The 142,589-nt window shown below is 42.0% G+C and overlaps 6 protein-coding genes across 8 annotated transcripts; 3 read left to right on the top strand and 3 right to left on the bottom strand.

Moving 5' to 3' along the window:
* Nucleotides 1-25,796: 25,796 nt before the first annotated feature.
* palm1a (paralemmin 1a) lies at nt 25,797-42,321 on the top strand (the record flags this gene model as incomplete). Its single annotated transcript, XM_083671268.1, has 7 exons — nt 25,797-25,841; nt 28,103-28,183; nt 33,306-33,433; nt 36,407-36,518; nt 37,692-37,713; nt 40,188-40,319; nt 41,684-42,321. The coding sequence occupies 7 exons, from the start codon at nt 25,797-25,799 to the stop codon at nt 42,319-42,321; spliced, it is 1,158 nt and encodes a 385-aa protein (XP_083527394.1).
* Nucleotides 42,322-50,321: 8,000 nt separating this feature from the next.
* On the top strand, nt 50,322-60,199 carry misp (mitotic spindle positioning). Of its 2 annotated transcripts, XM_083671017.1 has the most exons (5): nt 50,322-50,383; nt 55,583-58,040; nt 58,774-59,027; nt 59,246-59,284; nt 59,401-60,199. In XM_083671017.1, the coding sequence occupies exons 2-5, from the start codon at nt 55,712-55,714 to the stop codon at nt 59,488-59,490; spliced, it is 2,712 nt and encodes a 903-aa protein (XP_083527143.1). In that variant the 5' UTR covers nt 50,322-50,383; nt 55,583-55,711; the 3' UTR covers nt 59,491-60,199. The 2 variants fall into 2 exon arrangements, with proteins under 2 accessions (XP_083527143.1, XP_083527144.1); XM_083671018.1 differs by lacking the exon at nt 59,246-59,284.
* A 5,070-nt stretch (nt 60,200-65,269) lies between these two features.
* On the bottom strand, nt 65,270-87,727 carry map1sa (microtubule-associated protein 1Sa; the record flags this gene model as incomplete). The annotated part of the gene is made up of 7 exons (XM_083671608.1): nt 65,270-67,310; nt 67,905-68,128; nt 68,252-71,618; nt 71,755-71,895; nt 72,646-72,728; nt 81,482-81,583; nt 87,571-87,727. The coding sequence occupies 7 exons, from the start codon at nt 87,725-87,727 to the stop codon at nt 67,155-67,157; spliced, it is 4,230 nt and encodes a 1,409-aa protein (XP_083527734.1). The 3' UTR covers nt 65,270-67,154.
* A 712-nt stretch (nt 87,728-88,439) lies between these two features.
* LOC310806453 (niq CART3-like) lies at nt 88,440-89,284 on the bottom strand (the record flags this gene model as incomplete). Its single annotated transcript, XM_083672554.1, has 3 exons — nt 88,979-89,284; nt 88,696-88,779; nt 88,440-88,547 (listed from the first exon to the last, which is right to left on the bottom strand). Exons 1-3 carry the CDS (start codon nt 89,249-89,251, stop codon nt 88,440-88,442), a joined length of 465 nt encoding a protein of 154 aa, XP_083528680.1. The 5' UTR covers nt 89,252-89,284.
* An 899-nt stretch (nt 89,285-90,183) lies between these two features.
* LOC310806452 (uncharacterized protein) lies at nt 90,184-97,529 on the bottom strand. Of its 2 annotated transcripts, none has more exons than XM_083672552.1 (10): nt 97,385-97,529; nt 96,934-97,011; nt 96,549-96,647; nt 96,258-96,440; nt 95,770-95,964; nt 92,764-92,865; nt 92,389-92,535; nt 91,654-91,815; nt 91,262-91,337; nt 90,184-90,998 (listed from the first exon to the last, which is right to left on the bottom strand). In XM_083672552.1, exons 1-9 carry the CDS (start codon nt 97,430-97,432, stop codon nt 91,263-91,265), a joined length of 1,089 nt encoding a protein of 362 aa, XP_083528678.1. In that variant the 5' UTR covers nt 97,433-97,529; the 3' UTR covers nt 90,184-90,998; nt 91,262. The 2 variants fall into 2 exon arrangements, with proteins under 2 accessions (XP_083528678.1, XP_083528679.1); XM_083672553.1 differs by having other exon boundaries at nt 96,258-96,443; nt 96,572-96,647; nt 97,385-97,428.
* Nucleotides 97,530-100,542: 3,013 nt separating this feature from the next.
* LOC310805584 (growth arrest and DNA damage-inducible protein GADD45 beta-like) lies at nt 100,543-102,386 on the top strand. Its single transcript, XM_083671330.1, has 4 exons — nt 100,543-100,786; nt 100,945-101,046; nt 101,161-101,386; nt 101,571-102,386. The coding sequence occupies exons 1-4, from the start codon at nt 100,743-100,745 to the stop codon at nt 101,682-101,684; spliced, it is 486 nt and encodes a 161-aa protein (XP_083527456.1). The 5' UTR covers nt 100,543-100,742; the 3' UTR covers nt 101,685-102,386.
* The last annotated feature ends 40,203 nt before the right edge of the window (nt 102,387-142,589 follow it).

The following is a 142,589-nucleotide window of genomic DNA, read 5'->3' on the forward strand; positions in this document are numbered from 1 at the left end:
TGTGTGTGTGTGTGTGTGTGTGTGCGTGTGCGTGTGCGTGTGTGTGTGCGTGCACGTGTGCATGTGCGTGTGCGTGTATCAGAAGCACAGTACGTTTTCAGAAAACGCAGTATTCATCAGTATTTTTGGCCTCATGAAGATGCCCACTGAACAGAGTTCAGACCTTGATCTATAAAACTGAAGAACATCAACACCTTTACCAGAACCTCTTTCATCTGATGGAGAATGCAGACATTCATTGTTGGATCGCTGTAAGCCAAGCAAAGGAGTCCTTTCAATTTCAGTATGGATTTATCTTATCTTGACAAAATAACTGGAGTACCTCTTGAACGTAAAGCATACAGTAAACCTTCTGCATTTTTTTTTTAAGTTATGAAATCAACAAAAATACAAAAATAGATGTGGCAACAGGGGGTATAGTCCTGCTATTCAAAATCGAATAATCAAAGCAATAGTAGTAAGAGTGTAAAAAAGGGTGGGTTAATTCTCTGGCTTCTTTAAGGTGATATTTGAAACCTCGGGTTGCCATGAATACAAACCAGTGCACTCCCATGGATGGACTACTGCATGTTATGTACGTGGTTGTCAGGTTGGAAGTTATACTTTGTCAGTAAAAAAATAATAATTAAAGTGTCATTAGTAACTTAAAACTTTGTCTAGGTCTGGTTATCTGCACATTGGTGCTCAACAGACATGGTGTGAGAGGTGTTATCAGTAACCATTTATTTTACAGCCCTGTTTCAGCTGAGTTTTTTTTTCAGTATTTACTAAGAACCTGTGTGATAACTATGTGGTAACACAGCGTACTTTCTGGGACATACCTCAATGAATTCAACACAGTTGGTAACTACATGGTACTAAATGTCACATAGAGGTGTGTGAGTCAGTGACTCACCTTCTTAGTGCAGCAAGTACCTAACCCTAACCCAAACCCTAACCTTAACCCTGAAGCAATAGTAGCAGTAAGAGTAAGTCAGTTACTTAGTACTTTGTTAGTACAGCAAGTACCTGCTCAATACCGGGCTGTAAAGTAAAAGGTGGGTGTCTATTTTATCTTTATTGTCTGTAAAATACACACTAAAAAAGCTCTCGCTCCCAGCTTTCAAACCGTGCTGATATCTTCACAATAGCATGGACCTACCCATAGTTACAGACCTCAACACATAGTGTAAAAGCAATAGGGCTAGTGATTTCTCAAGTGAACACAGGAGGAACACAGTGGCACAATATCATTGGTCCAAATGTATGGTACAAAAGTTTGCAGTGTAAAATATCAGTTTATTCAGCGCTGTATGTTTATTTTTATTGTTTATAAGTTTGTCTAATTTGGTCAGACATCTTGGTTTTCCCTCTAGGAAAGTCTGATTCCTGGAGTTGGTCTACCGTAAGACTGAACTCATGAATCATGCAGTTCTTTCAATTGAGTATTTACTGTGTGCAAGATCTCTTCAAAGAAGCTATTTGTTCATAATGAAAACTATTCTAAAATTCTCAGCAATAATGGTGTTTATCAACTGCTGTTAATAGTCATCCTCCAGGTAGTAACTATTTTCCCATAGACGAAACACACCACAATTTTGTCTTGGAAGTACAGGCATTGTTTGACTGGGAAGAATACAAAGGGTATTCCCCCCTTTGCTTATTACACTTGTTTATCCTAAACACATACACAATGCACAACGAAACAACATCTGTGCATCAACTGCACCTTGGAGAGAGGATCATTTGTTTGCTCCTCATGCAAGTTAGGGTGCGCTAGCACGGTAGACTGGTGTAGGGGGGAGCCCCAGGCAGTGAACAGATTGTGGGAGATTGTGTCTTTGGCCACTGGGGGTCCAAATGAACATAAAACACCTGAGGGCATACATTGACTATGATTTATTACTGAAGAAACTGCTAATCGACACACTAACATGAAAACATGCAGACACACAAACATACACTCATGTGATTGTTTCCACTCACCATGGTGCACGTACACACACACACACACACAAACAGGCAAACATACTGTGTAGTTGCTATTCAATACATTAACCATATCACAACAAAATACTCTCTTCTAATTTCAATAAATGGAAAAAACCCACAGTTTTTAACAGTTATTTAAAGTCTGTTTTCAGGGCAAACACATGGCCTCAGGCTCATTTTTAAAATGATTTTTTACTAATCCCTATCTTCTAGTCTCTAGTTAAAATTTTCTCTCATACACAGTTCAAAAGATACTCATTTGGGGTGGAATAGAGAACGGCATGCCCCTTGAGGTGACTGGCTAAACTTGCCAATTAGAGTGAGATTAAAGGCATTTGAGATATGAATAGAAGTACCAAACATGAACGGCAATAGAGATTTATTCACAATCTAGAGTAGTGTTAAAACCCCCAAGCTCTTCTATCCACATCTGAATTTGTGTCAAGCCAATTTAAGTTTGAAAAGCCATGTCCATCAACACTTCGAAACCTCAAAACACAGAGATGCTTAAATTGACTTTATTAATAATACATGCTCAGCGATTTCAGACAGCAATGAACCTTTACTTGCTTATTGTGAGCTGTCTTTGTAGTCAAGAAAATATGAATGTAGATCTGGACAGGATATTGCATGCTTGTATATCATTGGTGCCTGATGGTATCCTTGAAAATGTACACAGAACCTTCTGTCCCACACCTGGGGCCTCATTATGCAGTTGCTAAGGCAACAATCTTGATGCTTGATGTTGGAGATGGGTGCCCAGTCAGGGAAACACACACTCTCCCTCCTCTCTTTCGCCTTCCGTCACTCCCTCTAACACACTCAAATGCCCCTTCCTACCCCCCTAGCCATTCCTGTAGATCTAAAAGGATTGGATTGTATGAGCAATATGTCAGAAACTCCACTTAGCCTATGCAAGGAAAAGGTAGTGCAATTATCACATGCTCAAGAAACATTTTGAGGAGTGGCTAGAGGGTACGGGCTGAGGGCAGATTTCAAATTCCGACAGGAAACTGTCCCAATGCCAAGTCAATTACAGAGCAGCATAATTTTGCATTAATGTACATTAGGGTCTACATCAACCATACAACCAAGCATTTGATTTGCGTCTGCTGACAGATATGTTGGACATGTATCATCAGCATTGTCCGTTCTTAGATACAGTGCATTCGGAAAGTATTCAGACCCCTTCACTTTTTCCACATTTTGTTATGTTACAGCCTCATTCTAAAATGGATTTTCTTCATCAATCTACATACAATACCCCATAATGACAAAGTAAAAACAGGTTTTTAGAAATGTTAATTTATTAAAAATAAAAAACTGAAATATCACATTTACATAAGTATTCAGATCCTTTGCTATGACACTCGAAATTGAGCTCAGGTGCATTCTGTTTCCATTGATCATCCTTGAAATGTTTCAGCACTCCACCAATCAGGCCTTTATGGTAGAGTGGCCAGATGGAAGCCACTCCTCAGTAAAAAGCACACGACAGCCCGCTTGGAGTTTTCCCAAAGGCACCTAACGGACTCTCAGACCATGAGAAACAAGATTCTCTGGTCTGATGAAACCAAAATTGAACTCTTTGGCCTGAATGCCAAGCATCACGTCTGGAGGAAACCAGGCACCACTCATCACCTGGTCAATACCATCCCTACAGTGAAGTATGGTGGTGGCAGCATCATGCTGTGGGGATGGAGACTGAGACTGGGAGTTTTTTTTATTTTTAATTAATTAGAAAACATTTCTATGTTTTATGCTTTGTAATTATGGGTTATTGTGTGTAGATTGATGAGGGGGAAAAATGAGGCTATCACATAACAAAATGTGGAAAAAATGAAGGGGTCTGAATACTTTCCGAATTCACTATAGGCTGTATGTCTTCCACTTCCATAATAAGACTTTTAGCCAGCTGAAGCAAGCCCACACAGTTTTTTCAAAAACCTCCTTTTGTAGTTCTGACTTCTGACTGTGGTTTTATGTATTTTTCTTTAAGGTAGATAATAGGCTGTAACATAATAGGCATCCACAGTGTTGTAAAATGGACTTCATGTCCAAAGTGATTATTTGATATTGTATGTTCTTCCCCGGTCTCATGCTTTTGAGATCATTTGATACAAAATACACTTAATGATTCATAATTTCATCCACTATTTCATCAAGCAATATCTGCTCTGATCAAAACATCCCATGCCATCTGAAGCCAAAGAAGATAGACACAGTATATTAAAAATGTGATTAGGACTACATGGTTGTTGAATAGACCTTGTACAACGTAATGGATTCCAAGTTGTTAAACAAGGATAAAACAAAGCATCAGGTAATTATGATTTATTCAAACTGGGACTGCAGCCAACAACCAAAACCTTAGGACGATAAAAAGCATGAGTAACTTCAACCATGTGTTAATATCTCAATTATTGGTTATTTACACAGACAGACACACACAGACAGACACTTGAGTTCAGCCCCTGCTAACCCTAACCTAGTTGTCCCTTTCTTTCATCTGCTTTGCACAGGTACAGTCTCCACACACAGCCACCCACCCATCCACCCACACACATACACTCACACCTACACACAAACGCTACACACAGACTTACATACAAACATGCACACACACACACACACACACACACACACACACACACACACACACACACACACACACACACACCCTGCTGAACAGATAACCACAAAAGGTGTTTGGAAGCTGGGGCAGAGGCGACTGTCAGCACCCCGTTATATACGTTCATTTCTTTCTTTCTTTATTACCTCTAGGCGAGCGCAGCCCAGGCTGTTGCTATGGTGACTGGGGCTCGGCAATGTGCGCCTGGAGTGTGAAGCAATTTATCATTTTAATGAGTAGTGAGTATGTACGTGAGGTGTGTGTGGTCTGTATGTGTGTGTGTGTGTGTGTGTGTATGTGTGTGTGTGTGTGTGTGTGTGTGTGTGTGGTTGTGTTTGTGTTTGTGTTTGTGTGTGAGTGTTTGAGAGAGAGAGACAGAGAGACAGAGAAAGGGTAGGGAGAAGAGGGGTCAAAAGGTACACAATGAGACAGGCATTCAATCCATTCGCTTTTTGAGCCATTTGAGTGGAAATCTCCTATTATTTCCTTGTCCATGCTTCTATTTGAATTTATTAAAGCCCTGCATTATGATGTATTAGAATCCCAGTAAAACATCACAAGCTTTGAGTGTTTTTTGTTTTTTTTGTAACATTTTCAACATACATGTAGGCATACTGTCAATCAATCATTTAATTATTTAATGGGCATTTGTCAAAAATGTTATCCGTTTAATATAAATCGAGGACTGTAAACTCCTAAAAGAGCAACAGTGGCAAAGGAAAAATTCCATTTAGATAGGAAGAGATCTTGACATCTTCTGGCTGGCTGAGTTTTATTTGCTTGTTTACTTAAGCCTTTATTTTACCAAGTTAAGTAAAGCAGAATTTTACTCAAAAATCTCAAATCCATTCTTTGTATATTTCTCATCAGCCCACCATTGACATGGTCCTGAAATTTCATATCCTAAAAGCAAGCTTAGATTTACTTCCTGGAATAACAAAACACATCACTATTCCAGGAAGTAAATCTGCTGATGAGAAATATATATATATAAAAAATAGCTTTAAAGGCCCACACAATAGGCCTATCAGTAACATACTGTAAGCATTCTTAATCAAAGACCAAATCATTCCCCCACAAAGTGTCCATCATGCCTGTTTGATTATTTGTCCTGTCTATCAGATGGGGAAACCTGTCACAATCATCATTCTCTCTCGCACACACACACACACACACACACACACACACACACCCCGATGATGAATGATTCAACAATTATTGCTATCTCACTGTGAACCTCCTACCAATCTATCTACCAATTGGAACACAAATCATCTGTTCATTTGGCTTAAAATGGCTTAGAATGTTGAGAGTTTTGCCTTCATCTGTTTCTCTGTTTCAAACAACCATTTTCCCTCTCTACTGTACCACCTACTCAGGTGATATCATCACCTGGGTTGACTTGTTTTTTCTCTGGTAGCGCCATCTCAAATGTGTTGACGTGGTGTTGACGCATACGTTGCAAACCTGTAATACTCCCAATATTATAACTGGCATATACTTGTCTTTTAATGATATCTATGGAAAGATAGTCATCAGGCATGCATATTTTAAGGACAGTGTGACAAGCTATTGCTAGTTAAAATACCGGGCCTGTAGAGTTGAGGGGTGGGGGGGGGGGGTCACTGTGCGGAAGGAATACTTTGGAACTGTCTGGACTGTAGGTACCTTGAGCATTGAGTTTTATATTACATGTTAATGATGAGGCAGGTCAGGTGTTCAAGAATTTCTCCGGGCCCTACTCATCATGTGAGTCTCAGGAGAGCAACGTCTGTGCGCTTCCATTACATTCGCATCCACTACATTCACTGAATGACCATAATTTCATTGCTGATGCCCTTGTCCCACCAGAAGGAAGGTCCCTCAAGAGTCTGAACCTACCATTTGGCAAACACAGATCTAGGACAATCAGTGTATTGGGTTTCCTCTGTCACGTTGTCCCAAAGCAATATCTGTGTGGTAGGTGGGCTGTATGAGCTGTATAGAGAGAGCAATGACAAGTTCACCCTGAGATTAGTACCCTGTGGAATCTTGTTAGACTGTTGACATGTAGTGATATGTTTGTAGGACAAGGCTAATGCCCTTATATGAGTGGAATTTCCCCTGGGAAATTCAGAATCCCCTGGGTATGGCTGTCAAAAAACAACAGAACAGCAACCATTTCTTCAGACTCGACCATGACTGATGGTCGGATAATATATCGGCTGCAATTAAGAAAAAGAGAATTTTCTCATTGTTTGTTTTTTTCAGTTGTTTGTTAAGCTTAAACAATGTGATTGTGCTGCTAAGCACCAAGAAGCGTACCAGCATTTTATGCTATTTCTCTCCTCTTTTTTACTCGTTGGTGGTAGTTCATTCACCCTGATTAATATTTCAAGTGCTTTAATTGGTTCCGTTTGATCTGAAATGTATACATCGCATAGATGTTGCATGGGGATCTTATTAGGATATTTTTCTCAGAGGGTCTCTGTCGGTAATACATCAGGAAAAGTGCATCTTGAAACTATCTCCATCCGCTCCTTTGCCGAGCATCGGTTATACATTGGCACTATCTCTTAAGGTGTTTACATGGGCCATGTCCTAACCAGAATACTTGAGTATTGTGGTTAGGACATGGCCCATGTAAACACCTTACTCTGATTGGACCTTGGCCCATATAAACACCTTACTCTGATTTTGGTAATGAGAAACCTGGTGAAGAAAGCCTCTAATAATACTGAGGCATGTAAACACCTTACCCAGGTTTCTCCTCATATTGGAAAATGTGCTTCTATTTGTACATGCTCAGTTTTACAAGGAATTGTGAACTATGTGGTACACTGCGGGGCAGAGAAGTGTGCGCAATCATGGCAAGTCAGAGGAGCTCCCAGACTAAATAGACTTTTCTTTGTTTGGAGGGGCTTATTAGTCCGGTTAGCAAATTAGATCATGTACAGCAATATTGGCGGACGTGGTATTTGGGTATGTTATGGCTCCAGTATTCCGGTTACGATATGCATGTAAATGTAATGTTTTGGTGGATGCAGCAATCACTAATCTGTTTTCGATTGTCAAACATTCTCAGCTCTATTTGACAAGGGTGTTAGGCCTACATACATGATTAAAGCAATTTGTATCAATAGGATTCAATATACCCATTTCAACTTGGTTTTCTATCCTCATTATCCTCTAATGATCCAGGTCAACCTTTCCTTTTCTACAGCCCACACATCTCAGTGCTCAGTGTACTGGTCATTTGTGCTGCAATCGGCTTTTCTCCCTCTGGTCCTTTCCCCCACCAATCCCATATTCCTGTCTCTGCACCAGACAAGATAACAGCACTCACTGTGTGTGTGTGTGTGTGTGTGTGAGAGAGAGAGAGACAGAGAGAGCATTGGGAGTGTTCTTGCATGCATATACACTCACCGAACACTTTATTAGGGACACTATACTAATACTGGGTAGGGCCTCCCTTTGCTCTTAAAACAGCCTCAATTCTTCGTTGCATTGATTACACAAGATGTTGGAAACATTCCTTTGAGATTCTGGTCCATGATGACATGATTGCATCACGCAATTCCTGCATTTTCAAGTGCACTTTCAAGCTGTGAATCTCCCGTTCTACCACATCCCAAAGGTGTTCTATTGCATTCAGATCCGGTGACTGGGAAAGCCACTGAAGAACACTGAACTCATTGTTATGTTCATGAAACCAGTTTGAAACTACTTTTGCTTTGTGACATGGTGCATTATCGTGCTGGAAGTAGCCATTAGAAGATGGGTAAATTGTGGCCATGAAGGGATGCACATGGTCAGCAACAATACTCAAATAGACTGTGGCATTCAAGCGATGATTGATTAGTATTAACGGGCCCAAAGTGTGCCAAGAAAACATTCCCCACACCATTACACCACCTCCACCATGAGAAGGTGTACAGGTGTTCCTAATAAAGTGTTTAGTGAGTGTATATATATACATATATCAGTCAGGACACTTACATCGTTAATATGATAAAAGTTTAATGAAAATGGTAATACATTAGGTTTGGTGCAAATGGATGGTTTCGCTCTGATATAGTTCCCCGCTTGAAATTAAATAAACATTAAATACAAATAATATATATAGCAGGGGGAGCCAATAACTTCAAACCCCCATAGGTAGGTAACACAGAGCAAAACCTGCAGGTGGAAGCTGGGGTGGTGGGTGGGAAGCCCAAAATGTACTCACATAGCCAGAACAACTGCTATACTATGTTGGAGTTCTGCAAACTCGGCTCTTAAAGCCTGTCCCATGAACATGTGACATGTTTTGCATAATGTCATCCCTAGCCATCCCTGACAGCCAGCTGCCATCCTCCTTAAAGTGCCTGACTGAACCTTTGTGAACTTCAAATGTGTGTGTGTGTGTGAGTCTGTGTGTGTGTGTGTGTGTGTGTGTGTGGGTGTGTGTGTGTGTGTGTGTGTGTGTGTGTGTGTGTGTGTGCGTGTGCACACATGTGCATGCATGCATATTTTTATGTGCAAAGTTCCTATGTTACTGTTTTTTTGTATTAATCTCGTCGCCCCCTTGGGAACCTGCTTTGCCACTACCCCTATCCTTATCATATTTCATATTATACTATAAGGCATCCTTTCACACATACAGAAGTCATAGTCCTCACTTTGGCCATATTTTTCTTCACTTCTTAGTTGTGGCCACATTGTGATCAAATCATGTGCACAGAACCCCCCCCCCCCCCCTCAATTCCTCTCTCTGCCATGCTCTCTCTCTCTGGACCTGCTTTGAGTTGTCTTTCAATTACTTCCCACGCTTTGCCTCTCGGGTTTCCAATGTCTATTTGACGATTCATCCCCGATGAATTCCCACCCTCTTAAACCATTCCCTCCCACCTACTTTCTACATACTCCCTCAGTCAGACGATAAACTCAATCTGAGAACCTCATGGGGGAAGCCAGTTTGACACTGCTGTAGTCTCTTCTTTTCCTGTGTCAATTTCAAATAATGTTATGTAATGTTCAATTTAATTGATACTCTTTGATTGCTGGCCTGTCTGCCGTAACCGGATCAGAATTCTTTAATTTTGTATCCAATTTTGCAATGTGACGGTCAATATGAACCCATTAAATAACAGTTACAGATACGTATTGATTGCACTGGGCAGCAATGAAATCCCTTATTGATTCCTATGCGCAACAATGAAATCCTTCCTCTCCAAAAGCATTGAAGTGTCAAAATCAAGCCAGAGAGAGGAGCAAACCCTGCAAGTGTCCCCTGGGCTGTCAAGCACCCCTCAACAAAGATGCACACACACACACACACACACACACACACACACACACACACACACACACACACACACACACACACACACACACACACACACACACACAAGCACCCCTCAACAAAGATGCACACACACACACACACACACACACACACACACACACACACACACACACACACACACACACACACACCCCTCCCTTGGAGCTCTGGCAGCGTTCCAGGGGCTCGTGCGAAACCTTCCCATTGATCAGAGCAAATGGAGACGTGTCGAGTTACCACGGCAACTGCCATGCCGTCTCAGGGGCTGCGAGCAAGCTGTTGGAGAATCTGTGCATCGGGAAATACGGGTGGGGACTAGAGAGAGGCGAGAGAAGGGTGGGTGGAAGAGACATTAGGCACCGCATAGACATGCTTCTGCTCAAGAATGCAACCTTTGTTTGGGGGAAATGAGGCTTAGGCTATCCTATATAAGTCTATGTTCTTATGATCTGAGCTTCTCTTATAAGGTTATATGGAATAATTACATGATATGTTGCTGGGTGAGATATTGAGACAACATAGTGCTTTAGTACAATGAATGACACAAACCCAGTACACTTGTTATCATATATCACTAGGCTGATATTATTATACTGCTACAGTATGTTCTCATTCAACTGGGCTTTAACATCTGATTAATTTTCCCACTAGGTACATACAACATAGAATTAAACAATCCTACTAGTCTCTCCAAGGAATCCCCAGCATTTTGTTTGGTTTTGGTGGCTGATCCTCTGAATGGGTTTGGCCCCAGCGCCTAGCCACGTTCCAGCCACAACAGCATTTCAAGCAGCTTTCTATCCCTGTACCTGCTGTGAGCCATGCCTTTGATGGGATCATTGATGTAGTGGTGGGGGCTGGATGGATGCAGGGGGCAGTGGCCACTGCAGTCTAGAAAAGGCCATTATTACTGCATGTGCTGTGTTAGCCTATAGCAAAAATATTATTCTACAGGGAAAGGCTACTGGGATAGGAGTAACAGTTATGCTTGGTGTTTGGATGCATGCGCCAAAGGAACTCTGTGAATAGTAGAGAATAAATGTGAATAGCAATGGTTAGCACTCTATCAGTGCTGGGGATGTGTCTTTAGGGCAGTAAATGATACTGAGTCGATACATTTAATGTATATACAAATGTCTTAGCATAGATTATTTGCGATCCAATGTTATCTACACTAATCTCTTCGTTGACTCTCTCCCATTATCATTGAAATTGACAGAATAAGATTGTTCCTATTCTCATTTGGGTAGTGTATTCTTGTGAGATTTAGCTTAAGTAAAAATCTGTACAATGAGGCAATCAGGCTCAGTCAGGCTCTTACGCCATCTACAGGCAGAATAAGGCTTTGATAAATCCAGTCAGTCAATCCAGTCAACAAAGAAACTGGAATAAATCTTGACCACAATAAAGTGTTTTGAAGTTAGAGCCCGCAATTACGGTATATATAATTCTATTGTCTTGAATTATTCTTTACATGACATGCAGTTTAGTGGTTCGATTTCTTTTTTTATTTTATTTGTATGGTGATGCTTTACACAGAAACAATAAAATGCAGTACAATACAAATATACAGTACTGTATACCTGCAGCTGAACCTACTGACTTTCTCAATCTAACACTGAGATACAGTCGACTTCTGATGAATGCAACGGCTTAGGTCTTGACACCATGCACTAAACTGGATAATGAAGTTATCCAACCCATTAAATAGTAGGGTAGTTTAATTGCGACAGGAGAAGAACTGTATTGCACCTAAACAGAGTTTGCACCTATCCCAAACGCACTTATCAGGATTCACCAGCAATTTTACAGTATCTACACCATGCAGACTATGATTCAGGACATACTGTACAATGTACTGTAAAATACGCACTATAGTGTGCATGGAGATAATACCCCTTGTCTCCAATAGGTGGCAAACTCTGCCAATAAGTGCGGACGTCTTGAAAATGTCATGACTCGATGATTGATGGTTACTGCAGTACAGTATTGTATTAGTGTGTCTGGTAAACAGGGGAGGGAAATACAGACAGCCTCACCCTGCACAAGCCATTGTAACCTACTCTGACTCGCTATGATGTAAATGATGTCTGAAAAATATAATACTGATTCAGTTGAGTGTAAGCATAGTTTGTGTTGATTTTCTTTATTGAGAGGAACGTTTCTTAATAGTGGTTGTGGGGATTCAATTTGAAATAATGATCTAGAGTAACAATGACCTCCATTGTGGCCACAAACTCATTTTCCACAAGATTGATTTAACCTATTATTATTAGATGTGTGACCAGTGATACGTGACCCACTTCTGATGCAACTAGACACATACAGAAAAGAGTTCAATAATCAATTCAACTATTCTTAACAAGTGTCATGCCCCTACCCAATGTCACTGGTGTAGTAGGCCAGAGCAATGGCCTGGTTATAAGGAAAGTCAGGGCTATTTGATAACTGTCCTCAAGGGCCATAACACTGCTAATTCTCCTTTCTCCCTGGTGATTTATGGATGAATTAATGTAATTTGTCAGCCAGAGTGTTCACTTACCTGATGTCTTGGGTCTTAATCAGTCCCTAATCACATCGAATTAAAACTTTATTTATAAAGCACATTTTGTACTCACTTTGTTAAAAAGTTTGTTATTAGGAAAGACAAGCAGTGCTCATACTATTTTACAAACAGCAACATACAGTCTCTTTAAAGGCACAATCTGGGATTTGTTCTGCTCACAATGGTCTTTTGATATGCATATAAATGGCTAATAAGCATAACATAATTCTAAATATAAGGTTGTTTTACTTCTTTGTTTGTAAACAACATCCTTGTAAACAAATGTATAGTTTTGAAATATGTTGTAAACTATAATTTCAATATCATGGGATATAGTCCTTACATCCAGAGCTCTGTCTATGAATGTGATAGTTGTGAAATGTCCTCTGCAGCATCTCTCCACTTTATACCAAAACAAGTAGTGGGCCAGCCATTTTCCTGAATTAATTAAGGATATTATAATATAGATTATGATTAATATAACATTGATGATATTAATCTGTCATAATGATCATATGATGTATATTAATTAGATCAAGCAAATATGATCTGATGTGAGCATGAAAACCCTGGGGCTGAGACCCCCACACATTGCTGTACATCATTAACTCCTATGTGTCCAGAGTAACAACACAGGAGTCTTTCTTTAATCATTATTTTATTATCTGAATGTTGTTTTGTCATTGAGTTGTGATGTGTCATAGTTTGTTATGGTATTTTTGATGATGATTGTTGAAGCTCGCTTGTGTAAAGCAATACAGGTTTCATAGCACTGTCTAATCTATTCCTCTTATCCATGTGGGGGCGTATCATCTCTTCTCACCTCACTCGCGCGTTTAGAACAGATGATGGGGAACCACATTGCGCCGTAGAGATCTATAGCTGAACAAAAGACATCATCTGTAAAGAGAGAACGGTGGAAACTGGGATGTGGACAGCATAAAAGTTATTTTGAACCCACTGGAAAAGGCGAATATTTCTTGCGTATGCTGATTAAGGCTTGTGGGTTGCCAAATTTGTAGGACTGCTCCCAATGAAAACAAGCTACAGGGGAGGGACACCACCGATTTGTTCGATTTCGCCGCTCAGACTCACTGAAGAGGAGGGGGTCCATAGACCGAAATTAATGGTTGTGGGCTACTAAAAGACTGCTATAATAAAGATCGACTTCAAATTCCAGTTGCAGACAACAAAGAACGGGCGGTGGTGAAACATGGAGTAAGCATAGCCTTTTGACTCTCAACTATCTGAAATGTATTGTATGGCCGATTTTCATGCACCAATATATTTTGCGGGCTCAATTTCAACGAGTTTCTCCTGGTTGCCACACCTGCAAATGGGAAAATGTAGTTGATTAGCTGTGAAACAACTGCATTGTAAGCATTTTTTCTGGCGAATCTATATGGGACTTGTTTTTGGTAAAACGATGAAGAGAAATACGAGGCTACACAATCTAATATTTCTTATAGGCCTGCAATTGATTGAATGTCTAGGCATTACAATGCTGTTGCTTACAGTCTCTTTTATGCCCAGTGTAGGGCCAAGTATCAGTATCAGATTTTTAAATACCCAAGATAGAATATAGTATGTGTGCGCGTATGCCCTGAAAAATAGTTTGCAGAGCCGCATGGTCTTTGCAGCAGCCTATATATAATTTACTATCAGCCGGGTATTCATGTGAAATTTCAAATTTGGTAAATCTGGTAAAATACACTGTTTATGACACCCCCTGCTTGATATTTATTCGTTAATACAGGGGATTGGAATGGTCAACCAGTAACACAATATACGTAATTACTTATTGATTTATGTTCTCCACCATGTTTGTTTCGGGATCAATATTGGGACGTTTTGATGCATGCAGCGCATGTTTCCTGGATGATAGAAAGCCGCATATGGGGATCCTGAATGCTGCGGTGCAAGATCGTGCACTATGGCAATAGGAGGGACCTGGAGATAACGGTTCTAGCGGGCTATGGCTGCGCTAATAATTGTGCGAACGGTGGAAATGCTTGTGTCCGAGCCGGGGCAGGCGTTCATTTTCTCCTGTGTTGACAGAAATGGGCTGTTCCAATATGGCTGTGTGAGCTGATCTGATGGCATGGTGTGCACACTGAGGATGTTTTAGGAAATAGTGTTATTAGGCCTTCACTTATTTTGTAATACATTACAGCCATGACTGACTAACAGCTTAAGTGACAGGCCTACTATACCTATAGTGCAATGGAGGCGCATTATAATTGTTCGCCCACATTCTTACAAGGTGTTAGCAATATTATTACGGTATTTATTCGCCACCTACGCAAGGCCCCTTCCGCATTCGGACACAGGTAATCATCGTTCTCTAGACACATTAACTTATGCCTAATGATTTTGAACACACTATGTAGATCAAAGTAAAGTGTATCCTTGTGTTGGTGGTAATTACAAAGAATGACTTTCAGGATTCACTGGACTTTTGGGTCCAGTGCAGAATCTTTTAATATAGGGATGGTGGTCGCTGTGGCAATGATATTAGTTAAAACACAGTATCAAATCATCAGCAGTAAGTTTCATTAGTAGTAAGAGAGGAGGAGAGCAAAGTGAAAGAGCATTTCTATAGAATTATGTGCAGTACACATACATGTACACTATGCATGTTATGGGGAGACACAAGGAACAGCTGTGAAAAACACTTAATGCTCCACATATCTCAATTTAATCTAATTCTGTTAGGCTAAATGCCTCTTAAATGTGTTTCCAATTCATTACACATCTGGTAAACATTTTGTTTACCAGTCCAGAACATTGATACAACTTAAATCTCTGAGCAACACAATCCCTCATTTTCCTCCCAAGTCAACTGATAGCTAAGGCAGAGAGACAGAGACTTGTGTTATTATCACAGTAGTTCTCAGACAGAGCTTGAAGTATTCCAACCCCTTAATGGAGAACCATGTGCCATTCGATATGGGTTGGACCCTCCATGGAGATTCCTGGAGCAACTGTTGGGAGAGTGAAGAGGCTGAGATAGCTAGCGCTCTTATTTCAATGAGCACAGCCTCTCCCTCTCACATTCCAATCATTAAAGACTGCAATGCTATATATCCACTCGTTCTTTATTCTCCCCTCCCTCACTCCTCTGAGTCCTCTTTCACTTTGCTCCAGAGGGCAGGTTTCCATCATCCATCTGCTTGATTCCAATCGAAAAGAAAATATTTAGCCTCACGAGGACGGAGTAGAATTGACTTCAGTGTTTTTCCTAATTGTTAAAACCTTAAAAACATAATGCCTTGTTGGACTAACAAAGGGTATAATGCCGAAAAGGCACGTATTGGTGTTCATTAATAGTCAAAAGAATTCCCTCAAAGAGTGGTGGAAAATGTTTGTGTCCCCAGTTTGATCCTTTTTTCATGCACCTTGGTAGGGTATGACATTCGCTTTCTTTCATTTCAACTTCATCACAGTCAGCTCACCAGAGTGTTCAAGCAAGTCATACCAGTGGAGTCACCCCCAGACTATTATTCATCAGTAGAAGTGATACACCTACAGTATGACACTGCCTCAGGGGGCAGCTACCATACAGCAGGGGAGTGTGGCAGTGTGTTTGGGTCATGTTGACAAGGGACAGACACTTTGGAGGGTAATGAGCAGACTAGCTTACACACACACAGGCCGGAACAGACAGGGGTATAATAGTCCAGTGGAGGGCCTAGAGGCCTGGAGGAAGAGTCATCTGGTATGGTTCCTCCCATGTCATGTGTTGATGCCTGCCACATGTGCTAGTGGCCTGCTACTTTAGCCATGACACTGTATGGCCATTGGAGCTCACTTCAAAGAGTGATATTTACCGCTAGCAGCTACTAGGGTTAGGGTTACACACTTATATCATTGAATAGGTCATACATGTGTAGCAAGCTGACTTTTTCAGCCATTGAAGCGAAATAGCTCCTATAGAAGCCAATATATATTTTCAGAAGCATTTATGTAATTGTAATGTAAATACACATATAAACCCTGTTTCAATGTACAACTGGCACTCTATGGGCTACTGTTGGACTTTATTCGGTATTAACTCCAAGGTCCAGTTTCCTGGACCCAGATTAAGCCTACTTCTGGACTAGAGAGCACTTTTAATGGGAGATTCTCCTTTGAACATGGTTTTTAGTTCAGGACTAGGCATAATATCTGTCTGGGAAACTAGTCCCAAGGGTTCAGGCGGAGTATAGATTTGTTTGCTGGTGCTGTTTTCCCAGCACAGCAACTGTCCTCTGGATTCTTTTTGCACAGGGGAGGTCTCCATAGAAACTGGCGGCATTCTTTCAGTTGACCAAACTGTTTTGTTTAGAATCCTTTGAATAACAGCTTTACAGAAATGCAAAACAAAAAGATGTTGATCTCAGCATAGTGCTTTATACGCCCGATACCTCCGGAGGAAGGTTTGGCCTCCAAAACAGAGACGCACTAATGTGCATCCAATTGAGCTTTGATATATTCAAACATATCAGGCCTCTGGCAATGTACGAGACTTTGGATAACAAACTGATTTTATTACCCAAGCAGTGCGTTCAGAAAAGTTCAAGTCTGCACTTAGTTGCAACGTCCGAGTCGCAGCATGGCAGGGTATAATTTAAGACACCTGTTTATTGTTTAATCCCACCACTTGCATACCATGTAAGACTCCTGGCGGAAGGATATCTTCCCAGACCTACTTTACGAGTTTGCTGACAGAGGTTTTGTGAGTTTAGTCTAAAATAGTTGAAAAAATTGCCTGGAAATAATGTACACATGCTTTATTACTAGAATACGTTGATATAAACATTTTCTGTATCCTTGGTAATATATTTTTTGATTTAGCTATTTATGGTAGGGTTAGGGTTAGGCCTAATGATAGTTTACTATATATATTGACTATTTCAGGGCATTATTTTAACACGCAATATGCTTTATTGTGCTGATTCTTGCACACATACACCTGTGAGAAATATGGCGGTTATTCATTCTATGAGGATTCTGATAGGCATAGCTTCGGCTCGAAATTGTCATCAGCAAGAAAACCAAAACAGCTATTATGAATCAGCGATTACTCTGATTGCCGTTAATTCAGTTCAGTTATGAGGATAGCATCATATGAATCCAGTTCTATCCATCACTCTTAGAACTAACAGTTCTATATGGAACCAAAAAAGGTTCCATGTTCGATACACACTGCTAAAAGTGCTATAGAAATATATAGATATAGCTATATCTTTAAATAATTCTAAATAGAATGGTTCCATTCATGAATCATGGTATAGAACCTTTTGTATTTCTAAACAACCTTAAATGGTTCTATTTTGGTTCTAGGTAGTAAGCCTACCTCAAGCTAGACCAATGTGGCATGAGCCAGGTATAGAGTAATAAGAGTTATGCTTTAGCTAAGCTAAGAAGTTATAGCCTAGCTTCAGGAAGAGTCCAGGCAATTTGACATTGGCAGACCACAACATATCTCAAAGTTGAAAAGCTTCAAGATACCTTAAAGGTAAGTGTCACTGAACAACAATCTTTATTGTAAGTACTGGAGGGTCGCACCAATAGACTTGCACACACTTCATGCCAATGGGTGCTGGGCCAACCACCCCAACAAAACACGTGCATGAACATGACCACAGAAGTAAGACAGTATGAATCAAACAAGAACCATCATCACAAATACATTCGTTAGTAAGATAATGCAACACAAAGAATGGAAATTCTCAATTACTTACGTAATTGAGAATTTCAGTCGTTTATGTTGTAATATCTAACTAACGATGTACCTGTGATGTTGGTTCTTGTTTGATTCTAACTGTATTACATCTGTGCTGACAGTATGTTCATGTGACATCACAACATGGGCTTTGCTCCTTGATGAGAAGGTTCCAAATATCACCTTTTTGGTGAAATGGGTTCCAAAAAGCACCACCTTGATGAAATGGTTCTATAATGACTTTGCAATATGACTTTGTTGCACATCAATGGTGCCATAAAGAACCCCTAAAAACTTTTCTCCCTCTTTTCTAAGAGTGTTTTATTGGAAGCGAGACAGGCAACTTTCAGTGCACCAATGTGTCCTATAACATCATTGGATAAGGCAAGGCAAGGTAACTTTGCTTCATACAGAATTAACTTATAAATCATTACTAGGGAGATAGAGGGCCATGTTCCCTGTGCGCCGATAGTGCTAGATCTTAATACCTAAGCCTCTAAAATCAGTGGTAGATATACTGTTTCTCTTTGTTTGATCGCCAGTCAACTGAGCAGGTTGAATGTGGCCATGTAATGTCTTCGTCAGCTCATTTTAAGCAGCATTTAATTCAATTTCTTACAAATTGTTGGACGGTCTCCTCAGTGCATTTAGTGTAAGATAAAGACAATGATACAGACATATTTGGTGTAAGATCAGGGATTTTCTATTCTAGGTTTTGTTGCTTTATGAAAGATGGTATCCCGTCAGTTTTCATTGGTGCTAAACCAGACATTCCCTGAGGGACATACAGCAAAAACTGTCATATGACCATCATGATCCCCCTGGGCACTAGGAAAGAGTATTGTTAATGAAAAGAGGTATTTGTCTCAAGATATATGACTTGACACCCTCCATCGTTTAGCACTCGAGGCCTATTAAGGCGAAGACCCCAATTCAATCAATTGTAGATAGCAGGTTTCCAGCATAATTTTGAAGATGCATAGTATCCTGGGTTGATAAGGGAATTAGGAGGAAATACATAATTGACAAACATAATCTGACATAAATATATGGTACATTGTTTCTTGTACAGTTTTCATATATGATATGATGATTGTTATAAAGTATGTGTTTGCAAGGACTACCTATAGTAGGCCTAGTGCATATATTCAGTTGTTTTGGCTCACATGGACCGATTCTTATCCTGCGTTATATTACCCTATCTGACTGTTTTATGTATCATACATATGTATGTATCATAAATATAAAATATATATACTTTTGATTATTTATTGTAGCCTGCATTGTCCCTTGTAGGATTTTGAAACAATAGTGACTGTTTCCTGTGTGTGTTTTCTGTGATGCATGTGGCTGCAAATTGAGTTTTATTGCAGACTGTAATGGTTCAGTGTCTCACCCCATCCTGTTGTCCAAACAGGATGAGTCAGAGGAAAAGCACACAAACTGTAAGCAGAGTTTAATCGATCGCCAAACTTTTTGATTAAACAACAAACTTAAAGAACATGTTCCTATACAATGAACAACTGCAAATTTGAGAGAACAAGACAATGTGTGAAATGATGACACTATTTTAAAATAAATATAAAATATTATGACCACAGGAAATGGCTTGGGCCTGTTTTGCTTCCAGTGCTTCCCCCTTGGCTAACAAAATGAACCCTGTATAATTTGCTCAAAGATAGGCAGCATATGCATCCATCAGGTAGAGTGTTGACTCTTAAAACAAAAAGGTTAACTAATCATCTCTGAGCTCTGAGCTGGTAAGCAATGACATTTCCTCTGGTTTTATTGGCCTGTGATTATTTACCTGTGTGGTCACTATGAAGGCACACCCCATTAGGCTGATGTAGGGCCTTGAGTTGGCACACCACTGTCCAGGGGGAGATGGCCAGGACTTGGGTACAAAGACAGTACCAGCCTGAGATAGAGAGGGCACAGACAGGGGCAGTGGTGGACACAAGACTGGGGCACACCTTCACCACCACACCTGGGGGTATGAATCTGTCTGCTTCATTGTTGTTATTGTTCATTTTTTACATACAAAGGCCACAGTACATCTCTATCTTACCATATTTCCAAAACACTTAACTGTGTTTGTGTAGGCTAAAACTTGAGAGACTGGTATTAGTAAATAGGACAGTTAAATGAGCTGAATTAGATAATTCAGTCCAGATAAATACTGAATTGTCTAACTCTAACCCTAACCCACAGCATAACCCACAGCATTCACAGACAGGAAATGTCTTTAGACTAGTGTTGGTGTGTCTGCTCCCCTCTCCCCTTTGTTGCTGCTTATGGGGGCATTGGTTGGAGGAAGCACTGGTGTTTGCTGAAAGAAATCAGTCTCTTCTCGTTTTACTGGCTCATTGTTGGTCTGCATTATCCGACCCCGCCCAGTCTGTTACTGTGTCCCACACGCCTTCTCCAGATGAGGAGAGACAGGATGCTGCACTGGCCTCGATCACATTACTCTGTAGAGCTCCGGACAAATCGTTACTATCCTCTGTCATTGTGAGGGAGAGTGGTGTCGGTCATGAAGCCTCAGAGCTTCTCTTTGTTGCTGGCAGCTTTGTTGTTTCGTTTTTTTCACAGGTATATCAGCTACACTTACTCAGCCCTGCTTTGACAAAATGTCAGAGCAGTAAAATGTATGTCCCGAGAAGTAAATACCATGAAATTACCTAAGAAGCGGGGAAAAAGGCAAAGAAACACTGTAGGCTGACCAGCTACAAGCTCTCTCCTCTTGAATATAAAAACATCTGTTTTACTGAAATTGTGTTTTATTTTGGGGATACAGAATAGATTTCTTATTTTCTGCTTTCTTGATCAGGGAGGATGCAGTGTCAAAGTACTTGTGATCAGCAGGTACTCAATTCAAAAGCAACAAAAGGAAAACTCACCACAAAAATATATATTCTAGGCCACATTGACAGATCCCTGTGACTACTGTATGTTGGCATTGGTAGTGAGCATAGGCATCTCTGAATTAAGTGAGCATTTTGTTTGACATTTTTGCTGAATCGATATTTCATCATTCTGTCAATATTTTTTTCTTCTTTGATTATCTTCATTGAGACAGGTGGAAACTTTAGGGGAGATAGACAGAGGGGGACTGCATAGAAGATGGTGGCGGGATTTGAAACCCTGCCACAAAGGGGTACAGTAATGACGTTCAGAGACCCACCAATCTACGGCACATATTTTGTCATATGAGGAACCTGTTGGTTTATGTTATGATTTCTGAGTTGTTTTTGTGAAGAGTAAGCAGATCCACAGAAGATGATAGAAAGCGGACGTGACTATGCACCTGTGATCACTTCTTCCCCAGTTCCCTTGACATTCTTAACTGCCTAATCAAATCAAATTGACTTGACATATTTCACATTCTTTTTTTTCTCTTTTTTCTAGTTTTCCTTTTTTTTTCTTGCCCTTACAGTAGCAACACTAGACTCATGAGTATATCCTACTTTGTGAGACTTGACTCACATTTTTGAGTGAAAATTAAAATCCTTTAAAAGCATGCAGTGTTCTCTAGGAGTACTGCAGAATCTATCTTGGAATGTCAAAACTCCTAGGGTCAGAGAATACATGACATTAATGAGGATAATACTGGTTAAAGTGTAAACAATAATGATCAAGCATTGTGTGTAGCCCATTCTGCATCTCCAAATGGAGACTGACTCAGAGTGAACCCAATACCACATGTCATTTTACTTGTGGTTTACTTTGCATGGAGCTGTCTCAAAATAGCCATGGAGTATAATATCTGCATCTGAACAATAAACTGTGCTACTAAGTTATGGCATTGGTGATACTATTTATGAGAGGTAGGGTTGACCCCTCATTGTTTCCTGTCATCTGCTGCATCCCTGTCTTATTTTAGGTACGATCTCTTAAGCTTTTTTCCCCCTCCCTCTGTACGCCTGTGGACCTTAGTTCATTGCCACAGTGAATTTGCCCCTGGTGCATTGACATCCCCCCTATCTCTCATCATCCCAGAGCAATGGAATTGCTGTGCAAACCCAGGGTCCTCACCTACTCTCTCTGGGCACATCATTAAATGTAACAGTGTAATGTAAAGGGCTGGACATGATTGCACTAGTTTATAGTCAGTAATCATCAGTGAAATGTGTATCCCCATAAGGCATTAGAGAAAGTGTGTAGGTGTTTTTGAACTACAAGGATTTGCTATGGTCATTTTGGCCTGTTATATTAATATAGGCCCCATCGACCATACCGTTCCGGATTACAAAACAGTTAAAGGCAGTTATTTGCAACAAAACTTTTCATTAATATGTGAAACATTTCATGAGGGAACATTTGAAGACTGTGGTTTGGAGGAGAAACAAGCTGCTCTTTGAGGGAAACAAACTGCTCCATTGACCATCCCTGAACCCCTGCCGTTGTCTGCACTTCATGAAATGTGCATGTGACAGAGAGAGAATTAGTGTGCAAATGCTTCAAGACATATGATCTTCATTTTTGAGAATTCTGAGCTTTTAAAGTAACTGTATTTACTACTTTTAAAGTAACTTACTACTCAGTAAGTACTGAGTAACTGCAGCTGCAACAAAAAAAAGATTCCTGCCTAGATACTTTTGTGTGAATAATACAAGGTTATGTAATATTCACCACCACACTTTGACCCACTGACCCCTCCCCTGTGTTTCTGCACAGGTTGATTGCGTTCATTGCCTAATGCAGCCACTCCAACCAGCCTCTATGGAACACCTCTGTGCGTACAAAGTGGTGGATACAGCCTAGCTGTAGGTTGAGGCTTAAAGCAGCCCTACTCACTCTTTGTGTGCCCACAGTCAGACCCTACCATTTGTGTTTGTAAACAGGGGGGTGGGTCTTGGTTGATGAAACTGCCACTTCTGAACTCTTTGGTAACTTACACCAAAAATCAAAGATGAGGAGGAACCGTAATAAGGGACTAACTGTGGGAGAAAAAAGAGCTTTACAGTCACACTCTGTTAGATAACATCATAACAGCATAACATCATAGAGTGGGGCACCAAAAGAAATGTATACAATGGAGTAAATTAATCCCATTACATTTTTAACATGCAAGTACTACTTGATTCCCTGACATGCCATGAGAGCAACATTTAAAAGAATTTAACAAAATCCTATATAACAACAAAATAGAGGATGGAGTAATATGTTCTCAGTATTTGGGTTAAACAGTTCATCTCATTAAGGTATCTATAAGTCTTCAAATTCTAGGTGAACATTTCATTATTTGGAATGATTGAAAATCACAGAGATTGTGTCTCTAAGCATGTGCCACTGTATATGCCAGCAGTGGGTGTGCAGTGCACTCCCCTTTAGAGAGCTATATGTCTGTGCATCTGTGTGCATATTTAGCAAGGCAGCGGTGTTGGGCAGCGAGTTGCTTTGTCCTGTCCTGTCCCTCCCTACCCCTCTCTCTCTCTCTCTCTCTCTCTCTCTCTCTCTCTCTCTCTCTCTCTCTCTCCCTGGCCTGTCAGCCTCAAAGCTGCTGACAAGGCACACATCAAGCAGGCGTGTCCCACCCCTCCCAGACAATACATCCCTACATGATGCGGCTCTGCTGAACTCTGCATACTCAGGCCCAGCAACTAGAGCCACATGGGCTATTAGCTTAGCATCTGAGATATGTGATATTCCAGTATCTCTTTTTGTCCTCAAGCTTATATTACGGAACAGAGCTTCCATGAAAATGTCTAGTTGTTTCACAGAGAGTGTAGTATCCGCAATAAAACACATTGTCCTCTCTCTGGTATAGTATTCTGGCGTGCCTTGTTCAAATAAAAATACTTTAATTATAACCCCAGCTAACTATCCCTACTACTGCTCCTTAGTTCATTGCACTCTGTACTGTAAGTGAAGCATATTTAACTTAGGAGCCCTGAAACGCATGATATTTTTACAGGTGGTGTGTGTTATATGGGGTGGTGGGGTTCTGGGGGATGGGAAACACATGTCGGGGCTGTGGGGTGTCGGGCTGGCGGGGTAGAGTCCAAGCATTCCTGCGTTCCTTCATGGCGTCTCATCTTTCAAACTGGGTCTATCAGTTCCTGGGGGCTGTTCCTTACCAAACCCACACTATCTTGGATGGAATGGTAGTAGTTGAGTGGGATGGGATGCATACCCCCCCCCCCCCCCCCCTCTCTACAGACAAACACACACACCTTCCAACAGGCTCTGATATGGAGAGCAGAGGCTTCCCGGAAGCAGCCCGTCTTGTGACCTTCCGTGAGACATGCGGTCAGTCATTAAGGCGTGTCATTGGAGCATGTGTAAGACATGCCAAGAGCACACAGAGAGTTGCTTCTCTTGTTATGGCTCCCCCCTTTAATATTGTAGCCAAGTATTGCCCTCCCCCATGTCATTGCATTGCATGTAAAGGTACCTAAAATATTATTTAAGTTGTTTTGATATTATGTGTTGGCCATTTGCCTCCCTGCATATTCCTCTAAGTGCTTTAAAACCTGCCTACGAGGAAAGTGGGGTAGCACTGGCAGCCTTTCGGTCCTGAGTTCTTGCTGGATGCTTTCATGACACTACACATTGTTCCCCCTGCAACCTCTTCCAGGAAAGAATTCCTCAATTCTCTACAAAAAAAGCTTCTGGAATAAAAATAAAGCTTTTATTGAGCCAGATTGAGCCTCATCTCATCTCTTGCCTTGTTTCACGCTTGACTTGTAATACTGTTACTAATTAAGTCATTTCGGTGCAACATCTTGGCTTGCAGACTCACCCAGAGTAACAACATTTCACCGCGGTTGTCAATCGTTATTTTGGATAAGGGTTCTCAAATTGTACACTGGAGTTACTGTCTTCTACTCAGCAACTGGCCATTACTGCTTGGTTGCCTGCTGCTCAGGCTGGCTTTTCCTTTGTTGTGTTTTGACTGGGGCAAAAGGTCAAGGAAAGGTCGTCCTTCTGGCATTCAAACACTGACCTTCAAGTGATGAGAACTGGAGCTAAGAGATAAGGGCTGTACAATAGGCATGTTCATGATCAGTCCATTTAAACATCAAAGGAGCCCAAATTAAATACTTTGTCTAAACCTTAACTGGCCAGAGAGACAAACCCTGGCTATCCCAGATAGAATGACCCTTGTGCAACATCCATGTGAATGGTGACTAAACCCTAACCCAGTGTGACTATATGCTATTTGTCAATGTTTGTTTATTGTGTGAAAATGTTACAGTACAGTACATTCTTGGGGGTTAGACTCCCAAATGTGTGTCTGTGTGTGAGAGAGAGAGAGAGAGAGAGAGAGAGAGAGAGAAGGACAAAGCAACTCGCTGCCCAACACCACTGCCTTGCTAAATATGCACACAGATGCACAGACATATAGCTCTCTAAAGGGGAGTGTGATTGTAAATGCCGATAGTAGTAAAATGCGCTTAATAGCTAATTAAGGTAGAAGGTATCCAAGGGTGGAAGGAATGCAGCTTGGCTCTTTCCATATTCTCAACCTATTTAACATGCAGAAAAACCCAGAGTATCCAAGACCACCAAAAACATAGTAGACAGGCTCAGAGAATTATGTCCTCCCTGGCCTCTTTGGCCAATTGTCTTGTCTGTCTCTTGTTAACCATTTCCTCTCTCCCCGCCCCCCCATCTCTCTCTCTCTGGCAGGATGTCTGAGGGGTTGTCACAGCAGGGGAGACTCCAGGCTATAGCGGTAAGTGATGAGATCCTCATGCCACATACCATGTTACACTATGTTCGCAAGTGAGTACTACGGTATACACAAAATACTTATCATTTCATGTTCATTCAATATCATTTCATGAGTTCAGTATGACGTGCTGGTCTTTCAAGCATACTACGTGACACTCATACTTAGCCTACTGTACTACTGTAGATAGTTAGGAAGTATGCTATTTTAAACCACTCTCTCGCCTCAATACACTTACCCTCTCCAAACATTACTAAAGGGAAATGATGACCACTAGCACATGCATATAGATAGACTGGTTTGAGTTTGGTTGATAGTTAATTTCCTTATTGAGCATTTCTCTTCAGCAGCTTTAATCATTAATGCGACTTGAAGGAAAACCTTTTGATTTCTAAGCCCATGTCTTTCAGCATCTTTGCAGATGCCTGAAATCTCTCTCTCTCTCTCTCTCTCTCTCTCTCTCTCTCTCTCTCTCTCTCTCTCTCTCTCTCTCTCTCTCTCTCTCTCTCTCTCTCTCTCTCTCTCCCACATACGTACAGTATGCACTCACCTCTCTCTCTGTCCTCTCTGTCCTTCTCCGTCTCTCCCGCATACTACATACACAGCTCTCTCACTCAATATCTGTCTCTCTAATCTCCCGCCCATCCCTCTCTCTTCCACACATGCACACACACACAGACAGAACTACACCGGCATATTTACTTCCGTGCTTGATTACTGTTGATTTTACAGTTAAGAATCCCACTTCCCACCTCCTGTTATTCTTCCATTCTTTCAAACAAATACTGTAAACACGTCCATACACACGCACACACAAACCTCACTTCTGTTGATCCTTTTGACATTGGCCTCATAGTAATCTGAGTGTGGCAGAGTGTGGTAATACATTCTCTAATGCACCTACCTGTCTAATGTTTATCTCTGCCTCTCTTCTTGTCTCCCCATCTCTATGTGTCTTACTCCGTCTCAATTTAATTCTGTCCTTCAATAATGCTGCATGAGCAAATCTTCCAGACAGACCTAGCCAAGGCCAGTGCTGCAGATTTAAAATGGACACAAGATAACACAGTGCTATGAAGCACTGGCCACTTCCAATACATCTTTCCCCAAACCATATACTGTATGTTAACTCATTTGGTAACTAACCCATTTCTCTCAAAGTCTTTTCTCTGGCATTCTCCCTCACTGCTCCTTCAAACTCCTTGTAATTACCGTATCTCTTCTGTAATGATATGGTCATTTAGTAGGCACTTTCACCTAAAGAGACATTAGGGGAGGCTGGTGAAGGCAGAAATCTGAGGCAGACTGGTTCATTGTAATGCATGGAATGGAATCAGGACCTGCTGGAATGAGGACCTGAGAAAACTGATGTCTACCTCCACCAGCCTCCCCTGTGTGATAATGTAGTTAAACAGGTATTGGAGTAAAGTAGTGGAACAGAATGAGGAGAACAGAACAGCACCAAAATGGTTTGAGGGAAGAGACGAAATTGTCACATAATGCCCTTCGTTTCCCCTTCTATTGTTAGGACAGGTGACATTGGCCTCAGCTCTGTCTCTGCTTTGCCACAGTCCACTGCACTCAGGCTAAGTATGTGCTGATGTGGCAGATAGACCCTCTCTCTTACATGTTCCATGTTCTGAGCCAGTGGGATGCTGTAGTAATTCAAACTATTGGAGATGCCACAGATGCAGTCTGTGTGAGAGATTGTGTGTGTGTGTGTGTGTGTGTGTGTGTGTGTGTGTGTGTGTGTGTGTGTGTGTGTGTGCGCGCATGCGTGCATGCATGTTTTAGAGAGGGAGAAAGTGTGTCTGTATAACACCTATGTAAGGCTACCCCCCCACACATATTGTTAGACATTATAAACAATTGCAAATAGGGCCTTAATTTTCAATAATTTCTCAATAAAATGAAAATAAGAAGCCTTACATCAACTGAAATCACTTACTGAATTTACTGAATTGATATGTTGACCCCAACCGTAGTGGCTACTTAAACAAACCCAAAGAGTGGATGGAACTCTGCACTGTTATATACAGTGTGATGTATTTATTTTATTCTACTGTCTGACCATCTCATGTGTTACTGGTATTAAGGCATTTCCAGTGGTTACAAAGGCTTCATGAAGACATAACATTATGATATGTTTAAATTATGATATGATAGTCAAGGTGACTTATTCATGTTAAACTCCTACTGTACCCTTCAAACGCCTCTAGCTTTGCTGTCCCTGGCTGACAGTCTTCTCTCCCATGCTCCTACAGGAGAAGAGGAAGAGGCAGACAGAGATAGAGAACAAGAAGAGACAGCTGGAGGACGACAGGAGACAGCTCCAGCACCTCAAGGTAAGAGGCACTATGATATGTCCTTAGGGGTATGATAATCTGATCTCGATCTGATCTCGATCACAGCCGACACAGCTGAAGTATTTTTTTGAGTATTTAATTTGGTGATGGGTAACCTCTACCTTCACTGGGTGTGACACTGCATGGTCAAAGGGGACAGTGATAACTCCTTTATGCATACCTCCATTACTTCAATAGCTGTTTCACCTCTGGTATGTCTTTGAATCTCTGAGTAAAATGCTTTGGTAAGGATTCTTAATGTAGTGGCTGTTTTTTAATGGTGTAAGAGCTAATATCTCAAATTGCATCCCAGAGAGAACTGAGCTTGAGTATGATGGGTGCTGTTTCTTCGCCACTTTCTTTTTAATGTATTGTTTATTTATGAGTGCATCATTTTTGAGTAGGGTGGTTGCCAGTAAAGCTTGGCAGCAGGCGTGCCAGGGCCTGGCGGGAAGTGGGCACCCTCATAGAAGTTTGAAGGGGTAGAGTGGGGCCTCTCTATGGAATGGGCACAGCAGGAGAGCACTCTTGGATCTTTGAGGACTTGGCTGGGACTGGTAGAACCCCTGCACTAGGGGTTGTGTGTGTGTGTGTGTGTGTGTGTGTGTGTGTGTGTGTGTGTGTGTGTGTGTGTGTGTGTGTGTGTGTGTGTGTGTGTGTGTGTGTGTGCATGCTTGCTTGCTTGCGTGTATGTTTTGAGTGTGCGCATGTATGTTGAAGGGTCCTGGAGGCTCATGGCTGGACAGAAGAAGCCTCTATGCTCAGACAGCGGAAGAAGAAGAATCCTCCAGAAAAAAAACTTTGGCTTTAAAGGACATCCTGTTTTGTGGCAGGAAAAAGACACACTTCCCCTGCTAAATATGCAGCACATTGTCTTGCCCTGCTTAAGTTTCAGCAAGCTGGTGCATTCTTGAAGTGTTGTGATGGAGCTTGAAGTTGATTTCTCAGAAAGCTTTGTAACTCTCTTTAGGCGCACACGTCCACCACTACACACTTCACTCCAGTTAAAGCCTGGAGTTTTAAAGCCTAATGTTTCTAAACAAGTAGAATAAAACATTTCACTGGTTTATGCCATTTATCTACAGTACAGATCAAGTGCAATCTCTGTATTCTATCATTTCACTATTCCCCATGTTTTGTTAGAGAGAGAGGTGGGGGGGGGGGACCACAGTGAGATAAGATCCAACAAACTGGACTCATTAGCAGTTTCCATGGAGCTCAACCGCACAGTCAGCACACAGTGGACAGAGAGAGGGAGAGAGAGAAAGAGAGAGAAAGAGAGAGAGAGAGAGAGAGAGAGATGGGGGGGGGGGGGGGGTCAGAAGTAGAGAGAAAGAAACAGCTGGGAAGAGCTGGGAAGAGGGGGGGGGGGAACTATACCAGTGAATGGTAAGTGAATACAGGCCATTTGGACTGACAAGCATTGGAGAGTCCCTGCTCAGCTACTGTAGGCTAACGTCCTGTACCACGCCACCTCCCAAAGCTTTAAATACTCGCAGCGCAATCTCTTTGCAAATCTTTTATAATCAAATCCATACTATAAAGGGTGTTATAACAGGTCCTGTAGGTGCTTTGCCAAGTGGAGCATTAACCTTTTGTCACCCTTATATTATATATGGTATAAGGTATATGATGTAAGAATTACATATACAGCAATAATCAGTGTTTAATAACATATTACGCAACCTGCATTCAAATAGTATATTACATTGAGGTATTGATATACAAATGCGGAGGCGATCCCTTTCGTGATTACTATAGTGATAGTAACCTCTCATGAGAGCATATCTGTGTGTGTGGGTGTGTTTGCGTGTGTGTGTGTGTTAGAATGTTGCCGTAGTCAGGCTTGCTTAGTTGGCTGATTAAAGGAAGGGTTTGGTCCCCACGGAAACCATGCAAGGACACTATTGGTGGGGTGCCGAACAGCCATGACCCGACAGGAAGAGGGGGGCGGGGGGGATACAAGATACAAGATCCTTTCCAGCATGGTGGAGAGCTCTACATACAGTACACGACATATGAGACAATATGTGTGCGTGCGTGCGTGCGTGCGTGCGTGCGTGCGTGCGTGCGGATTCTTATATGTATTAATATGTTTGTTCATGTGCTCCATCAGAACAATGAATCAAACACTGGTCATGTGTTCTGTCTCAGCTGTGGGGTGTGTGTGTGTGTGTGTGTGTGTGTGTGTGTGTGTCTGTTGAGGGGGGAGGTGTTACGACCCTAGGTCTACAGTAGGTACATATGGTGCATTCATGACCAACTCGGAAACTTTGAATTCTCACCTGTGATCTCGGACCTGCGAGTTTATTTCCAACTTGTCATGAATTAAGAAAGAGGCAGGGAGAGGGGAGAAGAAAGAGAGTAGAAAGTAGAGGAGAAAGCAGGAACAGGGTGAGAGAAGAGGAAGGGTAATGACAGGAGATGGGATAGAGGAAGTAGATTAGAGAGGTAGAGGTAGAGAGAGAGAGAGATAGAGAGAGAGAGCAATAGAGAGAGAGCACAAAAGAGGACAAACCAGCTAATTGATACGATAGTTATTAGATGGTCAGGTCATGAGATCATTTGGTTGGATGGATTTTCCCCCTGGTTGAATGAATGAATGATATTATTCTATCCTGAATACACTGGAGGACTATGAGTCACTGTCATGACAGCAAAAAATAACATTTTGCCCAAAGATGCATTTCCTTTGCTACTGAGAGAGATTTCCTGTGCACCAGTCCCCTAACCCAATTACCAAGGAAAAATTATGCAAATCCAACATGCTGCATTTAGATCCTCCTTCTAAATGAATGGTATTCCTGGAGATGAATTTCCATTTATGCTATATCTTCCATATATGCTAGTGCTTAAAGCACTTGATATAGTAAATACATAAAGTGAATACTTGATATGTATATCAGACAGGGAAAAATACAGAGTAAGACAGAGAGAAAGACAGGCAGAGGAAGCAAATTAGAGAGACAGATAAATGAATGAGAAAGCTACAGAGAGATGTTGCTGGAAAAGAAAAACGTGAAAAGAAACAGGATGCATGAAAAGACCAATGTGATATTATCTCAAAGTGGAGATGTATGGAGACTGTATTTCTAGTTGCTAGCACACGATTCAATACTGTTTCAATCACATGTAAATGATGTGACAAGTCAGGGGGTCAAGGATTTCTCTGGGCCTTTACTATAGTACTGTATTATTGATCTGATCTGATGTTGTCATATGATGCTGTATTAGTATTAGCACAATGGCTTTGACATGCACAAGGGGATGCCACAGACATACTGGGATAATACCTCCTCAGGCAGCAATGCTTAGTACAGTCATGAGTTGCTCCTTAACACTCTATGGTCAGTCTAGCATTTTCTCCACCCTAATAGTCAAGGTGAGGAAATTGAAAGCTGATCCTAGAACCATGCCTACTGGCAACAACGTCTACCCAGAGAGCAGGAAGTGGAGAAGGGGAGAGAGACATCATGTCTAAACGTCCTTAGTGCAAGCTTTTGAGAGTGCAATTTAGTGCCAATTCGGAGAATTACTTAGTCATGGAGAGAACAGTGCCATGTTTAGTTAGTCAAGAAAACAAACTGAGAGCTAGCAAGGCTGTTCGTGTCTGCATTCATTTACCTGATTAGCACATCAGCTTCCAGAAATAGGTATAGAACCAATGGGAGAAAACAGATTTTTGAATCTGATTTGAGAAGTAATTGGACAGTAATTGGAACAGTGTACTGCGTTTGTCCTATATGGCCATATCTATAATCACAAACTATTGTTGAGAATACAGAGTTGACCCTCAAACAACTGCAATGTTTTAGAGCTCTAGTTCTGTCCCTATGAACTCATTTAGGATGAGGAACTCATAATTAACTGAACAGTCTAAGGACATAATTTACAATGGGTTTGAAACTCTGATCCTGGATGGCCCGAAGTGTGTTCAGGCTCTTGTCCTAGGCGAACATACATGATTAAATTAATTGTACTCACAATTAAAGACCAGTATTAGTTTATTATTTGGATCAAGTGTGTTACTGCACACATGCTGTGCCTGCACATACAGTAGCTCTCCAGGATTTGGCCGTGTTGAGTGTTGGCCAAGGCCAATTGCTTTTCCAGAGTCACTCTCAGGCTTCAACAAGGCTTGCTCCAGTCTGTTCAGTGCTTAAAACTCTGGCTTTTGAGCTCCTCTATCCCCCTGGTCCTTATGAGGCCAAATGGGGCAAGGGCCGAAGGCGGGATATTCTTATCATCCAAGTGCTTTAGTTGTCTCGCGAACTTGGTGGGTGGCAAGCATAATCCAAGTTAGCTCGCTGTAACTATAAAATCAAATGGATTTGAATACTGTTTTTTACAAATACAATTGTCATAAAGTGCTTAAGTTACCAGAACCTGTTGGGAAACTGGGGGATTTTATGTAGTGTCTCCATAATTCGGCACCTTACGAACTGCAGAATGTAAGCAAACTGGAGATCATACAGGGCAGCTTCGAGCACTAGCTGGCTGCTAGTAAGCCTTGGCACTCACTGGCACCACTGTTGAAAATCGGCAATGACAGACAGACATAGAAGCGTAAACAGAGATTTCTATTGGAGAAGCATTTTCTGAGCCTCTTCGTATTTTCAGTCTCTTTGGTATATCCAAAGAGGGATATGCAAAGCAAGAGACATAACTCCACTCTATTTTCTGTCCTTGGTGAAATTGGACACAAAGCAGACAAAGTGCTGTTTTTTTGACTGGAAGGTAATGGGACAGTGTCGCATTTGGTCAACAAAATGATGTATTGTATGTTAATAACGTTCGGCTTAGCTAAGCCACCTGCACTTTAACAATGCATGTTGTTAAGAAGGTACTGGTATGAGTACAACTTTATATCAGAGTTGTGCCTGTTTGCACATGCGCATTGTGTCACCTGTTAATGAATATTCATATTGATCTCGTCTTGGAGCTCACTGACTGGCTCCCACTCATGAATACAATCAATATTCATAAGCCTACTCTTCCGTGTTGATGAACAGCGATTCCAATTTAAAATGAGCCCACACGTGTATCTTGTCAATTATAAACGTTCTTTGGTATAGCTCAGTGATTGATATGTGTTCTTACTATGTTCTTCTTCCCTCTGCAGTCAAAGGCACTGCGGGAACGATGGCTGCTGGATGGAGCGCCCTCTGCTGGCTCGGAGCAGGATGAGGCCAGGAAACAGCTGCAGGAGGATGAGGCCAAGATCAAGGAGCTGGATGAGACCATCATTAGGTAAGGCACAGGAACACTGGCTCAACCAGTGTTGTTTGGTATGTAACAATATAAGGGGCATTTAAAAAGAATGGTTCATCATTTAATTTTAGATAATTTACTCTGGCATGGTCCATATCTTATCATATCATATCAGTTATTTATTTAACTCACCGGCCACTTGATTAGGTACACCTGTTCAACTGCTCATTAACGCAAATATCTAATCAGCCAATCACATGGCAGCAACTCAATGGAGCAATAGGCATGTAGACATGTTCAAGACAACCTGCTGAAGTTCAAACCGAGCATCAGAATGTGGAAGAAAGGTGATTTAAGTGACTTTGAACGTGGCATGGTTGTTGGTGCCAGACGGGCTGGTCTGAGTATTTCAGAAACTGCTCATCTACTGGGATTTTCACGCACAACCATCTCTAGGGTTTACAGAGAATGGTCCGAAAAAGAGAAAATATCCATTGAGCGGCAGTTCTCTGGGCGAAAATGCCTTGTTGATGCCAGAGGTCAGAGGAGAATGGCCAGACTGGTTCGAGATGACAGAAAGGCAACAGTAACTCAAATAACCACTCGTTACAACCAAGGTATGCAGAAGACCATCTCTGAATGCACAACACGTCGAACCTTGAAACAGATGGGCTACAGCAGCAGAAGACCACACTGGGTGACACTTCTGTCAGCTAAGAATAGGTAACTGAGGCTACAATTCGCACGGGCTCACCAAAATTGGACAATAGAAGATTGGAAAAATGTTGCCTGGTCTCAATTTCTGCTGCGGCATTCAGATGGTAGGGTCAGAATTTGGCGTAAACAACATGAAAGCATGGATTCATCCTGCCTTGTATCAACGGTTCAAGCTGGTGGTGGTGGTATAATGGTGTGGGGGATATTTTCTTAGCACACTTTGGGCCCCTTAGTACCAATTGAGCATTGTTTAAATGCTACAGCCTACCTGAGTATTGTTGCTGACCATGTCCATCCCTTTATAACCACAGCGTACACATCTTCTGATGGCTACTTCCAGCAGGATAACGCGCCATGTCACAAAGCTCAAATCATCTCAAACTGGTTTCTTGAACATGACAATGAGTTCACTGTACTCCAATGGTCTCCACAGTCACCAGATCTCAATCCAATAGAGCACCTTTGGGATGTGGTGGAACGGGAGATTCACATCATGGATGTGTAGCCGACAAATCTGCAGCAACTGCGTGATGCAATCATATCAATATGGACCAAAATCTCTGAGGAATGTTTCCAGCACCTTGTTGAATCTATGCCACAAAGAATTAAGACAGTTCTGAAGGCAAAAGGGGGTCCAACCCGGTACTAGCAAGGTGTACCTAAAAAAGTGGCCGGTGAATGTATATTGAAACGTGAGGCACGACATTCTCTCCATAAAAAGTCTAGAATTTATTCAATAATGCTACTTAAAAATACGAAGTTTCCTGGGAAAGTCGTTTGAGAACTTGAGAAATCTTGATGAAATCTTAATACTCTTGTTATCTATGTCATTTTGCCATCCCAGTTTACAGGCAGTATGGATGAGACAGTTCTGTGAATGTCTGTAGCAGGACCCTAAATTCTTAGCTGGAGTAGTGGGTTAGTGCAAACGACGTCTGGAAGAGGACTCATCCATCTTTCTAGTACAGAAAGGAGACCCAGTAGCCAAGACACCCCTCCCTTCCCTACATCCTCCACCCATTTTCTTTTTCACTCATAGAAAAACAGTGGCATCAATCTTCCTCCCCTGGCAGTCCAATCACCCTGATTAAATTCCTCCTGGCTGCCACAGGCCTGGCAGACACTGGTGCTGACTGGCTGTCGGGGCTCAGACTGGGGGCATGTGGCACTAAGCTGGCCTGGCACACTGGTGAATGAGCTACGCTAGCAAACAATGGCTGCCGTCAGGGCAGGAAGACAAAGGGCGGAATGAGAAGGAGAACGTTTTGTCCCTATCCTAAATAAGTGCGTAATTCTGTTAGATAGGCCTTTGCAAAGACTGAGTAGGAATGATATGTTGTTTTTTGTATTTAACAATATAATAGCATTCAAGACACAATCTGAGATTTGTTCTTCTGTTCAATGGTTATTTCAATTTGTGATATGCCCATTGATTCTCAAAGAATATGACTTACGAATGCCTAATTAGCTTATACACCTGTCTTACCTTATTGTAATCCAAAATGTAACACTGTTTTACTTAATTGTTTGTAAACAAACTATAATTTCAATATACAGAGTTCTGTCAACACATTTGAGTCATCATATTTCACCTACCCAAGTGGCGGGCCAGCGATTTGGCTGAAAACCTAATTAGGGATTGCACCTTTAAAGAGATGGGTTTTATATATTTAAAGGCACCATATGCAAGATTGCGCCCTCTTTTCACTACAATGGGAATTGCAATGACAATTCAGAATAGTATCGCCTCCTTTCTCCCTCCCCTTGCTCAATGTAAACTACTTTTAACTTTTAACAATGAATCTGTCAATCATTTTCATGTTTTTATCCAGCTCTCTTAGTTACATGACCTTGAAACTAGCAAAGGACCTGTGTGGTTGAAATGCAGTCATTATTTAGTTTTGAAAAACTGAAAATGAACCAGCCAGCGAAAACACTCACATTTCACATGAAATGAGTTTTGTTTGCTTGCAGCTCAGGAAGTAGGTATCCTATGATGCAGGTTACACGCCCACAGCAAGTGGTGCTGTAGACGCCCAGAAACATCCCAAACATTTTGGAAAAACTATTTCAGGTAGAAGGGCAGGGTCTTGGCAGGTGCACGCACTGTCACAGACTACCAATGCATCGTAAGTAATGATTCAGCATGGTTATTTATTGACATTTCCGAGGGGGAAAAGCTACATATTGCACCTTTTAGTTCCTGCTTTTCACGTGAATGAGCTCTGTTCTGACTGAGTATGTGTGTCACCTCAGAATGTGTCTGTGAACACGTTGCTCTATTATTTGCCTTAGGATGGAGCAGGAACTGGAGGAGCTGGAGACGGGCGTGACGGTGTCGGCCACCTCCACCAAAGAGAGCTTGTCAGAAGTAGCCCAGGAGGAAGCCCAGACAGCAGACAACAAAGTGAGCCTAACTAACCCCCCCTGAGGGCAGCTGGCCACAACGGGTCCACCGGACACACACACGCCGCTTGCATGCACGCAGGCACAGACACAGACACAGACACACACACAGACACACACAGACACACACACACACACACACACACACACACACACACAAACACATTCAATTAGAGATAGGGGTTGGGAGTGGTGAGAGTGTGTGTGGGGAGTAGAGGGGTGGGAAAGATCAGGCTTAGGGGAATACTCAAAAGCAAAAAGCCCAGTTGAGCTGCCCTTGTGCCAGACTGACAATGACATCTCCACTTGAGCAAATGTCATCTCAATACTATGCCAGCACTAATATCATTAGCGACAGTCACTCTGGAGAGTCAGACATAGGAACTGACAAGCAGTGTGAGTTGGAACTGTTGTTGACAGGAGGCCTTTTTCCCCCAAAGGGAAGGGAAGTCTATATTGACAGCACACTAGGCAGCTTTTTAAAAATGGTTTCATAGCAACAGCCATAAAAGATAGCCGCATCTTCTCTTTCCATTTTTTTTTCTTTTGCCTTATTGATCTTTCTTCCACAAGTCAATATCTACTTCCTCTACCCATCCATCTAGACAATGTTTTTTTCAAAGGGAAACCACCTCTTTTATTTTGCAGCTATTTCCACCTCTATTGCTTGTCAGCCATGTTTTTTTTTTAAGCCATGCTGCAATGATAAGTGCTTTCCTCTCAAACTAGGAATGTAATAAAGTGTTTTCAATGTCTGCTCATGCATTTAGTAAATGTGCTTTTAGGTCTTTCTTACTGGAACAAATCTACGCTAATGACCTGTAGTGTTGTTTTCAGTAGTATGTTTTTTTCCCCCAATCTGTGTATAGTATTTAGAGAAACAGATGCTGTTTGACTTTGTGGCAGCATTAACAGTAATCCTGATGATTCATATGAATGAAATAAAGTAGATCCACCTTTTATACTTCTCACATGGTGAGGGTTGCTCCTTTAATACAAGGCACCACTCAGAAACACAATCAAATTAGCTATGATTTGATACATGACCAAACATGTTTGTGTAGTAGCTGGAGCTTGATGATATTCAGGCAATACACATGCCACAATCTGTGACTGCATGATAATGTAATGTGTTCTCTCTCTCTCTCTCTCTCTCTCTCTTTCTCTGTTTTAGGCACCAGTAGGCTCTGTGGAAGGTAATACATCCTCAATTCTCCTCATCCCTCTCTTTTTTTCTTTTCTTTTATGAGTCATCTCATCATTCAAGTTTAAAGATCCACTCTGGGATCGGTGGTATGCACAATTGCATAGATGCAAAGATAAAGCTATGTGAACCTGTTCAGCTTCCTGAAATTGTACTGAATTACACACGGAATTCAATGTTCATGCTTCAAAACGGTTTTAAGTTGTCAAGATATGCAATACCCATCCTGTTTCATCCAGGAATGTAGTAATGACCTAATAGTTATATCAATCACATCTATGCAATTGGATATCGGCTTTTGAAGATGACATTTTAGTCTATTCCAGTCCCCTCTCTCCCCGTCTACTGTATCTGTCTTTTCCCCATATTATGGGCACCATCTCTTTTGTGTGTGTCTCTCTCCCCCTCTCTCTTTCCCACTCCCAATTCCTATTTCCTTACCCCATGATGAACGCTTGTAGTGATCAAAGTTCACAACAGACCTCGTCTGGACAAGTCCGGAGGTGCCTCAGATATGATGAAAGCAGGTGAGTCTCGACAACCCTGTAGCTCACGTAAAGAAAAATAGACTTGGAAATCGTCGCAAATAAATTCTTCCCCTTGCTTTTCTTTTTTGACGTATGATCTGTAGATCTGATCATTGTGATCTACATGTAGTATTTGTGTTTTCATGATTTACTTTAATGGTCTTTCATGTAACATGCCTTTCATCAGCCTCATAGTAGCTCTGATAAACATGTTGAAGGACCGAGAAAGAGTCATTAGTTATTTTATCTCCATACATATGAAGGGCTCTTGCTAAGCTTGGTAGTTTCACTGAGAGTTTCTGGAGTCAAATTCTCATTGCTGTGCTTTCATGTGTCTCATCTTGTCATATTTTGGGTGCAAATATGAACTTATTAACATGCTTATAATTGGTGATACCTTTATAACGACTATGCTAAAAGTAATAAACGGAAATGTCAGCGTAGGTTGATGTTACGTATGCACAGACCATAATAATTAAGCACAGTTTATAAAGATGTTAAGCATCGCTTATGAATGTGATACAGTATGTAGTCCTTATTTACTGCTGTGCCCCTCATAAAACAGTATGAGTAGACATAGACAACAGATAATACAACTTATAGAAAGTAGGTTTTTTTTTACCAGTTGCATGTTACTGTATGGAACAGGATGTACAGTTTACCATACCTGCTATACAGTAGTATGCTTGCATTGGTGTACATGTCTTCATGAGCATGTGGGTAGAAAGATTAAACTGTGATCCCTGTGTGTGGAGTCATGTGGGAGGAACTATTTTCACGATGGCCCGCCTGAGTATGCTTTTCAACACAGATACATTCATGACATATTTAGGGCAATACACAACCAATGTATGCCTTTGTACTGTATGTTGCTCTCTCTAGTTGGTTGAGTGCTTTTATCTTACGTGTCATCCTTAGTCACTAACATTGTGTTTTCTGTCATATTTTAGCACTGTATCTTTCACCATAACATTTGATTTGTCCTCTGTCCTAATTCTCACAGTTGCCAACTGTCTTTTTCTGTCTGTCCGTCTGTCCGTCTGTCCATCTGTCCGTCTGTCTGTCTGTCTGTCTCTCTGTCTGGCTGTATATGTGAGTGTATGTGGGGGTGTGAGTGTATGTGTGAGTCTGTCTTTCTGCAGACAGTATGTGGGTTAATGTGAATAGAATAGTGAACTTGTAAAAAATAGTTATTGCATTTATGTTGTGTGGGGTTCCCTATATATAGTCCTTGTCAGAAAAAATGTGATGTTGCCATGGCACCACCGCTCCGCTAAAAAAGTTTCAGTTCTCCTATCTGTTGTCATGGCAGCGTTAGACTCACAGCGCAAATGCCGCCAAATGTTAGAGTATAACCTTTAAAAAGCAAAGTAGTGTGAACCACTTTCAGCAGTAGCAGTATATATTGCCAGTTCTCCAAATAACAAAAAATAACTAGCAAAAATAACGTTAGGGCCCACCTAATACAAACCCCAAATATGCAGTCACATTTAGGAAGGAATATTGTGAGTAATAGTCTAGTCAACTTGATAATATAGACTGTAATAATACAGTCGTGTGTGTTTATTACAGATCATGGGCAATGTCCTGTTAGGATTAAAGCTACTGTAAAAAGGCCACTTTGATGCTTCACAGATTAAAGTGGCCAAGTCTGGCTTAGTTAGAGATACATTTGATTTGAAGCAATACTGTAGATGTATGGTCAGCACTACTCAAGAAGTAACCTTTAAGACGTATAGTACTACATTTTTCGATTGTTCAATTTATTTTCAATGCATCAGCAATGTGTAGTCTCGCAGAGTGATTGGATGATAGAATGATGTGTCGTATGACTGAGAGGGGAGTGGGGGGGTGGGTTGAGAGAGAGAGACAGAGAGAGAGGGTGGAGAGAGGACACCTCTGCAAGGTTCCTAACCATCTCCTCCTGTTGACAACCCAGCGATGTACTCAGTGGAGATCACGGTTGAGAGGGACAGAGTCACAGGCGAGACTAAGGTGTTGTCCACCAACACACTACTACCCGTTGACTTCTCTCAACAAGGGGTCAAAGTATATGAGGATGAGCGGAAAGGTGATTTCAATGTAAAGAAGTCACTGAGCATCAATAATTCATGAGAAGTGAACCAGCGTTGACATTTATGAATTGATAGGTATAAGCCTGGCCTATCAGAGGGCAAATGTGTTTCTCAAGATACATCTTTTGTATAGTTAATGATGAGACATTATAGTTGATCATGAGCTGTTGTTAATGAACCATTACTGTACAGTCACAAATACAGGCAAAATATTATCCTGCCATGGTTATGACATTTAGTACATAACATTAGCACAGGCTGTCTAATTGCCTGTGTAATTGTTGCAATTGTTAAGACAAACATTTTGGTTTGGTATGTGGTTCAATAAATGTCTTGCACGTTCACTTCAATATCATTTAATAATTGGCTTGAATCCCTTACAGTAATTTATGGTAGATGATACTGTACCATGAACCACCCTACTGCACACACTCCTTGATGATCCTCAGGGCACATAAGAACCTTACATTTTGCATTTCCTCAGAACCCAACACAAATCTACAAAGTTGTTACATCTACGCAATGTTTGCAATGGATGAATATTACTGTATTAATATTGTGAGAATATTTAATATTTTAGGTTGGCAATAGTGCCCTGGAGATCCAACTGAACTCCAGCTGTATAGCCAAAAACTAGCTTTAGCTTCGTTAATAGATCCACCCCCTCACAATTCTGACTGCAGCTCTCTTCAACAACAGTCATATCTACCCCATTATTGATTTTGTTCACAGACACAAACCAGTCCCAAGCTTGTGATGCATCTGAGGCTTGCGCTTCATTTCCTCTGCACCTCCCGTCTTTCCTCTCCTGGCTCTGTCCGCTGTCCACCTTTCCTTGCTCTGTCTGCTATCTTCTCCTTGTTCATTCTGCTCCCCATGGCCAAGTTCAGAAACAACACCAAGCCCCTGCTCTCTAGACTCTTCAGATCTGAAAGGATTGGATAGGTATAAGCCTGGCCTATGAGAGGGTGAAGAAGCTTCTACCATATATACCATATACATATACATGTAACTTTTATTGCTCCGTCCGCTCTCCTCCTCTCCTTTCCCTCTTTCCTGTTTGCTCTCCTTCTTCTCTGTGTCTGTGAGCTTCAGTACCCTTCACTGTGTTTTGAGAGGACGCCTGTGTAAAATATCTAGTCTTAAACAACACACTTTCCCTGCATCTTGATGAGCACTGATATGAAACATGATTGGTAAGAGCAATATAATCAGGTAATAATCAGGTGAAAGCCAATACTTTTTACGTACAATATCAGTGGTCAAAAAGCAAAAGAGATGAGGAAAAGAAGATAGAGTAGTCTCTATGTCTCTGACCCCTCTCTCTTTCTCTCTCTGTCTCTCTCTGTCTCTGTCTCAGTGGTGCACGAGGTGCGCGAGGGCACCATAGAGAACGGGTTCCACCAGCTCAGCTCCTCCGAGGTGGACGAGCTCATTCACAAAGCCGACGAGGCCTCCATGATAAGCGAAGCTGCCACTGGGGATGCCTCCACCACCCTGGTCCCAAAGATGGAGGCTCAAGAGGGGGCCTCCCCTGAGCAGCAGACAACGCCCAATAAGGAGATCACAGGCATGGAGGCCAAGCCTGGTGGCGCCAGCCCCCAGCCAGGTGGCCCCACGGGCATACCGGGTGCGGCGGAGGCCAGTGCCGACAACCCTGTCACCATGGTGTTCATGGGTTATCAGAATGTTGAGGACGAGGCGGAGACTAAGAAGGTGCTGGGCCTGGAGGGCACAGTCAAGGCCGAGCTAGTTGTCATCGAGGATAGTGGCGAGGGCAAAACCTCTCCCACTCCTGCGGCTGCCACTGTGACCATCACTGAGGGCAGTGCCAAGGAGGAGCAGTCGTCCCCCCTGCCGCCCAACGGTAGTGCTGCCAACCCAGCCAAGGCCCAGGCCCAGGAGACAGCAGGCGAGGAGAAGGTCGAGCCAGAGGGGGGCGCCAGTGAGCCTAACAACAAGGAGAAGCAGCCCTGCAAGTGCTGCACCATCATGTGAGACATGCGTTACCCCCCACCAGAACTTGACTTTTCAAGGAAAACTGACAAACCAACAACTACCACCCACCACAACATCAAAAAACATGACTAAAACTCAACACTACCCGCCCCCCAACCCTCCTGACAAAAAAGGCATACATTTTCTGCATCTTTTGATAGCCAGCTTTCCCCAACTTCATTTTCATCTCTTTTATATATTTTTTTTTTTTTTTCTATCTCCTTTCATTCTTTTTACTTTTGTATTATTTCTCCTTTTTTCCGGTTTTGTTGTGACTCAAATAGATGCTGTCAATGGTGGGCAAGCTCTCTGTCCTCACACTTTGAGATTTTGAGGCAGAGGAAGATGGAGGAGAGAGAGAAAGAGAAAGATGCAGGGAGAGAAAGAGAGAGTGAGGGGTGCACGCTCACTTACCTAGCATTGTCCAACAAGCATTTTTTTAATAACATCCGTCTATGCACAGTCATCAGAGTTTTGTCATCTTAATTTCTGTATGAAGGACATAGATATCTCTCTCTTTCTCTCTCTCTTTCTAAATATATATATAATTTGTTTATTTTAATATATTTATTTGATTTTTCTTTAACAAGCCCCAATTGTGCTTTCTGTACCCTTCTAGTGCATTTTACACATAAGAAGTATTACTGAGAAAAAATATCATCTCAATACTCGTATTGGAATATTTATGATTGATAAAGCTGAGAGAATTCAGTTTTTGTTTTCCAGAAAGAAAAATAAAATTGATTTTCATAGACAGACACTGCTATTGGAAAATGACATGCTATTAGAAATCAATGATGTTGATAACAAACAATGCTCAGTGTGTGTGTGTGTGCGTGTGTGCGTGTGTGTGTGTGTGTGTGTATTGGACCTCTCAGAACAGGTGCTGATTTGCCTCAAAGAGTGTCCTTCTAGCTCTTAAAACCTGTACTGTCATTTTTTCTGATTCTGACATCCTCATTGGTCCTGTCATATGATATCTGGTTTTCTTTCTGGAAGAAAAAAATGTTGCTATTTTAGTCATGCTACGACAACCAAATCAAAGATATTGATAAACCTCACTCATTATGAATTTATTTACATAGGCCTAAGCGAAGGCCATTCGTACCGAAGCTTGAGACTGAAATGAATGCCCCTGTGTAAGCTGTGATGTTTGTGTGGTACATAACTACATTTCCCAGAATACCACTACTTCCTTCTAAATAAATGGGTGATGCTTACTGCCTTTGTGATAACAGTATTCACTTGCATTTTTAACTCACACGTATCCCAGATTGGATAACCAACCATCCTATGTTTTGACATGATAGTCAGCATGGGTAGCCCCAAAGATTTTCTGCTTGATATCAAATATACTGTGGGATTCCATTGATGCATTGCATACAGTACATTCATAGAGCATAATCTCTTCTGTTGTTTTAAACTGTTTTGCAAATACAGCAAGCATTTCTGCTGTAAGACTTTATTGGTAATGTGTCTTGTCCAGGGTACCTGAATTGGCTTGAGAGGAGCTATAAGGAGCATTTTATCAAGGTTGCCTGTTCTCTTGTTTGAACTATATTATCAAGCCACGGTTACATTTGTTCGGGGAAATGAAACCAACCAAACTTGCAACCCAATAATCTTCCTGTGCATAAGAATGCAACTATTTTTCATTCAGTGTATTTATTGATGTGTTGAACCTGAGGCATAAGCGGGGAATTTCAACATCTTTACATTCCAAGAAGTTGTCAAAATATTTTCCTCCAATCACAGTGGTCAATTTCGCTCCAAATTTAATGTTATTGCAATTATTTTTCTCTCTTTTTTATTCTAAGAGAACAATACTGTAGATGTTTTTGCAGTGTGGATAACTTTGAACAGCTGTGTTTTACTTACCCCGGCTTTTGTGTGTGTTTGTTTTCTGCATTACGAGTGCTTGTAGCTAGCATATCTGTTACTTTTTTCTGCCATTTTGGAGCCGAATTCCCAGCTTAGTTGAGGGTCATGTTTTCATTGTCCTGTGTACTTTTTCAGTGAGCTTGTAACTCAGTCATTGGAGTTAGTTTGGCCAGGCAAGGGGTCAGATTTCTCCACCAACACACTTGACGAGCTCCTATGTAACCATGGGTCCATGTATCATTCAGAAATAAAACACACATTTTGTTTTGAAAGATGGCTGAATAGTGGATCCGTGCAGCTCTTGCTGATGGCTGGTTTTATTGTTAGTATCATCCTGTCAATACACTTCAATGTGTATGTGTTTGTATCCATTGATATTCATAAAGCTCTCTTACATTGTTTTAATAATGTTTTAATGAGGAATTGAAATCATGAACATGGTTGATAATCCATTGATTAATACAAGCTGTGTCAGTAGGATGCTGACAAATACAATATAGTCTACTGTACAAGGAAGCCAAGAATATATTTCTTTGCATTCACCAAATGTTTTATCAATTTCAATCTGATGATTTAGTAGATTCATTGAATAACATCCTAATGAATTGATTGAATAACATACCAGTTCTACCCCACCCACTCCCACATCTGCTTCTCCATATTCAATGGGCAGGTCAATCATGGATACACATTTTCTGAAGTGCTTAGCCTTCAGGACGGAGAAAGGGGGTTAGAACACTGATTCAGTATAGCTGACACCAGACATGGCATTGCCTGACATTGCCTGTCTCTACTGGTTTCAGTCTACTGGCTGCTAGTCTCGATAGGAGTACAGAAACATACTCTTCTTTGTGGGGCATTCATCCTATCATTAGTCTGTGGTGTTGGACAAAAAATGTGTGCAGACAAACACTGCCTTCAAACTCCACTCAGGCAGCACATTTACGACTGCTCAGTCAGTCTTCATTGAGTCAAGTGATTATCCCACACTGCTGGATCCAAACCTATGCAAGAAACCCCATGCACGCGCTAACATCAGCATTAGAAGAACACTCACATAGGCCTTACTACTACAGCAGCAATTTGATAAGAGCATGTATGTCAAACCGTATTACACAAAAATGTTAAGGGCCAAGCATTGAACCATGCCTCTCACGTTCCATAGTTTGTGTTTATAAGATTTACATTTTTTTTTATTTCAGACATAGAGTAACCGCTAACTGCTAGCCACAGACACTTGTGACTTTCCGCATATCTAATTAACTGTTGGTTGGCTTTTTAAATTTAGATATATATAGTAGGATCGGGAGAAGTTTTTATGTTGGAACTGCCATCTTGGCAGGACATGTCATTTGTATCAGACATGTTGGGAGGAAATGTGGATTGTGTGTTTTTGTGGTGCTTAAATGATGGATAACTACTGGGTTTTAAGAATTTAGATATCATTTTCTGCAGCTTGTGTGACCAACTGGGTTTGAACCTTGTTCTTCTATGTGTCACAAGACTGTGTTAGCCCGCTGAGTTAAAGCCTAGGCATTAGCTTGGGAAGCCAACACAAGTCTAAAGGTCTCAGGCAAGGTTACTCATTGTGAGAGCTTGGTTCTCCAAACCATCCTCTGTTACTCTTGTCTCAACCCTTCTGTGCAATCTTACTTAGATGTGTACTTGGCATAGAGGTAGCGCAGGCGAGAGTCAACTACCGTTAACTAGGCTCAGCAAGCAAGCCAAAACTAAATAATTGGTGTTAAAGGGGAAGCTTGTTTGCAGCAGAAGCTAAACAGTTACATAGACCTAATAAAGTGACTTGGTTTTTCTGTCCTCAACTTTTTTTCTTTTCTTACAACTTGCACAAAAACTGAGTAATGTGAGTAGACATTCATCTCTTTGTGAAAAGGCTGGTCAAACTGAAAACCATGGTGGTTGTGTTACCGTCCTGCTATAAGAAATTGCTAATTATCTTGGAATCAGAAAGGAAATTGGTAAAAGGGACAACTGCCATAGTCAATTGAATCAAATGCATTTATTCACTTCATAAAACTTCAATAAAATATGATGACATTTAAGTTAAAGCGCACATGCATAATGCCTTCATAATGCTTCAGCCACATTCAAGCACTTTGGAAGTGACTTTGGAAAACAACCATGGCATGACACTCCTAGTGCTGAAGTATTTTTTCTCATTTACACATAGTCAATTTGGTCACATTTGCTGCGTAAATGATATAAGGGTCATGAATGTCAATGTTGCTTTTATAAAGAGTATGGACGCCTTCACTGGAGTGCTACCTGAGTAATTCTGTTGAGGAGTGGGTGGAAGTTGCCTATAACCACTTACACAGGGTCTGATATTTCTCAATCTCCTATTGGTTAGGTTTGTTTAGGATTGAGGTTATATGGTCATCATCTGATCCTAGATCTGTGGTTGACACGCATGTTGTATTCACTGCAGTCGTGCCCCCTCTTGCCCCTCCCTGTTGCTGAGCTCAGTGCTGCAGCAGTGGAAGCTGGTCGTCCCTGGCAACCCCCACCTCTCCGACTCTCGCACTGCCCGGTGCCATGGTTACCTCCGGACTCTTGCTCAGCAGCGCACCCTGTTGGTTATGATCAATACTTACATTCCAAGTTCTGACGCGTCACACACAAACCCCAATGCCTTGTAGTCTGGTCCAGGCCAGGCCTCTTTTTTTGTAAATGTATGTATAAAATATCTACATATAAATGTCCTTGTGAAATTCAAAATGTCTCTCCCCTTCCCTTATCCTCTTGTGTAGACTACCAAGTTCCCAGCCCCTCTACCCAGTGTCTCTTTGCGCTTATCATCATGACAGTCAGTTTGGGGGACCCAGGTGATAAAATGGGTAGCCCCCTGATGCTCTTCTTATTGCTTTGTTATTTGTGAAGGTTTGCTTTCTTACAAACTGGAAAGTGCTGTAGAGGAAAGTGTTTGAAATGACGAAAATAAAAATGTGATGTGATTCAAAGGCTCTCTCTGTCTTCGTCTCATTCCGTCTTCCTTTTTAATTTTTTGCAGATTCACAGTTGAGTATGTGCGTGTGTGTGTGTCAAGGTTGGAGTCAGTTGAATTTCAATTCAGTCAATTCAGAAGGTAAATTAAATTACCATTTCAATGATTGCAAGTAGGTCATTTATTTCCAATCCTTTTTCAAATGTTTTTGCATTTTTGAATTGAATGGTAAATTCAAATCACTGTGTGTGTTTGTGTGTATGTGTGAGTGTGTGTGTGTGTGCTTGCCTGCCTGCATGTGTGTGTGTGTGTGTGTGCGTGTGTGTGTGTGCTGGGGGGAATGCTTAGGCTTTTGTCCGGAGCTTTCTGATGGTCAGCAGCATTCCAGTGCGATTCTCCTGCCCTCAGCAACACATGGTGGCTGCCGGAAAAAACAACGGGAGCAGGTCACGCCACCCAAGGCTTTGTGTCCCGCGCACTCACACACACACACACACACACACACACCCATGCCCCCATCTCCCTCCCCACTCATCTCCCCCCACACCATCACAACCTTTTTATGCCTCTGGACTAGTTTTGATGGACGGACAGACGGATGGACGGACGGACGGATGGATGGACGGACGGAGGGGTGGGGGGGGGGGGGCGGGGGGGGGGCAGGGGGTGAATGACAGATCCTGAGGGAGGTGTGTGTGTGTGTGGGGGGGGGGAGGGGGTAACAGGGAGGGGTCTGGGCAAAACCTAGGTCCGAAACACCAGTTCTAGGCCTGGCGCAGTGAGGGATCGCAGCCTGGGGGGTCGAGAACCGGGTGTGCTAGATCTTCAGTGTCAGTGAAGGTGGAATGCAGAACACCTGGCGGAGAACAACAGACTCCCAGAGGTCTAGAACCGGGAGGTGAGTACCGGAATGTTGGAGTTCTAATATAAACAAACTGAGGTAGGGAACATCTGCATAACAGTAGAGATCAGTATGACTATTTTAAAAGATGTAAATGATGGTCTTGAAGCAGTATTTCTTATTCAAGATACATACTGTACATCTGACGAAGAGACTTGGTGTTGACATATGTAAATGTAATGTTTTGCAATTACCATGATGGGAAAGTATCAAAGACTGAAAAACTATAATTCATGCCATACCACAACAGGCTAGATAGTTCAAGCAAAGAAAGAAAATATCTGTACACTGTAGAATGCTTTTATGTAGTTTATTGCACCATTTACCTTTGTTTTCATTGACAACATGTGTGCCCTGCACCTGCAAATAAGTTGCATGTATGTGCATAACTTTTTAACTAAATATCAAACACACAATGTATTGTAATACGGAGACTTTCCATACAAAGGCATCTAAAATAAATAACAATATAGGCAACCAAAACAGTGGCTATATTTGTCATTATTGAATGAATAGAAACATGCCCTACTGCAGTAATATGTTGTTTTGTATTACATAAAACACCAGCATACAGGTTTTGACCATTTTTTTCTGACATTAACAATTCTCTCTCTCTCTCTCTCTATCTCTCCCTCTCCCTCCCTTTCAGAATGAGCACACCTGGATTGAGTTGATCTTGATTGCCCCCTGCACCTAGCCTTGGATTCTGTCACAGATTTACCTGACACATTCAACAACACTGTGTAACACACACACACACACACACATATTCACATTCACATTCACATTCACAGGATGTTCAAGTATACTCCTCCATGGCAGGTGCTGTGTAACAGCATGGAGCATGATACCAAGGTAAGACACAAACAAGAAGCAAAATGTCTCGTGTGCCAAAACGATTGCGAATGAATATCACAGTTTTTCCTTTGAAACTATTCTAGAGTGTTCCTCGTTTAGCAAACCGAAAGAATCCTCTACACATCTACACAGCTTTTTCTTTTGTTCTTCCACAGCCACTGTAGCCTGGAACTCTCTCAAGCTTTCCATGCTGATGTGCAAAACATATGGACATGATAAATTCATAACATCATACTAGGACTGTAATGCACTGTTCTGTTATGTAATATCTTGATGAAAAACCACTAGTGTACAATAGATGTACAGTAACAGAAATACTGCAATTCATTTTAAAATGGCTTTGGTTACCCTTTCTCCATACCTAAGGAATGATAAACTCTAGGATATTTTCAGTACAGTGGATCTGAATGGTCATTAGTGTGCATGAACAGTGTAGCCACTAGAGGGTGGTAAAATCATTCTCAACCACCCCATGCTTCAAAATGGAATACTCTGTTAAAAGGAATAAGATGTATTAATTTGGTTGTGTCCCAATAGTGAAAGTTGTGTCAAGAGGTGGTCAGATAATAATGCATCATTAGTTTGAAACTTGGCTTTGTTGTGGTGAAGCAGGTATTTGAGGTAGGGTTTTCATGCACTTTGTCTCATACAATGTAAATGTCCCAGATGGGTGAGAGGCGATCAAGCGTTTCCCAGGTAATGATTTTCAGAGAGATTTTCAGCTGAGTAATGAATAGTTATCCATGACGACCCAAGCAATTCTAATGGACTAACTGTGGTTCAAACATCCTCTCAGGTGAACTTTGACCCCAGAGAAAAAGCCCTGTACGTAACATTTCCAATGGGCAGACTAATGTTGTGTCTCAATACTTGTAAACCACTTCCTTTTCTCTTCTCTATGACCACTGAAGGATAGCCTCTCACCTATCATGGATTTGTAGGGGTCAGGACGATAAGGAGACAAGGGAGAGGAAGCTTCCCTAAGAGTGCTTGACAACATTATAACGATTATCAACAGGAAAAGAAGGCAAACCTATTCCCTTCGGTTTTAAGGAAGGCTATGTTGATTGTTCCTAATAAGCTAGTTAGAGGTACAGATGGAAACCTCTCTCTCCTCAGAGACCTAAGCACGTTCTGTTTTCTCCCACAACAAAATGGACGTGTAGGCATCTTAGTTCAGTGCACATTGAGTCAAATCCGTTGTATGGCCTGTGAGTTGATTGTAGAATGGTTCTCTTGTTTAGTAGTTTGGCTGGAGTAGCTGTCTGTCAGTCCCATGTACTTCCCCCTTCTTTGGTGAGAGGGTGTGGCTCTAGTAGCTGACATGATATTGGCTGAACATGGTCTATAGAGTAGGGTGCTCAAAAGAAGGGCAAAGATAGAGGGTGAGAGAGCGGGAGAGACAAGACAACAAACCAGGGAGAGACATTTTAGTCCTACGGTATATACCAATTAAGGTAGGATTTATTATTCAATTCCCACTAATGATTTTGGCTAATCTATTTCATTATTCTATTTCATTATTTTTGCACCTCCAAGTATACACTCACTGAACACTTTATTAGGAACACTATAGAAAATACTGGGTAGGGCCTCCCTTCGCTCTCAAAACAGCCTCAATTCTTCATGGCATTGATTCCACAAGATGTTAGAAACATTCCTTTGAGATTCTGGTCCATGATGACATGATTGCATCAGGCAATTCCTGCTGATTTTTCAGGTGCACTTTCAAGCTGTGAATCTCCCGTTCTACCACATCCCAAAGGTGTTCTATTAGATTCAGATCTGGCAACTGGGAAGGCCACTAAAGAACGCTGAACTTTGTGAGATCAGTGTCTGACATTTAAGGTTGGAAATCTAGATGGCCATAAAGTAAGTTACTATCTACAGTATGTACAGTTTCATTTCAGACAGTAATTAAATCCATTAGCTTTGAGGTCCAAAGGTTCAAATCTTGTGTCCTATTTCCTTGTCCTTTATTTATCTTAAGTGTTTCAGTATAATCACTTTGGTCTTAGTTGATCCATGCAACAACGGGGTCTTGTTTAAAAGTATTTACATCCACATACACACACTCATGCACACACACACTAGTGTGAGGTAATACATTGGTGGAGGGCGAGTATGCGTGTATATCTCCTGTCCCTCACAGGTCTTTACTCTCGCCTCTCAACCAATGAGCAAAGGGCAGAGGAGCCAATTCCAGGAAATAGTGCTGACTACCCCTTATCAGGGGTACACAGTCCACTGTCATACATACGCACGCGAACACTCTGCCTTAGCACTGTTAAGACAGTACATAAAGCACTGACTCGTTATCTTTACACACTTTACAGTAGCATCTCCCACATCTATTCTCTGTACCTTTCAGCAGCTGTCTGACGTACCGATAACGTTATTTTTAAACAGTTCTATGTTTGCTGAAGTCTAGAGTTGAGTATCACTGCTCTTTATACTGGGGGGTCAAACGACTTGATACAAGCAGTAATAATAGTCTCAATACAATTTTGAGCAGGTTGCATATCAGGTTATATTGATCATGTTTGTCATATTTATACAAAAGGAAAGATTTGCAATATTGATTTTATAATGATAGACTTGTCTTGTGCGCCTACCTATTTCAGTGCTGACACATTACAGTTCTAGTAAATGCTGAAGCGTGAACATGTCAACAAAGATGCAGAAAAGGCTGGGATTCAACCAATTGCACATAGCATCTGTCTACAAACTGCACTGCACTCAAAGTGTTTCATTTGCACAGCAGCATGTCTCAGCTGGAGGGACATTTTGTTTATAAATCAACAGTCTGGTTACGTGTGCTGTATGACCTTGTTGGCCTTCAGTACTGCACAGGTCACACCACGCCACAAGCCTGATAGTTACGAAGTTAAAGCAAATGGCAGACTTGCATAAAGATCTTGTTCCTATAGTTTAGTGTCATTACGGACACCGCCATCATTCACAAAAGTGCATCATTTGCTGATTTGAGCAGTAGCGTATGTGCAGCATACTGTAGTTTGCACTCTGTTTCTCCGTTTTCGCTCTATTGCAAGTAGGCTACAGTATGTTACCATTTCTTGCAACTACATGTTGAAATTTGTCAAAATTATAAGAAAATGATGTATGGACAAAATGTTCATGTTGCACTGTAGTACTTGTGAGGTGGACTAATTGCAGCGATGGTAAGGCTGAATGTCACCATCTTTATGCATGTTCTCCATTTTCCTCAAAAACAATGTTTTTATATATTTATCGTCAGTCCACTATTGACATGCACAAAGTAATTATATTTTGGGACCATATCAATGATGGGCTGACGAAATATTCAAAAATATTATTGAGTAACTTTAAAGTTACCGTCCGCAAAGGGAAGTTGTCTGGCCCACCTCTTTGTTTACAACGCATAAAGAATAGTGTTGTGGCTTGTAAAAGTAACCAAGACAATTTTGCTAAGCAACTGCTCTTAAGTATGATTTTACCTCTGAAATAATTGTTTATCATAATTATCAAAGTTTGAGGTTTCTGCAGCACATAAACAATCTGCAACGATTCAGGCTACTGTCTCCCCGGTTACTTTTACTACATGCCATGCCATGTTTTCTGTCATTTACCCGGAATGGTTGACCAGCAAATTCTGTCTTTCGGATGGTACATGTATGGCTGTGTAGCCTGAATCTGGTGGTACACTCTCTCCATGTCTTCCAAAGAAGGTGACGGGGGAGACAAGTCTATATCAATGCTGTAGTCGAACCAGAAGCTCTCATTGCCACTGTTTCCCTCGGACACAAAGCTGCAATCACTGTCACAGATCACCATTGTTCAGCTGACCAGGGACTAGCATCATAACTCTCTGGGGTGCCGTTGCAGTTTTATAAACAAAAAAACACGCATGGTAGATCTAATGTTACGCCCACTGTTGCATATTCATTAGAGAGTGTTGTGTGGGAGTAACCCGAAGCTAAAAAATGTTCAGGTGGCCAGGTACCCCTCTGGAGGGGTTCTTTAAGTGTCAACTATAATTAGTTGGGACACGCTGCTGTGCAAATCCACCACACTATTGAAAGCACAGTGCAGATAGCTGTCATCTGAAACCTGGTCATGTAAGGCTCGCACTGTCTGAATCATTGTTGACACACTCAGGCAAACTGTTTGTTTGCACTTCAGCAGTGCGATAGGCGGATGCACAATATGTGCTCATAAGCACATACATACAATGATTAGAATAATGAAAAGCAGGATTGTTCTGCTGATGTCCATGCAAACAAAGGCATATTGAGTGAACTAGAGGTTTCCAGAGGGTGATTGTAGACAGAAATAGTTTTTATTCATAACATTCTGGCACTACCATTCAAGAATGTAATGTTATGGAAATTTGAGAAAATTGTAATAGAGATGTTTTGCTTATAGTAATCAGCTGATTCAATAAATGTATACATATCTTATTCTGTATTTAAATCCTGGATGGCATGTTCAAGCTGATGCAACATCAAGTGTAAATTTCAGTGTTGAATGAAGAGGAGGGTATCTGTTGTCATTGACTGAGGGGAACCTGAGGTAGTTCCGGGGGGGGAACCTGAGGTAGTTCCAGAGGGGGGGGGGGGTGAGGTGGTGTCAGTTGAGCAGTCTTATGGTCTATGGGTAGCTGTTGGTCCGGGTCTGGATACACCGGTACCGTTTGCCAGACGGTAACTGAGCGGCCTTCCTCTTGCACCTCCTGGAGTAGATGTCCTGCACGGCTGGGAGCTCATGGCTGTGGTGAACTGGGCCGTTTTCACCACTCTCTGCAGAGCTTTACGGTTGAGGGCGGTGATGCAACCGGACAGGATACTCTCTGGTGAACATATAGAAGTTTGTGAGGATCTGAGGGGCCATGGTGAGTTTCCTGAGCTGCCTGAGGAAAAACAGGCGCTGATGTGCCATCCTGATCACTGTATGGGTGTGGTGTAACCATGTTAACTTGAAGCTGCTGACTGTTGGGGCGGAATGCAAATTGAAGTGGGTCCAGTGTGGCAGTGTGAATTGATGACAGTATTTGCAACACAGGACTACAGTACCTATAAATAACTCTGTAGACTGTTTTCCACTATAACTTCTCTATTAGAGAGAAAGGTAATACCTAGAAGTGTGACTGTGATAACTAGGGAGACAACAGATACGTCCTTACATTGTGCATCAGAATGTTTTGACAAGGTTTTAGGCAATGAGGCATAGGTCTGAGGTATCCAAAGTAACTTACAACAAATACATTTGACTTAGTGAGTGAATCATCTATCCATCAGTCATCATAACAAAAATGTATCTATGCTAGGACCAGGGGCTATTGTCAGGTAGATTGCCAGGTATTTATGGTCTTCATATCGTGGCAATAGATCTACTAATCTTTCATACTGAAACTCCAAAGTTCGCAATAGAAGTCTGAGTGGGTCAGCTGAACCTCATGCCCATGCATTCTTTGAATAAGAAAGAGAAGCAGTAACAGGTCATGTCACATGTTTCACAAACATTGGATCCAATGGAGTTTTGGTATGCTGTGAAAGACAAAAGCTAGTGGGAGGTTTTTGACATTGGGTGGGAAGGCAAATTAATATTCTTATTCTAACTGACTTAACTTTTGGTCACTGTTTAGTCACAACTAGCTTGTTTCACTCAACACCTAGGTTTAACACCACCACTCTTTAACTGAGCTGTCCAATAACTGCTAGGCTAATCAAGTTCATCTGCAATCTATTCTTCTATTTGGTGTTTGAACACCTTTTCAATTGTCTTTTAGATACATATATTGGATTGCTCTACATTCTCCTCCTGTCCTGTCTGACAAGGAGTTTCCCCTCATAAGATCTCCTCGTTTTACAAGAGAGGTTTATTGCAAAGATCATAAAGTAGTCTCTCTCATGAAGTGAGTAGGCACTGATTTTAAGCTATAAATGTTATTGACAATTAAGTTGGCATTCCAAAACATTTCTCACGCTACCCTCTTACTACAGATTTCCTGTAAACGATAAAATCATGAAATTTATTCTGGAACACATTTCAGTTTATCAACATTCTGTGGATGTCTGGGAATAATTCTGTAACAGTGTCTTCAAGACCTTTTTAATGTTGAACAACTGTGATTTTTTTGGCTTTAGATATTTTGGGATGGTTTGGAGTAATTATTAGAATCAGAGCCTTCCTGAATAGTAGGTGATTAGTGGTTGGTGACAGATGTGGGGTGCTATGGTCTTAATCTCGATGCATTAAGTCTTGGTCTGGATCTTGGCTTATGGTCTCAGTTAAGGCACAGTCTTTGTAGGCTCTTAACTCATGTGGTCAAGATATACCTTGATAGTCACTACTTTGACTACAGATGGTATAAGTAGGGATTAAACAACAAGAAAATGTATTCACAAAGACTGCTAGCACTGAGAATAGGTCATAAGTGGCAAAATTGGATTAGAGACACATCATCGCTGAATACTATTATAGTATTCTAAGATACATTGTGAATTTTACCCCTCTTCTGCTTCCTATAGTGTACTGTACTCAAGAGGGAAGATAGCATGCACATGTTGGATGTTGATAATGACAAGATCCAGTTGCCTTTTAACCATTCAACCATCTTCATTATTTTGCTGCTGAAATGTTGATCATTCTCCCTCTTTTGGATTTGGTTACAGAGACTCTCAGTTGCTGCATCTGATGATTCCCAAGATGTGTTGACCCTGGTGGGGGACCAGATAGTGGACCACTCTCTCCAGCTTCCTGCCTCACAGCCTACACAGGTAGCCACCACAACACAAGGACCCATGGAGAGCATACCCAGGAATTGGGTGATCCAGCCCTTGTCTCCAAAACTGCAGCCCACAGACCTCCGCACCATGCTCAGCCCCACCACCAACGAGCCACTCGGCCTGGACCAGAGCTGGAGCTACAGCAAGAGCGGCAACTCTGCCACATTCAGCTTCGACAGCATCTCTGTCACCCGCACCCAGTCCTCTGTTGTCGTGTCCTCCCAGCAGAAGGAGGCATCCTGTGATGTGGTGGTTCAGGCCAGGCAGGTGGCGGTTTCAGAGGAAGACGGCAGCATCAGCGATGACTGGCAACCAGGCAGCCCCAGCAGTCCTAGCAGTCCCAGCAGCACGGGCTCCCACTGTGGATTCTACTCTTTCGTGGAAGACCCTGCCAGCCCAGAAGCAGAGCTGAATGAAGCCTGGATGGTCTCTGCAGAGAGGCAGGCCAATTTGGCCACTCTGAAAAAGGAGAGCAGCTTCAAACTGCAGACCTATTCCAGTGGGAGGAAGCCAGAGAGTCTGTTCCAGAACAATGGGGACTCCCGCTACCAGCTGGACACTGAAAATGGTACCAAAATAGGAGCGGAGCAGGAGGAGAAGCAGCTTAGGCATGAGATCATCCACAGCCAAGCCCCGAAGAAAAACTCAACATTCAGGGAGCAGTGGAATACACTGGAGAACCTGGATCTCAGCAACTCACCCAACAAGTTACTGGAAGGGTTTAGCCTGTGCTATGGGCCCAACAGTGCCAAGCCTGAGCAAACACTATTGGCTGAGCTGGGCACCATCGACAATGAGCAGATCAACTTCAACGCAGCACGGGAGCAGTTCCTGAAGATGGAACAGTTGAGGCTCAATGCCCCCCTGCATAGTCCCAGCTCTCCAAAACCACAGGGAAGACTATTGCAGTCAGAAGACAGCATGCTTTTATCAAGGAGAGTTCCGAAAGATGACCACTCCATCGAACGGTTGAGTCAAAGTCCAACTCCAGTGAAACAGCAGGTTGACAGGGAAGCCTTTTCAAGCAAAAAGGTGACAGTGTACCGCACTGAGGAGAGCGTAACCAAGAGGCAGAGCAGCCTCTTTGATGATCTTGACTCTGGATTGGGGGATTTGTTGGTGGATCCAAGTGGGGGCTACACCAGTGATGGTAACATTGCCAATGACAACCTTCAGCCAGAGAGCAGGGACAGCAGCCAATCAGCAAGTGATTACACAGAGACACCAATTGAAAGAGAGATCCGTATTGCTCTGAAGAGAGAGGAGAGTCTACGGCGATCACGGGGCATCAAGCACACAGACGTCCAGGAGATGGTGGAAATCAAGACCAAGCCTCTGCTCTCACACCCTACCCCACCCCTGACACCGATCAAGGCCAAGGAGAAAAACAGGGTGAGTTTCCTCATCCAGCGTGAGATCCAAAAGGAGAATAGGAGGGAAGAGGACCTGCTGCACCAAGGGAAAGTCCTAGGCCTCTACAACAGGGGTACTTCTCAGGAACTAGAGGAGAGGAAGAAAATCTTTGAGCTGCCAGACAAATCTGGAGCTGAGGAGAAGAGGATGATGGAGAGGTCTTGGTCATGGTCAGGGGTTGGGCTGAAGAGTAGCAGCTCAGACACAGAAGACTTCCCTTCACCCTGCTGCCCTCATCGGCACCCCGCAGAGACAGAGTTATACCTCAGTCGCATGAGTTCTACCCCGAGCATCATCACCGCTTGGAGCTCAGAGTTCCAAGACCTCACCAAAGTCCAGCCAAGTCGCTTCTCTGAGAGACTTGAATTGAAAGGCAATGACACCACTAAGTCATCTCAAGTCACAGTGGTGGACAGGGGAACAAGTACTAGTGAAATAGTTAACGATCCACCATGGTTGGAAGGAAGAAATGAGCCAGCTCCAATGAGAAGCTCCTCAGCCAAAGAAACCTCTTCACCATTATCTTCCTCATCTTCATCCCCTCCCTCTTCCCCTACACACAGTAATTCTGCAGCTCTGGGATCTCACCTGGGTGGCAAGCCTATTCCGCCCTGGAGGATGCACCTGGATTCCAGTGGACTGCAACCTGCAAGACTGCACACGGATATCATTCAAAGGGAGATCGAGCATGATCTAAAACGGGAGAAGGAGCACCGGGAACTGCGGGAATCCTGTGGCCTGTCGGCCTCTCTAGATGGAAACCTGGACAGCGTAGAACGTGTTCACACGTCTCAACTGCTAAGCCCACAGAGTGTAATCGTAGAACAGGGGGAGTCAGTCTTTCCTGAGAGTCCTGCACTACCTGAAGAGCAGACCGGCAAGATGGCAGCCAATCAATTTTACTCCACCATCACTCCAGTATCAAAGCTAGGTAGTAACGCTTAGCAATATTATATAGAATCAAGGATAAAATGCATTAAGTTGCTTGATGGTGATTAATGAAGTTAAGAAGAAGAATGATTAACGAAACCTACTGTACACACATTGTTTACTTGATTTAAATACACTTCATGTACTAAATTGATCCTAAATTTTCTTACATGGGACCTCAGATAATTAGCTTTGCTTCACTTTGTGGTATAGTTTCAGCAAAGCAAAGGTGCCAGGCTGACTTTTTTACATGCATCTTTACGTTGCTATTGCATAACAATGGCTTTTGCTTTGTATATTTACTGCTGGCTTTCTTAGACTTGAGGAAATGACTGACTTAATTTATAGTTGCACTTTGGTCGTGTATGGACCAAGGAAACAAATGTTGTGTTATAAGCAATGATTAATCATTGACAGAGATTTTCACATGAAAAAACAGTTTTGCTTGAAAATGGTGGTGTTTTCAAGGAGAGACTGATACCTTGGAATGAAATTGATATACTGACATTTAATTATTAAGATCACAGTACTGTACTGCCATACTGTAACTGTGATGTCCACCTGTAATTTCAGTCATGAGTGTTTTATACCATAGGGTGGTTACAAAATGATAGTTGTTATTTCATAAATTACTGCATGTGAACACAATTCAAACCCCACTGTCATTAACAGCAACATTAGTGTCGTGTATAAATATTTGTCAAACTAATTTATCTTTCTTTTATCTTTTTCAGATAAAACTGTCTATATATCTCCCTTTTCCCCCTCATTTCGTCCCACTGCCCGACTTCCCTCCTTTTCCATTGTGACAGCTCAGCCGTGGGGCTCCCCACGGCCCACCTCCCCTGTGGTGAGCAGGGTTGCCCCCCTATTGCCTGCCAGCCTGCATGCAGAGATGGGCAGCACCACCATACAAAAGGGCCTGACCGAGACTTTGCTGGAGGACTTTGAAGAGAGGAGAGTCAAACTGAAGTTAGAAGAAAGTGCAGTAAGTTATAAAGATTAGTGTTAGACTTTATACACTGTTACACACATTCAAATTACATTAGTTTGAGACAAGACAATTGCAGCAGCCCAAAAGGCCTACACAACATGGTGCAAATATAATTGATCAAAGTAGCCTACAGCTTGTGAGATCCCTAACATTTTTTTTTTTACATATAATGGGGAGTTCAGAATCTGACCTTTTTTCTATGTTTACTCTAGTATGCAGGAATTCAGCCTATTGATGATGTGAACAATGAGGTTAGTGATTGCTCTTCTCTATGCTGAGTTGCTTTGACACTCTTGTCATTGGGGAAGGCCTACTGTATTGCATGTCCAAGTCCAATCTAATCTTGCTGGTCTTTCTACCATCGCAGGTCTTGGAGGCCACCCGTGTTACCCGACACAAAAACAAGCGTGCCCTGCAGTGGGAGGCCGGCATGTACACCAACGAGGATGGCCAGTGAGTCTGCTCTCTGCCCTGGTGCCAGTCAATGGCAGAGAAAGGATGGAAAAAGAGGAGGGAACCGAAACATGGTCATTTTTGGGGCATGGTACAATTTGTCTCGTGCGCACATTTGTGTATTCCCCACAGACTCTTGGGGTTTCCAACTCTGGTCCTGGAGAGCGACTTGGTGTGTAGGCATTCGTAAAAGCCCAGCACAACTGAATTAATTAATTGTGGCCTTGACCGAAGACCCCATCACGAGTCATGTAAAAAAAATTAAATAAAAATAATAAGAAATTATAATTGAGTGGACTGCAGAGAAGAGACATGAGAGAACAGGTTTTAATTGAAATGTCACCCAAAATGAATTGAAAGCTGAGTGCTGTAAGCTGATGAGTTCTGTGCCTGCTAAGAATGCATTGCATTTTTTTCTTTTGGGGGGGGGGGGGGACATTTGCATGAGTTCCATTTAAGTCCGGCAATCACTGCTACATAGCTTTGATCAGCCCTCTCTCTGGCCTCAAAAGACTGCATAAGAATTACATGAGAGCTATTTTTGTATTGTCATTTGTGCTTTGCAAAGCGAAAAAAAAGTAATTAGACCATAATCAATCCAATGTGTATTTGGTAAAAGCAGTTTGAATTTCCAGTCCAATGATATGAGGAAGCATTTGCAGTTTTGTCTTAGAGATGTTGACTTTCGTCTGCTAATCATTATAAAATATCTAATAAATAGCTAAAGCTGTGTGTTGTGTTGAATGTGCGTTGAAACCTGAAATATTGCAAACATTTTTAAATGGGGAACATGCATAAAGATGGCGTCATCCACACACTTTAGCAGTGAAAAGTGCTTTGTCAGTGCATCATTTTCTTACTTAAAAAAAATCGGACATGCAGGAGCAACATTTCACGTCTCACGCCCTGTCTCTTGACTTGCATCTTCTTTGATATCAATATTGAAGTCAATATCAATGAGAGAATCTGAAAACACATCAAATGGGGTGAAACCTTGCCACCTTGTGGACAGAAAAATATAGTGCATCATGAAGAAATATTATATAAAACAAAAATCTGAATAAGGTTTTATTTCTATATGTCTATAGCAAATATATGCCATACATTACAGAGTAAAAATGTGGTGATCTGCAGCAAAATATCCTCACACTGAAAAATAAGGGGGCAACTTTGACAGCAGGGTGATCACTTGTTATGGGTGCATTCCTATTCTCTAACCATCACCCATAAGTGTCCACTAGTGCACCTCCCCTCATGCACTTAAAAGCATTGGATTGGTGCAAACATTGTACAAGTGCACGCTTCAGGAGAAGGGATAAAGTGATCACCCCCCTATCAAGTTAGCAGAAATTGGCCCAAGGTTTTTTGAATTCAGAAGTTGAGTCATCTGGATTTATTTTTCCAGTAAACATTGCCCCAACTACCTCTCATCAATACCAGTCACACACTGTTCAATCATACCAAATCTGCAATCATCAGTGTCACATTTGCCAAGCCAGAGAAAGTTGAAACTCAACAAGAAAGGACACAGATTTATATAAGGGGTATATTTATTGAAAAAGAGAGGGGAAAAAACAAGTAGTGTTTCAACACAGAATTATCTGCCCACAATGAATTCCACTAAACACCCATTCTATTCTTGACAGACATTCATAGCATTTGCTGGAATAAGTCTAGACACTCATAAGTGGTGTGTAGATAGGCAAACATTTATAATAATACGTGAGGTGGGGGGACGCAGGGGAAAAGTGGATTTGAAAAGAAATATGTACTAACTCCTAATCTGATCACTCTCTTTAATAGTACCTCAATATGTTTGAGCCTCTGAGCCTAATGCAACGACATTGTGTCTGGAGGCAGTGGTGGATCCACAGAGAGGCAATCAAAAGTAATATGGCAATACTAACAGTGCATACTACTATGGGATTTTCAACAAGCCAAATAGACCATTAAACATAAATATAGAAAATACTCAGGGACTTGGCGCGAGCGTTGAGGTGAAAAACAGGTCTCTCCCATCCTAATCAGTTTGGGTGTCCTAATCAGCCGCGTCTGTCAGAAGGCTCTGCATGCGTCTAGGCTGTCAAGCACGTTAACAGATGCTCTGTCTCTATTTCAGACGCTCGCGCCTAGTACAGTAGTCCCAATCATTGTAGTTGATGTTGTCTTGCTGTACCATCTGACGGGTAAGCAGCCTCCATAGCGCGCGGCACGTTTACACATGCGACGGAGTATATTAAGATGAGGTGTGACAGGGAGGTAGGTAGACTTCCTCTGATATTACCTCAATAACAGAGAGCAAAGACACATCATGGACATGAGGGGGCGTACTATCCACACACAATCCAAAGCCATGGATTCAGAGTTCAAAATCTGTTACAATTTACATGGCAGAGTACGTAATAGATTGATTTGTTGGTTCAGTACTGCTAATTACATAGTAGAGATTAGTAAGAGAGACATTAGAGAAGGCATCATTTCTTACTAGGGTAAAATGTTAATCCATAAATGTGTTCCATTAACAATGTGACCAACAAAACGCAATCAATTTCCAAAAATTGATTTTGCTCAGTACCAACAGACATGCGTTCAGATTATTCAGGAAGACTAAACTAACTAAACTAGTTCTGATTGTTCTGTCCTGCCATTGGCGAATGCTATCACATGAACAGCCTGTTGCTAACCAAATGAGCATTAGTGATAATGACCACACCACATTAATGAAGATAAAACATACAGAGAGCTCTATAATAATTTAGGAAAAACCAACAAATAAATAGGACTGTTAATGCATTGGACACTTTTTGAAGATAAATAACAAAACTCATCTCTTGGAATTATATGATCTGCCAAGATGTGGCTGTGTACACATTTTTCAGATGATGTTTTAAAATATCCACTGTGCTCTCAATGAGCCCTGGCATTTTAATTTATGCCAGACATATGATAGTACATCAAATTCAAATTGAATTTTTAATAAACAAACAAAAACAATGTGCAACAAGCATGCTTGTTAAAGTCTGCATGCCAATAAACAATGATAAAACGATAATGTCAAGCATAGTAGAAAAAGGGTACATAATTCATACCAAGTGAAAATTAAGGGTTGACCCTTCCATATTCCTTCTCTTTGAAATAAAAGGACTTGTGTTATAACACAATCAGGGGCAGATTTATCAAGGGTTTGCAGGTGGTAAGTTGCCGCAAAAATACCATAATACAAAATAAAAAAGCGTCTTAGCATATGTATCAACAGTGCGTGAAGGCCTTTGCGGTTTCGAAATAAGGAGATAGTTATAGATGTTCTAACGGATTGCGTGTTTCACCTCATTAGAAGCATTTTGATAGTCATGCATATGCACTGTAGTATATATCATTTGGACATGACTAAAAACAAATGTGTCTGTAAAATAAAATAAATGTTTAAAAAAAATGCCATGAACAAAGTCACGTTTTGTGCAAATAGAAAAACTATGAATATATATTCCATATTCTTACAGAATAGCCTAATGTTTCTGGTATTTTCAATGACGCTTGCATTTTCAGGGCAGTTAGTTCTTGCAATGCACACCACAATAGATTATTTATTCAATTTAAATATTAAAGTACATATGGATGGAATCTCCCCCTAGGCTTTTCATTTTGGCTTGCGAAATCACCAAGGGCGTCAGTTGGGTATGGCAGGTTCAAGACCAATATAAATAATGGAATGTTCCGATCCAGATAACCAAAAATAATGACTAAACATTTGTAGGTCTACCCCCCCTGTAATACTTGTCATCTTTATTACGAATTGTCCTGCAATGATGCAAGTAGCCTCCCAATCTGTCAACGCAATCTGTTTATATTGTGGCCAATACGCGCTCTGCCCCGGTAATTCACAACTGTAAAGTTTATCAGTATGCAAAAGTTGATTTTTTCATGGGCGGAGAATTAAGGAATTGCGGTGGTTGAATTACTGTTAGCCACTCATTTACATACGTTTCATAAATATTCCACAATTAGTTTAATCCATGCACATGCAATTATAACCGCAAATAAAATCCAGTTGCAGCCATTACTGCGGCCCTTGATAAATGTGCCCCTCAGTGCTCAGTTTGTAAGCAAAGTGGGGCATGGTAATGTGAGCAGTGCTGCATGCATTTGGGCCCTATATCTATGCTGGTATAGTCTGGACACCTTGACATTCACAGAGAAGCCATCTGCATTCTACTGCAATTGACCAGAAACAAGCAGATGATAACTGTGATTGTTATTTTTTTTAATGCTTTCCTCTTTTATTGTGCATCTACTTTAGTTCACTTAGGCACTAGTGTAACCACCACTTACGTATACATTATATACAATGTATTGCTCATGACATCCCTAATTTTGCATTTCTAATCAATTTTGAGTATTCCTCTTAAGAATCCCAGCCTCTACAGCCTACAGTGCTGCTTGAACGTATGTGAACCCCTTGTGCAATTACAGATTTCTTTTAGTTTTTACCATGAAATCTTTATTTAAATCAGTCTTTTTTATCTGACATAATAATATTTACCAATTCCATATGTTGGTTTAGAGGAAATCATGCGTCTTGTAGAAAAACTAAATTATAAAGAAATTAGCACAGGTGCAAAAATAAGTGAACCCCAAGTTACATTGGTTAAATCAAGTAGGTAAGTAGAATCAGGTGGGTAAATAACTGGGTACCAAATGAACAAATCAAAGGAGAGATCTTTAGGAAAGAGTTTGGGTGGGACTCAGAGATAAAATAGAGATAAGAAACCTGGTTAGTTTTGTGTTACCCATACAGGTGAATGCAAAACACACCATGCAGAAAGGAAAGGAGATCTCAGAGGACTTCAGGAAGAGGGTAGTGAGATCACATCAGTCTGGGGAAGGCGATAAAACCATCTCAATAAGATTTGAGCTCCATCAGTCCACTGTGAGGCAAATAATTTATAAATGGAGAGCATTTAACATGACAGCAACTCGGCCTAGAAGTGGACGCCCTTCCAAAATATCCCCAAGAAAATAATAAATCAGGCAAAAGCCAACCCAAACATAACATCTAGAGATTTGCAGACCTCCATGCTGCATCTCAGGTAACTGTGCATGCATTAACAATAAGAACACTGAATCGAAATGGCATTCATGGGAGGGTTGCTAGGAAGAAGCCTCCGCTGTCAAAAAAGAACCAAACTGCCCGTCTTAACTTTGCCAGAGACCACCTGGACAAGCCTGAAGGTTTCTGGTCCATTCTCTGGACAGATGAGTCCAAAATTGACCTTTTTGGTCACAATCAAAACCACTATGTTTGGCGAAAATCCAAACGGCCTACCACCAAAAGAACATTATCCCAACAGTCAAGCATGGTGGTGGGAATGTCAAGATCTGGGGCTTCTTTTCCTCCTCTGGACCTGGACGACTCCACATCATTAAGGGAACCATGAATTCTGAAGTATACCAGGAGATTCTTGAACAGAACGTCAAGCCATCAGTCAAGGAGCTAAAGTTGGGCTGAAAATGGGTCTTTTAACAAGACAATGACCCAAAGCATTCAAGCAAATCTACCAAAGAATGGAGAAAGAAGATTTGTGTTTTGGATTGGCCAAGTCAAAGTTTTGACCTAAATCCAATCGAGATGCTGTGGCAGGACCTGAAGTAGGCAGTTCATGCCACACCCCTCAAACCTCACTCAATTGGCTGAGTTCTGTAAGGAGGAGTGGGCAAAAATCCCTCAAAACAGATGTTGGAGATTGATTAGTGCCTATACAAGACGTTTACTCCAAGTTATCGCTGCTAATGGAGGTGCCACAATTAGTGGCTATAAGTAATAGAGGTGCTACAAGCTATTGACTAAAGAGGTTCACATATTTTTGAGTTTTTATTAAATAATGAACTTTTTTTTTTTGTTTGTGTCCTTTATTTGGAATGTCTTTATTACGAATTGGGGTTCAGGTGAAGATTTTATAAGCTCATTTTAATATTTTATACAAAAACAATGACCATCCCTGGAGGGTTCACAAACTTTCAAGCAGCACTGTATGTGACACACAGTGGTCCCATTGACAGTACAATTTGAGTAAGGGTGTCCGAATGCACCTTCTCTATAGTAAAAGGTCTTGTGTAAGGGTAATTGTGGTTTGGATAATGAGTTGATATCCAGGACACCAATGCAAAACTCTGGCCAAGCTACAGTAAGATCCAATTGCAGCGCAGGCTGCACTGTACAGTATCTGTGATGTTGCAAGACATAGCAACACGGGAACGAAACTAGGGTCTTCTTCAATCATGATTTTCTGTCATGTTAGAAATGCAAGACCTACATAGTGTTTCCCAAAAAGCTGGTTTCTTAGTGTGGAAATATATCAGAGTAAACATTTCCTTCAGTGTCTTCTTCATGATACACCAAGGTAAGCACTTAGTAATAATAATAAATACCAAAATTTGTATTCCTTCATGAGATGGCACATGAAAAGCAATTAACAACTTTAGCAATTTTATTTTCTGACAGAATGGAATTTGGTTACTTTAAGAAGTCTACATTTTTGCAAACGCAATGTCTTGCCAATGATTTTTTAAGAACTAAAGAATATAATTCTAAATCTAAAGATAATCTCTACCTTTCATCTACCATGACTTATTGCTAACCTTTGTTGTGTGGCATTAAAATGATCTTGCATTACTTTTCAGTACTAATTATTACCATGTTCTTACCTTATAATTTCCTTAAAAACAGTAACTATAAAAAGACGTGACCCCATATGCAGTAGTATGTGCTCTGAATAATAAGGTTTAATAAGCAACATTTATATGATAAAAACACTGCACATTAAATAATATTTTTGAAACTTGGACTTTTTGAAAATATGACATTGTTTTGTCAATGTACTGTTAATCCTTCTAATCACATGCACTCCATACCTTCAAAGATATTAGATATCTCCTCATAACACTCAGACTGTCATGTCCAGAATTAATAATTCAGTCAAACTAAAATAGGATATAAACATGCTGCCGTCCTTCCATAAGTAAGTGCTGAGGTGAGATTGACCCACCGCCACATACTCATAGCAACTCCTGCTGTTCTCTTTTCTGTGGATAACTGTGCAAATGGCTCTAGGGCTAAATATACCTCACCTATAATAAGCAGATTAAATGATTCATCATTATGGGGAGAACTCAGAGGTTCGGGCAGCTCCTGCAGCTCTTGACTAGTTTCCTCTGAGATGTGAATTTAGTTCATAACTACCTTGCTGTTGATAAGAAATGTGAAGACCTGTTGATTATTTTTTTGACTGAAATCTATGACGCACCACAAATAACAATAACAGTATACTGAGCAGCCCTTCACGTTGGTAGACAAAAGGCTCTGAACATCCATCTGAATGTTCTTTCTTCATTTCCATAGCTTGGACTTACTCTTGGCAAAGGTGGGTCAGAGTCTTGGCTAGCATCCCCTTCATACTCATATGCTTGACTAAGGCTATACTTCATGCATGCTCTAAGACTCAGAGAGCATGCTGGGGGCAGGAAAACATCAGCTGGGGACTAGGAAATTCATCCATCACATTTAAACTGAGAGAGAGAGAGACAGAGTGTGTGTGTGTGTGTGTGTGTGTGTGTGTGTGTTGGTCAGTGAGGGATCTTTAGCTTCTTAATTTCCTTTCACTTCTCTCTTTCTCAGAATTCCACTTTGCAGGCAGGGAAGGTCTCCTCCTGCATGGCCACAGTGCTGTTGCTGCCTAGCACGGTGATTCCCAGCTCTCTCTGCCTCTCATGGGTCTCCTGATACCACTCGTGCATCGTCAGCGAGTCAAATGTGGGGATCAGGGTTAACTGAAAAAGACAAGTAAGGAGAGGTATTAAGGCAATTGAAAATCAGAGCAAACTAAATGGATGTAGACTTTTTTTGTTGACTTTGTAATAATGTAGTATCATGGGTGACATGTTGTATTTCTGAATGTTCAACATTAACGGCTGTCTGCATCCCTGGACAAGTAAAATCTGCAGACATACAAGAGAAATGTAGTCTCAACTTAGAAGAGAAATAAAAATACAGTGCGTCTTCTTTGAATTTGTCTATGCAGGCAGTTTTGAGTTGATCACGACTAGGTCGTGGATGGCTGATCCTGCTTTTTGCTTTGACTCGAGGGGTCAAGGAATTGGAAGCGCTCAATAAACAAAATGCTACACAGAAAACGTCTTATATCCAGAGCTCTGTCTATGAATTAGAGAGTGGTCAATTTCTAAATTTTATATCAAAACAGGGATGGGCGAGCCAATTTACTGACATTTATTTTAAGGATAGCACTATTAAAAATTGCACTGTTTAGCATTGTTATAAACATTCATGGATGAGCGGAGAATGTAAAAACATCATATCAAATGTCCATGTGATCCCTGTCCTAAAACTATAAAGAGAGGGCTGACCTGCACATCAGGCCAGGTAGTCTTTCCCTCCAGCAGGGCGTCCAGGATGGGTCTCATGACTGTCTCCTTGAGGGGCTCATTGCCACTGACGATGTAGCAGGAGGACCGCAGACGTCGAAAGAACTCCACATCAATGGTGGTGGAAGCACAGCCAGAGGGGAGATAAGCCATATCCAAGTAAACTGGTGCACCCCCAGCTGCATTGGCCTTATTACCCACAGAGCCTGCAGGGTACAGAGTTAGAAAATAAGACAGTTTAATGCACTAAAATGAATCTACAAATATGATTTAGAGTGCAAGATGACCATATTCTATTCATCAAGGTATAAAATCCTGTCCGCGCCTACCTGAAGAGAGAAGCTTTGCAGTTCCAGGTCTGGAGCCACTTGTGGTATTACGGGCTGCAGGCCTTGTGTCAAGGCTTGAGGTTGCCTTTAATGTCCCAGTGGCACTGCCAGCCCTGGTCTTGCTGTTCTGAGTTGTAGTGTTGGCGGATAACCTCTGTGTGAATCCTAGTTTCTTGGTTTTAGTGAGGGCACCCTTTGAGTTCCTACTTGAGGCCTCAGCCTCAGGGTCAGCCATGCAGGCACCAGGCTGTGGTGGCAACGGGGGCAAGTCCTTCATTGGTGCTGGGGGAGGATCCTGAGAAGAATGTTGTGCATCTCTGTGGGAAGAGTGAGGGCTGGGATGGTCATGTGGATAGTGGGGTGGGAAAAGGCTGCCAGAATCCTCATCAGAATCCAGATCTGCAGTGATGGAGGGGCAGTCCTCAGTCCCTGGGGGTATATCAGAATCTGAGGCTGTGGGGAGGGATTCACTGGCAGATGTGGGTGGGGTCTCCTGTCCTTGTGGTGAGTGTCGATCACCATTGCCACAGCTTTGTAGCTTAGCCAGGTCCTGGGAGTGATCACTATCATCAGAGAGTTCCCGTGGGCTAGCATTCGCTAATCCGGGAGACAAATGCTGTTGTTGGTTCTCTGGGGACTTTGGGTGCTTAAATTCACAGGGTGAGACCAGGCAGAGGTCTACATCATGGGGAGGGACTTCAGGAAGAAGACTCTGTAGTCCAGATATGCGTTCTTCTGAGTCATCCTCTGGTGGACACATATTGTGAGATGTCCTCAAAGGTAAGGACATGCCCATTTTGGCATCAGAATCTGCAAAATGTCCATTTGAATAGGACCTGTCAACTTGGTCTGCCTTGGGTGATTCATCAATAGATGGGAGCACCTGTTCAAAAGACACAGAGAGAGACTCATCAACTTCTGTTGAATGAGGGGAACCGACTTCAGCAGGCATGGAGGTAATATTAGGGGAGACATCAGTTAATGTGTCTTTGAAGGGGCTCAGTGTCAAGAGGCTTGATTGCTTGTCCTGGGAGGAAGTGGAGTTCTCCAAGTTTCCCCTCAAGGAGCCTAGCTCCGAGTTTCTGCAAGATCCCATCACATGGCAGTCCTCAAACCCAAGGCTAGGTACCCTTCCCCCGATACTGCTGTCTTCACCAGAGCCCAGAGCATCCTCTTCAGGGGATTGGTGGAATGGGGTATGGCCAGCACTATTAGGGGCAGAGTCTGCAGGGGAGACCAACTCCAAAGTCTTCTCATCTGAGCTGGCGCATGCATCCTCTTGTCCATTTCTCAGGGCCCCATCAAGAAGCCTATATTCAGTTGGTGTGAGATCAAAGTTCACACTGCGGTCACTTTTTGGAGTCTTGGCAAGAGGTGATGTTGGTCCCATAGCCTTGTCTGGATTTGGAAGTGTCTCCATACAGCAGAACTTCTCTGGACTTTCCAACATGTCCCCTCTGTCTGTATCTGTTCCTTGTCTGTTCAGCCCATGCACAGAGTTATCTGAAGCAAGTTGCTCCATTTCTTTACTGTCAGTTATTGTATTCACAACAACAGCGGTCTTTGAGCTGTTATCTGAGTTTTTCCCCTGATTCCCATTGTCATTTTCTGCCCTCAGCTTCTCAAATTCTGCAGTCATGTCTTCTGGCGTTGACATTTTGGACCGATCACCATTCCCGTCAGTGGTAGAAGCTTTCTGGCTCTCCTGCTCTTTTTTACCTGGCTTTGACTTCACCCCCTTGTTCAATGCGTCTTTCTTGGGGATGGCCCCATCCTTCCTTAAAGTTCCATTCTTGCCTAAGGGCTTTTTTGCCTCGGCATTACCTAATGAAGGTCCAGTTGTCACTTTCTTGACATCCTTGCCGAGAGGTTTTGCTGGTTTCTTCTCCTCTGGCTTTACCTCCTTCTTGATCTCCTTCTTTGGATCAGGCTTAATATCTTTCTTTGGTTTTAGACCAAGAGGCTCTTTCTTTACTGGTTCTTTCTTTTTCTCTGCATTCTCGTCCTTTTTGGCAACACTGGTGGAGGCCTTCTCGTCCCTCTTTTTCACTTCCCTTTTCTCATCTTTTAAGGGTTCTTTCTTTGTCACAAGCTTTTCAGGCTTTGGAGGTCTTTGTTTAACATCCCCATCCTTCAATTTTGACTTCTCTTCCCCATCCTTCCCTTCTTTAAGGGCAATGTCACTTGATCCCTTTGACTTTGGCTTAACATCTTGCTTCTTTACGTCCCCACGTCCATGCTTGTCCTTCTGCAAGGCACTACCAGGTCTCGACTCCTTGGAAAGGGACTTAAGGCTCTCCCGACTCTCTGCACGTTTTGGTTGTTTATCAGATTTGGATGCTTCAAGGTCTCTAAGGCTCACAACTGGGTGTTTGAGGAAATCTAGATGCTTTAATTTTTCAAGTCCTTCTAGAATCTTGGCCTGTGGAGTACACCCAGGGAACAGAACTCGAATTATCTTCTCTTGGGGATTGGCAGGATGCCAAACCAGTAATGCGCAGATAGAGACAAGGCATGATAGGGGAATCTCTGAGCCTTTGGTGTTAAAGCCATTGCAGGTCTGCATTAAAGCCTCAAGTTCTTTACTGCCTTTGACTGGGTTGAGAATGTACATCTCTAGTCGACCAACTCCCATCTTCTGAAAAAGGATAACTGGCTCAATGCTGGGTCCATTTGAACGACAAAGAGGCTCTGGATTTATTGTCAGCCTTTCTAGGTGCTGCAAAGTGAGTGCCACCTGATCATAGCTCCGCATTTCTTTGGGGTCAACCTGGAGTGACTTAAGTCTCTCTGGGGCATTGAGGAAAACAACCCCAATCTCAGGGGAAATTAGATTTTTCATCCAGTCTTCATTCATCTGAGGACTGGCAGACTGTTCCTCCTCCAGCTCTACTGCTTTTCTTTGAAGAAGACTGTTCACACCTGGTAGATTGTCTACACCAATGTGGGTGAGGAGCACAGAGTCAACTCTGTCCAAATGTCTAACAAGCTTCCAAAAACAAGAGCGTGGATCGGACCCACCATTGACCAAGACATTGAAACCGTTAACAGCAAAGAAGGCAGAGTCTCCTCTCCCACCTGGGAATATATAGCAGCAGGGGCGGGAGAGTTTAAGAAAGCCCACAGTGCTGGGGGGCTCCAGCAGGTCAAAAGGAGACTGTGGCTCCAGGGACTCAGAGAGGTATTCTGTGAATTCTTGCAGACCTTCCATTTCAGGTAGAACTGAGGGCGGATTTGTCTTGATTTCGATGAAGTCCTGTAGATTGTGTTTCTCCAACACAGAGTTCTTCCACACCCCAGAGTTGGGACAACTCAGCGTGAGGCTTGCTTTTAGTGTGGGATCTGCAGAGCTCAACAACTCTCCAATCTATTCAGAAAGATAAAAGTGTTGTTGTTTAACTGTCCCTAAATATATCTGGTAAACGCCAAAATCCATAAAGTGCAAATCAAAATGTGGGGTGGTATTTAATTAGTATGTTAATATGCTTTTTAGTATCACTCACCTCCTCATCAGCAAATATCTGAATGAAGTCATTGAGAGAGAAAAAACCTGTTTGTAAAACCAGGTCTCCTGCCTCTTCAACACATTGTCCAGCAAGGACCAACAGCTTATGATGGGAAACATCAGATATAAGGCGACACACCTATTGAAACAAATGGGAAGTAATGAGTGTAATTTATCCAATTTAGTAAACAATTCTAGATAGAGAAAGTTTATATCTTCTCGTAGATACACTACATTCAAGGTTGTCAACATTTAGCACTTACCTACAGTCTATATGTTTAAAATAGGCAACAAAGCATTGTTTTGGTGAGATAAACCTTGTTAATTTTTTATCCAAATTACATGCATATACTGTACAGATTACATATACAGACTACACAAAATACTTGGTATAGGCAAGCACAGGCTGAAGTAGATTATGTTGGTTCAAATGAGGATGGTTATGTGAGTCATTAAATCAGCTGAAGGATTTGATTTCGAGTATGAAATAAGAGCCAGGTGGCAGGGGACGGGATCTTGTTATGTGATGGCAATGTATAGTGCAGATAGCGTCTCTGAACAAAACAGTAATTAATGGCATGTAGAAGAGACCTTGGTCAAATTCTTATTGAAATATGGTGGAATTAATCAATATTCTTTAACTTTAAATGTATTTTACTCTGTACCGCATAATGAAAAGACAAGTTATCATCATTCTGAAGTTTATTTGAAAATCAATTTACATATTTGAATGTTCAGTCTTCCCATGTTTCCAATTCACCATGTTCTTGAAATGAAAATTCCTTCAACACCAACGTGTTATTAATCAAATACCATGTAAAATGATGCATCTAACCTACAAAAGGCAATAACCAAGAGTGAGCAATGCCAGGCTGTAGTAAAATCTCACCTCTGAGCAGAGAAACTCATGGGATGGGTTCACCACCACCTGGGTATCCAGCACATCTCCACTGTGCTGCAGTGTCCTCTGGCCTAGTGTGAACAAGAAAAGTTAGTCAGAAACCTGAGAATGAGGTGGAGGTAAAAGACTGCTTACAGCTTGGAAGAGACTAGGCCAGGTTAAAAAAAGAAATCCTACGCTTTCTTCAGATCTGCTGACAGCAATGGGGTAGGGGTAGGGGCTGGGGCAATAGGCTGAGAATTGTATTTGGATCAAACTGAGGGAACTGGATCTTGGAATTAAAATCAGCTGGTATGTGGACAGTTTGGAAATGAGAGACCATCCACTAAAATGTTCAGCAGGTTGTGTAAATAGCAGGGTCAAAATCCAATTTGAGACATCTTACAGTAAACCGATTAACAGATGTAGATGCCTTCAGCTTGCAGCCTCTGTTGATTATTGGCATAGAAAGAGCTCTGTCTGCCCTGTTGCAGCATCAGAAACAACCAGTCTATGGACACTAACCTGAGTGGAATGCTTTGTGGACAGAGAGCTACAACGCTCCTCAGTTTGACATCTGATTGAATTAAGGCATAGAGTGATTAAGGCATAGAGCTTTGCATAAAGATAAACTTTGGGCCAGCTGTGTGACTCGAGCTTTCACGGGTGTAGTGCTTGTCTGAACAAAGGACAGGTAAAAACAGGCAAAGAACTGAAACCAGACTAGGCTGAGGGGAGACCAACATGGTGCACCCAATACACTGTCTCAATACAAGACATCAACCTATAATTGAGGTCTTGAATTTCCCTACCAAAAAATATCCCCCCAAAATTGCAACAATTAGTCTGTACAATACATCCATACTACTCAAAATAATCCAAGTGAGGCCATGGCTGTGCCATGTTGAGGCTGAATTAATTACCTATGCATGTGCCACACTCTCTAACTGCATCACATGCCAGACGACAGGGCCACTCACTCGTGCGCTCCAACCAGCAGCATACCCAGCATCACAATGACCCTCTAAGACAAATAGTTGAAACTTAAAACTTCCCCAGGCTATTGCACACAGTGCATATAAACCTGGAATAACAACGACTCAAAACTTAGTGGGAGTGAATTTACCGGATAAAGTATTTGTTATTATTTGATTTCAGCAAATCACACGGCTGCGATGAGTAGCTCCGATTTAGAAATGTGTGATGTGCAAGCACTGGAGGAAAGTGCTGTGGGAGATGAGTGATGCGAGGTAAAGCCAATGGCTAGGCGCCGTCCCTTTTCGGCACTGTTTCTACTGCCTTAATGAAGACCAAGTTTGACACGTTGGTCCACCAGACCTTTTGCGCGTTGGAGTGTCGGGGAAGGAGACTACTTAAAACTTGACAATTCTCTACACTGAATCAGTTTTAGGGAACAGAGGGGAGGGGTGTAGAAGCATTTTGCTATGGTTACATGCTCTATAGATACAACAAAAAGAAACACGTGTCAGAGTAGACTCTGGCAGTCTCGGACTTCAATACCTACACCAGCTTAAGTATCACGATTTAGATTCTTAAACAGTACCACAGCAATCAAAAAAACATCAGGCAAAGTAAAATAATATCCTATTAAATAACAGAACGTGGAAATTCAGATTTTCATATCCTTAGCTATTACACCTATTTGCTGACCTGTCGTGATTTGAACTCCTTGAAGAGGTCGGATGCCTATCGGAAAGATGCTTGGCTAAATGTGATGAGTTGCATCCCTTTGACTGCATGGCCTTGTAACGTCTTTTACAAATAGGCTTTGTGATTTCAGTCGGCTCACTGTCATCATTGGCTCTAGAAGCAAAGTAATGCCAGATTTCACTTCTAGCATCCTTTTTAATCAACAAGTTGGGGACGGTCAGCATCGACACTTGCGGCTTCCATCCTTTTCTTTCCTCCTTGTCAACGCTTTGTGTGCAATTGTTTAGCATTGTCTTTCCTAGCCAATCACGCCCACTATGCATGCAGAGCGCATGCCAGAGGGCACTGCCCCCCCGCTCCCCGTGAGCATAGACAAATTACGCTCATAACATAATATTCTGCACAGCCCAAAGTAAATATTGCGATAGGCATTTATGGTTACAATTTTTTTTTTTTAATAATAATAATAATTCTTATATAGTATAGAACCGTTTTCAAAGCAGGGTATCACAATACTTTTGTAGAACTGGTACATTGTGCAACACTACGTCAGAGAACAAAGGACATTGTCCTTATCGAGTTTAAAGTTAACACACTAAATGGCATCAAAGTACACAAGAGAGGAAGATAAGACAGAAAACAAGATAATGCACATTACCAAAGAGATGTGTAATAACAGATCTATATAAATATGTGCAGTCAGTGCACCAAAAATCAAGTGGACAGTTACCCAAAAGCCCAGGCGAAGTCAGATTGTAAGCATTTTGAGTCCAGTCACTGGTAAAGGGAGACAGGAGATCTGAGAGAAAGATGTGCACTGTGACGGTTGCTGAAGTGGTATGTGTAAGCGGGTTTTGAGCCTCTTATTGGATTACTGCTGCATTAAGGAAGTAGCTACGGTATCTTGGAACATGGAGATAATAGCGCTCAACCACTAGATTATCCGGTGAACCAATCGACAACCACTCTCTACTATCACCGACCCAACAGCATATTGTTTACTAAAGAAAACTATCCACTTGAAATGTATAATACTAATCAAACAGCATCAGACCCCTGGTGCCTTGATTGGACAATGCTGCCTGATATACAAGAAGAATAACAGCTCTGTTTGCAACCCTCTAATGGAGATGCATTTTACATAAAAACATGAGCTGCATTATTGAATTTGGATTATCTGGATTATTTTACCAATGTCAAACTGGGTCTCAATCTCATAAGCAATAAGCCCTCTCATTCATAAGCCCTATTCATGTCAAAAGAGGACAATATGAAGAACACTAACACTATGACGAGTCTCCCACTAAAATGCATCAGGTGGAAAATCTTTGTTGCTATGAGAAGAACATGCAAGGCTTCATGACTGAAGTGTCATGACTGAATCAACATCCCATCCCTCTCATTAACCCAGACAACCTCCCTTTGCTGTGCTCAGTAGAGGAACTGTTCTTTCCTGTCACCACAGCATGTGTAAAAAGAGAGGGCTCCGGCTGCAACCTTGACCCTTGTGTAGAGCAGAAATCCAACACATGGAAGGAAGCACTTTCTTCCTTCCTGTCAGCTAGTAAAGCTAGCACGGTGCTACGGTGACAGCTGCAGAGCTAGGATTTAGCCAGAAAACAATGACAAGGCATGGGTTTGGCACAAACAAACTTCATTTGTATATTGTTATCTGCCTAGACTCTATTAAATAATAGTTTTGCAATTAAAATAAAACAATTGTCACAAATGTCAATAATCTAACCCTGTGCTCCATACGCAAAAACCTGAAAGCATTTAACTACTAGAGGTCAGACAAGATTAGATTGTTATCAAATTATCAGCATAAACCTTAAACCTGGCATGACGGCAAACACCTAAATTATTTACCTAAAAAAGGTCCACTTGGGTCAGCACTTTTCTCCTGTAATGTGCTTTGTGTCTGGTGTACCCTCACTGTAAGCACTGTCCTACGAGAGACATGTGGCCCTTCATGAGGAAAATTAGTATGACTCAAATGCACAAATGGGCAGTACATTTCTGACTCAACATCAGCCATGACAGAGAAGTGGGGCTAACAGAAACTGCCCAAGCATGACACTTAAACAAAGGATTAAGACAAAATCCATAATCCATGCTCTCTGACCGTATGACCTCAGATTTTATTAGCTACAGTATATGGGCTTTGGGAACATTTCATCCTTCAGGGCGGTTCCTTTGTTCTGCAGTCAGGTTCTTAATGTGCACACACACACTACTTGCTCTGCGCATTTTGTACTTGTGCCCAGGAGAGAATCGGTAGAGAGAGAATGCATGTTGACTACAACAAATGGAATGAGAGTAGATATGGACATTTTTAAAACAGAGTTGGTCCCCATTAAGATAACTTTATATTCAAACAAGTTCCACTTAACCCTAACCTATTATTCATGAGCTGATCTGTTATCTGTATAATCATCAACTCGATTTTGGCAAATATAGGACAATTTCTGTCATTCATCAAAGGATGTAATCTAAAAAGCTGACCAACTTTTGTTTGACTGCTGTTAAAAAGTTAGAATGACTCGAACGCTACTTGTCAATTCAGTCAAATTTGTAAGTCCATTACAATTCAATGATTTCTCAATACTGAAATTGAAAAAGAGAAGCTTTTCACATCATACATTTTTTAAATTTAGTTTATTTTCAAATCACCTGAATTGACTTAATTGAAATCAAATTGACCCCAACACAATGTGCCCTCTGATGATTCTCTCCTTTCATCCTAATGCCCAGCCCATCCCACCAGCGCTCCAGTAGCTAATGCACTAGCAAGCTCTGACGCTACACATTCCTCAGCAGCTGGCTTCCCATTAGTCAACCGGCTGTCGGAAGAGGCTCATAAGCAATAAGCCCTCTCAGCCCTCTCTGTGGATTCCATGGTGGAGCTAGCACTGTATTTGAGCATTCACAGATTTCTTTCCATAAAGGTCTGGCTCATTATGTGGCAAGGTTTTTAGGAGTTAGTGATACACCAGCTTGAGAGTGTGTGTGAATGAGTGAATGAATGAAGAGAGAGAGAGAGTTGCTCTAGACTAAGGGAAGAAGGGAGAGTCTTCAGGGTGAGGAGGGTGCAGCTGTGGCCAACTATTTTGAGCTGATGGAGGTCACACCACCTCCTACTCTCCCTGGCATTTCTCTGTTTTCCATCAGCCACCTGTCATTCCTTTGTCATCCTCCTACATCACCATAAACTCTCAACATGGAAACTAGATAAGAGTCCGAAGGAGATTCTCTGGCATGTTCTACGGTTGTATGGTCGAGGTATGAAGTATGAAGGCTGGGCATGAGGATGAAAGGAGAGAATCATGAGAGGGCATATTGTGTTGGGGTCAATTCGATTTCAATTAAGTCAATTCAGGAAGTGACTTGAAAATAAACTAAATTAAAAACTTTTGATGTGAAAAGCTTCTATTTCTCAGTTTCAGTATTGAGAAATCATTGAATTGTAATTTGACAAGAGTATTTTCAACAGAAATGCTGCCTCTGTCACGTTTCCCTTGGCATTACTTTAGTGGGGTGATCTTAGGTGGGGCTACACAAACACGACTGATCGGGGACAGCACCAGTACCACCAATTGCACAGCAAAGACACTAAGACATTTAAATGAAAACATTAACTCATGTCTATCATTAGCGGCAGATGGAGTCCAAAAGGGCACAAGACAATGTGCCTTTTGTCAAATAATGTCCATCTCTCTGATCCCTTTCTGGTCACCAGCTAGGCCTATTGCCTCCGGATGTTTATCCAAACACTGTCCCCACTGTCACAAGCAAACCCATTTCATATGTTTTGAAGATCAAGAAAACAGTGACTAAATGTGTGTGATCCTTTTAGTGCTGCTGTGGAAGAAGAAACAAAGCTTGAAGACTGAGAGAATGTCACTTGTGTGTGTGCATGTTAGTCATTCGGGACTGTCTCATGAAAAGAACAAATTGGACCCAAGGGGCAGTCTAAGTCAGGGGGTCACCAACCCACTTGAAATGTTAGATGAACGTTTGTTCAATGTTTTTCTTCAATGCTCCCCTTTTAAAACAGAGGAGTATTTGTTTATCTGTGTTTTGCATTGCATTAACACATGAATATACTCAAGCACTCCTCGGTCAGCTGAGTGCTTCAGTGTTATGAGAACAGCCTGTGGCCAAAACATTAATGAATGGTTCTGCAGCATCTTCAGTGTCCACATAATAAGAGGGCGCATAATCCAGAAAGGCAAGTGTCATCAAGAGGCAAAGTGAATCAAATCAGACAGCCATTGGTCTTTAACTCAACGTAAATTCTATCAATTCTATCTAAAAGGCATTCATCCATGACAATAAAAAGCACAGCATATTACAAAGTGAATTATCTATTTGAATTAGGCTTTTAAGGGAGTTGAAAAAAGATTGTACGCAGTTGAATGTCTGGAATAAATGGCAACACCAACTGAAAAGTTCAGATGAATTACGGAAACCGGGGGGTGAGTGTGAACTCGCTGGTGTGTGCCTGACTGAGCAGCCCCTCACCAGCAGAGCAAGACAAACTTTCTAATCCATGAGGCCCTCAGCCAACTGCTGTCACTGCTGATCTCCAGCCAGACAGGTCCTGCACGCACATCCCTGATGTCAGGGCACCACGGTGTTGCTAGCCACAAAGCCCCTGTATGCTAACAGCAGAGGGGGGAGAAAAACCCAGAAGGGAAGAGCTAACAATAGGATGAGAATGGGAAAGTATTTGGAATTCAATGAGGTTCCAGAGGCTCAGTTGGTTGAGTATGGTGCTTGCAACAGCAGAGCAATGCATTTGATTCACACATGGGCCACATATACTGAATTTGTGTAGCCAATTGTAGATAAAAGTGTCTGCTAAATGGCTATCAATGCAAAGGTGTTATGGGCAGGCCACAGTGGGCTGGGTCTGGCCTACAGCACCTCCTTGCCAGCCCCTAAAATTGTCTGGTTAATTGCATGACATTTCGTGTAATGTCTGTACATTTTGTAATTTCATTTCATTCAAATTGATAACAATAATGCTAAGATTCCCAATTAAAATTAATAAACAAAAAAGGTAAAATATTAACCAATGAATCATGACAGACGTTTGGCACCGACAGTCCCTTGCAAAATTATCCACCCTCCTGCACAATTTGTATCTTTTGTTGCCTCAGATCAGTTTCTCCCACAAAAGTGGAGGAAATATATATTCATTTCTTTGTATTATCAGAATTTGATTACTGAAAAGACCTGTTTGCATTAGTATTCACCCCCCATCCCCTTTGCCATGGCACTCCTATTCAAGTATTGTTAGGGTGTTTGCATGTTGTGTATAGGGTCACTAATCAAGCTAGGTAGTAATTAGGGACGCACCGATTAATGCTTAGTCTCACAGGCCAATGGATAGACCAAGATTTCACATTGAGAAAAACTATTCTGCACTCACAGGAGTCACACACTGCAGAGGCTCTCTATGGCATTTGATAAAATGTTTGAAACATGGAACATTGATAATCACAAGTGCATGCAGTGGAGGAATAATGCAAAGAACATGGCTAAAGCGTCGGCCACTTCAAACACCCCGCCCACAATTGAGACAGTTTACATCGAGCAGAAGCGCGCACTCACTGCATACGTCGCAGATTATGATCTGCCCACAACACTCAGTATGCACCAGTGGGGATTAATCAAGAACATGCTCACTCTTCTCTCCCCATTTGAACAATTAACAAGAGAGATAAGCGCATCTAAGGCATCTGCTGCCGACGGGGCAGTGAGACGTCAAAAAGCACGCTATTAGAGGCTGTGAAAAAACCCTTTAATAAAATTTAATCCGACCCCCTTTACTGCGTCACAACCCTACTGCATCCGAGGTATAAGGACCATTACTTTGTTGGGGACACAAAACAACGTACACAAGATATGCTTGAGACACAACTGGGCTTGTTGGGTAGGCCTGCTGGAGATGGACACGGGGCACACAGCACAGAGACAGGTGACAAAACACTCCAGAAAAGGGCATGTAAGGACACAGACGGGGCACGAGCACCGCCTCTGCTTGGCAGGTTCGACGAGATTCTGGAGGAGAACAGACCACCACCAGATGTGCTGCGCTTGTCCTATCAAGTAGATACTTCGCAGAAGTCTCCATACCGAGACACTAGAGCACATTTGGATACTGGAGCGCTAATCAAGGCTGTTTCCCTTAGATATTCAGTGCTGCGTCTCATGTTATAGATGAAAAGAAGAACAGACTGAAATGCGAGAATGCAGAGATGATTTTGTTTGTAAAGAAGAACATGCCTCTGTTGCTTAAGAAGTAAAGCTGTTGCATACTTGTAAAGAGTAGGCTAAAAGCTGGGTGTATCTCTTTGTTAGGCCTATTTGTTTTCTTGCCATCTTGATCGATTTTCTGTCGCAGTTCTGCTAATAAACTCTGTAAGCACAATTTATCAGTAAGCACAATTTATATTACACACAAAGATGTCTAGTTATTTTACTCATAAAAAATAATCTAAAATGTATTCATTGTGCCTTTTTGTGATTAAATCTTTTGTTATTCAAATATATATATATACACACATACATACACAGAAAAACAGAACTTTTGTTGTGGAAAAATGTTACAAAAATAAAATACTAAAAGTTGTTCCATTACTTATATGATTGAATGTGTTCATTCAAAAGATATAGAAAAATATTGATTCATCTTATGCCAGGTAATCAGTATCGACCTGTTATGTTTGAATAATCAGTAATCGGTATTGGCCCATAATTTTCTAATCGGTGCATCCCTAGTAGTAATCAAGCCAACTGCCAAGCCAACTAAGTAGCTAGCATGCAAACTAATGGCTATGGATGATGCTAGCTAGGCAACATCACCTTTGTAGTTGCCAATCCTGAATGGAGAAAAAAATATTGTGCTCGCTGACATAAGTCAAATGTGTTCAAATGTCTTATGAGTTAGACAGGAAAAGAACGGCATGGGTTGGTGATTTGGTTGGTATTGGAGATCTCAGCTGTTCACTCAGCTGCCCAACACACATGCAATTCCATTTTGGTAATTTACCCCAGAGACATGAGCTGCTGGTCACCAGTCTGTCCAGGCTAGCTAGATAGTAAGAATGGAACTTTTATTTCAGGAATCAGATCGGGAAAAGTTCCAAAATGACCCTCCCCTTACCTTTGACTTCTTCAGAGAAAAATGCAGAGTGTCGTGACACAAAGAGCTTGAGCTGCTCGTCCAGGTTACAGGCAGTCAGGTCCACGTCCCATGAGCGGATGCCTGTGGAGAGGCAGCGAAAGACACACCAGGGCAGTTAGAGAGAGCACCCCAATACGCAATAGCACATTCAATTATTCAAACCAAACATTCACATGAGAAGGCTACTTTTACCAGGGCTTCAAAGTGAGACCACAAAAGATACATGATATCTTATTCTCACTAAAACTGAAAAGCAAGTCTTCATTACAGAAGAAAATGAAAACAATCAATGTAACAAAAGGAACCTGGTGGAGCTACCCTAACAGAAGCTACAGCCTTATACTGTGTAATTATCCTAGACAGGGCTGGAAGTGAAACGTAACCTGGCTCCAACAGTTACTTCCTAATAATATATACAGACACACTCCATGCCATTTTATGACCATCTATTGGATGACACATCCAAGTTAAATTACATGGTTGCTATGTTAATGTCAGTCAGTCTAAGGAATTGTTTTTAGAGGGAAATTCTGGTGAAGGCTTCATACTGAAAAACTGAGATTTCTGGGAAAGACTTTACTTCTTGTGTCCTGGGTGGGAAAGCAGGATTAATGAGTAAGCGAGCTAACTTTAGTCAGATCTGTAATCAACATTTTCTGTTCTAAAAGGAGTGCTGGAGGAAAAGCCAGATCAGAAACAATGGTAACACATCCGTCAGTAAGGAGTAACCTACTCTCTCACAGGTTAAATTCATGTGCTCGACAAATTCAATCAGATTCCCTCCCTTCTGCAAGTATTGTCTGCAAGATCCACATCAATCAAGACATTACAATATCTAAGATCACTTGTTTTAATATTATCATCACCAGCATATGATAATAATAAAACAAGTATCACTGTATCAAACATGCTTTTGTACAATCTCAACTATTGTGTTTATCAATTTTATCCATATGCACTTTCAAATCTTAACGATCTTAGATATTGTAATTAACAATATTATAATTAATTAACAAACTATTATTTTTATTGTTACTATTATTGACATTTCATCAAATCTAAAGCATTATTAAATCTAAACACTAAGACTACTAAAATGCATGATGAGAAATCAGTGATATTTCACAACAAAATGAAAAATATATTTTTTAATATATAGTATTAGATCATGTTAAGGCTAATATGAGCAGCAGGTGGTGATATTGGTTGAAAATCAATATGAAAATCTGGCTCTTCATTGCAGCTTCCTGAATTACTTCAACGGAGCCATCAGTGTTCATCTCTCGTGCATTTCAGCGCATCATGTGAACGAGTTAACTTAATTCAGGTCTGATTAAGCAGCATCACTGGACTCGGAATCAGCCTCTCTGGAACTGAATTATCCTGACTTCAAACTTCAGGTTAGCTGAAGCCGGATAGCTTTAGAGAGCTCTGAATTTATTTTCTAAGATCTCTTTCTGGAATACCCCCCTGGTAATCAAATAAGAAATGTATTTTGAGTTAATAAGTAACTGACATAGGACTTCAGTAAACAATATGATTAGTTCCATCATGCCGCTGTCACCATTGGAGGCACCGACTGCCATGTCAACATGACTATAAATACAGTGCTGCTAACTGAACAGATGCCTCATATTCCTGCATAAATGACATGCCCAAGAAAAACAAAAGGATTCCAGTGCGTTCAAATACAGAAAATATGATCAGATTACTGAGAACTATTGTTTTGTTTTGTTAAATGGAGAACATAGAAATTATTAATATTTTTTCCAATAGTGCAGCCAGCAATTAGGCTATGAAGGTTAGGCTACAACTCAGATGTCTAGGCTACTGCTTATCAAGCTTCAGTGTGTCTGAAGATGTGAAGCAGTGTATTGTTCAAAAGGCAGGATACTGACTTCGTACAGTCCACATGAGGCCTGCATGATAAGCACACAACATTGCCAAGAAAGGGCACTGTAGTAAGAGGATTGGCCATTTTTGAAGGCTTAAGCATTACACGTGTTAATGACATAATTAACTTTAACAGTAGGAGAGCAACATCAGTATTCAATTCCGCTGTGTAGCATATATTACTCTTTCTAGCAGTGTAGACCCAGACAAACAAATGCATTTGGAGACATATTCCTAAAGGGCCATATTCCTGCTTAGGCCTTTTTGACTGGAGAAGTAAAGAAGATCTACTTTTAAATTCAAGAGGGACGATGACAAAGCAAGGGGAAGAAACTTCCCCTTCTATGTAGCTGGGACAAATTTAGCCCTGATCTCATCGTCATATGTTGTTTTTACTGTGCAAGGCCTACTTCTCCAAATACATAGAAAAAGAATAACGTAGCTGTGGTGGAAAATGCTTTCTCCAGGGCATGACGCTCATCTCCCAGTTGTCTGCGAGTCAGACATTCACAAAAACATAAAAAGCATCTCAGTTCCATTAGATGCAGAGTTTTTATTTTCTTGGCATTTCTAGGAAATAGTAAAAACAAAACTGCCCGTTTTCTCTGATGGCCTGACTGATGGGTATTAACTATGAAGTAATTTCAACTATTATAACTAATGCTTGAAATTGGAATTTCATGTCAGACACAGGGTCAGGCACAAAGCAGAGCAACTCTACAGTACAAACACAGTATCTCTATGCTCTATCCCAGATAAGACATGTAGGCTTAGCTAGCTTCAAAGCAAAATGTCTACTCATTAACATTGTGTTACCTTGATAATGACTGCCTTTTGAAAATATGAATACTAACAGCTGATGGGCAGTTCAATTTGAACGGTTGTTCATTATACTTTGAATATTGGCTTTGCCAGGTGGGTCAGTCTAATCTGTTTTCAATCCAAGTCACATTAACACAGACACTCAAGGGGGAGCACACAGAACACTACGGGTGGCAGATGGGAAACAGGGCTGAGAGGTTCTGAAAGGGTTCTAGAGTACACAGCAGCAGCTGTTAAGGCTCAGGCCTCCAGTAACAAGAGGAGACCCAAACTTAATGTGTGCCTGGCTGGACTGGAGCCGGACTGACCCACTGTTGGGTTGGTGCAAAGGACAGCCCAGCAGGTCAACAATTTTTGTTATCTTTTCCAGGCTGTCCATCAGCACAATAGAACAACACATAAGAACAAGCACAGCTGAACCAACTAACTGACGGGCCATCTGCACAGCATCCTCCTCGCAATATAGACCCTCCTTTTCATTTGCACTTTGCCAACAACCCAAGTAGTCTCCTTAACATTGGCCATGTATGACAAATAGGGTATTCAGAGACTGTATCAGTGTCTAAATAAACATGACATTAATCATGAACTTTATAAGCCAGACTGAAGTATCAATTTGAAGTCAGTGATGCTCCTCAACAAGACATATTTCAAGCTTTGAAACTGGCTTTTCCCCCCCCAAAACAGCCAGGATGGGAAGAAAATGTTTAGCAGTGTGACACACACACGCACACGCACGCACACGCACACGCACACACACGCACACGCACAGCTAGAATAGGGTACAGTGTGGACTAAGGCAGAAGAAAAATGCACTGTGTAGATAAAAGGGGGGCTAGTGGGAGCCTTTCATAAGCTTACGCAACTGAGTGGTAAAGTATACTTTGGCCAATACCTTAGATAAATATTTAAATGACTGAACTTTGCACACTAGACAATCTTCCTCTGAGAACTCTCTGTAAGACACACCCTAAATCAAGCGTACATACAAAAAGCTTTATCCTCTCCATCAAAGCTCAAGCTGAACCTGATAGAAATTGCAGACAAGTGTAACTGCTAACTTACCCAACCCCTGCATCTAAGGACCACACACTCCTAGCAACCCAGAGTATTCTGGGTACATCCTCACCTCGCTTCTGGACTGCATGGCTGATGGATGTCTGAAAAATGATGAGGTAACTGAATAGCCCAATGCTAAAGAACGAATGGCTGAGGAAACAGCACGCGTCGTGATGAAGGAGATATTGGCATTCTCCAACACTCTGGTGAAGCCAAGCTGAAGTAAATGGGATGCATTATTTATGCTCTGCAGCTTGGGCTGGGCTCTCAAGGCTGCTGGCATCTATAGGCCCAGTGACTGCAAGCCTCAGACTTCTCCACCATCACACTAAACTGTGTCATGTCACACGCATGCATAACCATTGCAGTGGCATTTGGGACCAAACCAATTCATTGTCATCCCAGTAAAATGAGGCCCCAGCCACAAACTAACATGACAGGAATGAAGCACTGTCAGAGCCAGAGGACATTATGCCAAATGTTTCAGCGGGCACCAGCCTACGCAAAGTACACAGAAATCAAATCACCATTTGATTTGTCGTCTGTTTTCTAGTAGCCTGAGGTGACAAATCTCTTCCTGAGATCTGTAATGCGACACACAAATTTGGATGTTGATGTTATAACAATGCTCTTAAAAGGCCAGACCTTGGAAAAACCTGCATCATGACCTTTGGAGCCTTCAGTAGAGCAGTAGATGCACACTGGACTCCCAGCTTAGTAAGGAACCTCCAGAGATTCAGCACAGAGGCAGCTTGTGTCCAGACAGAAGTCTAATACTGTGCATCATACACTATGGATGCGAACCAAGCTAAACATTCCTCCAAGGCAAGTCGTCTACACTCCATCATAAACCTAAACCTACATCACATGAAAACACTAAATGTATTTGTTACCCTGCTCAATGTGTCCAATGATGACAACATACTGCACCTTTGCAGTAGTGAAGTGTACAGATGTGGAGCCCTACCATGGGCTTGCTGTCATGGGTAAAAATGTGAGAGTTGCGGTGTGGTTTATTAATGCTCTGTACAAGACGATGAGCTCAGCATAAAACAGCTTCCCTTAATCAATGGGGGAAATGAAAGAAACAGCTAGAGGCACACAACCAACACCAGTAAAGCAAATTCCAACACTTGAGCTAGAGGACCTGCACAATGCGTCCTCATTTTTGTAACTAATGGAATGAACAGGCTGTCTCAAAACATCCTCTACCCAACGTTGTTGACTACACATGAGAGAGAAAGATTGACTGCACAGAGATTTGAGATAATGATTCTGAGATTTGGCCCTTGTACAAAACCTTTTGAGAAGGAGGCTTAGCCTAGTTGATGAAAGTAAGGATATTTGAAAATGTACTTCGTACAGCGGTGTCTAGAGAGGTTGAGTATTATCTAGGTTCTGGGTATCAATTATCAAGTTCTCTTAAATATGAGTGTTCAAATGTCATGAAAATGTACACACAGTACAGAAATATTGTAAACATGGCATGTATATTTAAAATATTTTGCTGATTAACAGAAATTGTTTTATGCAGTGCAATCGCCAAGCCAAACCCTGTAATTCAAGGGTGTGCAGATATACTAGGCTAATGCAGGCCTATCACTAATACTAACTGGATTTAATGGCCAGGCAGGCGATATGTAAACTTAGCAGCTGACCTATCTAGTTCATGGTCTTTGCATTGTTTTAATTTATAGTAATTTATCATTCGTTCCAAATCTAGCCAGTGATATGAAACCAAAACACCATTAAGTATTCAAAGTTAAATTAGCAAGTAATAATCCAGAAAAATTAGGGAGAAAAATGATATTTTGATTTCAATAGCTCAACAGTTAGGTTAGAAACATGTTAGGATATTTCCGTTTCATTTTACCATATAGGAGATATAGGAGACTACAAATGTAAGATGAGAAATGTGCTTCCAACATCTGCGGCCATGCCCTAAACATTTAGCCACAATAGAATAAGTTCTCATCTTTCAGTTTCCCCTTTCTTGCAAGCTGCTGTAAACGGGGGGCTCTGTGACAATAATGCTTTCTTTTTACCTGTCACAAAATACTTGTGTAAACTCAGGAGACGGCTAAATGTTTCGATGCAATCTACTGGCTGACTATGCAAAGAAATAACATTTCACACCGACTTGTCTGACAAGCACAGTACTTCGATGGCTATCTAGCAACGTCACCTGGCTGGGCTCTCTGTGTGGCTCGGCTAACTCTGCTAGCTCACGAGCCGAGGCAAGGGAGGAAGCGCGGGTTGGCGTAATTCATTGTAAACCCATTGGACTACATTACCTCTCTCTATCTCCGCAACAACATAGTCCACAAGTCCAGTTCTACTATGTTCACCAACGATGACCAGCAAAGAATACTTGTCATTGCTGAAGCCTGGATGTGAAGTACGGTTTGCATTTTCCATTGCATCCATCCCTCCAGTTTGTTGTGTCGCCATGTTGAAAAGTTTATCATCTAGAGACGCCCCTACTTTATCTAGGGCGGGAAAAGCTGTCAAGTGGCACTTTACAAGACCAATCAGAGTAGCCCTATATTGGATGAAGGTACCGTCTGTAAAAAAAATAGTTAGCAAACTTTTGCGTCATGTCAGATCTGTATTTTCAGCCTGTTATTAATTGTAGATTTATCTCGCTCTCCCTCGAATGAAATCTCTGTTTCTGGTACACATTTTCATGGTCAGGTTGTCGTTTCTAGGCTCTAAATCTAAAGCCTATACCAAAGAAAGAGGACGAAACCTCTTTGTTTACAGCCTACCCATAAAAAGGTCTCTCTCTGTTCTTCGTAGGCCTACTGGACATCGCTAGAAGTCGGATCTGATGAGCCATCTGTTGATCAAACGTCATCATTTTTGCAAAACTGCTACTCATGTCAGTCTGACAGTCTTGATTTGTCAATTTCAATTGTTTTTCATCTATAAAATATGTTCTCTCAATTACAAGGATGTATCAATACTATGCCTATCTGTCATATCAAACTGTATCAAGGATCTTAACATCAAAGACAGAGGGGTCAAGTTGTTTTTTTTGTTTGTTTTTTAAAAAGTTGCCTTTATTCAGTTCTTACATTTATTTACATCTCTAAACAGCGCAACATTTGAAGAGAACATTAATTGCACGTCACACCCATACAACCGAGTGAGCTATCATCTTCTACAAGCATTTGAGGATGGCGAAGTTGCATGACGTTCCCCGTGGACAGCTGCACAGCTTTCCAATTCTTGAACCTTTGCGAACTGCGCATTGCTCACCTGCATCACACTGTAGAAAAATGAAATGTTTTTTTTCTGTACATCACAACAAAATAGATCATATACACAATCTAACACAGAAATGTTGTTAAGCATCTGAATTTCACCTGAAATATGAATTTTAAAAATAAATAAATCCATGGTTCTTTGAAACATACCGAGGGAACCCAGCCCAACTTCTTCTCCAATGAAGGCGTCTGCTTATTCTTTAATTTTTCAAGAACTTCTTGTAAAGCTTCGATCTGTACATGGGAGTAACATGGTTAGCCTGACTTAACTATGTCCTTGCAAACAATGGTAACCTGCATAGGCCTGGCCTATCATAGGCATGTGTGCATTAATACATTGTGCATTTAGCAAAATCACACGGTCATTACTAGCAGCCTAAAAACGTCAGCCATGCATTTTATGACTCAAAGATAAAACAGTTGTCTATCTCACCAAATCCTTTTCTTCTTGTGTCTTGAATGGGTCTCCTGCAGAGCGGGTTTCAAGAAAATCCTCGGAACTGACCAACACAACCAACATGGAGCAGGTAGCGCTAAGTAGGAGGAACCGGCCGCTGACCATGGTGCTGGGAGCACGTGCTGAGCCTGATTGGAAGTTGATATTGAGAGGCGCCCGGGCAGGACAAATGTGGCTCTTCGCTTGTATTCCGCCTGACAGCTCGCGACAAAGTTTTATACCATGCATTGACATCATCAGCGTTTGCATTATTCAGAACCAGTCATTCAAATAAGTGGTAGGCCTACGCAGGTTGGGCAGTTACGCAGGTTGGGTAGTTACGCAGGTTGGGCAGTTACGCAGGTTGGGCAGTTACGCGTGCGCTGTCACTCTGAAATGGGTATAACGCTCTGAAATGGGTATAACGTTCGCGCCAATAAGTGTTAACCTCCCTTATGCACGTATGGCATTTCACTTCAAAAATGGTCGTCCATCTGATGCTGGCTCTAGACGCGTAGCGTGGAAAGTTGCGCTCCTTCAACCGGCCTAGCGGCCTTTTACACACACAGCAGTGTGTACATTAATTATTATACAACCGAAGGACCCTCAAAAGAAAAAATATGAATTCTGAAATCTTTAATTATTAGGCTTATTGCACTCAGACTCATCTTATGGTGTAACTTGCTGAATACATTTTTGCATTTGAGTTAATTGTATGAGCCACAGCAAAGGGGGAGAATTGCCCGAATGTATTTCATTGTCTATGGAAAGCCGTTTTAACAAATTCATCGATTTTAACATATTGTTGATATAAAAAACAACAACTAATTATTGATAATTAAATGATTGGAATGAGAAAACGCAGGGGTAATATAACAATTGTTTTGGATTAATTCATGTTAAAAGGCATTTTAATAATGGTGTCATCTGTTTCCTTGACCATCTAACCTACGTCAAAGCACATGTCCACCTTCAAGCTCTTCCTGTGAGCATAACCTCTTTCTTGACCAGAGGTTTGTTCCAATTAACCCATAGTGTCATGTCTGGAATACTGCTCATACACAGACACATCAGAATATCACAGTTCCTTGTCATGGTGATAAAGGTTGTCATTTTGGAATTTATCAGAGGTTTACTGTTTCTAAACATAACCAACCTCAAAAAATAACATGTGGATAAAGGTATTGTATGGAATGCGAAATATAACCATTCTCCTTAATGGCACATGACATTATGATTTAATCATTTGGTCTAATATTATTAACACAGTTAATAGTTCTTCCATGCTGAAGAAAAGCTTATCAGGAGGCTCAGGGAGGGTTAAAGGTAAAAAGATTAAGAGTAAACCCTGTGGGAGTGGTCAGCAGTTATATTGAATCTTTTGATTGCATTTCAAACCTACATATTCATTCCCATATGTATGACAAACATGGCATTTGATTTGTCAAAATGAAATGAAGACATAAATACATCAAAATCTTTTTAGAATGTACAGTATCAAAACAAATTCAGAAAACCATTTGACAAAGTCAAACATTTCCTTTTAAACTAACATTTCAATAACACAAAAGGGATGAGCAAAAACATTTCATTTCTTTTTGTCATCCTAATATGAACAATGTAAAATTGAACTGAAAAAAAAAGATGAACAGAAAAGTGCCAAAAATACCAAAGTAGAGATTGCCTACCAAAAAGTGCTGCCTCCGACAGTAGTGAGCAACCGACACACAGAGCTTTGGGCGCAGTATCTCTGCTTTCCACACTCACTCAGGTTGCAATGCACAACATCTCAGTAAGAAAAATAAACACAAACTATGATGCACTACAGTGAGCCATAGAGGACTGCATCTTTGTAGTCTGAGAACATTCAGGCGCAAATTCAATAAACGTTTTTGCGCAGAAGAGGCGCAAAAAATAAGGCAACTTGCACTCACAATTCATTTTCAGTGAATTCACCATTCAAGTCTTTTTCAGCCCCCAACTTTTTCATCTTCTAATACATGGACCTTAAACCACCCTGAAGGGAGAAAAGACAGATAGACAATCCTGGTCAGCATTCTGAAAGGGTAACATATCTCTTTATTGGTAATTTCCTGTGGAGTTCCTCAGTGTCTATCTTAGTTCCTATTTTATTACTATAAGAAATTTGGAATCTGACAACTATCTTCAGTGCAGGAGTAACATTTTTTGTTTTGTTTCAGACAATTACACCTTCCCAATTTCAAATCTGAAAGTTCTAATTATTTGATAAAGCATGAAAGTATAACCAAATCACTGTACCTTATTCCTCTGTGCATTTGGCCTCATGTTTCTCTTTATCAGCCAACTTGCAGCTCACTTCCGTCTGTTGCCTGCCCTAATGACCAAAGAGGATATGTTTGTATTCATTACAAAATCACTATGAGCATACTTGGCTGCAATATTCCAGTTACAAAACAGGGTACTCTATTGTGTTTTTACCCTTCATTATTTGAATGAATGTATCATTTTTAGAATCTGTGGCAGCCATGTTCCACAAGGTGATACGAGTGCATTATGTGTATTCTAGTCATGCAGATTGCTCATAAACAATCAAAATGTGATTGCTCATAGACAATTCCTAACACCTTGCGCCAGGGGGTTAAGTTCAGGAGTTGAACAAATGGTTTTGGAGAGGAAGGACTCTTGCTAACCATGTAACAGCCAGTGTGGTAACCACACAGGTACCAGGAGAGTAGCATGCTCGATAAGGCCGACACATCTGAGTCTGGGCCATTGCTGGTGTTGTCCAGCCCTGCTCTGGGGGGCCATACGCATGGTGGAGGGAGATGAGGTGGAAAAAGTGACGGGAAATCCTAGAGGAAAAGGGTATCAGTAATGAATGAATACTAAATGAAATTAAATATCAAATGAAACACCAGAACACAAGGTTATATTATCAAATATCAAATTCATAACATCCACGAAAATAACACACCATGCAAATAAAGAGAGGACATTTTTAGGGTAATATTTGAGGGGATATTGATGGGAATAGTGATTCTGGTTAATTAATAAGGTACATGATGCAATCCCAAATACAGTTCAGTTACAGGCTGTTCAGGCCCTCTTGTCTCTCTGTTCTCAGAAGGATTTGTTTTGTGTAAGGCTACACATACTTTGCCTGTGGCCCAGCCTTCAGCATAGTAAACATGACCGTGAGATGGGCACAGGCTGGCATGGCCTAGCAGCCCAACTGATAAGACAAGAGGTGGCTGAGTGAGGTCATTAGATTTGTTGTCTCTGGTACTTTTTCCAGTAGCTCATGCTCATGGGAAACACGGTTCTTTTGAACACAAAATCATAATTGCTGGGAGAGATCCAATGCAGCCAATTTCACACAAGTCTAATATAGACATAATACAAATACACACAGAGAACAGTCTCACCACTGAATTGGGCGGAGGAGGTGGCACTGGAGGAAAGAAGGGAAGGGGGTGAATGCTTCGTTCTTTTGAATCTTCTTTCCAGCTGCTGTTTTTTTTGTACCCCTGCTCTTTTCCATGGTAAGAATTGCTTTTGCCCCATTCCTTTCCCTGACACACAGAGAGAAAAATCAGACAAATGTACAAATACAAAACAACAACCCTTATAATGTGTACAACACAGACAATTCATACCAATAAGGACAAACTCTGATGACGTATAGAAGCAAAGTTATGAAGCATCACTAGTTGTTAATAATGTATGGATATACTGAAAATATTCTATGTGATAGAGATTTAATTGAGCTGACCAGCAGAGGGAGTAGTAGACAGACTTACTGAGGCGAAGTTTGGTGGAAGAGGGGAGGGCTGCTCTTCTTGTTTATCTTTCCTCCTCCAATCAGAGCTGCTGGTACTGGTAAGTTGGTCCCTATTCATTGACTGGGGGTGAGAGGTACCTTATTTGTCTGACAAAGCTTAATCTAAACAGCTCTCAAACTTTGGTCCTGGTGAGCTGCAAGATATAAGATATCGTAGCCATGGTGGTACTTTAATTATCTTAACAACACAGCTGTAAACAACACACTGCTACTCCGACTACCTGAACTTCTGTGAAGACATTGTTGTTCCCACAAAAACTGTGCGCTGCTTTCCAAACAACAAGCCTTGGATTACCAGCGATGTCAAGGCCCTCCTCAATAAGAAAAAGAGGGCGTTCAAAGAGGGGGACCTAGCAAAGCTGAAGCACGCACAAGGGGAACTCAAAGTCAAGCTGAAAGAGGCAAGGGAGTTATACAGAAGGAAGGTAGAGAGGAAGTTGCAGCAGAACAACGTGCGAGAGGTGTGGGATGGGATGAAGATGATGACGGGCATGAGGAAGACCAGTAGCTGTGTTGAGGGAGGTCGAGACCGGGCCAATGAACTGAACCAGTTCTACAACAGGTTCGACCACTCAGCTGCGGTGGCCTACCCCACCCCCTCTCCAGGAGCTGTCTCTGTCGGCGTGCAGGGCCATTCTACACCTCTCCCCCATCTCACACAGCCCCCAATCTCCCAACACCCCCCATCATCAAAGGCGTCACCGACCTCAATCACCAGCCATCAGCCACTGTGTACTGGAGCGCCCAGGGACAAAGAGCCACCCCACCACCCACCCCCCCCTCCCTCCCAGCCCCTCCCCCCTACAATCACGGCAGACCAGGTGAGATCGGGACTAAAGCGACTTAACCCCAGGAAGGCAGCGGGTCCAGACAAAGTGTGTCCCAGACTGCTCAAGACCTGCGCTGCCGAACTGGGAGAGCCGCTGAGGTACTTATTTGACCTGAGTCTACGTCTTGGTAGGGCCCCAACACTGTGGAAGACATCATGTCTTATTCCTGTCCCAAAGAAGCCACACGCAAAAGAACTCAATGACTTCAGGCCTGTCGCACTCACCTCACACATTATGAAAACAATGGAGAGACTGCTTCTACACACACTCAGACCCCAGGTTAGCCATGCACTGGACCCACTACAGTTTGCATACCAGGAGAAGGTTGGAGTAGACGATGCCATCACATATCTACTGCACAGGACGCATTCTCACCTGGACAAAGGGAAAAGCGCTGTGAGAATCATGTTCTTTGATTTTTCCAGTGCTTTCAACACCATCCAACCCCTCAGATTGGGAGACAAGCTCCTGCAGATGGGTGTGGACGCCCACCTGGTATCCTGGATCACTGACTACCTGACAGGGCGGCCACAGTTCGTCAGACTGAAGGACTGCCTCTCGGACACTGTGGTATGCAACACCGGAGCACCACAGGGAACTGTGCTCTCTCCTGTCCTGTTCACCCTGTACACGTCTGACTTCTGCTACAACAAAGAGTCATGCCACATGCAGAAGTTTTCGGACGATACTGCAATTGTGGGGTGTATCAGAGATGGGCAGGAGGGGGAGTACAGGAGCCTGGTGGAGGACTTTGTGCAATGGTGCAAACTCAACCACCTACAACTCAACACTACAAAGACCAAGGAGATGGTGGTGGATTTCCGTAGGTCTAAGCCCGCTCTGCTACCAGTCTCCATTGAGGGAGTCAATGTGGAGATGGTCAGCACATACAAGTATCTGGGGGTCCACCTGGACAATAAACTGGACTGGTCAGCCAACACTGATGCAATCTACAAGAAAGGACAGAGCCGGCTGTACTTCTTGAGGAGGCTGCGGTCCTTCAATGTCTGCAGCAAACTCCTAGGGATGTTTTACCAGTCTGTGGTCGCCAGCGTTCTCTTCTATGCAGTGGTGTGCTGGGGAGGAAGCACTAAGAAGAGGGATGCCGGGCGACTGGACAGGCTGGTAAGGAAAGCTGGCTCTGTTGTGGGAGCTGAACTGGAGAGCATGACTTCAGTATTGGAAAAAAGAACTCTGAGCAAACTGCTCACCATCATGGACAACGAAGGTCACCCACTGTACCACACCATCATCCAGCAGAAGAGCTTGATCAGCTGGAGGCTACGAGCACTGACAAGCAAAACTGACAGACTGACTAAATCATTTGTCCCCAGAGCCATACAACTCTACAATAGGTCAATCAAGGGCAAAGAGATGGACTTCTTTGCATAACCTCCACCCTCTGTATCACATCACCATCATGTCACTGTTTCACCTCATTATCTACAATGTTTACTAGCTATGCTAGGTCTCATACACAGCCCCTACCTCCCTCCACCAGCCTGGACTAAATGCACTTTATAAATAGTCCATATTTATGTAGCCCGTATTTAGTTTTTAGTATTTAATGCTATTATTGCACCTTACCTTTTTGCACCTCACCTAACTGCAAAGACATTTACAACTGCACCTCGCCTGTATAAAATACTGCTAATGTTGTATGTTGTATGTGTATGTTATGTGTGATACCCCTATGTCTGTATGCTACTTGGAACCTGAATTTCCCCCTGGGATAAATAAAGTTTCTATCTATCTATCTATCTATCTAAAAGATTGATGTTTAACAGTCAATCTTCTTTGCGTGACCAAATTACATTTGTTCAAACATTAATTATTTTCGGAAAATTATTTTTGTTGAAAAATCGTGGTCCCAGTTTAATAGTGATAATATACCATGATTCTGGCATTAAAAGAAGCATTTAGGTTCAAGAAAGAAACATTTTGATTGACAAGTGCCGTGGGTCTGGGTCATCGAGAGATGTAAAGTGCCATGTTAGCCACAAAGCTTTTGTGTTCAAAGTGATGTATTTTAAGTTGGATACAGTACATTTGGGGTCATGGTGAAGCACTATGATGAACCAGCAGTAGGTGTGTTATTGTTACACAGTATATAACTGGTTTACCTATCTCCTTACCTTGGCTGCTGCTTGTCCACTCTGGCCTCCCTGTTCCTCTGGGGACAGCAGGGCACACAGCTCCAGCTCTTCCTCGTTCCCATACACGTCAAACTTAACCCGGCAGCGCTCTCCTTTCATCCACACCAGCACTGCTGGGTAGACCAGCCTGTCCTCTGAGTAGACCGCACGACAACGGGAGCCCAGCCTCCACACCTGGCACAGGAGGGAGAGTGCTTAATAACTGGTGTAAACCCTGAAATACTTAAATAAAAGATATCCCATTGATAAATATGGAGAAGGTGAGGAGAGAGAGAGAAAGATAATAAAAGAGAGCAAGATAACAGAAAGACAGAGACATTTAGAAAGAGGCAGGTTTTTTGTCCAGAAACCCTGTCCATCAACAAGTGTCTGGGGCAAAGGGGCTAGGCTAAGGACGATAAGAGTGTAGTGATTGGTTGGCTATAACAGTGTTACATGAGCTGTATTTTGAATTGGGTTCAGCTAACCTGTCTTTCTTTGAAGGGCTGGTCAGCTGCTTCAGGTAACAGGGCACTCAGCTCCATCTCCTCCTCGTTTCCATAGCCATCAAACTTCACCCTGCACTGCTCCCCCTCCAACCAGACCAGGGTGGCAGGGTACACCAGTCCATCTTTAGACCACATGGCATTGCAGTGAGACCCTACCTCCCACTGCTTGGGTGAAATCAGGCATTGAGAAAGGATAATGAAAACATCTTCATGGATATATACCCCAAAAATGTCAGTCTTAATCTATAACTGATTATAACTTGAATTTGCCTTGGAGTCAGCTGGTTCCTCACATGGCACATCAGAGTCAATTGGTTTCTGTGGACTGCCTCCAAGCTTTTCATTACTTTGTTTTACATCATTTGAGTTCTGCAATATAAAATACAGGAGAATAAGCCAGTTTTAATGTGGGGTAGTCGTTCTACTGAAGACATGACAGGGGACATACATGCAGATTCTATTAGATTTCAAGAGATGTCTATTTTCACCCATTACTCAATACAAGGGATGGATCTTATGACTCCAGAGATTGTCAGCTGTAGAAGCCTCTAGGGTGTAGGCAATCCAGAGCAAATCAATAGAATGCTAATATCAATTCACCGTCTTAAATAGATTAAAGAAATGCCACAAAATGGGACTATTTCTCAAATGTTACCTGGAATGATTGAACGGCTTCTTCATAGGCCTTCACAAGCGCCGAGTCGTCATTTGCCACCGCTGCAGACACCTTGTCCTAGTATGTCAAGAAAGAAACAAAGTCATCCATGTTACATACCAATAGTATTAGCAATACATAACATTACATCAAAGACTGACCCCAGATATGAGGCTACCTCACTGCTCCTGAGTTGTACACCTTGATTGATGTAGCCTCTACAAACTGTACTACTAGTTCACCTTACAACAACAATTTCTGCGTTTGCCTAACATTAGCTAGATAACAAGATAGCGTAACTAGCTCTAATCCTGAATGGAGACAAGTCACATCAGGGCTAATAGATAGCGTAGATAGATAGCTCCTCTCCTGGTTCAGGCAGCTGTTCTATTGGCAATCTTTTCATCTCATTGACATTGGCAAGGATAATATAATGAAGAAAAACACTTACCTCAACCCCGTCTTTTCGAAAAACTATGTTTTCATGACATTCAGCCATACCTAAAGATACTTTTAACAGACTTGCTGATTTATTACGCTCATTTAAAAACCCTCTTATTTGTCATAATCTTAGCAAGATCCCGCGAACACGTCAAAAATCAGCAACGCACCACGTGTTACTTTGCAGAACGCATTCTGGGAAGTATGGTTCTCGACCACACTGTCTTAGGACAGATAGCGCGACTCCGTCCAAACTGTAGTTCAGGCGAACCATCGTCGCGCAACAATGACGATACCTGACGTAAGAAAATGGCTGTGTTCCAACATGCATCCCTGCAGTCTATCTAGAGCGTATACTGTACTTGGTATACGCTCTAGATCACAGGTGTCAAACTCATTCCACGGAGGGCCGAGTGCCAGCAGGCTTTTGGTTTTTCCTTTCAATTAAGACCTTGTCAACCAGGTGAGGGGAGTTCCATACTAATTAGTGACCTTAATTCATCAATCAAGTAGATGGGAAGAGCAAAAACCTGTAGACACTCGGCCCTCCATGGAATGAGTTTGACACCTGTGCTCTAGATAGAGTACAACGACGAATTTAGGCATAATCTATACAATGGCGCCTCCAGTGGAAAACAGGACTTTTTTCTGCTCTCTGATTGTAGGATAAATACTTTATTTCTCCATGTGCAATCATTCAAGTCAGACGCCTAAAACTGGTTGGACTGAATTCGAGTTCAAATCTATTCAATATAATAAGTGAAATGAAATTCAATAGGCCGATAGTGAGTTGAAAATAGTCGATCGTTTTCTATGAAGATGTTTCAAATCATTAATTGAATGGCTAGGCTATACTTCTTATACTTCAAAGGCCTCGCCTTTGTTTACAGGCCCCCGTCTAAATATGGACTATAGGCCTATTTGCAGGTAAAAATGTATTTCCACCACTGTTTTGTTGGTGAAACATTTTCCCAAAACTTTCCTGAATGGTTGCAAATAGGCTAGTTGAACGCATTGTGTTGTTTCAAAACATTCTCTCAGTGCATCTTAAATGGACGGAAAAGTGTGAAGACTGTGCGTATTCCTGACTGCGTGTGTACTGCCACTGAATGAGGTAGCAGGGGTCCAGGGAGTGTGTGTCAACATAGCCGACCCGTCAATAGATTAATTAGTTTTGTCTAAACCGCAGTAGGCTTAAATTCCCCGTTGCTTCTTTCCAACTGCTAATACCAAAGGTGTAACATGGGGAGGATATTGTCGAGATTTGTGTATTGCACAATACAAGGCATGTCAAGACTTTTAGATATACATTTTGAAAGGGCATTAATGTGCTATGGGTCAGTGTCCTAGACGGTCGAGCTCATAGGCCATGGAGCACTCTCCTGCATGGCGCACAGGGTTGAATCACATGCAGATAGGCCTACAAAGGTCACTAAATACAGCGATAAAAGAAGCAAAACTGTTGATCGAAAACATATTAATCCGACTAATATCTAATTAAAATGGGGCCTAATTAGCTGCAAAGTTGCCAGTGACATGATCACAAAAAGAATAAAAGCCATCATGCAGATCACACTAGTGGACTGTTAGTATCGATTGACCGCATGGGTTTCATATGGCAATTTTAGGACTCAGGGTAGGCCTGTAATTTGATTAAATCAAAGCCATTAACTGTTCAAGATTAGCTGGTCCTGTCACTTGGCAATTTAGGATAGGCCCATAGGATATGTCTTATAGCCCAAAAGCCTAACAACAGAATCAGTTCGAAACTGCTAATTGTGCCTTTTGTTTGTTTAATTGACATTAATTCAGTGCGAAACGCGTGATTCCCAAATCAAATGATCCGAAACCAAGGACAAGTCAGTACATGTTGTTATGATGATTATTAAAAAAAACAGCTGCACTTTCATCAACGTTTGAGGAGGTATTTAGTTGACCACTGAGCGGCGCATTTGCTCATAGAAAAATAAAGTTGTATTCCAGCGTCACAGGAGCAAGGAGTTGCAACGTGTTACAACATGTTCCAACCTGCCGTTTCGGTGCAACGCCGTGCGAAGTCCACAGAGTGGCGACGTGGTTATTATTCTGGTCCGAATACCCTACTCTAGGCTACTTTCTTAGTGTTTTACAAAATCCTCACAATAACTATATCAGCCATTAGAATGCATGCATGCATGCACATTGCACGGTGTGATGTAGGTCGTGGCGTAGACCTACAGTTGATTATGCACCTACAATGCCTACAATGCTTATTTAAAAGCATTAGCCTCAAATTCATGTAATGTAGATTGATCTAAATAGGATTGTAAGCACTAAACTACCTGTTTGCAAGGTGAGATTTCGTAACATTGATAGCATAACAAGGTCCACTAATAGCTTGTAAACAGCACTGATCCTGTGACTAACGATATATTTAGCACGGTGGAATTAGAACAGTGTCGAATGATGAAGTTCCAGATAGCCTGCAGAAATTCGGTCACATTCTGGAAGATGATAGAGTTGACTTGCAGAAGAATGGACAGAAGGGTGAATTTCACAAGACAAATAGCCTACTTTTACATTGATAATTGCCTCTGTTCTCATGTCGTTTACACAATATCTGCTATAATTGGGAGATTCTTATCCGTGATTTAACTCAGGTGCTATGGTAACAATGATGTATATGTCCATGCTTTTCTGCAAATGTAGTCCTCCTCTAACCGAAGAGCAATGAATAAACATGCGTTGCCATTTATTATCTTTTAGCAAAAAATATGCATGGAGTTATGTATTGACACACAATGCAGTGATCTAATGTTGTCTTCCTTGTGGTAGAATCATTTCATACATATAGCTCTTGCATATAATTTAGGCCTATGCAAGGTTTCTTATAGGCTATGTCCCGAGAGTGAAGAAATACGCAGCAATAGAGAGACCAAGGAAATTCCATAGGACTCATATTGAAGTAAACAAATTGATAGGCTAGTGGAGGGAGGTGGGGGGATTCTCTGAAATATCCCACGTGGGTCCACGATATGTGTTGGCGTAAACAACCAATGGTTGCAAAGAGTGGGTATGCCATCGGCATATATTAACCAATCAGGGAAGTAGCGTTCGAGTATAGCCACGCCCATGACGACAGTGTATATAAACCTAGCGTTTCGCTGTATTGTATCAGAAACCACTGAGCCACAAAGCAGAGGAACATTACAAGGACTAATAACCGTATTTCACAGCAAGCGCCGAAACAGTTTCACGCTGAAACACTGCTGCAAGGAAACCTACTTGGATTACTTACTTGCCAAGGACATTCTGCAAACCTTGATTCGGGAATTTACTCTTTGGAGATTATCCTGGACCTTGTGGATTATACAACTACTGACTTCAATATGACCCTGGAAGAACTTGTTGGATGCAATATTACAGACAAAAAGTAAGTGACAGTACTTGCACACTTGGTTGCATAGTTTGCATTAAGAGATGGAAGTGCAAAGTCTAAAGTAGTACACACCGCTATAGTAGCCTTTCTCAACCGTTGTTATTCAATATTGTGGTGCATACAACTAACATAATTGTTTTTTTTTCTTTAAGGATGGAGACCGTGAGTCAAGCATTAGAAGAACTACTGGTGGCAGCCCAGCAACAAGACTGCCTGACCGTGGGAGTCTACGAGTCTGCCAAACTAATGAATGTGTAAGTAAAGATGTTATCGTTATGGAACTATTAAAATGCAATGGTCTTGTAATATTAGGCTACCTATCAGTTTACAGGGCAGGTCATTGACTATTCTCTATGTTCTTTCAACAGTGATCCCGACAGTGTGGTATTATGCGTTCTGGCGACGGACGAGGAGGACGAGGATGACATCGCACTGCAGATTCACTTCACGCTTATCCAAGCCTTCTGCTGCGACAACGACATCAACATACTGCGCGTCTCGGGCATGAGGCCCCTCGCTCAGATCCTGGGCGAGCCAACCACCGCTGACAGCAACGGCAACGAACCCAAAGACCTGCACTGCATCCTTGTCACTGTAAGTACAATTCTAAACAGTCTCACTTGCAAACACGTTAATACATATTTCATATGATAATATTAAAGACGCGAAAGGCCATGTGTGTGTAATTGGGTGATAATGTTAAACTACATAACATAATTGAATCAGCTATGCACAGTTCATACACATCTAACCATGTCTCCCTATTTTTTGCTTGCAGAACTCCCAGTGCCAATCTCTCAAATGCGAAGCGCTGCAAGACGTTAGCAACTACTGTGAGGAGAGTCGTTGCAAGAACCAATGGGTACCTTATCTGGCCCTGCAGGAGCGCTGAACTAACGGACCTCGCTAAGAAATTGTGAAAGCGATGAAAACGAAAAGAGTCGTCATTCTTCAAGGATGAGAAATGCGTTCAAGAAAGGGGCATCGACAGCTCTGTATCTGCCTGCCCTGGCCACTATCCGGCAACGGAGCTGGGAGTGAGAATGTTCCGATGGACATGCGCGCGTTATGACGCATCTGCCCCCTCATTCTCTTCCTCCGCGGAAAGGAAAAGTGTCGGCGGTAGTGGGGAGTAGGAACGAACTGTAGAGGAGTCCCGTTGCTGTTTGCCGAGCCATGTTGGAGCAATTGAGGGCGGCAGTAGCGTGGGAACGGACTTGCAGTTTCGTTATTGCGGGACAAAGGAACTGCATCAATGTGAATGCGGACTTGAAACTGGTAAAACTCCATGCTTTCCGATGTGGAAGTCAATGTATTTATGAAATGCAATGTGAATGACTAAATTGCTCAATAGCTGGATATTTTGAGCGAGAATGCAATTGTGTTTTCAGATCAATGTCTATGGATTGTTATTGAGTTATAACATTGATATTGATCAACAGGTCAAGAGGGTCAAACATTGTTACAATGTATTCATTTTTAACAGTGACACAATGAACTAATGTATTGTTTTTTATTTAAGTTGAATAGAGTAATATATGACAGTGAAATGCATTGCTGAATACAATGTTTACCTATTTGAATAAATTATTGAACTGAACATTTGATTTCTCTGTGTGCTTCATGCTATGGGAAATGGAGGAGGGAGGGGGATGGCATGTGAAATCTATGCAAAAGTAGGATCCTCTACTGGTGTCATTTATACTGTATCAGTGTTTCCAAATGTTGTTCCTCTTGGAACGTTTGTGGTGAATTTCATTCCATCAGTGAGACAAATCTGGTTGGCTATAGGTGACCTGAGAGACTTAACCTGTTTTACACACTTTAGTTAGTTCAGTAACATGACAAATCTTAAACAAAGTAACTTCAGTTTCACAGTTTTACAATTTAATTGAGCCTTGTTTATGAGAACAATTGGTTGTAACTCATATATGGATAGTGGGTCACCAGGATTGGAGTTAATGGATATCCTGAACTACTGTCATGCAATTGCACATCACATGCAGTTTTGGCAGAACATGTGATCTTCAGAGGGTGGTAAAACATCACATGCCCAGTACATCACAGGCCGCAAGCTACCAGCCATTCAGGACCTCTACTCTGAGAGGTGCAAGAGGAAGATCATCAGGGACACCAGCCATCCCAACCACGCCATGTTCTCTCTCTCTTCTGGCAAAAGGTACCAGAGTATTCGGACCTGGTCCAACAAGCTCCGGAACAGTTTCTACCCACAGGCCATAAGACTGCTCAACTGACCTCCCCACCATTATTATTGACTCCTGACATTATTGCACTAGTACTATTGTCACTTTTTTATTACTATATTATATTGTATTGTTGCTGACTGTTGTTGTTGAGCGAGGAGTAAGATCACAAAGCATTTCACTATGTCAATTACAGCTGTATGCGATGTACGTGACAAATACAATTTGATTTGATTTTGATTTTGATTTGATCTACCTGGGGTCTTTTGTTATGCTAAAAGACGAATAGGCCAAGAGAAGAGTACAAGACAATAGTTTTCAACTGGATTTTTCTCACTATCGACCCTCAATGAGGAAATAACTGAAAAGTATTGCAGCATAGCCTCTGGGACATATCCTTACTGTTAGCTGCACTTATTTTCTTTCGAAATCCTTGTGCAAACAAAGTATACTCCCGGCTTCCCAGCAGCTACGTCACATCCTGGATGTCACATCCTGTATGCGGCAGCAGTGCAATTGTGACACCCTGCTCCAGGACACCCTGTGACTCCTTAGGCGAGTGACGCAAGATGGCTGTTTGATTTGGCAGTTGTCCTGTCCTCCTGTTGTGCCTCAAAGTACAGCCAGAGCCAGCCAGCCAAGTCTTAGAATAGTGTCGCTCACACACTCAATGGCAATGTAGGTCACTCAGATATCACCACCACTGTCTCAGAACAAACATACTGATTAACACCAGGCCCTGTTATAAAACATATCCACTTGTGCATTTATGGACAACTGGCTGATGTCGATAGGTTTCAGTTTTGGAGGCAGGTAGGCTGGGTCATTGGAGAGACCGCAAACAATGAATTGAGTAAAAGTTGTTACAAGTTCGGAAAAACATTCCAGAAAGCCTCTCCAGAAAGATGGAGTACACACTAGATAGAAAGAGTGAGAAAGTGAAGAGTTGAAGCCAGCGACACACGTAAGTGTGCTTGGTCACACAGTATTTAGGCCACTATGGCAATGATAGGTCAAGTCTCCAAGACTAAATAGAGCCTAAGCTGGTTTGATAAGGATTTAGAATAGACACCTTCATCCCCTGTAGCACTCTTAACATTCTAAACTGAAACGAAAATATAGCTATCCTTTATTTCGTGGAGATGCATTTTACAGTATAACTCTAACGCCTCTCCATGAGATAAAGGATAGCTATATTTTCGTTTCAGTTTAGAATGTTAAGAGTTTGTTGTTTCAAATTTGTTGGAACTGAGGCTAATTTAACTGATTTGACAGTTTGACATCTTGATGCAGACACATCAAACACTACCCTGTGTAGTGACGTCACTACTTTGTAAAGGCGCATTATGCGCATAGATCCCATACAACACAGTGTGGCTCTAAGATATGCATTCTGTGGATTTTGATGCATATTTGGGTTTAACTAACTCAGTTTACATTATTGTACACGACAACTGAGTAACCCTTCTCTGATATTCAACAACATTGTTGTCGAATATCAGAGAGGAGTAGTACCCTCTTTTTAAGTAATTTGCAGCCCTACAAGCAGACATGGTCATGGATTAGTTGTGGCGCTGGCATCTTAAAATAGCCTAGAGTCATAGAAAGCATATTTTTAGTTGCAGACACACAGCACGAATTTACAGAAACCCTCAATCTCATAACATCAACAGATGATAGGCCTATTTTTGCTCTGCTTGCAGCCACGTACACGTACTACAGCGTGGCTTCGTAAAACGTGCGTCATATTGCCATAGAAACTGCAAGGGGAGCGTCTAGTGTGTTGGGTCTGGGAGTTTCTAGCTGTGGTCTTCATTTAATAATGAGCATAACATGAACCAATCGCATATTGCCACTGACTTGTTTTCTATTACGTATAGGTATCCTCCGGAATCGTCATTGCCCATTTAAGGGTGGTTTTGAGAGTCTTTCATGCAGGTGTCCCAGCATCACAGAGAGATGACTCACGTCGGAATTGAACATTTCATCACGCTGTTCGTGGTCCTGGCAAAAACCTGTGTGGGGGAGTCAGCTTTCAAAATAAAATCAATAAATCACGACAACCCTATTCCCAAAGGAGAACTTTAGCCAAATGTAGCCCCGTTAGAGAGAATGAAAAAATAATTTTGGTTTGCTCTATTGTCACGAATCATTTCTGTTTGTTGTTTTAATAACACATCACCACTCTGGTGCACTCACGAGCACCCACGTTGGGTGTCTCCCTGCGTCGTGCCTGGGCAGTTGCACCTGGAATGCAAAGAATGCGGATGGAGTGGCGCGCTTTGACTGGAAAATGCGCGCGGGTATGTTTTCCAAACGTTACAGCCACTGTGGCGCTCTTTTCCAGCGCGAAGAGGGCTATTCAATTCACACACACACACACACACACACACACACACACACACACACACACACACACACACACACACACACACACACACACACACACACACACACACACACACACACACACATTGGCGTGAGATGTTCAACATAAGATAGGGAATAATGCAATTGGATACCTAATAGGGCTTCTGGACTGCCATATGTGTGGGAATAATATGTAATTGCATGCTAAACCATTTTCGGCCACCAAATAAAGCTGTGCCATTCATTATAGAATGAATTCATTATAGAATTATAGAGAAAATATTATAAATAGACTTTAGAAATATTAGAAATCTAGAATGGTAATTTTCTGCTAATTTTAGGACACAGCTCTTTATGCAAATAATTATGAGCATTTGCAATTGTGAGTGAGTAAAGTGCTAGTCCGTGAAGAATTTCCAAGTGGCATTGACTGGTTTATATATACTCCAACTCCTATCTTGCAATATAAAAGTAGACCAAAAGCACTGACTGACTAGAGTGTGGGATTACTGGCAGAAGAGACTTGCAAGGAAAACAGCTAAAACAAGAAGTTGTTTTTCTCTCAACACAGACAGGAGGAGTTGGAGACATAGTCTAGCACCCAAGCCCAGTTTTGCCTACTTTTTTTAAATGCAAGTCCAGAAATGCTTGATCTGTGTGCGCAGCTGGGATGCCTGCCTGCCACCCACCCTGCTTACACTGTGCCTGTCTGCCTAGCAGTCTGTCAGTGGAGGTCAACAGGTACAAAATGTCTGCCGCCGGTGCCACTCATAGTCCCACAGCCCCGTCTTTCCACCACACCACCACCACCACCACCACCCACAGCTACGAGTCAATGTAGTGGCTCCAGACTAGCGCCTGAGGTCACAGCTCTGTACTAAAAAAAATTAAAAGACACCAGGCCTGTTTTACGACCTCATGGCATCCTGCAATCTAAACCAAATCAAACGGGCTACCAATGAATCCCTATTTCAATGTATTACTCATTTGAACACTCTAATCAAACTAGGATCAACACTTTGTTTCAACATTATAAACTTGGTGCTAAACAGGGGCTACATTTGAAAGGAGGTTTATAGCAGATGTGAGAGAACAGTTTGTTCCTAGCCCCTGCTGGTGGTCATGGTAACTCAGCATTGAGAGAATGGGGTCGGGAGCTGAAGTGTCTAAGGAAATTAAAACAATGAGAGATTATTTCGCTCCAATATTCCCTTAAGCATGTAACAAGGCACCACAAGGTGCTGATAAAATGGCGCATTGTTGAACCAAGCACTGTCCTTACCCACAGGTTCAAGTTGACCAAGATACATAGGCTGCAAGTGAGAGTGTGTTTTGGTGTGTGGCAGGTCCCATAGCAACAATTCAGAAGCTCATTGTTTGATTTTCCCTTGGGTAAACTGTAGCTAGTTAAGTCCGCCTATAGTGCCTTGATGATAAAAGGAGCTGATCTGAGTGAACCCTGACTAAGCATTCATGCTATTGCGTGTGCAAAAACCACAGAGTATACACTGTTGAGGTCAATGCCAGGGTACTTTAGGTTAAACACGGCTGGATAATATATTTTAGATGACCGAATTATGGCATGAGTTTGATCACCCTATGGTAACTCATGAGCACAGCAACCTCTTTATTTAGTGTCATCCTCGCAGAGTCATTAAATTGGCATTGGTCATGTGATGCTCCGGGCTGCCCAGGTCTTTAACTGACTTCGCTGATCTGACCTCTCAGTGGTCTCACATCTAGACGACTGTGGACTCATGAACTGCCCTAACCTCCTCACTCCTTCACTGTTTAAAGAATGAATGCCTATGGAGAAAAGGGTACCCCTTCGTTGAGTCTGAGGGAAAAACAGTCTATTGGGAAAAAGTAGCAAAAGAAAAATAGTACCCTCCTTCATTGACCAGGTGACATTATTGATTTGATGGAGATGGTGAGGTATATACTGTAAGGATAATCTTGTTGTTTGGTTTTAGGTGTAAGGGAGGTTAACTCCCCAAAGATGTAAAAGAGCAGAGGTAAGTCATAGCAATGAACAAGGAGTGTAAACCCTGCAATAATAGGACGTATTGTGTGCCACAAACATTGCAAGACAATACCCTGCTGTGTGTTCCAACAGTCACTCCATGAAAAACGCTGGAAAAAAAATGTAGTAACTGCCCTTAGGGCCTCAGCACACCCAAAAGCACAATAGATGTCTTCATGAGTATGTCTCTGTACGCAGGCTCGGCTGCAGACTACTCTGGCTGCAGTCTGGTGCCGCGCACGCTGAGGAGAGCTGACGTCAAGCCGGTTGGAGAGAAAAAAAAGCAGGAACAGGGAGGCTTTTCTTTCCAACAGTAGCCTCGCCTCAGCCTCATTGAAACTCGCTGACAGAATACAATTTGCGGACTCCCTGCTATAAATAGCTTGGACGAGAGGGCTATTTTTAGAAGGCTACGGCTATATTTATATGGAGGGAGTGGTCCCCTTTTTAGACTGCAAAGAAGACCAGAGTCAATTTTCAATTGACTTGTCCTTTTTAGAAGACACAACATAGCTCCATTCGAGGTAGATTTTTTTTTTCTTCCACTCCACCTCAAATGGCTCTTTCTCCCTGTGAGTAATTTTGGTCTGTGTGTTTGGCTGGGACGTCAGAGCAATGTGGGGACTTGTCTGTGTGTCAGAGTGTGCCATGTGAGGCCTCGCTGCCTGTGAGGTGGCTAGAAGCAGTAGCCCAAATTACAGACCCTACTCTACAGGCCCCCTAGCCCCCCTTATCCACTCGCCTCCCCACTCACCACCGTTTCATCTCAAAACCAACTCAGAGACCCCCCCCACACGCACACACACACACCCACCCAACCTCTAGCTTCCCCACCCTACAAGAAATGAGCGTGCTGGCTGCAGCCATAATGCATAACACATTGATGTGCATGCACATTTATGTACATTTACTGCATTTACAATGAAAGCCAGGAGACACCAATGCAAACTGGACAACACTGTATCTGTGTGCACTGGTGCTCACATGATGATTATTGTTTGAACTCCAGACTCAAACAGGTCCAAGATCGTAATGTACTGTGCTATCTACTGCACTCCACATTCCTTTCCATTTATTTTTGGACATAATAAGATGCACATGAGAGAGGACAGGTCACTTATTCAATGTTGTCTTCAGTCATCACGGTGAAATCTCAGCAATACCAGGATGTGGCATTGCATAAGATGAATATTCTGACCTTCAAAAAAGAACAAGTTTAAAATATAACTTGGCGTTCCATTAATAGCATCAGATAGATTGATTGGATCATTGGAAAACTGGATTAAAATGTTGTATCCAACGGCATCGAAATGGCTGTATGAACTGTATCTGCTTTGCAATGCAAACTTTGTGAATTTCATGTCTTTACAATGGTTTTTCATACAGTTAGTATATCTGAGATATGCACAAGCACAACTACATTGAGTTGCCTCCTGATACAATGGTATGGGACTGACATGAATGTTTGTAGTATTGTCATACTCTTATCAGGAGTCAACTGTACTCACAACAGTAGTTAGTTAGAGGCATCAACTACCACCATGTAACACAATTTCTCAGAGGGTTCAGGGATCTGAGCAAAATCATTATCTACAATGCGAAGTGATCTAAACAATATGAACAAATGGCAAAGTCACACTTTTTTGTAACTATCAAGTTGCAATCATTAGGGTAGAGAATACAGTATGTCAAACATAACATCAAACATTCAGTTCTCCATTGTCCATGGTCTAATGAGGCATGATGTACAGTATGGGCTTGACATTTTAAAAATAATCTTTACAATCAATGATCAAAAGAAACCGTTCTGTTGTGTGAGGGAGGGAGAGAGAGGGGGGGGGGGGGGGGGTGGAATCAATCGCTATACCCAATAGGAAGTGAGTTGAGTACATAGTTACTTATCACTCACCTGTACAAATGTTGCAGCCCATTTATGACTACACCATCCCATAAACATATGCTACTTTGCTTTTCAGGGCTCCAGTTCTAGGAAGTATGTTGTAAAAGGCTTAATAGAAAGCATACACCCTTGTGATAGGTCAGTTTCCCTAGCAACATGATGCTTACCCCAGAAAGTTGTTTCTTTTTGTTCTGCTGTTTTGCACGCTCTGCATTGCAGGTGAGTTGTTTCATTGTCACAGTTAAAGCCATTTCCTTATTGTTCCACGGAATCCTAATCGTCAAGTCATTTTCAGAACCTCTTTAAACTGCAATTTGCAGGAGATAGGCAGGACACAGCAAGCAAAGCAACCTTATGTCAACAAATGAGAATAGATAAATATTGTTTTTGTTTCTTTTTTCTCCTGACACTACCGAATCAAATTAAGAGCCATGTTTCAAGTTTATTACATTTAAAAGTGCATTTCACACATGGTCCTAATATACTGTAGGCCTACAATTGATAAAAAAAGATACAAGCAATACCACAATAACACTATGATAAAACAAATAAACAGAGACCAAATAGATATAAAGGATTTCACAGAGAGTGAGATAAAAGAACATTAAAGTGAACAAGACAAAAAAGTGCATTCCTGACATGGGTTGGCAGGCTTTTATAGGAAAAATACCTGCTACCTGCTGTCTATCCTAGGGGTGAAATTGGCCGCTCTTGAGGTCTCGTCCACTCATAAGGTGTAGAAGTCTCTACAGAAGTCTCTTTAATTCCGCTCAGGCCTCGGTGGCTACTGTTTGCATTGTCATTTTCCCTTTTGTCTAAAATGGACGCACTAATTGAAAGGCACCAGTAAAACCAAGGGGGGAGCCCACAAAGTGATGAGGAGCTGCTGGTGGCTTCCATTAGGGGAGGTTTCAGAGAGAATCAAGGCTTTGTTTGGGCCTTTCAAATCAGAGTTGAGTTGAAAGAGACCTCAAATGTGCCTAATTTCAAACAAGACCCCCCTCCCCTTTTCTCTTTCTCTCTCTCTCTCTCTCTTGCATAACCACAATCAGGAGGCAGTGGGATAGGGTGGGGCAGTGGTGGGTTTGATAGTGGTACAGGGTTGGGTATGGTAGGGTGGAGCAGGGGTGGGGGAGAAACAGAGGCAGCAGAATTGACAGGGTGAGGCGTGTATAGGGTTAGGGATGCAGTTAGAATGTGAATGCATGTGATCCAGGGAAATGGGCCAACATGGTCAAGTTGTGTCAGGTAGTTCAAGTTCTCACAAGAATGAGTGTCGCCCTTGATTGATGATGCAGGTGCTCATGTGAACATTCTGCTGTTCAAAATAGAAAGAAATAGAGAGGGAGAGAGAGAGAGAGAGAGAGAACTACTTCTGCAGCGCTGTCAGTTACGGAGTGCGTGAGAGTGAGAGGCAAATATGCTTCTCCTTCAAATGTGCACTTCACACACGATCCAAGACACTGAGTGACTCCCCAAAGAGACCAAAGAAGGCACAAACTGTTTGAACTGTACCGTGATCAAAGCCATAGAAACTGGAGAGTGACCAAAAGAACATCATGTGACCAAAGCTCACAATATATCACTAATATATCACTCAACAACCCTAATTTGTGTTTTACTCATCTACAAGTATGCAGTTAGTCATCTTGATCAGAGATAAAAGCATTTGAGCCCTCTTTCAGATATGCCTTAAGCAGCTGAAATTACACATGACACCCTCATGCATTTGGTCATGTGACCTGACAAGACAGTATGAGTCAGATTAAATACTGTTTACAGCCCTCTACCAGTTCTAAAGCCATATACTTTGTTCTTGGTAATATCTTTGTTTAAGAAGCCATATGCTCTGGTTTCCTCTTTTGGTAAATGATCTATCCAAGGCCAGATAGCTTTCACAAGCTTAACTGATAACAGATGTCTTTCATGTTTGGCCTTTACCTTCACAATGAAGCTACAAGACAACATGAGCTCGCCCTCTAGTTTGGCCTGTCTCTATCTATAACCTTGACTACTTGCATGTGAGATCTATGGAGCATTGTAATTGTTGTGAAAACTAACCGCAAGTACTGTAGTCCCCTTCAACGTCCCTCACTGACTATTATTAGAGCATTGTAAGGGCATTGCGGTAGAAGACAGGTGTGACTAACTAACACTCAGGCATTGCTAAGGTTACCTGACCAAACAAGCCCTGCCCACTTACCACCATTTTGATTGACAGGCCAACCAAACAAAAGCTTTACCCTTACTACCTGCCCACATAATGATATAGTACTGCACTAATCATTGGTTATGTGTTCCAAACAACCATACCACTCTTTGTTGTAGTCATACTGTAGGGCCCTCTGATTCTAAAACTACCAGATTGTCAACTGCCTTTCCTCTTGAATTTCTTAACTAAATCCCCTCCCTCTTCCCTCTCTCTGTCTGTGTTTCAGTCTTTCCAAACAACGAAGTTGACAAAGAGACGAGATATCTATGCTGTGTTTTGTCACCAGTGACCGGCCTCTCCAGCTGCACTGACATCTGCTTTGTCCTTAGCGGCGTGTGCCACATGCTTTATCCGCTGCCTGAACGGGAGTCAGGGGGTCAGGGTGAGTCTCTTTCACTGGCACACTCCCAACTTTGCAAGGCCACCTCGTTGAATAAACGACAGTGAAACTACCCACGCCCTTTACCCCCACAATAGAGGAGCACAATAAATACACTTTCAGTGTAAAGTGTTTGTTAGTTATAAAACTCTCTGAGTCTATGACTTTCTATTTGAGACAGCTTGCAGTAGCATCTGACATGGCCTGTGAATATGTTAAGTATCAGATTAGCAATGTCTGCATCATCAAACCTTCACTTGCCCACTCTCTGTGCCCATGCGAATTACACTAATGTGTGTGTTGTACATAGACTTCAGCAATGATTTTATTTATTTTTGGTATTAAAAGTACATAGCCCAAAGGATAATACATGAATACATTTTACAACACTTTTCAATGTAGTCCTCTCAGACTCTGCATTAAACTACTCAGAACATCATAGTGTGTAACAGCACTGGTAGGCAATGGACAACTGCACCACAGTGCCCACGCTTTCCCCTAACTTGATGTCAGGGGTCAGATCTCTTTATAAAGGGACAAATTTGGCACTAGGAGAGAACAATGCCAACTCAAACAATACCACACGCACACCCTGGCATGACCCTCCGCCCACCCCATCTACCCTCTCTCATGTCTCCCTGCACCACCCCTCCCTCTCTCTCTCGTCTGCACAGCAGTGTGTGCCTCCATAAAAGGCCCTGCTAAAATTATGATTTCCATTGAATTTGATGGAAGGTTCTGAAATCAGCCAATGAAATAATCATTACACACACACACACACACACACACACACACACACACACACACACACACACACACACACGACACATGACACACACACACATACACATACACACACACACAGCCCCTCTCTGACTCATTGCACACCACAGTCGGGGATACAGGCCCAGTCTGAAAGTGTCTGGAAAGCCAGCACTCCACCCCATAATAATAATAATGATGAGATTGAGCTGGCCACATGAGGCAAAGAACTGCACACAGACACCCACCCACCAGGCCAGTTGTCTGATCCCTCTGACTGAATCTCCCCACTGTCTACCCCTCAGTCCTGGGCTGAGGCTGCACACAGACACTCTCTCTTTCTCTCTCTCTCTCTCTCTCTCTCTCTTTCTCACACACACACACACACACACACACACACACACACACACACAGAAAATAACCTCAGGAAAGCCCCACCCATCCCACCCCCCACTCCACCCCCACCCCCTCTACACAAACATCAAAGAAATACAATGCTCCAGACAGTGGTTTTGCAACTGGTCTAAGCTACGCAGTCCAAATGTCTAGCACTGCGGTTCTAGCATTTTAATGTCAGGATTGAGGACAAATGCTTTGAAGCACAATGTCTGGCTACCAGGTAATAGAAGATGGGGGCTTAGCCCCTCTGCAGCAGTAAACCAACAAAGACTGTGTGGACTGTATAACACTATAACATTAGCTTAAGAATGATTTGTGAAGTATCTCTATAGGCCTTATAAAGGGTCATTAAGTCTTAATGCAACATACTTTGTTGAAACAGTGTATTACAGCTACCTCTAAAGTAAACATACAAACACAACTTAGATTCCATCGCTAACCATGTGACCTGGGTTCAGAGAGGGCTGTGCTGTTCACTTCCCTAAGATCCCCCACCTTGCTGAATATCTCACCTGTTGTCATTTACCATTGTCACCCTACACCGCCAGTCTCACACCTGCTCCCTCCCTGCAGCATGATCGTCTATATCGGGGTAAAAGGGACAGCTTTGTGTACAGGACTTCCCTATGGCCCATCTGGGCTGTCAAGTCTGTCACAAGGGTTAATCACTGTGTCCTGACGGCTGACTACATGTGTGGCAGCACAGTAATGGTCCACCCCAGACCCTGCCCAGACACTGCTGTCTCATTGCTGTCTCATACACTCTGTATGCCCTCTGTGTCTCATTTGCACAATTATGTCTCAATCTAATTTTTCAATTTGTGAAATATGTTTCAGTTACATTTCCTATGTGTCATTATTTTTTCATTTATTTCTCTGTATTATGCCGTAATCTAATTTATTTTATTTTTGTAACAAGGCTTGCTTTTCTTTTGAGGAGAGAAAGGAGCTTGTCCAAGCCACTTTTCTTTCTGCAATTGATTATGGTGACTTATTGTACATGCATGCAGTCTCTTCTGTGTTACAGAGTTTGGACTCAGTTTATCATGCATTCTTGCGCTTTGTTACAAATGCCAAGTCACTCACCCACCATTGCACCTTGTATCATATGGTGGGCTGGACCTCGTTTACATGCGCAGACAGCTACATTGCTATGTGTTCATTTACAAAGCCCTTCTGGGTAAACGTCTACCTCGTCTCCCCGTCTACCTCTGTAGCCTGCTCTTCTTCACCACAAGCAGTTACCAGACACGGTCTACTGGATTGTTTCTAGTCCCCATGGCCGTTACAGAGTTAGGCAACACTGCCTTTTCATATTGTGTACCAGGGGTATGGAATAGTCTGCAAAGTATGCTTCACCTAGATGTACGAGTGAAGCATACTTTGTTGGATCATGTTGTTGTTCTGATTGTATTGTATGTTTTAAATGTTGTAATGTTGTACGGACTGCTGCTGCTTTCTTGGCCAGGTTCCCCTTGGAAAAGAGACTTTGTGTCTCAATGGTCTTTTCCTGGTAAAATAAAGGTTACATTTTTTTTTTTTTTAAATGTTTACAATCATGTCACAATTTCTCTACATGGTTAGGTGATTATATTTTAAATCTAACCATCATTTACCCAAAGAGGGTAAAACATCTTAATGGAAAAGGTGTGAATTTCCCAGCCCCCATCCCCTTTAACATCCTCATTAATGACTGGACTAGGTCAGCAGGTCAAACCAGCCATTGAACCCTGATGGAAGTGAGAGATCAGCACAGTTCATCTCTACTCCATAGCAGATTGGGATTGATTCCACCAGCTTTCACAGCGCTGGGAGTGACCCATTAACTGTGGCACACAGACGCAACCCCCCTTGCTGTGTGTGTGTGTGTGTGTGTGTGTGTGTGTGTGTGTGTGTGTGTGTGTGTGTGTGTGTGTGTGTGTGTGTGTGTGTGTGTGTCTGTGTCTGTGTCTGTGTCTGTGTGCAGGGGTCTGCTGCTTGGTTCAGAGTGTCTAGGCTGCCTGCCTGCTGACTCGCACAAACGCAGACCACCGTACATGCAGTCACAGCTGCTTGGGTAGGAGGGGGCGAGGGTTGGGGCAGTTTTGTTTAAAAAAATGTCTCCGTCCAGAGTCTCCTCCTCCACCACTATGATTACCCCCCACCCCATCTATTTCCTTTCCCTCTGACTCCAGTTGCTAGGCAATTCTAGCCTCCAGCGACCTTCTTCACAACAACTGCCTGTCCTGGTTTCCTCTCCTATCAAAGAAAAGTGTATTTAGTCCTTTTATTTCAATTAGCCTCAGAGCTTGTAACGTACAGAAATAAACATTGTGAAAAAAACAACTTATCGGGGCAGAATTTAGGAAACCAAATTGTCGTCACTTTCAGGAGAATTCTTGTTAAGACCAGCTTGGCTAGTCTTCTGAGGAATTTCTGGAAGAGGGAACACAGATTCAACAGATGCTTTCATTGGCCTACTTCAGATTTTCAAGGAAATATCAGACTAAATTGAACATCCAAGGGGCTTCTGAGGGGCTTCCGAGCCCCTCAAACCTAAATTCCAGTTTCTTGAAGCCTGCCTAACACCTGGGTTCCCATAGGGTTCCACTCAGGATGCTGCCCTACAACATGGACTCCAATATGGATGTGAACATTTCCACCACATTACATTCCAGTTTCAGTTTCAGTAGAAACCACTTCAGGCATCCCAGTGCAGATTAATATGAATTTGTAAGCAGGCTAGGCACACCTAGGAGAGAGACAGTGAACTCCCTGTTTTCAAAACAATAAAAACACCTGCACCTTGCTGGGTGGCCGCAACCAACTCCTTGCCCTATAGTAAAGGATAAGAGATCTGGGCAAGCCGGATTGCACAGTCATAATGTCTGGAATGTGTTGGAGAATTGGAGAACAAAAAGCTTTATGCAAACTAGAAAACATTGGGCGTAATTGCTAAACTGTCTGTATTATCACATGCTTGCTTGCATTCCACACATTCCAATCTCAGTGGCAATGACAGAGGTATGTGGAGTGTCTGTAACACCCAAAGTTTCATAGCCTTCTCATTGGCTGCAGTCCTATTGTTATGACACTTAGATAAAAGCAAAGTCCATTTTTAGCTGGTACACGTTTGATGACTAAATAATTTCAAAGCTAGTGATTTACTCGGTTGTGCTCAACACTTTTTTGTTGTTTGCATAACAACAACAGGACATGAAAGAAAAATAAGAAATAAGCAAAAGAAATAAGAAAAGTTACTTGACAACAATACAATACATCTCATTGAGAGATTGTGAAAACTGTTGAATGGGAAAGAAAGTTATTTGAAGTAGAGTGTTTTGTTATGAGGAAAGGGCATATAGCTAGTAATGTCAGGCTGTAACATGTCTGTCTGCAGCCAGGAATATGAATGCAAATCCTCCATACTCAACAACCCTTTCAGGTAAGAAATAATGTTGCTAATCTGACTATTGGCTCTCTATTTGCATATATTTGCATGACTTTGCAAGCTGCAGTTGCAGACAATTAGCTACCCTAGTCTCCCACCTATCCACCCGACCACCACCACCATGTGTTTGTATAATTGGTTTCACTCTGCATTGTGTGTATAATTCAAAAGATGTCACAAAGACAATGTAGTTGGAAAGTGGACATTTATTTTCAGCCTCCTGCACAGGGTTATATAAAACAGGCTCTCAGGCACGCCTTCTCCCAGAGAAGTAAATACAAAAGAACAGTGTGCACAAGAACACACAATACAATTTGAAGAGAGAGAAATTCATATCAAGATTCATGATTTGAGTTACATTAAACAGTATGAAATATGTGCATCCCTAAAAAATAGAATACCGTACATGCACAGGGTTAAATAAAACAGGTACACAACAGGCTCTCAGAATAATGTGAGCATAATTCCCAACCCTGTGACATAATCTAGGGGAACAAAATGACACTGCTACATGTGTTCGTTACTCTTCCCGCCTCTCTGTCTCATTTCTCCCTACCTCCCACTTCCCGGCCCCTTCCATGGTGGCACGCCCCAGAGTGAGAGGGCTGGAAAGGGAGGGAAGAAGGGAAGGAGGGAGAGAGAGTCTAGAGTAGCTCTGAGTCACGGAGGGAAAACCCAGACACATGAGCCAAGGACGGGGAAAAGTATTTCCCAGACAGCGTAAACAGGAATGGAAGAGCGATAGAGAGAGAGAGGGGGGGGGGGGGGGGCAGAGGGGGGGGGGCAGACTAGACATCCAGACAGACTCTTTACTTAATCATACAGGTGGTTGGCAATTCTTCCTACCTTGCTGTCTCAAGACTAGGATACACAGACAGACTTTAATAGACTAGACAGTATGACTCGTAGTCCAAATAATGCATGCCCCAAGAGTCTGCAACTGACAAGGACGAGGAAAACCTCATATTTCTCCCCAAACCTTGCCAGAATGTGAAAATGGAAACTTATACAAAGTTATTCTGCCAACAGACTGTTTTCATGATGAAAGTTCTTTGCTTTAGAGTTAGTGAAGATGTGTCCAGTTTGTTGAAAATGCTGCTACAAATCAAATCAAATCAAATCAAATCAAATCAAATCAAATTTTATTTGTCACATACAGTACATCGCATACAGCCTTAATTGACAGAGTGAAATGCTTTGGGATATTGCTCCCCGCTCAACAACAGTTGACAATAATCAACAAATTAGCAATACAATATAATATAGTAATAAAAAAAGTGACAATAGTAGTGCATAAGGGTGTAAGTAGCAGCAGTAATGACTGTAATAATAACAGTAGCAATACAGTGTCAACTGTATGTAGCAGCAATAATTTACAGTAATAGTGCAAACGTGCAATGAATGTAGTGGCAATAATGTCAGATGTTCAAATACAGTGCCGGCAGGAATGAAAAAAATACCTGGCTTTTAAAGCATTGTGTTTGTTTTTCTTTTACTTTTCGCTGTTTTACTTACGACAGCTAAATTAAGCCCACCTCAAGTAATTGAAAGGAAACAACCCCGGTTTTAATATAGTGTCATTGCAGATGACTATCATATACTGTAGCTTCTTAATAAGCCCTTCACATAAAATGAGATACGGCAGTGTCTCTATCCTTACAGATGAGCCAAGTATGACATTCAGCTGCAAGAAAATGTTTAAATCCCAGGGGGTCTGGTTGAATCATGAGTAGCGTGAAACATGATATTTCCAACAAGCCTATATTTTCGTTCTCAAATAGCTGCTCATCTTTTTGAATCCCTGTGGACTAATGATTCTAATGATTCATGTCAGATAAGCGATATTGCTGTTGCTTTGGGTAGAAACAACAACACCAACACAACACAATTAAACAGTGTTGAAAATAGCCATCGTGTTCACACTAGCGCAAAGTGACGCAAACGTAGATGTGATGACGTAAAATGTAATGTTTATATCCTCATTTGGTTGTAAACATGTAAATGTCTCATCCACCAAAGCAGTTGTGTGTTTGTGAGAGAGAGAGAGAGAGAGAGAGAGAGAGAGCAAGAGATAGAAAGAGAGAGAGAGAGAGAGAGAGAGAGAGAGAGAGAGAGAGCCTGTCAGTGTCTATATGATTATGTGTGTTTTTCTAAATATATGATTATCTGTGTCTGTATAGTGAATCCAAGCCTGCAGGCTTTCATCTCTGCCCAGGCTCCTGATGCATCATGATTACAAAGACATTTTGAATGATATTCTTCTCAACTTCTCATGGTCGCCTTTGAACTTTTCCTCTCATATTGCTCCAGCCTTCCACCTCCTCTGGTTTCTGAGTCATCGCATCCCCAGCCGACTTAAATGACAGTTAGTCTACGACTACAGAAAAAGCGGTAAGTTGCATGAAAGGTCAGATCCTACTAAGGGACTTGGATCAGAAAGGTCCCAGAAGGCGACTCACAACCTCTGGGACACTGACTCAAATAAAAACACACAACTAAACCCTTTCAAGGCAACAGTGTCATCATTTACATTACTATAAGCACATGCATGTCTTTCTGATTATATGGTAATTATAAATTAGAGTGATTAGCCAATAGTATAGTCATGCTAGCGTAAACTGGCTAGCATGTGTGCCCCTACTTTGCTCTCTCTGTACAAATGGAAGGCTGTCCCCAGAGGCAATGAAACACACACACGCACACACACGCAGACACATGCAGACACACACAGACACACGCACACGCACACGCACACGCACACACACAGACACGCCCGTGCACACACACACACACACACACACACACACACACACACACACACACACACACACACACACACACACACACACACACATAGAGAGAGAGACACGCACAGGCACAGGCACACAAACACCAGACACCAAAACAAAACACAGTTCCAGTGAAAGATACACACAGACACACATCCTCATGCACACACACTGTACAACAAGAACAAACAGATACACACAGACATACACATCACAGTCTGCAAAACAGTGCTCCTGCTCTTACTGGAACTGGGTAAGAGACATCTTGTGTGTGTGTGTGTGTGTGTGTGTGTGTGTGTGTGTGTGTGTGTGTGTGTGTGTGTGTGTGTGTGTGTGTGTGTGTGTGTGTGTGTGTGTGTGTGTGTGTGCGTGTGTGCGTGTGCGTGGGTGTGTGTGTGGGCCTATTATCACAGTGACCCCAAAACCCTCTTGACTTCAGCCTACAGCTTCTCTGCTCTATCACATTACAGACATTTATTTGGGTCACAAGAGAGTCACAAGATACAGACATTACTGTGTGAATAGATGATTTATAGGTAGATAAATAGATAGATAGATTGTAGCCAGCAGGCCTGTCTATATTTAGTCACCCTGGATATGGAGTCAAAACTGAGCTGGAAAACCCTGTCAGTGCATAGGTCAGATTTAGAGTTATGGTGCTTAATTGAATTTCCTATATTTTTCGACTTTTGACAACTCTAAATATCTAACTTATATTTAATAGATAGATAGATAGATAGATAGATAGATAGATAGATAGATAGATAGATAGATAGATTAGTCGCTTTCATGAATAACTAGTTGGGGTGGTAGCTATAACAGGGAGTATGAGGAATATCAGTGGCTCATATATTTTCCTACACAAACATAAATAGATACAGGCTTTTCCTTTCTTGAGTGGATCTAAACCGCAGCGTTTCTGTGTGTGAACTTTAGCATAATGACAACTGTGAGGTAACTCTAGGACATCATTCGCCACGTTGTTAGCCAAAGGCTGGTGTGAGCTGAGCTTTAATTCGCAAGGTGAGCTTTGTTTTCTCTCCCAATGCCAACACAGTGAGCTTTGGTTAGGCCGCTCTACACACGCAATAGAATAAGTAGGCACGCCAAAAACAACAATAATATGCCAACTCTCCTTACCACTACTATTGTTACAACTGCTGCTGCTGCTACTACTACTGCTATTACTACTACAAATATAGTTTGTACTAGTAAAAAAAACTGTTTTCAACAAGTTATGCTTTTCAATGCATCTTTGGTTAATTGCAAATGTATTGATATTAAATGATCACTTAAATTACCACTTAAATTGGCCAGTGTGCTAATCTTGCGTAGGGTAGACTCTGTCTCTAATTGTTATAATGGACAGACACTGGAGGCTATGCTGACAGCTGTCTGGTGACCATGGGGCAGGACAGTAATTAAAGTCAATCAGAGAGGCCAAACCAGGACAAGACAGAGTACTCTCTGTGTTCAGTAAGGCACTAATATAACCGTGAACACATACATGCACAAGCATACATGTACACACACATGCACACACCCACAAACACACACACATAACTCACCCCGCCTTACCAGCACAGGGAAGTAGAAGAGAGGTTGGGAGGGGGAAAGATTTAGTGTAACACAGAGAAAGGGAGATGAGAGAGAGAGAGAGAGAGAGAGAGAGAGAGAGAGAGAGAGAAAGAAAAAGCATGTGAGAGATTGAATGTGTGAGAGAAATAGAACCAGACAGAAATAGAGAAAGGTAGAGAATGAGACAGAAAGAGAGGCAGAGACACATTTCCTGCTTATGTCTAACTTGCCCAAGCATGAGACAAAGGCACTTCCTGTGTCTGAAACAGCCATCATGCTTCATTTCACTCATGTTGGGACAGTAGCAGTCCCCCCCTACCCCCCCCTACCCTGCTCAAATGAATGTCAGCAATTGGTTTTCTTTTCATTGTCAAATCTTAGTTCTTAGAATAACTCTATAATTTCCAACTGAACTTAATTTGTGGTATCAAGTGCATACACATTAATTATGCAAATTGCACATGATACCATCATACATTTAGTCACAAACACTACGACTATAATGTAAGACAAAACCAAATTAATATTATGGCAATTAACAAAGTCAAATGAAATTGTATCATTTTCAATGTCCTGCAGGACAGTACAGTTACTTTTACTAAAGAGATAAATGTTTCTGTTTTTATCATAAATGCAATACTTAAGTCACAGATTAATTTAGTGTGTGTTAAAAAGTATATAGCCTACATATTTTTATATTAATGTGTTATGTTGATAACAAATTTGTCTTATTAAAAGAAAATGTCCAAGACATCTACTGTAGTCGTCTGTCATAAAATACATAATTAGCTCATAATTGTGTCTTGGCTTAGTGCAGATGCAAATTGTATGCAAATAATTATTATATACACTTGTATCCTTTGACAAAGTTCACTCTCTTGCAGTTGAAATGTCAGTACTCTGTGTCAACAGTAGGAATATCTTGCAGTAGTGTCTGTGTGCGTGTGTGTGTGTTTGTGTGTGTGTGTGAGTGTGTGTTTGAGTATGCATGCATGTGCATGGGCATGTGCATGTGCATGTGGGTGTTTGTGAGCATTAGTGTGCACGTGTGTGTGTAAGGAGCGCACGGATGTGGATCCTGACTCATCGCAACTCTCAATGAATCATAGCACCTGAAGCTATGAGAGTAGACATGAGATCAAACAACACAAGCCAGCACACCTTAGGGTGAGCCTACCCACCCTCTGCCACCAGAACACAACATACCACAAGGCAATGTTGCACAACAGGACCCTAATGAACAAAAAGAGAAGGAATTCAGGCATCAAAGAGGACAAACCAGGGTGGTGCTTGTCACCTGTGAACTGTAGAATGAGAAGTATTCATGGCTGGGAGAGACTTAAGGAAATACTGATTAGGGAGTTATAAATGGTCAGTAACTTCACAGATGACATAGCATTCACTCTTTGTGTAATCACAACAGTGAACCTCTTGTGGAGACTTAGGGTTAGGGTTAGGGGTATTATGTAAGGCAGGTTGGACACAGCTTACCAACTCACTGTGCAGGCATTGTTTTTGGTTGTTCGGGAGTAGACTGTAGAGATGCCAGTGCATATTGGACCTCACAACTATGCTCTCCAACAACATGATTCCTTTGTGATACTCAGGATAAAATAATTTTGTTGGTGGGATATGAGGGTATCTTTCTCAACTACCATCAATAAAAGCCATTGAATGATGCCTCTGTGATAATGGGTTAACTGTTAGTGTAGGGCAGTAATTTGTATAGGCACACACACACACACACACACACACACACACACACACACACACACACACACACACACACGCTCACCACTGCATGAAATGCCATTAAGCTGGACAGGAACAGAAAGTGGGCAGAGGACAGGATGTTTTCTTTCCTCTGACCCCTTACCCTCCTCCTCCCTCCATACTTATTGATCCCTTCTCTCCACCTCGACTCTTATCTCCCCTCTTGCTCTCTCTCCACCTCTCCAATGGACTGGCACAGGAAGAGTGGTGAGACGAGGTCTGCGTGGGTCATCAAGCAGCACTTGTCAACCCCCAATGACCCTGTGGGAGACACTTGAGCGGATGGCACAAAATGGCTGACACACACGTGGTATCTGGTACTTGAATTCAGAGAGTGCCGTCCTTTAGCATGCACACAGAGAGAGAGAAGGAGAGAGAGAGAGAGAGGGGGGGGGGGTGAGAGAAGGGGGGAGAGAGAGAGGGGGAGAGAGAGAGAGAGAGAGAGAGAGAGAGAGAGAAAGGTGCAGACAAGGCAAATATAAGGGGACAGTCATTCATGACAGGTTCATAGGAAGTTGAAGTGACTCAATGCTAGAGGGTCTGAAACACAGGGATTGCTCATTGATATGTCTGAACAATTCTGAATCATTTGTTGTGGAAATGTAGAGAGGCAATATTGGCAACATTATACGGGGAGAAGCTATTGCACTGAAGGACCGTGTCTGTCCACTTTCCCACTGAGCATGTCATATGTTCAGAGACACACCCAAGCAACTGCGCATGCACAGGCTCACACTCACACACAGACACACACAGACACACAGTCACACAGACACAATCACACACACACACACACACACACACACACTGCAAGGGAAGCTTTCCCAGAGCTGTCACCAGTTCAACCTTGTGCAACTCCAATAAATCACTTCCCCTAAACTTCAGAGAAGCCAAGCAGAAACACCATGTGGGAAAATGCTTGAAAGCTCTAGTTGCAGTGCATTGGACAGGACAGGGGATAACCCTGGGACAAACAGTTTAGCCACACCAGCTTATCAGTACCGCTATGCTAAGCTAAGCGTGAGACAAGAAGTCAATGCTTTTAGTGGTGAGCTAATTTCACCAGAACACTCAGTGGCTAAAAATAGCTAGCAAAGGAGGGCTTTCCTAAGGGCTGTGAAAGACTGTGAGGAATCTCACACCTGCTCCTCCCCCCACTGTTAGATTACAGTGCTTAAATGTATGCTTTTAGGGAGGACTGGGGCCCTCTGGGTACTTCGCTAAAGCTAATTTACTGTCATTAGTGTTACCTTGAGCAAACAATACTAGGAAAACTAAGAGCTAACAAATGGCTATTAATGCAACTATCATCACAGGAAATGTTGTTTTTAATGAGAGCTTTGGGGCTAAAATGCTAGGTCAGGTAGCTTTTATTGTTGCTATCATAGCCAAATGCTAATTCTTAGAAAGTTGGTGTATTTGACCTACAAGTGTAATACTAAAAGGCTGTGTGCTTGCACTGAACAAATAAAAGGAAGTAGCTCAACCTTGCCCTCTGATATGCCAGGTGGAATTTCCTCATGTTTCTTATTCCTGTACAATCCTTTCAGACCTGTGGGTGCTGCTGGGCTAAAGGTTGTTTCTGGTCAGGGTCAGATTCCATGGAACTTGTTCCTTTAAAGAATATTGCTGACCTCTCCTACAGATGAACTGTGGATATTTTACTATATTGTCAATTGTGTTTAACTGCTCACCAGGTTTTTGTTGTAAAGAGAGAATGTGTACTCAATTATTTACCTGGCTAGAGGTAGATACAGTTATTATTAATAATATATATATATATTTTAAATAATAAATATGATTATTATTTGCATATCATACATAACTGATAAGAACATTGCACAGTATGTCAAATAGCCCCTCAACAGAAATTGTGGCTCCTGAGAAAGATAATACATTACGGTTATCTTCTGAAAATATCATAACAAGGTCAGTCAATGAGCAGGTTTGGGCTGGCACCCTCTGAGGTACTTTATTAAGGTGAGACGTGTAATCTTATTCTCAGTGGTGGCGAGACATATGACAATAAGGGGACTCTTAGGGCTGTATTCACAGGGCAATCTCAATATGGCTTTGTGTGTTTGTCAACAGATGGTGGGTTTTATAGGGTGAGGCAGTGTGCGAGTGTGTGTGTGTGTGTGTGTGTGTGTGTGTGTGTGTGTGTGTGTGTGTGTGTGTGTGTGTGTGTGTGTGTGTGTGCGTGTGTGTGTTTGTGTGTGTGTGTGTGTGTGTGTGTGTCTGGGTTAGATCGGGTGAGAATGTGTGTGTCAACAGTAGGGTTAGACAGGGTCACCAATGCCAAGTCAGAGCTGTAATCTTTATAATGAGACTGCATATACAATAGGCTACTGTACTCAAAATGGATCGTCGACTTGTGATCTGTTAACTGAGTTCACATGGTCTTGTGCGTGGTACAGCAAAAAACATAAATCTTGGTTGAGGTCTTATAGCCTGAAATGCATTCTCGTCATATGTTTATGGAGTTCAGAACTGAACTATATTATATCACAGATATTGTTGCAAATGTGATGAACTGTTCTTTGAAATCTATCAGTGTTGATAGCTGACTTAAAGTCGGCTGCATGGCAGATGGCTTTCTTCAAAGGGCAGATTTCTGCAGAATTGTACAGTGAGAGTTTTAAACACTGTAGCCCCAGGGTGTGTTTGGTTAACTCCCAGTCTTACCCCTCCTCCTTCTCTCTCTACTCTCCCGCTTTCCCAGTTTCTCACCCACCCTCATCCTGTTTTCCCTCTCTCTATCTCACTCCCTTGCCCTTCTTAGGCTGCCTGTCTCCTTTCTTCTCTCCCATGTTATTGGAGGTGTGAGAAAAGTCTTCCCTCTAACCGCCCCCCCCACCCCCCACCCCCACGCAGCCTTCTCAGTCGCCACCCACCCACCACTCTGACAAGTGAGACACAAACACACACACACACACACACACACACACACACACACACACACACACACAAACACACACACACACACACACACACACACACACACACACACACACACACAGATGCACAAACAAAAACACAGACGCACGCACACACACACACACACACACACACACACACACACACACAGATGCACAAACAAAAACACAGACGCACGCACACACACACACACACACACACACACACACACACACACACACACACACACACACACATTTCCTGAGAATTGCTGCAGAAAATTCCTACAGATAAACCATAAACCAGTTAGTCCCCTCCCATTCTCTATATTCCCACCAGCCAACTGTCTCTACTAAAGACTTGTGGACAAGGTTATCCCAAAAGGAACTGGGAACAAAAATGGCAAGCAATCCTGTGAGAACTCACATATAAGCAATGCAGTATACCACCATATGCCAGTATGCATTAAATCATCAACAATAGACTTTCAAGGATGTTGGAATAAAAGGTTTTAGGAGTTGATTTTTCATTTCAAATTGTGGTATGTATATACATTCACTGAGCACTTTATTAGGAACACTATACTAATACTGGGTAGGGCACCCCTTTGCTCTCAAAACAGCCTCAATTCTTCGTGGCATTGATGTGAGAAACATTCCTTTGAGATTCTGGTCCATGAATACATCATGCAATTCCTGCAGATTTTTCAAGTGCACTTTCAAGCTGTGAATCTCCCATTGTACCACATCTTAAAGGTGTTCTATTGGATTTAGAAGGCCACTGAAAAACACTGCTCATTGTTGTGTTCATGAAACCAGTTTGAGACGACTTTTGCTTTGTGATATGGTGCATTATCATGCCCGAAGTAGCCATTACAAGATGGGTAAAACCTTTTCTTTAATGGGGGTCACTAATGGTTAGTTGGTAAAAGTAGTGAATGAAGGGGGAAACAGTACTCCCCTCCTCTAGCCTCCTCTACTCCCTTCACCTGGATGGGAATGGAATGCACTTGTCTTCTGAGCATCACATGACTAGGGGCAGTGGTCCCCATGCCTCTGGAGTGTGTGTGTGTGTGTGTGTGTGTGTGTGTGTGTGTGTGTGTGTGTGTGTGTGTGTGTGTGTGTGTGTGTGTGTGTGTGTGTGTGTGTGTGTGTGTGTGTGTGTGTGTGTGTTTGTGTGCCTATGCGAGAGAGAAAAATAGAGAGAGAGAGAGAGAGAGAGGTTCTGTCTGGTTCTATTTCTCTCACACATTCAATCTCTCACATGCTTTTTCTTTCTCTCTCTCTCTCTCTCTCTCTCCCTTCAGGCATATTGAACTACATGCCTGGAGAGAGAGGCGGAAAGAGTGCTGTAAGCCAAGGGGGCCTCATTTCCTGGAAAGTGAACCATGGTATAAAAGTAGTAGGACATGACATTCACATCGGAACAGGCTGAGAGTTTGGAACGTGTTCAGATGAACCAAGATGACACCGTGTCTTATAAACAACACCATGTACAAAACACACTGAATAAGTTGTCCACATGACAAGCAGAGAGGTAGGTTGATTTCAGTGCAAATGCATGCATTTCAAATATTTGAAAATTTGGTGAGATAAAATGGTTGTTGTGATTTTCAGTACTGTAATATTTGCAACAAAATGCATATGAGACTTTGGATTATTTGCTTGTCTGTTGCATACCCTCCATTGCATACTGGCAAGTCTATTTTGCACAAGAATGGCACAATAAATAACTTCTAATCAGATAAGTACACAATTACAACATTCCAAAGTGTTTTCAATTGTCCTCATTCCAGATCATTTTGCATTGTGTCCCATTTTTGCATATTTCCCTGAAAGCCATTAGTCAGTGGGTTAGGCCCATACCATGTAATGGCTTGCAGGGAGGGGGGGTCAGGAGAGAGGTCTGTGAGTGGAAGTGACCACTGCTCATATGACAAAGGGGTATTGTGCGGGCCTAACCTCGATAACAGTGGGTAAGACTTGGGAATGGCCAAGCTGAGCCGTGTTCAGCATTCATAACCAGGACAATATGCAGCACAGGGGCCAAGAGAGGGACAGAAAGAAAGAAGAGAGGAAGAATAGAATAGAACATGAAAAAAGGTTAGGTAGAGCCAAGGTTACTCGTCCCCCAATAGGTGACCTCCTCTTTCATTGTCCCCCCTCATCCTGCAGGAAGATGCAGCCAGCTAAGTTCTCAGGACTTGTGGCCTACTGTCACAAAGAGAGGAAGAAATAAAAAAAGACACTGAGGGTCCCAATGTTGCAGTAATGGCTGTCGGAGAGTGATGAATGTCATGACGGTACCATAGTGTAGGTTCACACAGAAATGCAGAGATATTTCATTACCATTCAGTGCGTTGGTAGTCGACCTAGTCTAGAAATGGCAAGTGTCAGTTGCCTTTGTTTTTGCTGCTTAGCAAGACATGCATTCACTCAACAGCTTAGGCTATAGGCCCAATAGTCTAAGTTTAGGAGTAAAGAAACATTATTTATAGGCCTACAAGCAATGAAAAGAAAAGCAACTGGCATCTAGCATTTAGTCAAGAGCCATAAAGACAGATGGATTTAGCAGGGCACATGCCAACCAGGTTTCAGCCCAGAATATGAGGATGTGCTGTACCCACAGGAAAGTTCAGACTGGGAGAGAGAGAGAAGGAGGGAAGTGAGAGGGGGAGTGAAGGGAAGGGGGGGGGGGGGTAGGAGGGGACAAGCCAAGAAGGCTCAGAGTCCACTGGGTGACATACTCATGGTGTCCCTCCCAAAGGGCTTATATAACCCTGGTAAGGGTATCAACAACTTGGATCACATGACATACCTCTCTAAAGACCACATTCTGTCCCAATGAGAATGTTGTGACAAGAGATAGATAAACAGAAATAGATGGCAGCAACACATGGCAGGGGACGCTGGAACTGACAGACAATTACATACCTTAGCAGTCATTGATTCATCATACCAATGCATAGAAAATTACCATGTTTATTATGGAGAAAGGACACTATTTACATAGCAACCTGATCTCATGCCGATATGGACGCATGTTACGATTGTTCATGCCACATAGAAATGTCTACTCAAGGGAGACTATAACTAACGATATTATCATAAGTGTCCATGGTCTGCAGTGAGGATGCATGTCTAGTTTTAATGAATAGCATGATCCCAATCATAAATGCTTTACTTGCAGGAGTTCCAGCATAAGTATTATCTTCTGGTCCAGAGTCTGGGTTAGGGTAGACCATGCATTTTGCATGATATCATAAGTACTGCTATTCTTGCAGTATGTATATCATTATCATTCAATATGCAGGTTCAGTAAATTAAAAGCCTAACTAGCACCACAAAGCTGTCGTCAATAAAATCGGGATTTAATTACATTTGTGCATGAAAAAAAAGCCTAGATTTGCGTCTGACCCATCGGTAATTAGTCTAGACAATCGCCTTTAGGCCTACCGGGTTTCCATCGAATTTGGTTTTAATATTATACTTTCATGCTGGCCACTTCTATCTCAATATATGTGTGACGCCTGCAAGCTGTCCCAAACAAACTATCCGGACAGCTTAATTAAAAATCGAGGGTACTGTCAGCACGTCCTGGATGGAGAACGCTCCTGCAGCCTATCGTACGCGTTTACGTGCTCGCTAGTCCAGCTGGCACCTCTCTCTGACCCGACGCATTGAGACAGAGACAGATGGGGAAATCGCGCTCTGCAGCGTCAGCAGAGCGCACAGCAGCCGCGGCTTTTTTCCAGGGAACTAAAGTCGATGTTGTCTCTGCAGCTGCTGAACATTGACTTGCACTTGTGTACTTTTTCGATTTTCCCACTCCCTGTCTGCAATTATAATACTGTAAAACCGTTGTTACTGGGTAGGGTGTGTGCAAGCTACTGGTTTCACAGACACTAAATAAAGGCATTTCCATGGATCTTCTCTTTGAACCGTTTTCAACAGCAGTACAAATCAGGCTGAACTGCAGACAAATTGCAATCATATGATTCATATCTGCAAATTGTTCTTAGTATAGTAACTGGCCTTTGGTGGGGATTTAAATAAATGGCATTCATTAATTAATAATGTGGGATTGCATGTATTTAGATCCCAACCTAATTGAATTTAAACTGCTGTTATAGACATTCCCTATTGAAGACCTCTCCACCACAGTCAAATCTATAAATGCTATAATTGATTGATCTATAATTGAATGATCAAATGCCTCTCTAAATTTAACGTGCCTAAAATAATTCCACCCTAGCCTGAATTAGATAAATATGATACAGGATTTTTTTCTAGATTAGTCACAATGTGTTCCTTTTGATTGTCAGGACAGAACAACTGTATATTAAAGCATGAGGTCTCATAAGCCATAAAATGTCCTTCCTTGATAAACCTTATAGAAATTCCATGATGAACATGTGAAGCCCATGTAAAGGTGTGGCAGAGAGCAGCTGAGTGAGACTGAAGAATAAAGAGAGAGGGAGGGGAGGGGAGGGGAATGCTGTCACCAGATTCCACCAGACATACACATGCAACACAAGACATACCCCGGTCCAGGGATGGAGCGGGACTACAAAACAGCCCTGGATTTTTCAGGGCCAATGGAATGTCTTTCTCAGTTTCCATCAACATAAATGCCTCTAGGTGTTCCTGGGAAAGAGTGCTCCTGAGTCGACTTTTGATATACTTCATGGTTGAGAAACTCCTTTCACAGGCTATTTGGGTGACTGACAGAGTGAGCAGGAACTTGTACCCAAGGCCAATGATGTGTTAAGCATCTGTCAACAAGTTGTACCTCTGTAATATATGTAACATACTGCACAGTTTTTACAAGATTAGTAGCTTTTATTCATCATCTCCACTTCTTCTCCATCAGGTTCATCCTCACTCACTGTCCTTGTTCTGTATTTGTCCAGTGCTGATGTTTTGAGCCTCTCCCACTGTGCAGCTAGACTCTTCAGCTCACATTGCAAATTGTCAACAGTTGCCCTGCTGTCAAACTTAAGCAAGCATTTGCTGAGCTCTTGAAGGGATGCCTTGCGTAGATCACTTGAGGTTATCTGTGGAAAGTTTTTGGGGTTAAGAAGAGAGAAGTCAGGATAAAGAGTGCCATGAGTGAGAAAGTGCTGATGGATGCTCTCATTGTCCGTATCCATGATATGCTACAGGCTGCTACTGCACGTTGACATTAGCATCATTGTCATCATTTCGACTAGCACTACTGGCACTGGCACTACTACTACCAAATAAGTCGGTAAATGTTCTACATTTTGTTACATCAGCCTTGAGGGCCTTTACTTTCTTGTCCCTTGATTTTTTAGCACCACCTTTGCGTTTTTGACTTTCTTGTTTTTTGTCCATGTTGGTTGCGGTTTTGAGGACCATACACTAAATCAGACTTCTGTCAACTCAATTTCTTTTGTGTCTCATTGGTGGGTGTGTCAGTGTGTGTGAGGTGTGTGTGTGTGGGGGGGGGGGGGGGGGGGACCAATGGGCGGAGATGGAGTAGTGGGCTGCGTTGCTCTTTTAAAAAAAAAAATTGCCGATATCTTTCTTTACAGGTCCCCAGTCCACCGACCCTGCAGCCCACAGATTGACCGGCCCACCGTGCTCCAAATGGCCTTAGCTGGCCAGTTTAGAGTGTAAGATCAACACTCACCACTCCAATGAATCCAGAGCCATGTGAACCAATCAGCTTCTCCAATGTAGCCTAGCGGCGAGGTCAGGCCGTGCTAATCTGAATTCCAATTGTATTCATTGACACTGACCCTTTGATAATGTCAGTGAAGCACCAGACAGCTCGACTCTCACTCGTTGGCAAGGGATAGGCTGTGCTAACATTGGTGCACCGTGCTACAAACATCAAAAGTCACAATGACCCTTCAGTTTGTCTCTCTCTTTCATTCAAGTCTTGATCCAAAGCCAGTGTCTCCTTAGGAATAACCCCAGGCTGAGGCTAATTGAAATGGAGCAGCTCACGTTAGCTACTACTCTTTGATTTTGCACCACAGTGGGACCTCAGAGGATCCATTTTCACATATGTCAAGTAGTGTGACATGGGACTTGGTTAGGGTTGACCCCCTGACCTGGTAAAATGAGGGGCTATTACCATGCATGTCACAGATTCCCGGCATGGTGCCGATGGTGCTTCTTTGAGGGGGAGGCATCTACAGTAAACAAGCGCAAAATAACAGAAACTGTTGCCTCCTAACTGATTTGCGTCGCGTAGCTAATTGATGAATGACTGTAGTGAACTGTGAAAAGACCTCAAGGCAGACATGGGTTATACCCAGAAAGAGCTTGAAAAATATTGCTTATAACCGGATTGGCTGGAAAGCTGTTGTTAATGGCCTGTGTACTGCAGGAGGAGTAATTAATCTATTGAGTTAACGATCAATAAATAATTGTATGCATGTAGCAGATGTTCTAACACGTGACAACGTGTCTTTATATACTAAATGGCACTTAGTGGTGCTTTTGTCAGATAAAAGAAACAGTAAGTATTCATTTGCAGTTTTACATAATACTTTACTTAAAGTTAGTACTTGCTTAATACCAGGCTGTAAAATAAGGGTTAAGCTTTATTTTACAGCCATGTTTCAGCTGGTATTCTAAAACAATTCTAGTATACTGTAGGTTGCAGGATTTGAGATGGAAGGAGACAAACAGAGATTTGAAAATTAAACAATCAACTGTCACCACAGAGCCAGTTGAAACCAGTCACTGTCACATCAACCCTGGGACCAAGTATAGAGAGAGAATGAGGGATGACATACAAGTGCATGAACTCTGTCCACTGGCTGCCTGACTGAAACACTGTGTCTCCGATACTTCTGTGTTCACATTAGCTTGGCACTAAACTATTTCTAGTACTCACATGAGCACTCCTCTAAGATGATGATATCTCGTCTGGGTTAAGTGATTTGCACTCTATTAAGGGTTGTATAAAGTGCCCTGCTGGAGGAAATGAAAGGCATAAAGTCATAAGGTCCTGCTAGTACAGCCACAGGCACACAAGGTTGTCACCAAGGACACATATACATTGACAGAGTGAGATGCATGTAGTTATAGCATAGGAATGGGGGAATAAACAAAATATATACAGTATAACATTTCAAAGGTCAGTCTCCCTCATGTGTGAGAGAGTGAGGAGGGGTGCACATGGAAACCTGTCGCCCTGACCCCACATCTCGACCTAGTGTGACAAAATTCGCAGTCCCCTTTGAAGTTTCCCTTTGTTTGTCCCTCTGCATTCCTGTAAAGTGAAATAAAGTGCATGTTTTGAACATTGCAGCCCCCACACTCTCTCTCTCACTCTCTCTCTCTCTCTCTCTTCATTCTAACCCAGAATGTATAGTACTGATCATCCATTGCATTGCATCAGTAGGTAGTACTACTGTATTGTATTGTATCAGGCCATGAGGAAAATGCACCATTGCAGCACCCCACAGCAAATTGCATCAGCTCAGGAATGTTTAAAACGGCCCGAAGTACTTCAAACTGCGCTGCACTGTCTTTAACCGTTACTGGAAATCCCGACCTCACCCCCACCCCCCCCTGCCCCTTCTCTCTCTCCCTCTCTCCTTTTCCCTAACTCTTCTCTCCCCCTCTTCCATACTCCACCTCCCCGAGCAGGCCATCCCCTCCCCTCCCCTTCTAGCCTTGTAAATAAGCTCCAGAATTACCCGGGAACATTCTGTCTTGCTTCGCTCCTGCCTCATGTCTCTACCCTGTACTCTGTGCTCAGCACTGGGGTTACACTCAGCCAGCCAGCCAGGCAGCCAGCCAACAGTCAGTCACAAGGGCAGGTAGATGCCAAAAGAAATTACACACAACACAACTAGGAGGGCCTATAGCCTTTCCTCCCCCTGTTTAGCTGCCTTCTTGTCAATGCATGGGGCCCCCTCACTCACTAGGGTTGCACAATGTTGGATGTATGTGTGTGTGTGTGTGTGTGTGTGTGTGTGTGTGTGTGTGTGTGTGTGTGTGTGTGTGTATGGAAGAGAGCTGGAGAGAGTTGTACATCAAAGAAGGTCATGTTCTGCTGGCCTGCCAACTTTCTGCAGTGTGCATGTCACGTGGTTGTGCACACATACACACACAACATAAACATTGGACATGCATACTGTATGCACATACAGTATGTATACAAAAATGCATGCATGTACATGTATACTCACTGCACTGTATAAACTCAAACTCAAACTCAAACTCAAACACACACACACACACACACACACGCACACACGCACACACACGCACACACACACACACACACACACACACACACACACACACACACACACAAACACTGCAAAATAGGAAAAGGTGGGGGTAGAGAGAGGGAAGGGAGGGTCTGGAAAGGGATTGCTGTATGTGTTTTTGTCTTTTTCAGTTGTGGCTCAACATGTGCTTCTTTGTTTTTCCAGTTTTCCAGTGGAAAAAACAGGGAACAGTGTGTCTATGGCTGTGGCAGTCTCTGACTGGATCAGATAGGGACTAGGCTAAAGGAGGAGGGATTGATGGGTCATTTTCTCACTGGCATACACCCGGGCCATATGTGGTACAGAACACAAAACAAGCCTTGTTTTTTTGTTTTTGTTTTCTTTTAAAAAAAGCTGTATAGTTTAACAGTGGAACACGTTCCAAAGAAAAGATGAGATAGACAGATAGACAGACGAGATAGAGAGATAGATAGACTTGTTTTGGTCAGTAGTTAGTGCATCTGACAATCTTGAGCTTTTGTTGTTATTACCATTCATGTTTGTATTCAAGCCATGAACCCTTGGAAATGTTTCTCTTTGCACTCTGAATAACGGTTTTCAACACTAGGCGGACTAACTGTTTCCCACTCAGTGGAAAAGACAAAGACAAACATATTTGTAATGGCAGGTTAAACTATGCTATGACTAGTCAAAACAGCTGTTAAAAGGGCACCCATAGGAAACAGAGATATTGTTGCCGATGCAGGTCTGTGGCTCAGCTATAAATCATCTAGTCTGACAAGCAACTTCAAAACATACCTATGGTACAAGGGGCCCAACCAGATCTTTGTAATAATACCAACGCACATAGAAGAAAAAGTCATGAAAACAACATTGTCAGGCACTAGCATTGTTTTTAGTTTTTTTTACCAGAATCCACAAAGTAGTAGACTGACATTCAAATGTCTTTCTTTCCACACATGTGACATTGTGCATTGTAATAAGTGGAGAAAGAGAGGGAGAACGAGGGGTATAATGCAAACAAAAGGCAGCTGGTCAAATGGAGCACCACCAAACTGAAATCAACAGAGTTGGAGAGCACAAAAACACCCAATGACTGTGTCACGCACTAAGATGTTATTGTGTTGGGGAAAGTGACGGCATAACTGACTGATTGCTTTGCACCAGAAACAATGTACTTATTATCAAGACCTAAAGCCACCGGGTGAAAACGCTGCAGACTAATAATAGGCATACATTTATGAAATGGTTTTATTAAATATGTTAAATATTGAAGGGCAATTTGTTTGCACATGATTAAGACACATGATTAAGACACATAACAGACATGTTGATACTGTATATACAAACTGCAAGTTTTGATGGAAAAAAACCTGTTAAAGTGCTAAATTATTTTTCAGTCCTGCATTAACTGCTGTGAAGACTTTAGGGATGAATAACGGTTGTTTAAAACGGTTGTCTCTGGATAACAACCAAAAGGACTTTCAAGCTAGGTTACATAAGGACAGCTGTCTTCGAATGTACGGTAAGAATTATTTGAGGTACTTGAGGTACTGTATTTCAAGTCAGCTGTCTTTTGCAATCTCCCACTTTTTTATGTGATATAGTTACTGTACAAGACAGGCATGGAAACACCTCCACTCAAAGAAAACCAAAGGAATTCCAATTAACTGAAGTCATTCCCTCCAAAAATATAGAGTGAGTGCAAAGGCATGCAATTCAATGGAAATGGAGACAAAAAACAATAGAAATTCCAATGCAGTCAAGCATCCAACAATATGTATACAATGCATTCCTACAGTACAGGTCATCTTACTTGTATAAATCCATTCCTGGTTGCAATGGCCTTTCAAACATTAGGCCATGGTAGTTTAGTCTGGTCCCTTTGCTGCGAAAGCTTCTGGCTGATATTATTAGAACACTTACATGGCTTTCACAAGGAGACATACTGTACTTTACCAAAGCAAGGAATCTTGGCTGCTGAGCCTGGTTCGCTGACTCCATGTACAATAAGTCCTTCAACACACATGCACGCACACACACAAGCATGCGTGCGCACAAACACACACACACACACACACACACACACACACACACACACAAACACACATGGTGCTATATATACTACATCATCATTCCTCTTGATAGGGAGCAATGGTCTGCTGAGTCACACTTTCAATTAAACATGATACAACTGCCCTCACTTAAACCTTAGTGAAGCATTTTAGACTCTTCATGGTGGTGTTAATGTCACCTGTCATAACCCTTTAAGAGAACCTGACTAAGGCCCCAGATAAAAACATATACATATGAAATCACTATCCATTTTGATCTGTGGAATTTGTGCACAACGTTTGAAACAACCTAGCAACTGAACAATGCAATCTAGCAACTCAATATGCAACGTACTTTCTAATTAGCTAAACGGATGAATGTGTGACTCATTCAAACTTATTTTGTCCATGAAAAAACGACAAAACGTGCAAAACGGACACGGACAGACCCTCTGTGATGACTCATAGAGAAACCATTGTCTCAATCTGTAATTACTGGATCCAATGGACTAAAGGTCTGTACAATAGTAAAATAAACTTTGTATCAACAGAACAGACATCATAGGCACAGCAGTCAAATGGCAACAGCTCAGACAAGCTAGCTGACTCTTGCCTCGCATTTACAATTTTTATTTAATGTGATATTTGATCATCATTTTAGAATTTAAAGCATGGCATGCAGGTGATCCCATTCATGTACACTGGTATGGCTAAATGCTAGCCCCCAAGTCAGCCAATAAAGTAAGTGGAAAATGGGGTCTAACATAAAAAAACCTGAACTATCCCTTTAAAGCATCATATAGGTACAACTTTGTAAATATTGTTGTATGTATTCTCAAATCATGTTACATGTTTGTATATCTAGGTATATTTATTCACAATTCAAGTTGCCTGTTAGCAAATCTTGTTGTATCTATTTGCAAATTGAGTTGTGAGTTGTTGGCGAACTGTGTTTGCAACCACAAATAGCAAATAATAATAAACATGCGCATGTCATGATTTAGCTCCATAGAGCTTGGTCACCGTGTTTCCTCAGAGCTAAACAGCCATTGTCTATTGTGCTCGTACAGAAAAAAAACAATGTCTCAGAAATACTCTGTGTATAAACAATATGAATTAGGCAATATGAGATAGGCTAGGAAAATGATTGGACCTGAGATACAACCTCCCATATTCCAGTCCACTTTGTCGCCTGATACTCACATATTTCTACAGTACAGTTGCAGGAAAACACACACACACACACACACACACACACACACACACACACACACACACACACACACACACACACAGGCCATGCAAATTCCCCTTGACATCATATGGCAATGATTCACATGTAGTTTACAGAAAGTCCAGGGAGGGAACCATTCCAGAGAAGAGGTTCTGTCCATTCCTGACATTCCTAGAGTGTTTGGCAAGTCCTTCAGTTTCCTTTAAAGCGCCGTACCTCTTTGGCTCCTAGACTAGGTCTGCCTCTCTGTTTCCAGTAATGCTCTCCCTAAAGTGTCCAATAGCAACACACACACACACACACACACACACACACACACACACACACACACACATAGAAGGTTGAAACATTTCATTACTGGAAGGGAGACAGCAGGAGGGACAGTATATGTTCCAGAGAAATAACAGAATGTTACCTTATTTGGGTGGTGGGCTTTGTCCAGAGAGGAGAAGAGAGAGTGAGAGAGAGAGAGAGAGGGAGGGAGAATACTCAATGGAAAGAGGAAAAGGAATATTATACTCAATGTGTTTGTATTGAGAGTAATCTGCTCTTATGTATGCATGTACTGTACTGTTTTCAAAGGAAAAAGAAGATCAACAAGAACACAGAGGCAGCTGTGCAAAGACAAACAGATTTTGGTAATAATTCAACAGCTGGTGACCAAACAACATAATGTAGCAATGCAAACTTAAACCTTTTGATAATGCAATTTTGTTTTGGAGAAAGGTTAGGTTTGACCAGCTAATCATAAGTCCCTAATGTAGCTTAGAATTGGCTACAGCCTACTGCAGGAAGTCGACACCTGCACTGTGGCCATGTTCAGTTTCTATGGGCAAACTCACTGTAGCTGCAGGACCATAGTGAAAGGTGAGACAACAATTCTGAACCCCTTCCTTGAGATCCCTTCCCCCGATAGGCCAAATGACTATGATCTCTCTGTGATGTTTACAAGCCCTCTGGAATGTGTTAATGCTGTGGTGTCATCTGAATAGAGTTGATAGGATGACATCTCATTGGTTCTCCTTGCAAATAGCTCTTAATTAAATACTATGGTCTCTCTCTCTCTCTATCTCTCTCTCTCTCTCTCTCTCTCTCTCTCTATCTATCTCTTTCTAACATTTACCAAGAGGGTAGAATGTAACATTTCTCTATGATGTATTTGCCTTGTAATAATTATTAGTATTTAATAATACTGTATAGTTTACAGTATCATTAAAGCCTAATTTGATTCATTCTAACGTGACCATTCTTGCCCTAATCAACATAAACTCAACAATTCTTCGCACATAGTGTGCAAATTACTTGGAGTCAGATTATTAATATTAAGATATGCTTTGATATTAACAGTAGATAGCCACATTTTCTTGCCAACCCTTCGTATTGTAACTACCATCCTACAAGGCCCTACAATGGCACCTTTCTGGCCTTCCCCGAGTCTCTAATGACTTCAGCTCTGTGTCTGCAGTAGTGACTCCTGTGTAAGTGCTAGTAGTGACTCCTGTGTAAGTGCTAGGCATATTACATGACTCACTCTGGCAGCCTGCCTTGAGTCAAATGGAGGACGTTGGTGGTGACTGGCCGGTGTGTGTTCACGTTGCTAGGGCAACAGGGACTGATGCCTTTCATGGCAACAGTGGTGTTTGGGATTCCTATCACCCTTTAGTGAAGTCATCTGTTGTTGATTTAGGCCACAGGGGAGTAGTTTCCCCATAACTATTGGTTGGTCAACTACCCAGAGGGAAAAAGGGGGTTCGGTCTTACTACTCTGTTCCACTCGTATACTCTTGCAAGTCAAACGAACTCTACTCTGTGTTCCTAAAAGGGGGTGCTGCTTATGGGTGAGTGGGCCCCCTGTAATAGGGGTATTCTTGCCACAAGGTGACTAAGACCCCCTAAAACACGGATTGTCTGAGTCATTGCGACCAGCTTGTCTTTTTTTACACTAAGTTTCCTCTATTTTTGGGGGGGCTCCCCCGCTGCTCTGCAGCAGTGCTATTGACTGTTGCCTCTTGTCATGGCAACCGCAGGGGCATCACGTGACTGCCACACCAGGGTATTCATAGGGCAGCTTGGGTAGGTATTGAAAAGAGAGCATGGTTTTAAAGGAAATACAGTACATGGTGTTACTATAGTTTTATGTAAATGTGTTTTTTTTCAACAAGGACAATGTGTAAGACATGTCTGTATTTTGTGCAAGGTGATAAGACAAAAACAAAACTTGAGGACAAAGAACCAAAATAGTTTGTTCTCCTTTTTATTAACCTAATCTATGTCTTGAAATGATAATTATTTTGTGTTTGAAAAGCAGTGAACACAACATATTAAAACCCTGTACATGATGACAGTGTGTACACATTGGCTCTGGCATATCAGAGAGGAACCAAAACATACATTGTAGAATTTGTTGATGTTTGTGTTACAATTTGTAAGGGGAAACGGGTCAATACAGTACAGTATTCATTGGAATGACCAAAGTAGAAATGAAAACTGAAGAATTAATAATTTGACAGAGATGAAAACTAGTGTGTTTCAAGAAAGATAATACAAAGATAATGTTTCTCAATGTTTAATTATATGCTACACGTTCCCATATTGACATTATCAACAAGCTCCAATTTCAAGGAGTACAGGAGTTATGAGCAAATGTCAAGACATATTAGTGTCACATGAATAATCATTTCATATGGGACAACAGATGTCAAAGGCAACTCTTGATTCTCTTCCCCCTCCCTCCCCCAAATCTTGCATTGTTTGGGTATGCTGTCTAATCAGTTGTATGAGTCTGTAAGAGGATTAAAACAGTAATTAAGACAGATTAAAGAAAAGACTGACTTAAGTGCAACTTATAAATTACTTCGCTTTTTTACTATTTTACTTTGTTCTGCAGGGGAGTTGCACAGCAGCTTTCTGTAAAATATGGAAACATGCAACAAAATAACTATTTGCTACCACATGCCGTATCGCACCAATACCAATAACAGTTTTTATTTACGAGGGAGGGAGATCTTTGTTCTTCTATCTTTGTTTTCCTCTTTGCCAGGCTCCCTCATCCTGAGTGTGTGTGGTTACTTACTTACTTCATAAAAGCACTTTGTCCAGGACTCAGTGTGTGTCTGTAGCCTACATCTGTCATCATTACCACAGGGAACAGTATGTCTGCACAGGGAATATTTAAAATATTTTATGAAGGAATTGGGGGAAGGGGAAGGCAGGGTGGACTGGGCACGCAGGTAGGCAGGGCAGGCAGGTAATCAGACAGGCAGAGGTCGGGCAGGCAGACAGGTAGTCAGACAGGCAGGGGTCCAGGCAGGCAGACGGGTAGTCAGACAGGCAGGGGTCGGGCAGGCAGACGGGTAGTCAGACAGGCAGGGATCGGGCAGGCAGACAGGTAGTCAGACAGGCAGGGGTCGATACATGGGTAGACAGTTCTAGGGAAGGCAGATAATCTGACAGGGGTTAGGCAGAATGAGAGTCCAGAAAACACTCGTAAATCCGAAACCAGGGATCAACAGACTAGAAATGCTGGGACGTATAGGTACGAAGTACTATGACGAACTGGCGGGGAATGAATGAAAAACCGGAGTATAAATCACAGAAGGGTGATGAGGAGACGAGCCGCAGGTGTGTAGATGATGACGTTACTGTTGGTAGCCACGCCCAACACCCAGGCTGGGAAGAGGGAGAGAGACTGACACTGGCTAGGTGGAAGTGGAGGGTGTGACAGCTACTAGACTTCTGCATATTAACCACCACCCCAAAAATCTTTAGTTCCATGTGAACAACATAGCCTGCTAGCTTATAGGCTACCTAATCTTATAACCAGCTGCACTTAGCAAAAACAACATGCTTCTCTCCTCAAATCGTCCATTGATGGCAATTGCTATCTATCAATTTCCAGGAATCCTACCTTTGATGCAGGAGACTGAGACCATGTTAGGCATTTGTCAGAGGTAATGAGCGGCATTGTGATGAAAGCTCACCAGCAGCAAAACAAATTCAAGCAACTCAGACTCAGACTCTGACCCCTTAATTGCCAATCTTGCAGAGTCAACTTGTCTTTGAGGGCCACAATAGAATTGAGTCCTTGACTGTCCACGAACAGAGTATTTGGTACTGAAATATGACAAAGAGCGGGGTGATGAAACTGCTCACAACAAACATTCACAAGAACATTCTTTTTGGTTCTTCTTCTTGACGTTTTTTTCTGGGGGTTTTTCGCTACATTTCCAAACTGCCTTTGTTGTTATATAACAAGAGATAGTGAGGCATATGTTCTTGAGTCGGTCGTACTCTTATGACTTCTCACTAGTCTTAGTTATCAATGAGAGCCTATTATGGACGCCTGGCCGCAATCAAAAACCTCCATGTCTCCTGACGCATCCATGTGCTTCTATTGTTCTCCACTGTGTGTCATTCCTTTGGTCGATTTGTAACCCTAGATAAATACATCAAGGGGCAAATCATTTCTTTTTTTAGTCACATTCTCACGGCTACCCCCAAACAGCCTCAGGCACTTTTTAATTCTGTATTATCCTTTTATTGCCCCTGCCCAGACCCCCCCTCCCACACACACGCCACAGATACACACACAGGCATTCATGACTGCTACTACTGCCCGGATTGCATGGGCCTCTGCCAGTCAACCCCCTTGTGACACTCAAGTGACTAAACCAGTCACATGCTTGTTGCATAATAGCAGCATCCCGCCTGTTGATTCTCTAAATTGTACTATTTGTACCATTTCGGATCTAAAATAAGATCTCCTACAAATTCGACTAAGGTCATGCACCACAATGTGCTCTTTTCTGATCTGATGCAGCTGTTGGATCTATTTTTACGGACTGTTACAGTAAATGTGCTAAATGAACAGCAGGTTGCTTGGTTTAGGGCAACTTGTTAACCCACAAAGCATGGAAGACAGTGGATCATAGGCCTGTCACCCCAAATTTGCTGCAATTGTGTCAGAAGTGAAACACCAGCTTATTACTGGATATATGCCACACCAAACAAAATTATAAAGAAAAGAGCACTAAGGTCATCAGCACCTAGAATAGGCATTTGAAAAGAAGTGGAATCAGGTCTGATGACCTTAGGATAACACTTGTGATAAGCTGGGATGAATACTGATGTGTTTCACCACAGAGCAGTAAGGTCAGGTCCAGAGAGGGTTACATTTACATTTAAATTTATGGCATTTAGCAGACGCCTTTATCCAAAGTGACTTACAACAAATACATTTGTTTAAGTAAGTGAATCATCTACCCATCAGTCATCATAAGATAAAGTACGTTTTTTTATTATTATTATTATTAACAGGAGAGAAACTTGTACAGGGGGGTAGTGGGGGTGAAGAGGTCTTTAGGAGGGACCGTTAAGATATAGCCTGAAGAAATGGGTCTTCAATCTACGGCGGAAGATTGGTAGTGACTCTGCAGTCATGACAGCAGTGGGAAGCTCATTCCACCAGCGGGGCGCCAGGACAGTGAAAAGCCATGACCGAGGGGCTGCTGCATCCACGTAGAGGCGGGGGTGCCAGGCGGCCAGCCGAGGTGG

The sequence above is a fragment of the Argentina silus genome, assembly GCF_951799395.1.
Source record: "Argentina silus genome assembly, chromosome: 6".
Classification (NCBI taxonomy): Eukaryota; Metazoa; Chordata; class Actinopteri; order Argentiniformes; family Argentinidae; genus Argentina; species Argentina silus.

What these genes read in the sequence shown, in the direction of transcription:
- LOC310805584 (XM_083671330.1), top strand. Translation starts at nt 100,743, where the DNA reads ATGACCCTGGAAGAACTTGTTGGATGCAATATTACAGACAAAAA. An exon ending in TGCAATATTACAGACAAAAA is followed by an intron (nt 100,787 to 100,944) that starts GTAAGTGACAGT and finishes TTTTTCTTTAAG; the next exon opens with GATGGAGACCGTGAGTCAAG. An exon ending in TCTGCCAAACTAATGAATGT is followed by an intron (nt 101,047 to 101,160) that starts GTAAGTAAAGAT and finishes TTCTTTCAACAG; the next exon opens with TGATCCCGACAGTGTGGTAT.
- misp (XM_083671017.1), top strand. Translation starts at nt 55,712, where the DNA reads ATGGAGAGCATACCCAGGAATTGGGTGATCCAGCCCTTGTCTCCAAAA. An exon ending in CACTCCAGTATCAAAGCTAG is followed by an intron (nt 58,041 to 58,773) that starts GTAGTAACGCTT and finishes TATCTTTTTCAG; the next exon opens with ATAAAACTGTCTATATATCT. An exon ending in TTGATGATGTGAACAATGAG is followed by an intron (nt 59,285 to 59,400) that starts GTTAGTGATTGC and finishes CTACCATCGCAG; the next exon opens with GTCTTGGAGGCCACCCGTGT.
- LOC310806452 (XM_083672552.1), bottom strand. Translation starts at nt 97,432, where the DNA reads ATGGCTGAATGTCATGAAAACATAGTTTTTCGAAAAGACGGGGTTGAG. An exon ending in AAGCCGTTCAATCATTCCAG is followed by an intron (nt 96,648 to 96,933) that starts GTAACATTTGAG and finishes TTTATATTGCAG; the next exon opens with AACTCAAATGATGTAAAACA. An exon ending in ACCACACTGGCTGTTACATG is followed by an intron (nt 91,338 to 91,653) that starts GTTAGCAAGAGT and finishes TTTGGTCATTAG; the next exon opens with GGCAGGCAACAGACGGAAGT.